Below are 144,179 nucleotides of genomic sequence, written 5' to 3' on the forward strand. Positions count from 1 at the left end.
CAGCAGTGCCATTATGAGCTATTTATATTGCAACTGTGTTTTGAGCATCATCATTTTGGCGTTCCTCTGTGCACAGCAGTGTGTGTTTGGCGTGGTGATGGAGGATGGTACATTATGCAAGGACACTGCTGAAACTTGCCATTAAAGTTGCCTTTTCAGGAACTCACTGCTTTTTTTTTAAGGGCAAACTGTGAGTGATTACAGATAAAATGGAAATGCTAAATGCTGTCTGACACGTGTACCAGCCTTTGTGAACTGAATCCACACAACATTATGGGGTCATGGTGAGGAGGAGTGTTTTATTACAACTTAGTATAAAACATATACAGGGTGGGGAAGCAAAATTTACAATGAACATTTAGTTGTTTTTTCTCAGCAGGCACTACGTCAATTGTTTTGAAACCAAACATATATTGATGTCATAATCATACCTAACACTATTATCCATACCTTTTCAGAAACTTTTGCCCATATGAGTAATCAGGAAAGCAAACGTCAAAGAGTGTGTGATTTGCTGAATGCACTCGTCACACCAAAGGAGATTTCAAAAATAGTTGGAGTGTCCATAAAGACTGTTTATAATGGAAAGAAGAGAATGACTATGAGCAAAACTATTACGAGAAAGTCCGGAAGATACTATTAAAGAAGAATGGGAGAAGTCGTCACCCGAATATTTGAGGAACACTTGTGCAAGTTTCAGGAAGCATGTGAAGGCAGTTATTGAGAAAGAAGGAGGACACATAGAATAAAAACATTTTCTATTATGTACATTTTCTTGTGGCAAATAAATTCTCATGACTTTCAATAAACTAATTGGTCATACACTGTCTTTCAATCCCTGCCTCAAAATATTGTAAATTTTGCTTCCCCACCCTGTATATAGTGGGATAAAGGCGTGGGTAATGAAAAAGCTATATAATTGCTACAGTAATAACCATATGATACCTCCATAAGTGAGAATTGTTGGAGATAAAACTGGTAATTGGCTGCTTCTATGAAACAGGACATGGGGGCTAAAAATTCAAACCAGATGCAGACTAATGTTATGAAGCAAGTTTGGAAGCACTTTGGGTCTATTTTTTTTTTTTTAAATAAATACTTACTGAGATAAAAGAAACTATTTTTCCAGATAAAACACATTTTAATCTTTTTTAATATTTTTTTAATACAAAAATATGCATGTAACAACGTAAAAAGGACATGAAAATTACATGCTACTATTTTTTTTTTATCTTTTTATTTTCTCACAGGTACATTTTGGGAATTGAATTAATTATGCAAGGCAGAGTGTTTCACAAAAATGAACTGTTGCAAATCACTCATGATTTATTTGTGTTTTAATGGGCAGGTTCAGAGTCTAACGCAAGTGGACACCAAGGTTATAATAGTTTTGGATTTTTCAATATAGTTTAGTTTTATTTAGTTCTGACTTTTTTTTCTCTAATTCAGTTAGTTTTAATTCGTTTTTAGAACACGTTTTTATTAGTTTTCCTTTTTTTTGGGTAAATGCTTAGTTTTAGTTTAGTTTTCGTACTAATTTTAGTTTTTGTTGTATCTTTTATCTTCTTCGCTATCGTATTCAAATAAATCCCAGACAGGACTCTGCTGCTTTCTCCCAACTTTAGTCTCCATGTTTCCAGGTAGAGTGGGGATGAGAAGATGACTCTAAACGACAAGTGACGAGAAGTGACAGACCGTTAAATATCATATGGTGCCGCTAGCTAAAATTGCTAGAACGAAATAAATTGCTTTCATATCAATCCGACATTGACGAAGACGAAAACTAACTGAATTTTATCCATAATTTTTATACGTTTTAGTTAGTTTTGTAAGCACACAATACAGTTCCAGTTAGTTATCGTTTTTTTCTTTTAATTATAGTTTTTATTTATTTCATTTAATGAAAATGTTTTTTCAACTCTAGTTTTCGTCATTTCATTAGTTTTCGTTAACAATAATAACCTTAGTGGACACAATAGGTTACACGTGAAACCTTGAATAACACTGTAGATTCATGAAAGACCTGTATGTCTGGATCAGACAAACCACAAGGATCCTCAAATTTAACACAGTATCTTTATTTATATCGCTATATAAGACCATTTCAAGTGATTTTTTCCAGATCAAACGCACTGACACCTAGGTAGCTTTTCCTGTCCCAATTTTGGTCCTATTTTGGCCCCATTATGTTATTAAAAAAATCATTAATTTTGGGATGGCTCAGAGCAAGAGTATAATTTCTGTTTTGCATTTAACTGAGGTCATCATTAGGTACATCCTGGGGGGAAATATGCCTAAATTTGTCTTTTATTATTGGGTCTAAAAGTGCCAGATACCAAAATGAACCCAGTTTCACAGAAGCTTCCATTTTTTTTTTTTTTTTTAAATTCCTTCATGTTACATTATTTTGAAGGTAATACTGTACATATGGTATGTTTGGTGTGATGACATTTGAAATCATTTGTGGTGATTTCTTGGCAATTACCATGAATCAAGGCTGCAAAATGCTAAATTATAATTTCATGGTGATAGGTTAAACCAGACATTTAGAGCCAGATTTACAAAGGCAGCACAAATTAAAGGCAGCAATCTGCAAAACAAAACAAAACAGCACCAAAAACAGCTGCCAGTTTTAACATGTGATTTGCTAACTATATGCAAAATTGAGCTCAAATGCAGCCAGTTCAGTTCCATGATGACCTTGTCTGATTTACTGAAACCAACACAATTTAGTGCAGAGCCAGATGAGACCATGGTGGATTCTGCTAACAACACAGATGCAATTTGTTAGAGTAATGTGACAAACATATGTGGGTTTGAGGCAGAAAACAGCAACAAGGAGCAGCAGCAGCAGCAGCAGCAAGGGGAGGCTGTCCACGCTAGTATTAGTAAATGGAACATCGTCATGGTCTAAAATACTTTTTTTTTTATATTGGTCTGTATGTGACCCCTGAACTAAAATGATTTTGACACCCTTGATTGTTAACGTCTTTGCTGGTCGGTTTTGACCCACAGGCCATATGTTTGACACCTCCTCACTCAGAAACACAAATTCAAAGTAATTCAGCGTTCCTATTTCTATTCCAATTGTGAATGGGTGTTTTCCAGAATAACATACATACATAAAGACTCTAAATTACATGGAAAATGAATGAATAAATGAATAAAGCACAGGTGTGATTAAAGTAAACAGCTTCTAAGGTGAATACAAACATTTTTAAAAATATTCCTACAATTTTCTAAATAGTTATGTAGCAATTTTCCTATAGAAAATAACATAACAGAAACTAAACAATATTTCTAAGCTTTTTATGCATATATCATTTGTTGTCTACCTTTGTATAAACAGTTATTTAATGTGAAAATCCCACCTCCTCAATTCCTTTGACAAAGCTTTTTCGACAAGTTTTGCATTTAACGTAAACAACCGATATTAACAACCAATCAGGTTTGCATCAAAAATGAGCAGAAAACAAAAAGAAAATGTCCTGCAATATGATATTTATAAGAAACTTTTAGACTGGGGATTATATGGATATTGTCATAAAGGAAAGTCGTGCAAAATCCAGGTTAAGTTCAGTCTTTTTTACATTTTAGAACTTGCAGAAAAGCAGCAACCATGTTTTTTTTTTTTTTTTTACCATGTTAATACCAAGTTATTATTAAGAATAGCATCAGTAAGTCATGGTGCATATGTGGCAGATGAGTGGCTCACAAAAGAAGAAAAGTCATTCATAAAGACTTTTTATTGAGGTATGTGGCCAACCAATGACTCTGGACTCAGGATACGACCAAACACGTACTTAACATATAGAAATCACACAGATGTGAACATGTGATGCTACAGAAAACAGTTGCAATGCAAGATAAAGTGTTAACATGAAAAAACCAAACAAAAAATATCAAACAAAAATCCAGTTCTGTTTCGACACATTTTTTTCTTCAAGGACTGTTGTATTGTTCTTTGCAGCTAAAAAAAAAAAACATCAGAGACAAAGACCAACCATCAGCCCTTTGACTGAACAGCTGTGTGAAGTTGCGATGAAAGTACTGTCGAATACAACAGCCGTAAAAGAAATTATTAAAAAGACATAAAATAAAGTGCTGATTTTGTTATTACGAGAAGAGAGCTTAACCGTCACAGACTCTAAAGGCTTTAACATGTACTAAACGAGGGATGGATCCTAGCTAGATATCTAAAAGAAGACAAAACTGTAAATTATTTATAAATAGCAGTGTGTTAAAATTGCTGTCCCATTCTGTGCTTCAATCCTATGTTCTTTGTACATCTCGTGTCCTCTTAAATATGTAATGGACATGGATCAGAGGAAGTCCAAATTTCTTCTAAGTGGATCTACACATAAGAAGGGTTTTAAAAAAAAGGCTTTATGTCAAAACTGACTGTCACATCAATAACAGAGGACAAGAGAGGACAAGTGGGAAGTAGCTGGAGATGACAGGCTGGCATTTGATCAATGATGACTCGTGCACCCATGGGTAGGACGCTACCTGCATGCACACGCTGACTCATAACGGTTCAACACTCGTGTCATTCCTCACAAAGCTGCCTCTACACGCTCCTCCTCCTCCCTCTGTTTCCCCGTTCGGTCGTCGGAGCTGTCAGCGAAACTCAAGCCCCTTGTCATGGTCAGATAGATCCCTATTGTGATGATGTTTTCCTACCAGACCGGCTGTTTGGGTACTAGAAAAAGCACGCCAGAATGTTGTGCAACACCCACTCCGGCTCCTCTCCGGATCTCTCGCTGAAAACAACCCTTTAATTCCTACTGAGCTCCTTTATGTCAAAACAGGAAAAAACAGCTTCTGTCACTTTCAAGTTGGAAGATGCTTTTTTTTTTTTTCGTTTTGTTGCTCAGTTGCTCTCATCCTCATCCAAGAAAGACTCAAACTGTATTTGTTTTTCTAACATTTCTCCCTCTTTCTTCCTCTATAAAAAAATAAACAAAATATAGATCCTATCATTTGCGTTTCTGACAAGACACACGACACCAAAATTGTTACCTCTATGAATATGTCGTTAACCGAAAAAGAAAGATCGCCTTTTCCATCTATGCGAGTACTGCAGGATCCAGAAATTAAAAGATGCAGATGTATGTGTAGCAAAGTTTTCATTGTTATTTTTTACCGAAAAAGTCACAAGGGAAAGTTCTTTTCTTTACTTTCTTTCAAATAGAGCCTCAGAGGCTTCAACTTCCTTTTGAAAATCCTCTCATCCCTGCACTCTAAAGATGCCAAGTGCAGTTTTAAGTCACCCTGACATACTGAGGACTTTTTTTTTCCTATTGTATGTACTTTTTTCATCTTCTTTTTCTGTGTGAATGGCAGTAGCTTTCTCTGACTGGCAGTGGTTTTCCTTGGCGCCTTCTTTGCGTTGTGTGCCACTCTACATGAAACTAATACAAGTCCTCGGGCCAAAAGCCTTGACAAAAGCCGATAAGGATGAGCCACACAGAGTGGGAAGAAACAAGAAAAGGACACTGACAGAAGCATCATGTTCCCATGACAGGACTCAGCCTCCTCCGATGTGAGCAGATGACTTTTTGATGAGCAAAAAGTGAATACTAACCAGCATCCATCATATTTAGGAGATCTAAGACTTGTGTTGTCAAAGACGGTGTTTACACTTGGTTTTAAAATGAGAGTTGGTGATGTGAACACAAGTGGACAGCTGAGACACATCACTGCTCACACCTGCATCTCCCCCAGCTCATTGCTTGTGTTTTTATTGTTTTCTTTCCTGGATTGATGACGTAATTTTGTGACACGTCCTTGTCAGGGATGGATCTGGGGCGTTAGCATTTACACCAAGGACATATTCTCCAATCAGCCATAACATTATGACCACTGATAATTATGTTGAACATCCATGCGTTTACATGTCAACTTCTATTCCTGGTTTAAACCGATTAAAGGTTAGATCCTATTTCAGATGCTCCTGTAAACACCTTATTCCAGTTGAAAAAGAAAAGTTGGGATTAAATTTAAACCCGATTAAAGTCACTGGTTTAATCCACTTTTGAATCTGGTCTAAATTATTCCTCGGACATGTAAACCCTTTATTCCGTTTGGACTTTATTCCTGCCATTCTGCACATGCTCGTTGTCTTGTCCTAACGCGATGGCGCACACATTCTGTGCTGGTGGAAGAATATGCAATGCAGTCTAGTCAACCCAAACCGTTCCAGTGGGCTATTCTGATGGGATCTACCAGCCTGGAAAACCCTGAAGGAATAAGTTCACCACTTGTTTTTTATTCATTCATTTGTCATGCACTAATGAGTTCGATAAGTGGGCAAAACAGTTTGCACTGCAGTGCACCGACTGCCTTGTTCTCGCAGCCCTTCCGTTAGCTTAGCCTAGCTTAGCATAATTGCTTCATTCCTATGGTCAGATGTAGCCAGGCTTTTATAGGTGATTTGTAGTATTTTATGAGTGATTTTGTGAAATTCAATTCTCCTTAATCATTACTTTAGTCCAGTGGGGTCAATATGATCACAAATTGAGGCTCAAGTCATGGCAATGTGACTTACTGCAGTAATAAAATCTGGGGAAATAAAAACTAACCTTTATTCGGGTTTAACATTTCAATGTAAACAGAAGAGAAAGTACTTTAGTTCCGGATTATTTTCTTCTGGACAAATAAATTGGATTTAAAAAACATCATGTAACCATACCCTATGTCATTACAATGGCACCTTTTAAAGTGAACATTTAGACCTGGAAGTTGTGTTGGAGGCAGCAAAACAGGCAAGTGTAGAGACCTGAGTGACTCTGACAAGGGTCCCACTGTGATGGTGATGACTGGGTCAGAACATCTCCAACACCTCTGCAGTGATTAGAATCCAACCAAAAGGTTTATTGGAACACAATCCAGTCAAGCATCTGAGGAAAAAGCATTTTTGTGGTGAATTTTCCTCTACAATTATCGTCTATTGAGTGAAGTATCTCCATTAATTCTAATTTTACCCTCTGCATTTTGTATTTGCAGTGAAAATAAGGTAGTTTCCTGTATTTAAATTATGACCATGTAAATGTGAATGAAAACTCAGAATTCAAATGTTATTCTTTTGTATTATATATACATTATATTATATAAAACAAAGGAAACGGAAGAAAAAGTGACATTTTCAGCACAATATATGATTGTCAAACTACATGGGTTTTACTGGTGAATCAATGTCATAGAAAATGACAGTGTTTCCGTTTTCATTAAGGACCTTCTGAACATCCAAAAGGGTCATATCTGATGACCATGAAAAGCTGCAAAACTGCATTTTACCGGAATTATTTAAATGTATTGATAGGATTAGGGGATCAATAATTATTAAACATCTCAGATCAGTAGATGCTTTTGGTCACCAGTGGCTGATTAAGGGTGTTTTCACTCTGGGTATCCAGATCTGTGATGTACCTGGATACAATCACACCTTTCCCGTAGATATTGCATTCACAAGCAAGTACCGCGGCACGTGCCTGAGAACGAGTGGGTGTTAGAGGGCCAAAACTAGTTGGTGACGTGGAAGAAATTCTGTAGCTATCCAACAAATGCAGAAGAAAATAGTATATTTACATTAACAGAAGACAAAATGAACGTCATTAGCCTTTTTCTGTTAGCCTGTTTGATGTAAAGAGAAGAAGAGTGGCCTTTGTTGTCCCTGATATATCACTGAGTGGTTTGGTGGATAAGGTGAGCCCGTGCCGAGTCTTTTTCAGGAGACAACAAGAGCGCCATCTATGGTCTTGTGGTGATTAGGTTACTTCCGATGTTGGAGTGGTGATTAGGTTACTTCCGGCCTTGGGTACGGATTGCTTTCACATGACAATGTTCCGTACTTCGCAGCTGGACTCAGGTACTCACGCATGGTACGTTTGCATTCACAATGATAAGTGGACTTTGGGGACTCGGATACCCAGTGTGAAAACAGCCTAAGTCTTTGAGGGTTCATATCACCTGCCTAATACTGTATACATCCCGTTTTTGCTGCCAAAATAGCTTTAGCCCGAGGCCTGGACTCCTCTAGACTTCTGAAGGTGAAGTGTGGTATCTGGCACCAAAATATTAACATTTGATTCTTTAAGACCTTTACGTAGCAAATTAAAATCTGAATGGACTGGATTTGTTGATCCTGTATATCCAAAAGTTGCTTCATTGGATTGAACCTGACTTGTCCTTCTTTGGATTACTTTTGGTTGGTACTAACCACTACAAACTGAAAACACCCAACAAGACTTACAGTTGTGGGGGATGCTCTGATTCAGTCATCACCATCACAATTTGGCCCTTGTTAGGGTTACTCAGATCCTTAATCTGCCCATTTTGAAGCTTCCAACACATCAGTTTTGATGTCCAAATGTTCACTTGCTGCCTAATATATCCCACCTACTGAAAGCTGCCATTGCAATTAACATGAACATTAACACCACTTCGCCTGTCAGTAGTCATAATGTTACCACTGATATAGAGTATGTATGTAGATGGTGCATCTGCTCCACTGGAATATGTGTTTAGGCTTATGTTCTATGTGGAATAAGACAAAACACTTTATAAAGATGGTAACTGATTGAGAAATGCAAATATTAGTGCTTTTTCTGGGAAAAAAATGCAGCTTGTTTGAAAGGTCTTGATTACCTGTATGTGTTGCCAATATGGCGGCACCACTGACATATGATTCAGGGGCCAGTGTGGGTTTACGGACATATATCCATGGTTTACACTAGAAAAGAAACTGGGAAACTGCACCCCAGAACATCACAACAGGTGATCTGAATAATCAGCTCACAAAGTGTTTTGGAGGTTTTCTGTTTATGTGTGACCAAATTGGCCAAGATGCATTTTAAGACCAAGTGTAACCTCAAACTCACGTTGATGTGTGTAGTTTTAAAGGTCCAGTGTGTACGATTTAGAAGAATTTAGGAAGATTCAATGGCAGAGAGGGAATGTAATATTTAATTATGTTTTTATCAGGATATAATCACATGAAAATACAGCCATTTATTTGTTAATGTAGAAGAAATTGTATTGGAGTCTACTCTGCTGCCATGTTTCCAACTTGTCTACTTCTTTTCTTTTTAAAGCAGACATCGTATGGTGATAAAGAGCTTTACTATCATGTTCTATGCATGGACTGAAGTCAATATCTCCTTAACTAAGAAGCCAGAATGGACAAAACAAACAGTCAGTACGTTTACATGCACAGCTTAGTCCAGCTATGACCGTAGATCGATGAAATTGTTAATTGGATTATTGTCTTTGTTCCAGTCTACATGCTCGGGAGTATGATCGATTTACTGTTGAACTCATGTTGCCTCTGCTGTAATAGGTAGTGATATGCACTCTTTCAGCTTGTTGACCTATGCCATCGCAAACCACAACATTAGTCAATAGTGGGGAGCAAGTTAGTAACCCAGAGGTAAACTGAGACAACAATGGACGACGTTGAAAATCTGTACAATGCATATTTTTTGTCTACTTTAGTGCAGATGAGATGCATGATGCTCGACTGTCAGACCACGATTTGACGCAAACTAATCTGTTTACATGCAGGAGTAGATTGACTTTCAGCTGCATTATCTACAGTCTCGGAAAAAATTATTAGACCATCAAAAGTCATCAAAAATAATGGTTTTATGCAATCAAGTACTAACTCCTGTGTGTATCATGTGACTAAAACAGACAGAAAACAAAACATGGAATGCCTAAAAGCACTGTTTTTATCAATACAATACCATAGCTATTGATGTAAGAACTGAAGTGATTTTGGTTATTAGCAAGAAAACATGGAAAATGGCTCAATATCAGCTCTGAAATTAAACTCTTATGAGCTATTGTTGTTGTTATCATTATATTTGTCCAAAAAAAAAGTACCTTTGGTTGTACCAGGCATTAAAATGAACAAGAAATTGAAGAAAACAAAGGTGGTCTCATAATTTTTTCCACGACTATAAGTGTGTTAGTCCGACTATTAGAACTTCCATTTTCAGTCGAGCCAACTCGTTTACATGTACTTTTAATATCCAGCATTAGTCAGACTAATGCAATAATTTGGCTTTTTATGTGTCATGTAAACCTACTGAATGGACTTCCATGTTATTTACAGTTACCACAAGTGGGTGGTGGGTAAACAGTTGCAAGTTCATTGTTCGAATATATTCCCAAATACCACACACTGAACCTTTAAAACAAACCTACAGCAAAACTAAATTGCTGAGAAGCCGCTCCTTTCTAAAAGTAGACCTACATCATTAATGTTGATTCAGTTCTGGACATACAGTGAACCAATTAAACTGGAAACGTGTTCAGCAGTGGACCCAAGTTGTGTTTCCTTCGTTTTGCAGAAGTGTGTGGTGGTCTGTCCACTTTATCTGTGTCTCATTACTGTCTTTGGGAGGGTTGAGGAGGCTGCGGCCAAGGGGGGTCTTGAGGGGAGGTGTTTGTAGTTTGAAGTTAGGTGCATCCCTGGGGAAAGTAGAAGGTTAGAGCTGTGCATAAATCGCACGCCTCAGATCTCCTCTATGGAGTCAGCTGGGACCAGCCCTCTCTTTTTCCCGCTGCTTAGCTTTAGAAAGACCTCGCCATCTTCTCGCTTCCCCACACAGATCTGAGAAAAGAAGAGAGAAACTGACTTATCCTCTATTTTCTTGGAAGTAATAGACACACACTTAAAACGAGTGAGGACTTTAGTCTTAACCTCTGGAGGATTTTACATAGATTGACAGAAAGACAGAAGTCCTGAAAATGCATTATACAGTGATATGTTGTCACCTGGGATTCCCTGACGGCCATGTGACCTCTCTCTCGGTTGCCGGGGGCACCCTGGATGACCCTCCATACTCTCTCTCCTGGCCGAACCCTCTGCACAAAATTAGCCGGGAAGAAACCAACTTTGTCGCCACTTTTACCCTGAAAAGACAGTGAATAATAATAATAATAATAATAATAATAATGGGTTAGATTTATATAGCGCTTTCCTATGAACACATACTCAAAGCGCGTACAGTGGATCCATTATTCATTCGCTCTCACATTCTGCCTCTGGTGGTGGTAAACTACATCTGTAGCCACAGCTGTCTTGGGGCAGACAGATGGAAGCGTGCGCCTACAGCCCCCCTGACCACCACTGAACATTCACACACATTCATACACCAGTGTGAGTAGCAGCACTAGAGGCAAGAAGGGTGAAGTGTCTTGCCCAAGGACACAACAGCACATGACAGAGCAGGATTCGAGCCGCCAACCCTTTGGTTATTGGATGACCCGCTCCAGTGAAATAAAGTTACACTTCATCCTCAAGAGCACGGGTGTCAAACATATGGCCCGTGGACCAAAACCGGCCCATCAAAGGGTCCAATCCGGCTCTTGTGATAAATTTGTGAAATACAGAAATTACCCTGAAGATATTACCAAATGTTTCAGTTCTGGGGGCATATTCAGCCTAATTTGATCTCAAGTGGGTCAGTCGTTAAAATACTATCATAATAACCTTCAAATAATGAGAACTATAAAATTTTTCTCTTTTAGTGTAAAAAAACATAAACATGTAAAAACTATCTTTTCACAAAAAATGTGAATAACCTGAACAAATGTGAAAAGCATGACATGTCTTAAGAGAAGTAAGTGTAATTTTACCAATATTGTGCCTGTTACTAAATGTTTGGTGTATTTGTAGATCTACTGTGATCTGTAAGTTGTAATGCACATGTGTAAATGATAAACTGAGGCATGAAATTGTTAAACGTATTCTTAATACATTTCAGTTTGTTCATAGTTGTTCATGGTATTCCAATTTTTTAGAAGATAATTTGTAGATGTAAATATTTTCATTATACAGGGTGGGGAAGCAAGATTTACAATATTTTGAGGCAGGGATTGAAAGACAGTGTATGACCAATTAGTTTATTGAAAGTCATGAGAATTTAAATCTTCAAATCATATTTTACCGCATTTCTAACGGTCTTGTTGTCTACCTCAAGTTCAATTGCCATTTTTCTCATGGATTTGGTTGGATCCTTTAGAATTTTGGATTTGAGAGCTTTAATAAAAGCTTTGGTACGTTTTGTTGGTGCTTCCTCCACTTCCAGACTTTCTCGTAATAGTTTTGCTCATAGTCATTCTCTTCTTTCCATTATAAACAGTCTTTCTGGACACTCCAACTATTTTTGAAATCTCCTTTGGTGTGACGAGTGCATTCAGCAAATCACACACTCTTTGACGTTTGCTTTCCTGATTACTCATATGGGCAAAAGTTTCTGAAAAGGTATGGATAATAGTGTTAGGTATGATTATGACATCAATAAATGTTTGGTTTCAAAACAACTGACGTAGTGCCTGCTGAGAAAAAAACAACTAAATGTTCATTGTAAATTTTGCTTCCCCACCCTGTATAATTGTACTTTTTTCACTCTAAAAAATAGACAAAAGCGTGGAGTTGATATTATGTGTATGTTACTCTTTTATTATTTTACTAGTCTGGCCCACTTGAGATCAGGTTGGGCTCTTCGTGGGTCCTGAACTAAAATGAGTTCGACACTCCTGCCCAAGAGGGTCATTAGGATGTTGGAGTTTATTCCATCTACCAATGGGCAAAGGCGGGGCACAACCTGGACGAATCAACATTTCAATATTTGTTGCAATTATTAGAGATATGAAGAATGTTTAAGAACTTAATTAACCATTTCAATGTGTATTTAGCTGTGAAATCATCAGCAGATTTTTGTTGTTGCTGTATGAATAGATTGACAAAAACAAAACATCTTCTGTGCACGTAATCTCATTTAAATGTCAAATTTGATTTTGTTGTCAGTGTGTCAAAACACACTAACAACAGATGAGTCTCTTCACTTTCTTGTGAAACTGATATTCATGTGAACCTTATTATGCAGCAATATTTCACTGTTTATCGCTGTCTGAGTCTAGTGTTTTTGTGTTTGGAAAAGTGATTCACAAACTATACATTAGTAATGAACAGATGATTCATGCATTATGCATAATTTAAGGCTTTCTCGAAGCAGTGGTGTTGGTTAAAGGTGTTTTAATGATGACTGTGAGATGCACTCTAGGAGATAAACTGAAAAGAGGTAGTAAACACCCTAGGCGTATCCTCCATTTTCTGAGACTTCAACACACATACACACTTTTACACACAGACACAGATGCACATTTATTTCCATTGGGAGAGAGTGAAGCTCATTACAGACTCAATAAAGAGCTCTTTGAGGTTGAACACCATTCAATTACATTATGTTAAACTCTTTCAGTAATTTTCAGAGAAAATTATGTTCTATTTCTGTCTTTAGCTCCCTGCATGTTTACGACAGGAAAAATGGAGCAGGTGTTATGCATTAAAGGCTTGATTTAAAGACCTGGATTAACATATGCGGCAAATAATTGCACACATACAGTAAAATACACATGATGCACACAAGAGCACAGGTACACACAGCAAAAATCAACAAACTCAAACACTCCCAGACACGTGTGCAAATGATTTATTACCCACCTTCCACCATTCCTCATTAGAGTCGTCAGTGACCTGCACCCGATCACCGGGACTAGAGGAGATAAGACAAGAGAGAAGATGAAAAGAGAAGCGATTGAGGTGGAGAGAAATGGGGTGAGCAAACAGAGTGGAATTCATGATGGGAAGATGAAGGGGGTGAAAGAGCAAGAGCAGTGAGAAAAAAGGGGGAAAAAAGAGGGTTGAGTGCAGACACAAAAGATAACATTATCAAACAGCGACAGAGAGCTGTAGTAACCGCTGTGACAGAGCGGTGGTTAAAGAGTAGATGTGCCTTTGAGTCTCTCTGCAGAGGGGAAAAAGTCATGACATCCACATAAAACAAAACTCTGCTGCGGCAGTATGCCTGGACCTGATCTGTAGCCAACCTGGCCTGCATGCTAATGATGCCACTAGTTTTCGATGAGACTTTTTATACACACACACGAATAGTGTCCTAGATACACAGGGAGAAACTGTCGTCCCAATTGCACTTCTGTACATTGCGTCTCCTGGGTGTCTGTGCTCACTACTGCCCTATATGATTTTCCCTTACACACCCTTACAAGTTTCCCTTACAAGTTTGTGCACAGTTACATAAACTTACTAACTGGGGTGAGACCCATATGTCTTTGCTTATGTGAGCCAGTTGTTACAGATGAGATGATTACTGAGAGTCCCCCCCCAGGACCACTGCCACTTAAAAATTGCATACATAGGTTGGTTTTTAGAGGCTGTACACATCTTCAGTAAACCCATTCTGCTGTTTTTTATGTATGTGCATGTTTGTGCTTGATGAATACGTTTTCTGCTAAATCTCAGTCTAATGACATCAATGTTTATATAAGTTACCATAGACTTTATATATAACATTTTACAGATGGGGGAGCCGTGACGTTACGTCGTTGGTTGTTTTGAACCAGTTCGACTGATTCTATCTTGGCTTTTAGGACCGTATTTGTCCAAAAAGGGGTGGAGCTGCAGGTGAGCTAATGCTAAATGCTATCTTACTGACAATAAAATGGTAAACTTAATCAAGCATTGCATACCAAACTGATTTTACAGTCTTATTAGTGGAACCTTTAACAGTATGTATCAGGCATTAGAGTATAGATACACTACAAACAAAAAGTTAAGGATACCTGCAGCTCCGCCCCTTTTTGGACAAATATGGTCCTAGAAGCCAAGATAGAATCAGTCAAACTGGTTCAAAACGACCAACGTGCTAACATCACGGCTCCCCCATCTACAAAATTTTATATAAAGTCTATGGTAACTTATATAAACATGGATGTCATTAGACTGAGAGTTAGCAGAAAATAATGAGGCATGTCTTCAGTAAACCCATTCTGCTGTTTTTCGTGCATGTGCATGTCCGTGCTTGATGGACAAGCGCCTCATTATTTTCTGCTAAATCTCAGTCTAATGACATCCATGTTTATATAAGTTACCATAGACTTTATATATAACATTTTATAGATGGGGGAGCCGTGACGTTACCTCGTTAGTTGTTTTGAACCAGTTCGACTGATTCTATTTTGGCTTTTAGGACCATATTTGTCCAAAAAGGGGCAGAGCTGCAGGTGAGCTAATGCTAAATGCTATCTTACTGACAAAATAAAATGGTAAACTTAATCAAGCATTGCATACCAAACTGATTTTACAGTCTTATTAGTGGAACCTTTAACAGTATGTCTCAGGCATTAGAGTATAGATACAATACAAACAAAAAGTTTAGGATATTTTTAATTTTTGGGTTATTTTTTTCAGTTGGGATTCTTACACCGCGCTTTTTACTTTTTTGTGTGAATTGAATTGAAACGCATTTTTTTAATGACCAGACAGTTTTATTTACAAATGGCAAAAATGACAAAAAAAAGAAGACAAAAAAACCCCCCAAAAACTTAACTTTTTGTTTATAGTGTATGTTTAGACTTGGAAGCTTATTATTGTTTTTAATTATTTAAGGAGAAGGGGTGGGAGTTTATAAGTTATACTTCTTCGCTCTCCTTTTTCGAATATGTATTATATGTCTTATGTCTAAATGATTTGTTTGTTTATTTATTGCTCTTCTTTTTTGACATTCACATTCGAAATAAATACATCTGTTGTGACTTTATTTGGGAAAGATAAAGTACAAGGAATTTGTGTTTGGATTTATTATAATTTCATGATACATATGCAATTTCATGTTAATTTATTTCAGAGTAAAAATATACAGTATATTTTATTTGTGATTTATTTGTTAAAAGTTGAGCTAAAATAAGCCATAGTGAATGCTAAGATTAAGATAACTACGTTTCCCATGAGGCTTAGCATTACCCAAGAGGTATAGAAAATTTTCACGAAAGTAGATGTATGTATGCCACGAGTTGTGAAAAGTTGTATGTTTTCAAGTTGCCGCACGCAGTAAAATGAATATGTATTTTTAAACCGAGAGTCTCGCTTCGTTAATTTTGGATGTAATTTGGATAATTACAACAACATCAATCAATCAGAACCTGTTAACCACAACTACAGTCGAACTGTCAGGAAAAAATGCTTTCTATCAAGTAAAACAAAAGCCAGAATATCCTGATTAATTGAGCAGCAATTTACAGATGGACCACTTGATCACAAAAAATTAGGTTCAGTGTAAGTCTATGGTAGCATAGAAAGTCTGAAATAACATCCAGTAGTATTACAGTGTTTAGATTAATTGATATTTTATTCATTTTGGAGCTGTGGATCTCATCCATTGGACATAACTGTGATACTGCTATCTTTGAAGAGCCAAAACAGAATTATCTCTCAGCAATAAAACTGGCCGATCTAAGTTTTGTAAATGAATCATTTTTTTAAATTCCTCAGCAAATCTACAAAAATTAATATTTTCACATTATCATACTAATGTTTGTTGACTCAGATGTTTGAATTCTTAATTAAATTTTGTCAAAACTGTTGGTAGTCTCATAATTTCCCTGTTAATGAAGAATGCAACAGTGGAGAATTTCATAAATGATGATGCCAACTTGACACCAACTCACACTACAGTTTGTTATACAGAGTTCTTTTCTCTCTTGTATCTCTTCAGCATAATAAACCAGAATAACTAATGAAGAGCTGTAACTGCAGGGTATTAATGTACTTGTAGTTTTATGCAACAGTAAGATGAGATCAGATAACACCCATGTAAAAAAACAACCCAAAAACATAGGATTATTGAGAAAATACAACAGAAACTACTTATAGTCTGGTTCAGTTTATAAGTATATACAAATGATTCTTTTACATTTTTTCTTTATTTTTCATGCAGATTACTGTTTACTGTAATTGATAGTTGCACCGTATACATAACATAGAATTATTAAATATACTGTAATTGACTGTTTCACTTTGTGAAGGCAGCTTCAATCACCCTTTACTGTTACAAGCAGCAGCTGCAACCATTTGTCATTTCAGACTACACTAAGGAACACTGAGTTTTGTGGCTGCGTGTTTGGCATTTTGTCATAAGTTTCTTAGAAAGTTTTTTTTTTTTTGCACTGTGAGAAAATTACTTTATATTTCTTGCCTTCTTGCCACGATTCAGTATTCCTGCAGCATCAGCCTCAGGTATCCAGCCCGAAGCAGAGCCACAAGGCAAGTACAAATAAAAATGTAGAACTATCTTAGTTTTATTTATCTATATTTTTACCACAGAGTGTCAGGTGTAAAAAGAACCAAAATAAATGATGCAATCAGAATAAATGATCAAATAGCATATTTATAGCAATGATTCTGTCCTGAGCTTTTAGATCCAAAGAAGTGGTTGATCTCTGTAACTGTGATCACAATAAAACGGTTTCCTCTGTATCTCATGTCTGGACATGCTATTCTTTGTGGCTGCCTCTACTTGATAATATTGTACAGTTTCTGCCGTCTGTTTTTCATATTCTGGAAAATCTCCAGAACAGCATCACATATGTGCTCTCACACACAAAGCCACGGCACAGATGGTTGTGAACGGTCTCTTGGATCTACCTTTGTAATGACTGCCGCCCCATGATTCACACACAGACTCATACTTGTCTTTGTGAGGATGTAATGATTGTTGGTTATCTTATTTAAAAGGGGTTCTAATCATAACTGATATTCCAAACTCTCAACAGCAGAGGGAAGTTACGTACCAGAACACATTTAGGACTATCAAAACCAATGAATCAACACTATGTATCCACAGACTGTATCACTCACTAAATAAAGTATATATCTCATTGTTTACACACATCTGTATTATCAAGGTTTCTTCTTCAAACTAAAACTCATAGCTGCTTATTTTTACAGTCAATCAAAATAACACTGTGTCTTATAATCTTCATGTGTTCCATCAGCTGATAGTTTACATTATAGCTCTGTTAGTTTAGCTCTGTTTTTAGACAGAAAACATCCACAGTAAAACCACAAATCACCTCTGTTTTCTGTACAGTTTGTGTTGTCAGTAGCTGCACTAAAGATCTGTTTGGAATCGTTCAAACAAGGGCAGAAAAATTATACTTTTCTTTTTTCTTTTGTTCAGACAAGGTATAGTTTTTAGATGTTACCTACTTCACAGTTTCAACTGTGACTCCAGTCTGAACAAAAGAAAAAAAGAAAAGTATAATTACATAAACAGAAGACAAAATGAACATCACTAGCCTTATCCAAGAAAGTTTTGGACACGATGGTGTCAAGGCTCTCTGCCAACTGGAAAAGTTGGAAAAAACGTGAGCCCGCCAGAAAAACCACCTAGGAAGACTGGAGTCACAGTCGAAACTGTCAAGCAGGTAACATCTAAAAACTATACCTTGTCTGAACAAAAGACAAAAGAAAAGTATAATTACATAAAGAGAAGACAAAATGAACGTCATTAGCCTTAAGGGCAGAAACAACCAAACAAATGACAACTCAGCAAAGACAGTAACATCCGATACAGTCGAGGAAAAAGCTATTAGACCATCAAAAGTAATCAGAAACAATGGTTATGCAATGAAGTACTAACTCCTGTGTGTATCATGTGACTAAAACAGTCAGCAAAGAAAACATGGAATGCCTAAAAGCACTGTTTTTGTCAGTACAATGCCATAGATATTGATGTAAGAACTGAAGTGATTTTGGTTATTATCAAGAAAACATGGAAAAAGGCTAGAAGTCAGCTCTGAAATTAAACTCTTATGAGCTATTTTTGTTGTTTTCATTATATTTGTCCAAACAACAGTACCTTTAGTTGTAAAATGAACACAAAATTGAAAAAAACAAGGGTGATATAATAATTTTTTCTGCGACTGTAATAACGTTATACCTTGATAAGCCTCACAATCAAACTCACCCGTCTAAAAGAAACACTGCCATTCCAAACTCCATTCTTTTCATTTACAGCTGTGTCCAGTGGTGAAAATAACACTAGTACTTTTAGCTTTTATCACTTTGAAAAGTTGTTTCTTACAGGTTCTCATCCCATCTGGACACTTTCTGATGCTTTGGTCAAAGGCCCTGTGGCATTGGTTTTCCTCTCCATGGGCAACACTAAACACTATAATGATAATTTCAGGCATTTTTTTTTTTTTTAGATTTGAATGTAGAAATACTACATATAACTCCTTTAAAATATAACTTTTACCTTTGTTCAAATGCCTTCAATATAAGTTCTAAGTTAATATTGTCATGTTTTTATATTGTGTTAAATACTGTTGAATTTCCAGAACTGAATGTGTCTTCGTGTCCTAACTTGTCCTCCTGCCTTGTTCTGTTCGCCATCAGTCAAAGCAGACTCGTGCTGCTTAAAGTAATATATATTGATTTGACTGAGAAGCAGTGAAAGTCTAAACAAGAAAAACACACTGCTTTAAATTTTGAATGATTTTGCTTAATGACTGAGCCTGTCTAGACATACAGACAACTTATTGCTATGATACTGGTCATGAATATAACCCCTGTATGAATCCAATTTAGTTGTCCTCCAGTGCATTTTTGTAGTTAATAAAGATTAATACTGACAGGTGTGAATATTTTAGAGCCTTGTTTCTTTTATACAGGTTGAGAAAATTCAATTACAGAATGAAATGATCGATCTTCCAAACTCTCCAATGTGTTGCTGAATTATTTTCATGTGTTGCAGAATGTTCAATGATGGGTAAAGTATTTTGTGTTTCTTGTTAGTTGCGGTTGTCTATTTCATTTGTTTACTGTGTTTTGGATGCTTTATTGCATACGTCACTCAAATATATATTAAAACACAGCACAAATGTTGTACTGTACTAATGAGTTCTACAGTCATGGAAAAAAACATATTAGACCACCTGTGTTTTCTTCAATTTCTTGTTCATTTTAATGCCTGGTACAAATAAAGGTACATTTGTTTGGACAAATATAATGATAACAACAAAAATAGCTCATATAAGCTTAATTTCAGAGCTGATATCTAGCCATTTTCCATGTTTTTCTTGATAATAACTAAAATCACTTAAGTTCTTACATCAATAGCTATGGCATTGTACTGACAAACAAATTGTTTCTGATGACTTTTGATGGTCTAATAATTTTTTGATGATTTATTATTGTTTAAATGGGCAGGTTCTGTGGGTAATGTGAGTGGACACGATGGGTTACAAGCAAAATCTGGAATGGGACTGAGATTCATGAAAAACCCACAAGTCTGGATATAGAAAAACCACTAGGATCATCAAATTTAACACAGTGTCTTTATTTATAGTGGTATATAAGACCATTTACAGCCATGTTTTCCAGATCAAATGCACTGACAACTAGGTAGCTTTTCCTGTCCCAATTTTGGTCCTATTTTTGGCCCTAATATTTGATTAAAAATTCTTTAATTTTGAGATGGCTCAGGGCAAGACTATATTATTTTTTGCTTTTATCTGAGGTCATCATTAGGTACATCCTGGGGGGAAATATAACTAAATTTCTCTTTTATTATTGGGTCTAAAAAAGCTGGCAAAGTACCAGGTACCGAAATGAACCCAGTTTCACAGTAGCACCCATTTATGTTGCAGTTTAGTTCCGAACTCTGTGCATGAATGCATCAGGTAATATAAGCTTAACCTCATTCCAACGTTAACCTCTCAACCCTCAAGAAGTCTATTTAAGTCGTGAGGAATACCTAAAATATCCTCACAATGATGGCGAAAACTAAAAATCCATCCTCACGACTATAGAAAGTCATGTGCGCACACATGCATCCACGTACGTCATGCCCTCATTTTACAGCTCCGTCACTCCTTTTTCTTTTACCTTGTCCTCCTTCGTCTCAAACTGGTTTCACTTCAATATTTGCCCTTTACTTTCTCCGACTGCTCCCACTATTCTCTCTCCCTCTGCCTATGATAATCTCCACCTTCCTTTATGTCTGCCTGTCCTTTCATCTCTCAGTTGTTTAATGTCTGTATCCTTTCCCCTGCTGGGAACACAGCTCAGCTCTACGTGGGGACAGTGATGGGCTCCGGGTTTATAATTAGTTGTCCTTAAGGGCGAACCCAACACCGTCCTCTGCAGATGGTGGGGACATTTTCATCCTGCAGGAATAACAGCCAGGGCAAAAACACAGGAAGGGACAAAAACAAAGCAAACGCAATCGCACATGCAAAAGCAAAAAAAAAAAAAAGCCCTCCTGCGCGAGCACACACATGGTTACGAGAGGTAGTCTGTTCGTTTTTTACTCACTGTAGTTCCAGGTCATTTTGTTCCTGAGGCAGAAACTTGTAGAGCGCTACATAAGTGTGGATGGAGTGAACTTCAATGCGCTTGGGCACCTGGGTACACAGAAATGGAGAGAGGGGAGGTCAAAGAGAAACAGAAATACAAGCTGGAGGTGGAAAACAACAGGGGGTGATGGTTTGTACAGGTGAATTTAACCAAGTAGTACCGCCACGCTGCTTTCCTCTGCAGGGGTCTGCGCTTGGACGCTGCCGGTGTCTTCCTCCTTCTCCATCTCAGCGTCGGGCGCAGGGGTGTCTGGAGGTGGCGAGAAGTTTTTTCAGCATGTAAACACCCACGCATATGCAATCAAGTATGTCATATGTCACAACAAGACACCGTAAATCTGCGCGCACACACACTCGCTCTCACACACACACGGAAAAACATGCACATGTAAACAAAAAGACGCAGAGACGCACATAGGCATAGACGTACAATACAGATGCATTTCCACAATCAGGCAGTTTGTTTACCCCCTGTCTCCTGAGTTATCTCCTCCTCCATGCTGCACTGTCTCTGCTGACCCTCCTCACCCCCCTCCCCCTTTATCAAAGAAAGGAAATAGAAAGGAAAATAACATGTTAGCACCAGGTCGTCAAAGGGAATGCGAGCTGCATCTGCTCTGAAACATTCAGATGCGTAAAAAAAAATGGAGGTGCATATTGAGAGTTTGTTATTCGTTTTTCCAGTCAAACATTTCACAATATGGTTACTGTATCTATTTTTTTGTGCAATTCAGTGTCAGAATAAGCAGATATGTTGTATAGAATTTGCAGCATAAGAAATAAATGCTTGATTTGAGAAAATAGTGTAAGTGTAGTCAGATATTTACACATCTTTCTTTGTTATATGGTACAATGTCCGCGGCATTATTAATATGAGATGTTAATAACTGTACTGGGTAGTGTTTGGAAGGTGTGTGGTGAATTAACTCTGCTGTTATTGAAGCCCAGCAACACTGATATGAGCTCATTTAGGAAAAAAAAAAGTCTTTTCATCGACGTTACCATCTTTTATTTGAATTTTATAGTCTCTACAGGTAAAGTCGTAATGAAGAATTTACTCATATTTCATATTCTTCGCTCTAAAACTTCTACCTGGTGACAAGCTTAGACTTATGTTTCATTTTCGCTGCAGTGCTCATTCTGCAACTTAGTTACACTGGGTGCGTTTTTATTACCCCGCCCCCTGAAGGGGAGGCAAGGGGTATTGTTTTTGGTGTGGTTTGTTTCTTTCTTAACACTTTAGCAACAAAACTATTGGTTGAATTCATACCAAATTGGGTTTATACAATGCCAGTGACCCAGAATAGATGTGGTTACATTTTGGGATAAAAAGGTCAAAGTTCAAATTTTTAATAAATTTTTTAAATCTTTTTTTTTCCGCATTTACTTATAATTCCTGAAATTTCATCTGTCTATAAAAGCATCAATTTTGTTTCAATTTACTTCAAACCTTGCACATATATAGAGGCAATTGATATACTGACATCACCACATCATCAGCTGGATCGATGCCAAAATAAGCTACAATATGTGTGAGGGGCGGGGTTTGTTGTGGGTTTTATTCGCATTTTTAAAAACAAAACTATAAAGTCTAGAAAGATGTGAAAAAGTTGATGCATCAGTAAAGGATAAAAGTGGGTAAGTGCAATGGAAACAGATGTAACTGAATAAGATTTTATCAGTTCTTGTAGACCAATAAGGAGATATGCTCATTTGGTAATGTTTGATTTGTGGCCACCATTTTTTTTTCCATAAATGTGCACACTTACGTCTAACGAAAATGTAAACCCATTAATGGGAAATGTTCAATGTGAATAAAAACAACGCAAAATAAAAAAACATGTTATGAAGGCTGTAAAGTTGAAATGTGTTGCTGATAGTGGTAATAAAGTATTTTTATATGTATATCACATAAATTCCTAAATTAACATTTTGTGAAGGTCTGAACAGCAAATCCATCATGTCATATTCATACATTTTCCTAGTTTTGTTTTGTAAGTTACAGTCTTTCAGCTTCTACTTCAGCTTAATTTTTTCACTTCAACATTTTCTACCTTTAAACTGTTTGTATTAAATATTTTTGCTTTACGTCTACCCTTTAACAGTATGTCCTGACTTAAGCTCTTTCATCTTCTGATTCAGCTTCATTGTTTGGTGAGTTTCTGAGCATGTTGAGGGGGTGAAATGGCAGTTTAAAGTGGAAAAAGCATAAAAATGAAAAAAAAAAATTAATAAATCCATAACCGTACATCCTATCTCAAAAATGTTTGCACAGGAGAGTTGGGGTGAGTTTTCTGAACGTATGGATATATAACATGTGGGAAAAAGTCGAAACTGAAAAATTTGTCCCAGACATCAAATTTTTACGAGCTTATAAAAAAACTACTAAGACAGTACTTAAAAATTTACAAAGACAGTTTTTTGAGAAGGGTTCACTCTATCTTTTGGTGCTATTTAGAAGCAAATATGACAAACAGCCTCAGACTAGTTTTAATTTGAAGGTTTCAATCATCATTTCACTGACAGCATGTTACAGTATTTCAGCAGTAATTCACCAGCATTCAAGTAAATGTTTTTGGCATTCAGCAAACGCACACTTTTTCTACAACAAATTCATCTTCTAGTTTTTATCAGTTTATTCCAATTGTGGAATGTAAATGTTTATTTTCCCCTTGTTGTCTTATGTAACAAATGGAACTAATTCTACTAAATTCTTTCACTTCAACTATGCTTTCTGCTTTTCAAGAGTTTAATCTTCAGGGTCAAAGTAAATATGCATTACTTCTTCCATTAAACATTGGTTTCTGATGTAAGCTCTTTCAGCTTCTGATTCTGTTTCATTGTCTTAGTTTAAACCCATCATTTAACCTCTGTTACAGTAATTCAGCAGTACTCAGTAATCACACACATTCTACAGGAGGTTTTTAATCTGTTTATTGCAGCTGTAGAATGTAAAGGTTCATTTTGCACATTAGGTTCACCTTGTTTTCTTGTGTAACTTCAGCATTTTCACCTTCTAATTCAATTTAATGCTTTCACTTTGGCTATGTTTTCTACCTTTAAAGAGTTTAATGTTAAGGTTATAATTTGAATATTTATGCTTTACTTCTTCCATTCAACATTGGTGTCTAATGAGAGCACTTTCAGCTTCACAGTTTCAATTTAACCCATCATTTAACCTCTGTTACAGTGATTCAGCAATCAAACATTCTACAGAAGATTAATCGTCAAGTTTTTATCTGTTTATTGCAGGGATTCAGGGATTATTATTATTATTATTATTCAGGGATGAGCTAACCCTGTGCAACAGAGATAAAATATGCCATTTTATGGTATGTGAACACACTGACCAATATTTAGTCGTGCTAATTTTTATTAAAAACACAATGAACATTCTAAAAGCCTACATTGACATTCTGCCCTCTGTGGACTTGGTTGACCATAGTGATGTGAACCTGCCTGGACTGACTTCAAATTAGCCCTCTGTAGGTTCTTCTTGTATAACTTCCTCATTGATGTATTTACTGTGAGTACTGTGTTGATTTAAATATATATGAATGTGAACAGATGGGTGGAAGTAAAAACGCTCTTCTTTGTCTGTTCTTTTTGTTGTGTTTTTTTTTTTTTTTTTTTTTGTTTCTTTTGTTTTTGTTTCTGTTTTGTTTTTGGGGTCTTTTTTGTTTGTTACCTCCGCCAAGTGTAACGGCAGAGGTTAGCAAGGTAACTCAAAAAGTTATGGACGGATTTTCAAGAAATTTTCAGGAAATGTTGATACTGGCACAAGGAACAAATGATTAAATTTCAGTGGTGGTGGTGGAGGTGGGGGGGCTGATCTGCCTTGGTGGAGGTCTGCGCCCTCTGAGTGGTTTTCTAGTTTTTGTCTGTATCTTTTTTTTTTCGTTACTGTTACAATTCTACATAAAACTCAGTAAAGATTTAAGTTACAAAAAAAAAGTATAAACTATGTACATAGATTGTGTAGGTATATAAACGAAAGGAAATTGACAGCCATATGAAGGAGGAAGGTGGGGGGGTGTGACAGGAAAAGTTCATGGAATATTTTTGTTTTGTTTGAATTTTAATTTATTTCTATTTATTTATTTATTTTATTTATTTATTTATTCATTACCTCCAACAAGGAACGGCGGAGGTTATGTTTTCAGTGGGGTTTGTCTGTCTGTTTGTTTGTCTGTTAGCAAGATAACTGAGGGTGGGGGGGTGGGGTGACGACAGATTTTTTTGTTCGTTTGTATGTCTGTTAGCAAGATAACTCAAAAAGTTATGGACAGATTTTGAAGAAATTTTCAGGAAATGTTGATAGTGGCACAAGGAACACATGATTACATTTTGGTGGTGATGGGGGTGGGGTGGGGCGGGGACAACAACACTGATCTGCCTTGGTGGAGGTCTGCACTCTCCGAGTGGTTTTCTAGTTTCTTCTTTTCTCTTCTGATGTACAAAAAAAAATCATCTGTGTGGTATATCTGCAAGTTTATACATTTATGTACTGTATGTTCCGCGTTATCTCCCTGTAACAAACTACAGATGTTTGCTAAACACCATAAACATCCCGTAAAAGCGTTCGTTAATAAAAACAAATCTCTATAAAAAATAAAAGCCTATATTGCCAGTGTTACAGTGTCATAATCAGTATATATCTCTCAAAAAACTCAGTCTCTGAGTCTTTCAGGCTAATGATTGCCTTGCTAGCTGTAAAACTGCTTTTTCCATGGCTTGTGAAGCCAAACACAGTGACAAATAAATCCTTGACTTAAATGTCCATTACATAACTGCCCATTTTACCAGCTCCAGTGTAGTTTTTTTCAGTGTCGGACATTATTTTCTCCAGTAACTTGGTCCAATGGTCAATTAACATAGATTTTGTGTATTTCTATTACATCCCCACCCAGAACCCATGATGCTGACGTCATACCAGGCTGCGTGTTGGTGACTCGGACAAACTGCCGAAACTGGAGCGGGTCATCTGTGCCAAGGACGTCCCGTAGCGTAAGGCGGCATACACGGGATCTACACGCGTCCGTGCAGCCTCTGAAACCACACACATTCATAAGACTCACACTGATGTTCTACTTATTTACAAACACACCTCTAAATTATTCACACAAATACACGCTCTCACACACCATATGAGTATGACTGCACATCGCCATCGCAGGACTGTTGTGCTTGTGCCAATCTGGAGGAACCAGAGAGTCTAAATATAACTGTAGTAACACAATCAGTCCTGGACCAAAGTGACCCACTTATTTAAGGGAGGCAGTAGCCAAACGTTAAGGAGACATCAAGACATTCCAATGAATCGACCCGCTTTGATTTATTTATACATTTTACTCATTGGCAGGAGATGAGACTTAGTTGTAATAGCTCTAATATATCTGCTTCTGTAGTTGAGCAGAAAGGGAATAAGAGATGAGATTTAAAATATGGAAATCCTCAAAAAGCCTTCATCGCCACATTTCATGTAGATGGCACCGCTCAGTGCTATCAGAGCGTTTCTGAAGTTAGGAATTAGATTTCCACATGTCTGTCTCCATCCTGCTCAACTTGAGTCGACTGGAGGGCAGAATTATTATTTTCCTGCAGGGTTAGATGTGACGTGGGTGTCAAGGTTTCTTATAAGAACAGAGAACGTTTAAAAACATTAATTCTGCAGCTTTCAAGATGCGTTTAGGTACATGGATGAGATAAAATGCACTTGAGTCACTTGATCGATTAACAGAGGTATGTCTGAAAGACGAAGTCAGTGCGCTGAGAATCAACTAGTGAAAACTGTGACTCTCTTCGCTCTCCTTTTATAGATTATTTCCTTCAGTGAGTCTGACCTTCATCTTCCTTTTCAGTCTAGAAAGGTAGGATATTTGAGATGACTTCATCCTTGTCTTGCATTAATCTCTGTCAAACCCCCATGATTTGACCTTATTTCAACTCAGTACTAGTCATTCACTTCAATAATAACCAAAAATTATACACACACCTTTCACCAGCTTTTCTTTCTCTTTAAATGAAGAACCAGGTCCTTGAATATGCAGTTGCATGCCATGCCATAAGTTATAAAAATCAAAGTGATCAGACAATTAGAAGAATAAACGTTCATTCATACTGTTTCTACTCAACTTTTCATTTCTTTGCTGTCTTTAGTGCAGCTCTGAGGTTTATACTGTATAATGTAAAGGTAGAACTTTATGGCTTTACTTCAATAAACTAATAAGATGGTTTCATTTATTATATTTTCACAAGGTACCCAATTTGTAACTCAAGCTGCAGCAATTAATTGACTTTTGCAATAACTGCTTGTAGGTTTGAATAATTTTTCAAGAAAAAATGTCAAAATGCTCAGATTCTGCCTTTTATGTTATGAATATTTTCATGTTTCTTTGTTCTAATGACAGTAAATGTTAATATGTTTGCTTTGAAAAACTAGGCAAAATATCCGAGGACATAGTTTTGTTGCACTCAAGATTTTTTCTCTTGGTCATGAGTGCATTTTTATTTCATTTTAGGCAAAGAGCTGTCTCCCAGCATTATGTATGAATATTACATTGAGTGAAGAATCAACTGCTACTTTCCAGCAGTTATTAAACTCTCACCATCTTTTATAACATTTATGGACAACTAGACAACAACAGGTGGTAATGCTGTTGGACAGTAACAGTTTCCATTCCATTATAAGGCTGAGGGGCTGCAGCCAAACCATCATTCAGCATCTAAGCCAAACTAAAGGAAAACCAAGGTGGAGAAATCCAAAATTAAGGAAATGACTTTTTCCAAATCTATCGGTTGCATTTGAAGCCTCGCAATAGATGACAATAATGGTCCAAAATGATATAGTGCTGTCTATTTTCTAAAGAAGGATGCAACATTTTCCTGTTGTGCCAGTGCATTTATAGGAAGCTGAAGTTTCCCCCTTTCCATTTGAGCCCTATGGGACCATATGGTAGAATAAAAATTATATTACAGTAGTGATGTCCCGATCTGGATTTTTTTTCTTCTGATCCGATCAAGTTTTTTTTAGGATTAGTTTTGCTGATACCGACCTGATACCGACTTTTTACAATTAAATTTTGATTTACATTTGGAGTCATTATTTATAGGTTATTATGCTATTATTTTACTTGAGATCACAATTGGGCTGGATGTGGAACGTGAACTAAAACAAGTTTGACACCTTTGACTTTTAATAACTTTAGAATAATTTTTGCACTTTCCAAAGTCATACTGTGGGACAAAACAGAACCTCTGGCAGGCTGGTTTTGACCCACGGGCCGTATGTTTGCCACTGCTGTAGCACATCTACGGACAGGTCCGTCCATGGATTATATGGGGGTGTGTTCCGTGCTGTTAGTGAGACGCAGATCAGTTACTCGTGGGTTGGGTCAAAAGAATCTCAGTTTATTTGCAGGGCAGGTTGGGTCGGGTTAAATAATTCCACAAAAGCCCTGAGGGTTGAAAAAAAACAACTTGCACACATCACTATAGCACATACCTCATAATGAATATGCGCAGAGTGAAAGTGAAACTTATAGACGCTTTATTAATTCCTCTAAGCCTCCCACTGTTGAGCAGCTACATTTCCTTTTCCCTTCCTGCGGGGACTTTAATTTGAGGGGGGCAGCAAGACCTTTGTCCCCCACCCCACCCCCAGAATCAAGCCCAGATTGGCCCGATCTCGTGATAAAATCTGATTCGATCTTCTAAAAAATGCCAGATTGGCAGCCGATACCGATCTGTAGATCAGATCGGGACATCCCTATATTACAGTTCATGGTGAGAAACGAGCAAGTTTTTGATTCTGTTTGAATTATTTAAACATGTTTGTCAATTTAAAAGCTATTTTTACAAGAAAGTCACAGTTTGTTGTAAAACTAGAAAAGTATCAAACTGTGAAAATACATAAATATAAAACCTACACACAGGTCATTGTAAGAGTCTTTGTCCATGATCTGTTCAGAGCTGCTGAGGATGTCTCTGCAGTTTCAACATGACCAGACTGTAGTGATTAATACTTTTTCACATCACTCTGGAAGAACAAGGTGAATTTTAGTGCAACACACACAACAACAGATGCAGTCCATTCAGCTGTTGGACACAAAACTAGATGTTTCTTTACCATATTTATCACAAACTAACTTGACTTGTAAAATTTTCTTTTAAACTGAACGTTCATATATTTTATGAAGGGGCAGGGCTTCAGCTCTCCACGTCTTCTACCAACTTCAAGTACCCAGAAAGTGCCCGAGTTGTAAAACCTGCAGAAACTCAATCAATAACCACTCACATTTCTGTGCCTTGCTTTTCAGTGTCATGTTTAGATGCATGTAGTAAAAGTAATCAACATGTAATCAAATTAATGACATAATAAAAACAGCAATAACAATCATTTATTGTCTTTGTCAGTGAATATGAAGATAAGCAGATTCTAACTGGTATTACAACAATGCAACTTTATCTTTTATGTGCTTTACTCTTGCACTTACAAGACTCGCACCTTCATAAATACTGCAAGGTTTAATATGAGACAATAAAACGCTTTGCCAAAAGGGAACTAACGGGAAATTACAGGCTCTCTAAGTAAATACATCATAAAAATTGGTGTCTGATACTTATGTGTGTAAACATGGGCTCAGTTTTTTTTCACCAGGCCTTTTGTTAGAATGATTGCGAGGACAATTTGCAATGTGTGGTTTTGAGTTTGGCAGGTTGCAGTCTCAGCTGGTTCTGGCAGCTTCCCAGGCGTCATGGTGCTAAGCTCGGGGTGATAATGGAGCTGTAGGTTAATTGTACTCTGATTCATGTAGAGTACAAGAAAGTGACAGCATGAGGCTCTAATCCTGATACAGTTTGAGGGATAAAGGACAGTATCACCTACGCAGATGCTCAGCTAAAGATACGGCGAAGCAAAACGAGTAGAGACGACATAGAAAGGAAGAACAAATTCAGGTACTTCAAGACTTCGGGATCGTTAACACTGGACTGTAAAATCACAAGGATATGACAAGAGGGGGGAAAAAAAAACCAAACATATTCACATACTTTCAGGGTGCAGCCCGTCCTTCAGAGAAGCTGAATTTGTTCTTCCTCTTTATCTTTTTCCACTTCATGCTTCGTTGTTGTCAGATGAGATGGAGACCGTTCTGGTTTTATTACAGCACACGCACAAGCACACAGAAACAAAGTAAAAGGCTAGACAAGAGCAACATCACTAAACAAAAGCACAAAAGACCAAAACACACACACACACACATACACACACACACACACACACACATGCAGGGACATACACTCAGCTGAGCTCACCTTGGCTTGGCTGGACTTCTTTGACGACAGCCAATTGGTCGTTGACGAGCATGGGCGAGCTGAAGTTTCGCTTGAACGCTCCAGACTAATGGAAGAAAACAGAAGGCAGAATGATTTTTCAGCTTCCATTGCTTACCGTTTTAGGCTGAGCTGTTAGGTAACTGCCACTACGTAGTCATTTTACCCCCGATAATGGAGTCACTTACACGTTACTCAAGCAGAAACACATTACAGCAGTCTGACAGGACTACACGTGCTCATTTCTGCGGCCAAGTCACAAAATAAAACTGTTCTTTGCTGTTAATTATGAACAATGGATTCACTCAACAATGTGCAAGTGGGTTACACACAAGCGTGGACATTGGATTTTTACGCATTTGTTCGTGTCCAGACAACTGCAATTTCACACTGAATTAACTACAGTAAGTGTTTCATCTGGGTTGTCGACTTGTCTTTGCGTCCATGCAAACGAGCCACTCATTCAGTCATATTATGCTGATGAGAGAATCAGTGTCGAATGAAAAAGTACCAGATTAAGTGATACCTCAGCTCCTGGTAAAACACCAAGCCAAATTTTTCTCCTTACGATGCCCTCGTCATTCCTCTACCACGGCCTTTCTCTCTTTGAGCTCGCCCATTAAACTGCACTGAGCTGTTGTCAACATATTGCTCTTAAAATTTTCCAAGTGGCTCTTGCTGAATGCTAATGTCCTCTGCCCTACGCTGGAGGAGAAACACAACAGCTGTGGATAAAATCACCCCCAATGTGCGCTCAAGTGCTCATCTTTTACCACTGGCCTTAAAAATCTCGTCATGGAGAAAAGAACAGATCCTGTCTGCATTCAAGCTGTTCTTGTTAAAGTATCATTGTACACTTCCACAAAACATGGATACATATAATTTCACTGTTGTTAGTCAGTGAATGATCTCCTACATTTGAAGTTAAGAAACATTATTGTTACACGATTTGTAGATGCACTTTTGTTGAATCTCTGCCCATCTGCACTTCTGAGAAATTCCACCTGCCTAAGATGGTCTTTTAATACCCAATTATATTACTGAAATGTTGCCATTTAACCTAATTAGCTGCAAAATGTTCCTCCAGCTATTTCTTCTTGGTAACCCTTGCTTTTCCAGCCTTTTGTTGCCCCTGTTTCAGTGTTTTGGATACATGTTGGTGCCATCAAATTAAAAAATGAGAGTAGTTCACTTCTAATTTGCATAACAGGATGTTTTGTGTGTCTGTTAACAACTATGTGTCATCTTGCTGTAATGTTATGTATGGGGTCCCTCAAGGATCGGTTTGGGGACCTATTTTGTTTTCCTGCAGAAACATGGTGTTTGGTTTAATTTCTATGCTGACAACTCTCCCTAATCCCTACAGGATTGCTTAAATAATATCAAAAACTGGATGTCACTCAAATAAGACAGATTTGCGAATCATTGCATTCTGATGTTTTATATTTACATTTTACTTTCCCAACTATTTGGGAATATAATAATGTAACTAGCGTGTCGACCTGTGGGGATCCCCGAGTCCTAGATGTGGTAGTTTTTATGCTGTTGTGTATTTGCGCATGCTGTATCGCATTTGTCTGCCATAGCATTCTGGGTATAGCAATGTGACTGTAAGGCTTTTGTATGCCAAAATTACTAATGTCTCCCGAAATATTGGTCCTTCAACTTGCTGTTTTCGCTAGTCTCTGCCTTGACCAAAAATACAAAAGAATGCCAAACTGCGGCAGTCAGCTCTTTCCGGATTTTGTTTGAGTCCCGAGACACACATACATGCAAACAGAGGCCACTTGGCTTTTATATTATAGATAGCACATATACAAAAATTTTTTCTGGTTTTGGCTGAAAAAGATGATGGTTCAGGTTAAATTATAAATAATGGGCTCTATGCATAGCCCTGCTACTTCCTGAACTTCAGGTAGCTCCTTTGTTTCCTGTCTTTCATTTTTGGACATACTGATTAATCCAGTTGTGTCTGCTACTTCTTGTTGTGACTACTGTGGTCAGACACACCTGGATTAATCAGTGTGTCCAAAAATGAAAGACAGGAAATAAAGGAGCCACTTGAAGTTCAGGAAGTAGTGGGACTGTGCATAGAGCCCATGGCATTGCAAGTCATGTCATATACCATCTTCATGTACTCTGTATAACACCACGCTGTCGTATCTTTCTTTCATTCTAACCAAGTGCTGCAAGTGCCTAAACCTAGTCACAAAGGTTTAATAAGTCTAATAAAGCTGGAAACATTCATGAAATATGTTGTCATTTTATATTCATATTCAGACAAAAATTGCCATGAGAATTTTAAATAATGCACCCCTAATTTACCCATATATAGAAATTATTTTATGTCCATAAATATCTATATTGTGTGTCCATGGTTTGTAGAAATGCACAACTTTTGGCTACTTTTCCCCTTCTGACTGGGTTGCAATTTGAGATGGTGGCTGGTAAAATACAGGCACTGTTTTAGAAAGTACAGAACTCAGTGTGCTGCACTGAAATGTCCTAATGGAAACATCTGCAATGAGGCACAGTGTGCTCATGGGATGTGACATCCTGAGGAAAGTGAAGCTTATCTATGGATTAAGAAATGCAGTCCTGGGAGTAGATTAGCACCTTACCACATCGTGTCATTGCAGTGCTGCAGTTTCCAACAGAGTGATAGCACAGTTTTATATAATAATGGTAGTTTAACACCGACTCTGCAGCTCCTGAAAAATGCTTTTTTTTCCCTTTTTTTTTTTTTTTTTAAATGAACTGTCTTTGATAAGAGTTATTAGACATTTTGTAACTGTTTAACTTAATCTGTAACTTATACAGAACTCCTAAGGTGATATTTTTTACTTTGCACACTAGTGTTATATTCAAGACCACCTAGACCAAGAATAATCAATTCATGACTGAGGAGTGAGACCAGAATGTATAAAGACCAAGAAAAGACGAAGACCTTGAGTACTTGAGACCAGGGGAGATGCACAGCAAGAGCATTACTACTATGTTTTTCAGCTATCACAGACTGACATAGTATCAGGGATAAGATGGCTCCCATGCTGCTGAGTTGCAGTATAAGGCAGCCTGTGGAAAGCTGAATTAAGAATTGATAAAGAAAAAAAAAAAAATACCCCTCAAGAAATGTTTGAAAAATGTTTTTCAAACCACAGCAAAGATGTTACAAAATAAATCAGAAAGTGCACCAGGAACCTAATGATGTCCCTGCAACTATGGTCTTGACTGGTCTTAAAACACAATTCAGGGTTCTCTTAGTCTGAGACTGAAACATGGTTGAGTTAAAATGTATTTCAGAAGACCTGTCATGAGTACTACAACACTAGTGCACACACATTACTACTTTGCCTGAGCAAGTAAAATGTCTTGTATTCACCAGGTAATCCATTTTCTAGTTATGTGTCTAATTCTTTGCACAAAACAATCAACTCACTTATATAAGACATGGACAGAATAATTCAGCTGCTTCCTATCATTAAGTAAGTACTATAATATTTATTAATATTCAAACATGTGAACACACACTTACATCATAACCTTTACTTATCATAGGTAGTTAGTTTGTAGAGTGTTAACCATATACAAAACATAATGTATGTGTTCAATATGTTCTACTGGTGTTCTGCCGATAGTCTGTAATGTCTACTTTGCAACATTTTATTCTGTCCAATATGTTGCAGTTACCCAAAATGTCTGACAACCTAATTTTCACTATGAATTAACCTACTGAGTGTATATCATGTCACATATAGGTATCGTATGAGTCTATTTAAAGTCAGTCCATGTTAGATTAAGTTCGACTTTCTGACCCCAAAGGCAACGTGATGCAGTTTGAGCCACATACATAATTTACACCTCTGGAAGCAGAAACACTGAAAAGACACTGAAAAGCATTTCATTGTAAACTGTATAGGCAGTAGACATAAGATATAAGTAACTGGTGTGTTTGAATAGTTGTAGTAATGATGTTTTCCCCTTTGACCTGCAACAGACTAATAAAAGAGTGCTTAAATAGTCTATTATTACACCTTTTATGTGTTCACAAAACAAACAGTAAATAAGTGTAGGTGAAGTTGAGAAGTGTCACGGACGCATATAGATGTAGATGACAGGGTTACCATGGTAACAGTGCTCCTGCATCAGGTGATTCACATCATGACTGCAATCCAAACTGCTGTTGCTGCTGGTGTATTTTTTTAATGAGCCTATAAAAAATGTCAGGGGAAACACGGAGTTCAAATGGGATCCAGCTGAGCAGAACTGTGTTGTTGCATATTATAAATATTAAAATTAGTAATAGAGATTATATAAAAATCTTTAGGATACAACCCAACTCAAGTATATATGAACTTTACATTTTAATCCTAAATCTTTACATGAAATACTTTGCAGATATGTAGCAAATTAAAGGATAAACCTGATGGGATTGGTGTCCATCAGGACATCAGGTGCATATTTTGAGGTGTCACTGGTCTGTGGTTTGGTGAAAATGATGTGAATCACATGCCACCTTTAATTTCACACCTGTCTCTAAGCTTTTTCATGAGTTCTGCATTTCAGATATTCCTTGGATGGATAAATAATGTTGAAAAATGGTTGTAGGATTTGAATGTTTACATGTTTTCTTGAATAAAATATTCACTGCACCCATGTGAACTGAATCTGAAACCATAACAAAACACACGAGAGCTTGTAGCGAAAACAAACTTTCATATCTGTGTTCTGAATGTGAAGAAATATGTTAATCAGTGTTTACACCCTTCACAATCTCTCATGTCTTTTCTTCTGTCACTTCATATTCAGTTCCACTCTAAAATATTTAATGCGTAAATGGATTTTTGTTCTACAAATTTTCACATGAAATCTACATGATCTTACATTTTCTAACGTACTGTATCTACCACTGATGATTATTATTGTTTTAGTGAGTACCTTTAGAATAAAATTATTTTTCTTTCTTTCTTTTCCTTGAAAGATCAATTTGAGTCTCTCGTATCATCCATGCATTAACAACATTCTGCTTCTCCACATATTCATTTCCCATAAAATATACATATACAAGAATTTACAATGCCAGAATATATGAACGAAATGCAGCATGCAGGTTTCTGTCATAAACATTGTAAAGTAAATTATCAGTGATATTAGTGATAATATCGCTCATAATATCACTTATCAGCGATAATATAAGTAATAAGTCTTGTATTATGTATAAAATGGTGTCTTTCAAATACTTTTGGATGTTTTTCTTGATAATTTGTCTCTGAAATGTCATACTACAGATGTAATCTCACTGAATTTCCTTCTTTGTTTCTTTCTTTCCATTTCACTACCACAATGGCTGATTATCTGCTTGATATTCTTAATGTAATAGAGTTGTATGGTTGCCTCTAATTTAAGTCAATCATGGTATTTACACTCAGGATGATCAACCAGAAAAAAAGAGGATCACCACATACATGACTTCACGAACAAAAAAGGGAAAAAAAAAAAAACAAATTATCACCCACACTGTCTGAAGTGAAGTGCAGGGAAAAAACAACACAACAGTGATTGCTTAGCACCAAAGACGTTGCCAAATTAAAGAAACTGTCAGTTCACAGATTACTTGCAATTTCAGCAAAGAAAGACTGAATCAGTACTATGATGAAAGAAGTATCAGTGATATTAAATGCGGTTTTGTGAATACATTTGTGTTTCAGCAAAGCGGGCCCACCTTCCCATGACAGGGCTGCTGCGATAGTTCTGAGGTGCACCACAGGTGAGCAGCCATCTTGCACGTTTTACACCGCAGGGCTTGTTTGGAGTTTCCTGCAGAGAGAGAGATAGAGAGAAATGGAGATGAAAAAAATGAGAGCATAGGATGCAAAAAAACCCAAAAACCAAAAGAAAAACACAGCAGGCTGCAGATCCTCGACAGACGGAACACAAAGTGGCCTTCAGATCACATGTGCAGGTTTTTCTCTGTGCTCAGGTACACAGTGTAATCAAGTGCTGTTCTACTTTTATCAAGGTGCCAGCGTTAATAGAGCTGACACTAACAGCTTCATCAACAGCTTCTCGTCCAAACAACTTGGAGAGATTCACAGCCAGCTGGATATATTTCAATAATAATCGATTTGGCTCCAAGTTGTCTTGCTTTTTCATTACAGTTCGAAACGTTGCAGTGATGAAAATGTCAGAGAATTGAAAGGTTTTCTTTTAATTTGAAGGCAACAAGAGTTGTTTAAGTGGATGAGTCTGTTTTTTTGTCCTACAAGCCACTAATAATAGATTTCTGGAATTGCTGCAGTTTGGGATTACATCTACAGGTCAGTTACAGAAAAACAATAAACAAACAAACTCTTGGCTCGCTGTTAATACTGTAGAGCTCGATAGATCTATTATTTTTGTAATCAACTAATCTACCAATTATTTTCTATGATTTGATTAAACAATTATAGCTGAAAAAAAAGGTAAAAATGTCTGGAAATGACAAACAACCTTATTCCAGAATGAGCTTAAAGAACCACCACAAAAAATGTAAAGTGAAAGACTAAACATATCTATACGCATATGGGGAAAAAAAACAATAACATAAAAGTATATAGAAAAATATCTATATATACGAACAACAAACAAAACAAATGACATCTACACCACAGTCTTCAACAAATTTGCGCACAATTTACTGACAATTTAAGATTAACTAACATATAACCCTGTTGCAATCCTATCGTCAGGTGCATTACAATAAGCATCCGTGTGAAACACAACAACACAACCAATGTTTAGCAGCAGCAAAATTAAGAAAATTAAGCTTTGATTCAGGAAAATTGCCAACTAATATTTTTTAATCGATTTAAGTCAATTAATCAATTGTTTCAGCTCCAGCTCCAAGCACTGCAATGATTAAAATGTCAGAGAACTGAAGTGTTTTCTTCTAATTTGAAGGTAAAATGAAATGTTTTAAGTGGATTAGTCTTTTTTTTGTCCTACAACCCACAAATAATAGATTTCTAGAATAGGTGCAGCTGGGGATTATATGGACAGGTCGGTTACAGAGAAACAATAATCAAACAAACTGGTTGGCTCGCTGTAAATACTATGTTCACACTGAATAGAAATGGTGATTCGGCATCATGCATCTGCTTAACAATGAGACAGAAGGCGGGACTGTGCTCAGGGATTGCAGACAAGTGTAGTTGGACCCAGGTGATGCCTTACATAAATAAACCTACGATGCATGCAAAAAACCCACAGCACAGACGCCCAAGCAGAGATGCAGGTTGGAGTCTGTAATCAGTCATAGTGACAGGAAGTAGATTTAGCAGAAAAACAGGTAGTAGTTCATGAAAAAAGGGCAAATTAGGTGTAGAAGGACTCAGATATCTGTATCACAGTATTCCCAAACAGAATTCTAAACACACGGAAATGATATTCTAATATTTAATATATTTTTGAAGCTTCCTCATCTAATTTCTAAACGTAAACTGCTGTGTTGATAACATTGATCCACAGGGTTTGTACACAACGCTAGCTCTAAGATCAGACTCACAGCTTCAAATCCTGCTGCAGTGATAAACCCTTTTGCCTAAAATGCCTTTAGCATAATAAGAAGTGTTCTCTGCAAAAAAAAAAAAAAAAGTATCTCATTCAGGGTAAGCTGGATGCTGTGCCTTGATTCACACTTGAGACTTGCTATACTTGGCCCAATCCACACCTTCACCATGTGGACCCAAAAAACAAATCACAAATCAAAGATATTCTCGGTTGTTACTATTTCTCTTGCAGTGACATGACATGTTGTCTGTGACACATGTTGCAGATGATGGTGCAATTTGCATCTAGCATGAATTTGCATTTATATAGGCATTCATATTCAATTCGCTTTAAGGCCAATCAAGCGGGGAGATATTTAGGCTACAAACAACCCTGGTTTAGTGTTTGATGCTTGAATACATCTTTAGATACTGTACATGTACATCAGTGTTGTAGGGTTTTAACTGCTCATTACCTCCGCCAGGAGGTATTGTGATCGCTTTGCTTTGTGTGCGTGTTTGTTTGTTTGTTAGCAAGATAACTGAAAAAGTTATGGACGGATTTTCATGAAATTTTCAGGAAATGTTGATACTGGCACAAGGAAGACATGATTAAATTTTGGTGGTGATCGGGGGTGGGGGGGCCCACAGGGGTGCCCAACGGATCGGCCCTGGCGGAGGTCTGCACTCTTTGAGTGCTTTTCTAGAAAAGACAGCGCAGACCTCCGCCAGGGCCGATCCGTGGGGGCCCCCCCATGGGCCCCCCCCACCCCCAGTTGCTACCAAAATTTAATCATTTCTTCCTTGTGCCAGTATCAACGTTTCCTGAAAATTTCATGAATATCTGTCCATAACTTTTTGAGTTATCTTGCTAACAAACAAACAAACACGAGGGGGGGGCAGATCTGTCTTGGCGGAGGTCTGCGCTCTCTGAGTGTTTTTCTTGATGTATTTGTAAACTGAGTTCTGCACCTATTATGTATATACAATAGATATATAGTTACATTTAAGCCAGGGGTGATAAACATATGACCTGTGGGCCAAAACCAGCCTGCCAAAGGGTCCAACCCGGCCCGCAGGGTACATTTGCAAAGTGCAAAAATTACATTAAGGATATTAACAGTAAAAGGTGTTGAATTTGTTTTAGTTCAGGGGCCACATATAGGCCAATGTGATCTCAAGTCAAATAATAGCATAATAACCCATAAATAATGACAACTCCAAATACTCCTCTTGTAAAAAAAGTGAACTTAGAGTATGAAATTTACAAACTATCCTTTATATCCTGACTCACTTGAGCAAATATGAACAACCTGAAATGTCTTAAAGGAGCAATATTTGCCTTTTTAAATGGAATTATGCATTTTAAAACATTTCCTTGTGGTCTACATAAACTGTAAATGCTATGCTTGGGTCTGAATTCTTCATTAATTAAACTCCACAGGTCCATCTTCAACCCAATTTCTGACTAATGATACCAGAAAAGTCCTTTTGAGCGCTGGTCCTTTAAATGCACGAGCCACTTCACACCCCACCCCCTCCAGGTTGTTGGCTGTACTGCTTTGTCCCGTTCAACTAACAACTGAACATTTTAGGTAATCGGCTCGAAGTTTGGACATATTTTCAGTATGGACTACAACCGCTGCTGCTAATGAACAATTATGTTGGACTCGGAGAAATGTTCGTTGGAAGTCTTGACCTTATATGAGCAAATGTCATGACGTTAAATAGTTATAGATGTAACAAATTAAGAAGGGATTAAAACGGGTTGTAGAAATTCACTTGATTTTTGCCAAAATGAATCTAAAGAGACCTTTGCAGCACCTGGAGGGTTCAAATTTAAACTTTTTGAACTATTAGGGTCTAAATACACAAATAAATGTAGGGGTTTAGCAAAATATGACCCCTTTAAGAAAAAAAAGTGCAATTTTAACATTATTATGCCTGTAACTAAATGTTTTGTGCATTTGTAGATCCACTGTGATCTGTAAATTGTGTTAATAATAAGTTCAGCTGAAAGAAATTTCAGGTTGTTCATGGTTGTTCAGGTTATTCATGTTTTCATGGTATAATTTTACTTTACGCAAACTAAAAGGAGAAAATTTTGGATTATTAAATAATAATAAATGAGTTTGACTGTCCTGGGATTAGGGAAAGAGGACCTGGACTTGATTTAACTCTCACCATAAACCTTCAAAGATGCAAAGAAAAACATTCACTATATATTTGGAAAGATCTGAACCAAACCATGATCTTTTTCTTAACACTAACCTTGTGGTTTTATTGCCTAAGCCTAAACACCATAGAAAATTCTGCTGCTGTGGCTCTCAGATTTTGTAAATCCACCATCTCCCCCAGCCCCCTCCAGCCTATTGAAGTAAGTAGTGCTTCAATAGTAGAAGTGGAGCATTTGAAACCACATGAGAGACCTTAATGCAGATATACCCTTAAAATACTGAATAACCATTGGTATACGTTTAGAGAAATATACCATCTTAACATTTTTTTCCTGATGACTTGGTTTCAATTTGTGAAAAATTACACTGTGAAATACACACTATGCATGGGATGTGACATTCTGTGAAAAAAGACTCTGGATTAGGAAATGCACAGTCCTGGGAAAAGATTGAGCACCTTACCCACTATCATGTGTTTGCAGTGCTGGCAGTTGGTGGGTTTACGAAAGACATGGTCCTGGAAACAGTGGTTAATCTGAGGTCGGGGGGGCTTGGTGGGCAGCGATGGAGAAAGGCTGAGAGAGGGGGAGTGGGAGGCGATGGAGGGGTTGGGGCTCAGAGATGGCGAAATGGACGGAGAGCGTTCACCAACGAGGGGAGAACCGGGCAACGGTGGAGGAGATGGAGGCGGAGGGTCGGTGATGAAGTCCGGAGGCAGGCGAGCGTCGCTGTACGACCTCTGGAAGAAGTTCTCCATGCTTTTACTGCGCATCATAGTCTTGAACGACAGGGAACGCTTTAGTCTCTGGAGCTGCACATGCATAGAGACAAGAGAGAGAAAGAAGGTACAAGAAGAATAAACAAGAGTTAAGTTGGGAGCAATAACAAATGTCCAATATGCCCTCAGGAAAGCATAAGCAATATCCCGGTATCCATAAACATAACACTGTTCTCTGGTCCAGTCACCGTGGGGAAGGAGGATGAGTCATGAAATGCAATATCACCTCATAAGGGAACAATGCATTCATAGAAAAGCCACCTGCATGTTCCCCTTATGAACACCAAAGTTGAGCTACACTAATAAGGCTTAATTAAACCTCAAATTAGTTCTAGTCAGAGCTCAGCAAAATGTTCGAAATGTGTGAATCCACATGTACAATTATGGTTTAATATCTAAGACTTGCATGAGCTCCTGTGCCTATGAGTCTATTTCGTGCTGGAAACTAGCCATTTGTTGCGTTAGCTAACTGTTTTTCTGAAATTAGCTGACTTGGTTGTACTTTACATCCACGATAACAGCCTGTAAATTGATTAATGAGAGGATTCAAGTCAGTTTTAGTAGTAGTAGTAGTAGTTTATTTCGAGCACATAGAATCATTAGATAATAAGTAATAATACAACATGGTCAAAACAAATAAATACAATTTTTTTTGCACTCGAAAGGGAGTTTTTGGAACAAAAATCCATTTGCTCATTAGTGCTTGGCTTTTCGTCTTTTACAGCAGCACCACTAACTACCATTAGCTTAGAAATGGAGTTAGTTAATGGCAACAATCTACCATTTTACAATATTAGCTACTGTTAGCTTTGAAAAAGAGTTAACACTAAAAATCTGTTTTACAACACTAGCTACCATTATCTTAGAAAAGGAGTAAATGCTAACAATCTACCATCTAACAACAACAATAACACTAGCTATGATTAGCTTTGAACAGGAGTTAGCACCAGCAATCTAGCATCTTACAAAACAAGTTACTGTTAGCTTAGAAAAGGAGTAAATACTAATAATCTACCATCTAACAACAACAACAACACTATGATTAGCTATGATTAGCTTTGAACAGGAATTAGCACCAACAATCTAGCATCTTACAAAACAAGTTACTGTTAGCTTAGAAAAGGAGTTAATGCTAACAATCTACCATCTTACAACACTAGCTACCATTAGCTCTGAAAAAGAGCTAGCACAAACAACCTACCGTCTTACAACACAAGTTACCGTTAGCTTAGAAAAGGAGTTAATGCTAACAATCTACCATCTTACAACACTAGCTATCATTAGCTTTGAAAAGGAGTTAATGCTAACAATCTACTGTCTTACAACACTAGCAATCATTAGCTTTGAAAAGGAGTTAATGCTAACAATCTACTGTCTTACAACACTGGCTACCATTAGCTTTGAAAAGGAGTTAATGCTAACAATCTACTGTCTTACAACACCGGCTACCATTAGCTTTGAAAAGGAGTTAATGCTAACAATCTACTGTCTTACAACACTAGCTATCATTAGCTTTGAAAAGGAGTTAATGCTAACAATCTACTGTCTTACAACACTAGCTATCATTAGCTTTGAAAAGGAGTTAATGCTAACAATCTACTGTCTTACAACACTAGCTACCATTAGCTTAGAAATTAGCACAAAGCATGCAAACCCAAACCAAACACAATCTATTGAACCTTTACATGGACCCTTGTTGGTGCAACCCATTGACCAACAAGGATCAGTTCCAAAGCATTTACACAGTTAAGCCTAGTTTAAAGAGTACTGCCTGCACATTTGTTCTGTGGTTACAGATGATAAGCCTCTGTCTTTGTGAGGCCCTGTACATTGAGGACTGCTGTGTGTGAATAGTATTTACTGTCATGAGGGGCTATTGTGATGAAATGAAACAAGACAGTTTACACAGCCTTATCGTCTATTAACAGCCTATCCTCGGGCCTCTTAATCTGGTGGATCCTGCTCATGGCCTGATTGGTTTTCGTTAAGCTAAACCCACATGCCTGTAACATGATACCCTATCAAGTTGCATGTGTCATTTTAATTCATATCGACGTAACTAGTCGTGCTTGTAGCCCATAAGCTGTATTGACCGAAGAGTCTACAGTGATTGATGTTCGCTGCTTTTCAAAAGCCGACGAACGTCACTCTTCTAAGCCCTGCTCTCCTCTGCCATCTAGCATTGATTGGCTGGATAAACGCATGTTGGGTGACATTTCCCTCCGGCTGCGCGTACAGATGATGATGCTAGTTTCCCGGAGGATAGGTGGCCATTTGTTACCCTGACATGTGACGGCGGCAGTGGCGGTGGAGGAGGGTGAGGGCGTGGTCGTGTCACAGGGGAAGAATGGATCAATGCAGACAGACGAGCAGACAGATCATCAGTCTGCCACGGACACTGTGTGTGCACTGCACTGACTGTCTGCACTCGTTCTGCTCAGCGCCAAACATAATCACTTTACAGGGACATGCTGTTTACAGCTCTGCGCGGCTGGGAATAAGATATGAAAACAGTTTGTCTATCTGAGTTTGTGTGTGTGTAGACAAGGCACGAGTAGAACACGAGTGCACTAGGTGTGCGTAACAGGTTTGCAGAGTTCATATGCTTCCTTTGAATCTTCATTAGTGAATTTCCCTTCATCAGATTACACCGATAACGACAGGCTGTGCTGCAGACTAATTCATTATACTGCTATTAAAAGCTCAGTGTTTACAGCATAGCATTATTAATCCTCTCTTGTGTATTATACAGGTTTTATGTTTATCTTTAGGCTGTAAAGTTAAATTAATGACTTGTTGACAATGTTGTCAGCTACACCTGCTGGATGTCTTTCACTCATTAAAAAAACATGTTGTTCCGAAGCCAGTAGTAAAATATGAGTGTAGGCGGCAGAGGTAGGAGAGGAAACTTTTTAAATATTTTTAAAGACAGGAATAAGTTTATTTTATGTGTTATGACTGTGTTTTCATGACATGTTGTCCATAAAAGGTTGTTTTTCTTCTTTGTTTTTACTACTGACTGTTGTGATGTTGTACAGTGTGTGATGGAGTCCCAGATAACAAAGAGATACTGGGACGGCTCTGGAACAGAATCGTACCCCGACTCGGCCCGAAACTGTTTGGCAGATCCGTCCCAGTGTCCAAATGCACACTGGGCCAAAACAGGTACTGCTCCGTGAAACGTATCTTCTACAGAAACGGTCCAGCTCTGGCCCAGCTCCGTTCAATCACATCTAGAATATACACAAGAATCATGTTGGTGCAGATTTGTATGACGACTCTGGTCCTGATTCATATTACGATTCTGGTCCAGATCAGCATTACAACTTAGAAAATCAGTCTTGGTTGTGTGATGGGAGACTGTTCTGGGCCGAATCCATCAGCCAGCACAACTCCGGAACTGCTGGAGAGAGCTGAAAGACGGATCAGATGCAGATTTGGTCCAAAGTCAGAAAACGGATGTGAGCTATAAACAGATGTCAAGGCTTTAATGTGGATCCGGCCCAAGGGTAATTGCAATCTGGGGTGTTTCTGCAGGTACTTCCTCTGTGCTGATGTTTGATGGTTTGACAGTCATTTAACCCAGTAGACCACCCCATTTGACTCTCCATTGTAGTAGCTTCACATGCAATATTTTTCTTATTTTTCCAAAAACAAGTTTACACTACATTAACGTCATACATCTCCACCATTTACACAATATCTGTGTATTTCTGCTTTTTTTATGGGAGCTAGCTTGTCTTTAGCCTGGCCAGCTATCCGTCTTTCTTAATGAGAAATCCATCTGGAATCTCTCCAGATATGAAGGCGGGACTAACAGGTGCAGAGTAAACCAATCACAGATAAGATGGATGTGATGCTTTTGTCAGAGAAACTTAAAGGTGGGGTGCGAGATCTTAGAAAAACGGTTCGAGCAAGCTAAATTTTGAAAATACTCAGTTCAAAAGTCCAAACCCCTTTCTTCAGACATCCCCCCGAAGCCACGCCTCCAGAGTACTGACACATGCAATGCTTGTTCCCGAGGGTTCACGAGCGCTGCACAGCAACAATTTACCAGCTGAGGCTCTGGCTTCGTCCTCATACGGTCCCGTCTCGGGCTCCGATGCCGGCTATGGCCTCAGCCCCAGCTACGACCCCAGCTGAGGCTCTGGCTCGCGGATCCATGCATACCTCATTCGGTCTCCTCCAACGCCCCCGCTCTTACAGAACAGCCCCAGTTCATACCCATGTGACTAATGTTACATTTCCAACTGATTTATGTTTGTGACAAAACAGTTTGCCGGTGAACTTTCCATCCTAATATATTGCTAACATAGCCAGGTTCTGGCTCTGGCTGCGTTTCCTGTACAAGCGCTTCAAGCCTCTGAGAACACGCAATTCATGCTCGAAGAGAGGTACGCACAGAGAGGGGGGGGGACAAATGGCAGTTGAGTTTGATAGACATATCAGCGTTCAATCATTTCGAGTGGGCGCTCAAAATGATTGGATGGTGTTTTTTCAGTCCTGTCCATTCCACATCTGACTACATTTTTTTTTATTTTTGTGTTAGAGCATTTAATTAATTAGTTGTAATTGGGGTGTGAATTTTAAGCAATATAGTAAAAAATGTTTCAGGAAAACATCTCAGACCCCACCTTTAAGAATACTGTAATTTTTAATTCAATCCTTATTTTTGAATTAAGTAAACAACCAACAACAGTTGTAAAGAGATTTCTGGACTTGGAATTGACTTTGACTCGTGACAAAAAGAAGTCAGTGCATATGACACATTGCGAAAACACCCACCCCCCAGACTTGTGATTGGTCGGTATAGAATAGATCGTGCATTTTTCACAGCAATTGGCCCAATTCCAGGCTGTTTTCTCAGTATTGAATACACTGAGAAAACTGGATGGCTGGCCAGGCAAGCTGTTTTACTGCTTGTACCTCTATCTTTTACCAAACTGAATATATAGTTTTATCTTTTTTACTGTTAATATTCATTTTAGCTCATTTTTCTGGTGTAACATGGTACATTTCTCTAGTGTAAGACCAGTAAATGATTATATTATCTTTCTTATCTTAAACATAGGCGTCATTGATGTAGGTTAGCCAAATGTCTTAAATGAATATATACAGGGGAACGCGTTTATAGTATGTGTTCATAAAATTGTGTCCTTAACTGAGCCATATTTAACTGAAACTTTGGACATTTTAGCAGTGACAGAAGTTTAGAAAATATGCACAAAAAGTAGTATATACAAAAACATATATGTGTACACAAGAAAAAGGTGAGAAATCAGGCTACATAGTTGTTTTAAATGCAAATTTAATAGGAAATATCTTTAATAGTGTTTGCGTTTGTGAAAGTTGTAAAAGACAGCAAAATGTAATCGTATGTTATTTTGATTGAAATGAAGTACAGCTATTAGTGAGCTGAATAAATAAATTAAATTCTGCTTATGAACACAAATAACCCTTTTTGCACATGATAACATTATCATAATGGCAGCCTCTCAGTGGGTTATGTTAAATAATCACTTCTGTCATTTTTGATTTGTTTTCTTTTAATCAATTAGTTCCACAAAGTGAATGTGTGTTTTTTTTTTTTTTTTTGCTTATGTAACAGGGATCATGCACAACATAACCATTGTTGGTGCAAATTTACAGCCGCAGGAGTATGCTAAAAGCAATACAACAATGCAATATACAAACAGACATAAACCCAAATGTGTATGTGTCAGAAAAACAGCTCCAAATACAGGTTTAGATCAGTGATAAAATGGTTGATTTGCTGTTTTTTTTTTTTACCATAATGGAGCTTGTACATTCTCTAATACATGTGGTAAACTAACATCCTTTTATGTGCTGCTCTGATTGAAGATGTTGATTTTCTGAAGGCAGTTTTCCTGAGTTTATTTGAACAGTCATTCCTGATTGATGACAGACCAGCACCGCAAAATGAAAATCACAAATTGATTTATCCATGAGGCACATATCTGCAAAACAAAACTCAAAAATCAACACTGAATTATACTTTTTAATGACAGTACAATGACAGCTTCTTTATTTTTTTGACAAGAATTTACATTGATTTTTTTTTTTTTTTTTTTTTTGTGCTAATGGTTTAACACAGTCACATCTGTCTGGAACCAGCTTGAAGTGCAGTAAGATAAATGTGAGATGCATTAAGTGAGTGCATAAATGTGAGTGCATTAAGAATACATGGAGACATTTTTATGTTAGATGTTTGTTTCTTTCCAATAAATCAAGTTGTAGAATCAAACTTGAGCAGATGCTGGAGGAGGGATGACGGAGATACGCGCTTTCCAACATTTCAAATTAGAAGTTGCTGCCATTTCCTGATTAAAGATTCTTTATTAGACAGTGCATCATTGTAATCATTCTTGCTGATTGTAACAATGTTTTCATATTTTTTTCCCCCGTGCAGACATGAGTAGACTTCTCTCAATCAGCGCCGATGACCTCCAGCTACGACTCGTGTCTCAATTACAGTGAATCTAATCATCTGCCTGTGCACGAAACCGAAAAGCATCTCCGGTAGCTTCTATTTTTGCTGAGAGCGTCCGAGCCGATGTCACGCCACGTTCCACCGGGTCATCACAACATGCAGTGTTTACTCATGTATATAATTTTAACTGAACTACCGAGACAGGTGACAAACTGACGCCATTAACTATGAGTCAGAGTACAGCGGTCAGACCTACATAGAATAATTAGATTTTTCTAAATGCCTGTAGGGTGAAGGAGGGAAATACACCAGGTATGGAGACGGTTGAACCCTTCCATTTCTCCACAGACTCCACTTTTAACAAGTAAAAACTTTTAACTGCAAGATTCCTCTCTCCTCTCCATTTGGGAGTCTTGTTTGCTGAGATTTCTCCCTCAACAAATAATTTATATGACTCACAAATGACTCACAATGCCATGCAAAATGGATAACGTTGCCCATATTTCCACACGCCTCCACAACAAACATTTTTTTTTTTTTTTTACAGCTGCAGACAACATTTTGACGAGCTGTCTCACAGGACCTGTAAAAAAAAAAAAAAAAAAAAAAGACCTTTCTCAAATGTACCTCACATAGGTCTCCAAAAATCAGACCTTGCAGAAATAGCATTTGTGAGTAAACGTTTAGTTATGAAGCATTTAATCTACATGAAACTGTGGCTCTTCCTCCTCCTTTAGACTTTAATGGGGCCAGAGGCCAGGCTGAGGTATTAATGGGATGCAAGAGGCTGCCCGCGGGTCAAGACCGAACAACAAAAGCTCGATGCCACTGGGACTGTGACGATAAATTCAGCTGGTGGACACAATATGCTTAAGAACAAACTGTTTTTAATGATTCACCAGATACACTGCACTTGGAGACTAAAAGGTAAAGGTCAAAGCATCCTCCTTCTGATGTGTTTTTAGTCAGAAATTTGGTGAAAATATTGGAGTGGCACACTGTTTTCATATCTTAACTCTGACAGCATTTACAGTCAGTGCCATAAGTATTTGGACAGTGATGTAGATTTTGTGTGTTTTTTTTCCCTCTGTACATCACCACAGTTAGGGGTATGTATTGGCAAGAATCTGGCGATATGATACAAATCACAATACTAGGATCACAATACGATATATCACGATATATCATGATACTGTTAAAAAGGCAATTTTTTGTTTGTTTCTTTTTTTTTTTTAAATTATTATTTCCTTGAAGAACTGAATTACACCAGAAATATGCACAAATACTGAACACATTTTTATTTGATCACAACAGGATCTGATGCCAAAATCACAAAATTTTCCTGTGTTAAACTTAAATTATGTTTTACAGACATTACACATTAAGATCCTGCTCAAATGTTCATATTCTATTAGTTCATAACTAACATATAACATTATTTTTGTGCAGTCCCAATAAAGGAACTAATATCTGCCTCTCAGACAGTAAAAAGTGCTTTTAGGGTGCTTCAAATAACCATTATTTAATAAAATAGGGTTAAACAATAATAAATAAAATATAAACAAAAAAGAAAAACAAAAAACAAAAATGAACCTCCACAATATCTGCATTTGAATAAATACTTAAAAATATCGATACAGTACTTTTTAATATCGTTACAGTATCCTGAAATGAAATATTGTGATATATTGCAGAACTGATATTTTCTTACACCCCTAAACACTGTGACTCTGGAATGAAACAACCAAGATGTGACTGTGAGAAGTGTGGATTTTCAACTCTAATCCAAAGGATTTAACAAAAACACTGCCTTGATATTATACACTACTAGCATTGTATTTAGGAATGACAACCATTTTAACCATTTTCATTTTTCTTTTTTTACAGTAAATAATTGTTTTGATTGGAAAAAGCATGATCCAACAGTTCTTTCTGATACATTTTAATTTTTTTTTTTTTTTTATGGAATGTCCTTTCCAGCGGACACCTTTTTTCTCTTGTACCCTACAGAGGATAAAAATGCAATGCTGGGGCTCAAGACTTTATTAAACATAGTCCCTCCATTTTCAAAGGCTCAAAAGTAAGTGGACCAACTAAAATTATTATACGGGTTCATACACATTTTTCAAGGTCAAATTCAAACACTTTTCAAGCACTTTTAAGGTTCATTTTCAGATTTTTCCAGCACTGCACCTTATCACTGGTGTAAAATACATATCTACAGGAATACATATACTCATGATTATTTTTTTTTTTCCACTTTTCATCACTATCATGTACATTGTATTATGCTATAAACATCAAAAATTATGTTTCATAATAGCAAAAAGTTTAGAAATCAAAGGAGAACACATCCAAATATCCAAAACAAGGGAAGCTACTTGGCTTTCTTCAGACACACTGGAACAGAAACAAAGATTAGAATGAAAATTTACCTGGAGTCGACCTGAGAGCATCTGCTAATTTTCTTTGTTGACATAAAGTTTTATTTTTCAAAATGTATCACCTCTCTGTACGTAGCTTTGGTTATAATTTAAGCACTTTCAAGCACTTAAACTAAAATTCACACACTTTTTTTTAGACCTTGAAAACACAACATTGAAATTCAAGTATTTTCAAGGATTCAAAGCACAAATCCTGATTATAATTGAGGATTGTTTTAAAGCCTTAGATGAAAATCTTTTGCAGTCAATAACTGGAACCTATGGACATCACCAAATGTTAATTTCCTCGTAGAGATACTTTTCCAGGTCTTTACTACAGCTGCCCTTCAGTCGCTGCTCATTTGTGGGTCTTTGTGTCCTTGGTTTTGTCTTCAGGCACTGAAAATCTTCTCAACTGGGTTGAGATCCGGTGATTGACTTGTACACTGAAGAACATCCCATTTCTTTACCTTCTAAAGCTTTTGGGTTGCCTTTGCAGTATGTTTTCAGTTCATTATCCATCTGCAATGTGAAGATTTGCAGTTTTTGAATCTGAGCGGGTGAGCATAGCACTCTAGACTTCAGAATTCTGTCCTTCTATCAGTAGTCAATCTTGGTTAAATCCTCTTGAATTAAACCTGAAAGTCCACACTTCAATCACATCTTGATTAAGTGGTGTACAGAAGTGATACTGCAAAATTTGTGTTTCTGTCCAAATACTTACTTGCCTGTATATGTCAGTATATAAAACCAGACCAATTATTCTCATACCCAGTGTTATGTCCACACTAATGCCAGTATAAAATCTAGACATAGCTACTTGTTTGTACCATATAAATGCTGTATTTTACACTCTGTGGATTGCAATTTCCTCCCTTCTATTAATCCTCAGCTTCATAGACCACTTCACGCTGCATTTGAAGCTTGGCACTCTATAAAAGTTTGTAATTCCATTTACTTTATATTTTATACAGCGTCTGACCTTATTCTAAGTCACTGAGTGATATTTCAGCCTTAAGAAGTGTAACGCTGGTGTTAGTGTGCTGTGAAAGACACACTTTCCTGGCTCGATCCAGTTCTAGGTCATCAGCAGAATATTTGGTTTCAGAGGAAATCATCACCCTCGAGTGCCAGGTACATGATTTATTTAGGGGTATAATTACTCACACACTGTGTCAGTTTTGTGTTTTGGGCAGATGATGTAAAATGAAATAATGAGACTAAAATAATCTATGAGTAGAGGCGAAACACGACCAAGGAGTAACTAAACTCTAAGGGGCAGATGAAAACTCAGCAAAGTCTTCAAACAGCTCTTTAACATTACAAGAAGGGAATGTGAACTAGTTTTGTGTCCTAACATCTCCCTGCTGTTGAAGTTTCATTATGCACGGCAGACTCACAGATCTGCATTTTGAATATGAGATAAGAGATGCATAATCATATCTTTCGGTTTCCATTGCACATACACACAGTACACATACATCATGTATTCCTGCTCATACACCCACCATATTTTTCCTTTGCTTTTAATTTTCCTGGGACACACTTAAGGGTTTTGGAGCCCAAGGTGAAATCTCAGCCCTTGCTTCTTTTCTTTATGCTATTTCCTACCTTGAACGCCTTATAATTGTGTGCTTTTTTTATTCCTTTTGCAGCTGCACAATCTGATTCTACCTTGGATATTCTTTGGAGGATAATATTCTGCAGGTTTTGTTTGAGCATTGTTGGTGGTGACAGTGACGGTGGGGGGCTCCCAGGTAATTTTTTGATGTTAAAACACATAATTTCCTGCATTCTGGTGAATTTTGTTATCTAAACTATGCCAGTAGCTTAAGAAATGTGCAAATTCAGGCACTGGGTTTTCAGATATTCTGTGCCACATTCAACTCTTTATTCTTCTGTCACCTAACAGACCCAAAAATGTCTAAAGCAACACTAAAAATGCATCTACACAGTTATTATTATTAATTTAGTGCTAACAAGCAGCATGTTGAAAGAGCCTAACCAGGAGGTTCATAATTTCAATGGGAATTTCCTCGTTAAGTAAAGGTTAAATAAAACCTGCGGCCCTTTGCATAATAGAGACTATTAAGAATAAATCCACAGTAGTGGGTCTGTCTCACTAATGTGGATAAACCTCTGGTGCACGTCATATAATGTGCTGCAAATTCAGCACAATGTTCTATTTTCAACACTTGTTTTCTTTGATCACGCATCTGAAGTTTTACATCCAGTGTCAGTCACTGTAGATGTGTCTCATTTTCAGCAAAACTGTCATTTGTAGAAACTTACAAGTTCTAGCATAAAGGCAATGTTTAACAAGTGGTGCCAGGCACAACAAACCCCGCCCCTCGCACATGTTTCACCCATTATAAGTAAATGGGAATATTTCTAAAAATTCATTAAAAAAATTTAACTTTGACCTACTGTTCCCAAAATGTAATGAGATCCATTCTGGGTCACTGGCAGTCTATAAAGTGAATTTGGTATGAATTCAACAAATAGCTTTGCCCCTACAGACATGTAAAATTTCGCCCATTATGAGTAAATGGGGGAAAAAGAACTTAACAAAAAACTGAAAGTTTGACCTACTTTTCCCAAAATTTAATGACATCTATTCTGGGTCACTGACAATATATAAACCAAATTTGGTATGAATTCACCCAACGGTTTTGCTGCTACAGACACTTGAAATTTCAGCCATTATAAGTAAATGGGGAAAAAAAAACAAAGATTTTAAAAATTCATAAGAAATTGTAACTTTGACCTATGTTTCCCAAAATGTAATGAGATCTATTCTGGGTCACTGGCAATCTATAAACCGAATTTGGTATGAATTCACGCAATGTTTCTGCTGCTAGAGTGTTAACAAACAAACAAAGAAACAAACCAAACCAAAAACAGTACCCCTTGCCTCCCCTTCAGGGGGCGGGGTATTACAAGCTTTGCTAAGTAATGAATTGTTTCTAAGATTGTCAGGGGCTTTTATTTTGAAAACTACTAAAGGAAGTGTTTCATTTGTAATTTGTGGTTTCAGCCATTTCTACGGATTAAATTAAGGTAAAAGGACCTAGGATCCAAAATGAAGCCAATGTGGAAGTATATTTAAGTTGTAATGTAAATCATTCTAGTTGCATCTAATAAATGATCTGGTAATCCACCTATTACTTTTTTCTCTGGTCATTAGATCTCAGGACAAATAAAAGCTTTGATGCCTGAGTGTTGGGCTTTGATTGGCAGGCCTGTATGACCACACGCTTGCATGCCAAAGCAGAGTTTTGATTAATTTAATAAAACACATTTTCTCCTGACAGACAGCTCCACTGTAGCGGTGCTTAGTGGATTCCTCAAATACAAGACTATAAAATGACCCAGCTCTTGGTTCCATCTGTTTTTCCCAAATATGGCCCCTTCTGGCTCCAAAAATCCAACATGGTGACAGTTAAATCCCAAACTTTTGGCTCCAGATCAATGGTAGACGTCACAGTTCCTGATGTCCATTATTTACATGCAGTCTATGTATTAATCCAGTAGAAACCTCCCTCAAATAAAGGCCTGGCTCTAGTAAATAAAGACTTCATATTCTCCGGAAATTCTTGTTATTATTCCGCCCCCCGAAGGGGAGGAACAGGGTATTGTTTTTGGTTAGGTTTATATCTTTGTTTATTTGTTATCACTTTAGCAGCAATACTACTGGTTGAATTCATACCAAATTGGGTCTATAGATTGCCTGTGATCCAGAATAGATGTGATTACATTTTGGAAACAGTAGGTCAAAGTAGACATTTTTTATGAAATTTTAAAATCTTTTTTCCCCATTTACCTATAATGTCTATAAAAATATCAATTTTGTTTCAATTTACTTCAAACTTGGCACATATATAGAGGCAATTGTAATATATCATTCTGACATAAAGCTAAGGCATATGTTTGTTTTTCACATTTTGGGTAAATTTTTTTCAATTTTTTTCCCCCCGCCATTTACCTAACATGGTGATATTCCATCATAAAGTATAGGGAAATCAGTCAAATAAAAGCATCCATAAATTTAGCATTTCTAATCAACTCATTCTGACATCAGCGGGATCGATGCCAAAATAAGCTACAATACATGCGAGGGGCGGGGTTTGTTGTGCCTGGCCTCACTTGTATTTTAGCTGTTTTTCCACCACTGAAATCTATAGTTACATGTATATGATAGATATAACTGTCAGTGTGTATTCCATCATGTTCACGTTCATGGTGCAGTATGTTTATTATTCTAATTAGAAAGCTGTTTTTGTTGATAATGTTCTCACAGGACATAATGGTTATCGGATAAACACTCCAGTTCTATAACTAAATTAGATTAGTGGCATATTCCACTTAACCTGAAAAAACAGAATACATGAGTCAGGATTCGCCTGCACAAAATGCACCATGACACTACACTTTCACAGTCTCACACTCTGACTTTTCAGATATGCAGGAATATTCTGGCCATTAAATTTTATTTTTAGATCCACATATGCCCCTTAAAACCTTGGTGCTCTTCTTCCAAGACATAACACTATTAAAATAATTACCTTGACTAAACAAGTTCAATGTAAATGTTATGTCATGTAGATCTGGCAACCATTCGCTAATGTGCAACAGATAATATATAATTCAAAAATCATGCAAGATTCACACTTCATTACAGTTTTATAGTAATAGTTTATAGTGACTTGGCTTTTTCTTTCATTAAAAGTTATGAAAGTGGATCACATGTTATTATTTGGACATGCACGCTGATTTAACTCACATACCATACATTTAATACTCATTCACAAATAAAAGCAACTGTTTTCTGTGGTTTTGTTTCTGTATTTTTTATGTTTTAATGTGTATTTTAAAAGTGATTCTGTTTTCAATGTGCAACAGGAATCTGCTATAAACCAATTTTTCACCTGATCATATGGGGTCAGTGTCATGGGGATCTGTCTGTATCTGTTTTTATGTTCAAACCACAACTCGACAGTGAATAAATCTTTGTCCTAATATTGATCATGACCTGGCCGTGTCAAAAGGTCAAAATTTAACCCATAAAGACCCAGTGCTACTTTTGTGTCAGTTCCCAATTGGATTTTTCTCTGTATTTGGCCTTTCTTAAGTGATTTATCACCATTTATTATAATATTATCCTCAGTATTTTGTGTTGTTTAAGTGTATATCAGGTATTTTCCAATATTCAATTTACTGATCATGTAGATGTTCATTAAAACTCAGGTTAAAGTTGAGGGTTATTATATCAGACACAGAGAAAACTGGGGAAAAGTGAGTTTTTCAGCAAAGATACAAATAACTGAATGTAAAAACAAGCATCTCCGCCACTGTTATTGATCCAACTCCATGAGTTTTACTGGTGAATAAATACTGTAGTAGAGGATGGTGTTTTCACGTTCACTATGTAGCCTATGAACGTCCAAATGGGTCATATCTGATGACCATGAACTGCATTTTTCACCAATTATTTACACATAATGATAGGATTAGTGGATCAACGGGTATAAGACATTTTACATCAGTAGATACTTTTGGTCAGTGGTGGCTGTTTGGGGCTTTATGGGCTAAGGTTAGAGGAACGTAAAATGACCTGAAACCTCTGCATCGTCTATTCACACTGTGCTCCTGCAATGATTTAAAATGCATTGTCTCTGTCTTTTTACATGAATATAAATTAATATTGAGAGTAGCAAAATAGGATTCTAAGTAAAAATCTCATTGACAGGGAAATGGAGCTAGATATTCTAAACAGGTACCAGGGTGGGTCAGTACCTCTTTTGAGTGCAGCCTGGCTATTATTATTTCAAGAGGCAAGGATTCAAAAGTGAAGCCAGTGCATTAAGTATCTTAAAGTGTAATACTGCTGACAGTAGTTAGACGTTGCCTGGGTCCCATAGACTTACAATGAACCCCCCACGAGTCATTCTAATTCTGGTCTCATTCATTATGTGGACCCTCTAAAAGGTGTTCTGAGTCACCTTTAAATTATTCCTCCATTCATAAGATTACAGAGTTAATCAATGGCTATGAAACCAGCTGTATTAGGCTTTGATTGACAGGTGTGTATGACAGCTTGTCCCCCTGCTGAGACCTCCAGAGCTTTTATTTATTGAATAAAACATATTCTGATAGACAGCTCGACTGTAGTTGTGGTTAACCCTCAAAGACCTAAACAGCCGCCGGCGACCAAACGCATCTACTGATCTAAAATGTTTAATAACATCTGAACTACTCATGCTATCGAAGCAGTTAATAATTCAGGCGAAGTGCAGTTTTCTCAGCTTTTCAGTGGCATCAGGTATGACCCGTTTGGATGTTCAGAGGCTCCGTAGTGAACACGGAAACATCATCTTCTGAAACACTGATTCACCAATAAAACCCATGTAGTTTGACAAATGCAATGGGAGTAGACACATGTAATCGCTTTTTCTGCAGTTTTTGCTGTGTTGAAATAACAACCTTTGAATTTGCTCTGGGCTCTGAGCTATTCAGAAAAATTAAAGATAGGAAAATACCGGATTTTCACAGAAAAATGCTAAATGCAGAGGACACTATTAAAATAAAACAATGTACATGCACCTTATCCATATCTACAGTACTGTGAATTGTTTATACATACTAGAGCTACTTTTTATACTTTTATATTTATTATATATATATAATTTTTTTTTCATCTTGTGTGCTGCATGTCTTTTTATTTTACTATTGGTTGCAGGTACAATCACACATTTCACTGTGTGTTGTATTATGTATAGCTGACAAATGAAAAATAAAATTACCAACTTATCTTAATACACTGTTGCCCATAAAGTTTGAATAATTTTGTTTTCAGACATACATTCTTCTTTTATTCCTATTTATACACATCAGTAATGGATTACATACATGAGTCCCAGTTACACTTTATCAAGATTAAATGAAACTGTCACAATCATTGCATGAGAAACAGGTAAAATATATTTAATGTCAACTTTATAGGCAACAACATACATGATGACAAACCAGTAAGAAAATATTAAACGTATATAAAAACTGCCCAAAAGTAGTTGTAGGTTTAACAAGTTACACTAATTTTATGTCACCTATCACCCCCATGCCACTCCAGCTCCTCCCCTTTGACCAAATATGGTCAGTTACAGCTCCACAAAACCAATATGTTGATAGGTAAAATGTCTGTAGAGGGTCGTGAAGACTTCTGGGAAGATCACCAGGACTCCACTGCCCTCATCTGCCTCCACAGAGTCCACAGGAGAGACCCCAAACCCACCCCCAGCACGAACCGTTCACACCTCTGCCCTCAGGCCAGTGTTACTGAGGTGTGAAATGCAAGATCACACACCTAAAGAACTACGGCCATCAGAATCCTAAACAGCTAGCAACAGTTACCAACAGCCCCTTTTACACTGCGCTTCTGTTATGGGAATATTTCGCCTTTATTCTGGAACGACGTCTGTGTAAACAAAATGGTGGGATCATTTGGTCCCACCTTTATCATGGCTCTGTAACGCCTCTGGAGGTAGTAATGGAGCTGATTCCGGAACGCTATTAAAAACAAACATCTCTCGTTTTGCAACCAAGGTGTCGTTTTGATGACATATTATGTGTGCGACCCCTGCGCTGAGAGGGGTTTAAAAATGAGTGCGGGCCATGTACAGTAAACAAACATATTAGTGCGACCAGAAAGATGTCGAACTGTGGAGATGCCGAGATCCACGAGCTGCTGTCACTTCGGGTGGGGGACACTATTCATGCTAATATTTGTGGAATGGTGAAAGACTCTGGAGAGGTTAGCAACACTGCTATGCTCAGGGTATTTCCAATGCGCAAGTTATATGTCACACTATATGCTGTGCTGAGTCACCGTCCCTTTGATTCCAGAACGCAGGTCCGCTGTGTAAAAGTCCAGCCTGTCTCACCTCTGTTACTCCCTTGGCTTGGCTGTGGAAATCGGTCAATGGTGGAAAAAAGGTGGGATCACCATCTCACCTTTTTTCCGGGATCTCTGTGTAAAAGTGGCTAGTAACTAACAGCCATTGGTAGACACACTTCCTCATGTGACCATACTCAACTGTCTACATCTTCAGTTTTCACAGACAGAATAGCACTATTTGTGTACTTTTTGCATTATTTTGTCTGTCTTGTTCTATTCTTTTACTTGTTTTTATATTAGAGGAAGGTCTAACAAGTTCATAGGCTGACTAAGAAGAAGTTATTTCACAGCAATGAAACTTGGCATACATTAAATTCAACCTCTCCTGATATTAACTGCATGGTTTCCTTCCAGATAAACCCACAGTGGATAAATAATTTAGGACTTTGAAAAGTAGTACCAGAGACATTTCGTGAATCATCCGTGGCACCGTGGTCTTATCAAATGTCTGTGGAAGAAGGGGTTAGCCCCCAAGGACATTCATGCTGACATGGTTGCTATAGGGGATGATGCTCCAGCTTTATCAACTGTGCAAAAGTGGGAAGCTGAATTCAAGAGGGGTAGGGAGAACGAGGGAGGGGTGAAAAGCAAGCATTTTCATGAAATGTCTGTAGTACTACTTGTATGTGGAAGGAAACCATGCAGTTAATATCAGGAAAGGTTGAATTTAATGTATGCCAAGTTTCATTGCCGTGGAATAACTACTACTTCTTAGTCAGCCAATGAACTTTTCAGGGCCCCTCCCCGCATTTGGCATTCTTTGGACAGCAAAGCAAGATTTCCATTGTACAGGGAACATTCTTACATTCTTCCTCACTACATATATGTACACTACATATATCTAGCCATTTTCCATGGTTTTCTTCACTTCAGTTCTTACATCAATAGCTAAGACATTGTACTGACAAAAACAGTGCTTTTAGGCATTCCATGTTTTCTTTTCTCTCTGTTTGAGTCACATGGTACACACAGGAGTTAGTACTTGATTGCATAACCATTGTTTTCGATGACTTTGATGATCTAAGGATTTTTTTCCACGACTGTATTTGCCACCGTGTACAAGGAGGAAGTCTTTGCATTACCATCACTTTCCACACCACAGTTCACTCTTCCTAACCTCACCATGCTGTTCTGCCCTGGCAACTCATCACCCCCCTATTTTAGACTCACCCAATCGCCATCCACATCCCTACAACACCCTGAGCCCAGCACGATGGCTGTCAGCCTCAGATGGTGCTGCCTCTACTGAATGAGTATTGTTTTCCTCCCTGACCTCCCTTTCTGCACCATTATCATCACAGAAAAGACCAGCCATGTTCATGTGTGTTTTTTTTCCCTATTTGTGCCTTCCAGCTCCAACAATGCACAGCTCACACCTTTCCCTGTAGTGTCACATCAATAAACACCACAGCAGTGAAGGTGTTACATTAATTAATGAAGACCTTGGCCCGGTTCAGACTCCCTCCTCAACTTGCTCCCCTGCTTACGTCATTCATATCTGTGTCATCCCCTTCCATCTCAAGGAAAATTAACTGATGGGTAATGTGATGTGAAATAAACTTGTTTCAAAGAGCTGTTGATTGTGTGACTCAGTGGGAAACACTGATGTTCTCAAATGACATAAATCATCCATGTGTATCCAGTAGATCATTAGGGACGCTAGTGTTTATTATGCAGACTTGAGTCTCTGTACTGAATAAAACCAGACCCATCTTAATAAAAAATAATGAAAAGTGTGCCTCGATCAATCATGAGGTGCCCTGCCCTTTATTTGCAAATGGAAAAAGACAGATTTATACAATGTTGCTGCCATTTTCCCTCAATTTGCTGCCTCACAATTTACCGCAGGGTTTTGTCTACAATATAACAGACACAGCTCCCCCATTCTGACAAAACATATTATATTCATGGAAAGACATTTTTTCCAGAGACCATCTTGAAAGAAAGTGTTGGCAACTGAAACTACATGTTGACTTCATCAGATGTGTTTTGCATGTATTTGAACCACTTTATACCTCCTGTAAGCCTTAAATTATAAGCCTTAAAATATGCACACATTTTACATCATCAACATCAAACATTAAAAAAAAAAACAACCCATCACAATATGAATTCCCTCCACAAACCCTGTGGAGTTTTTCTCATTTTATAGCTAAGCGGTCTCTTGTGCCTTTCATGAGGAGCAAACATCATTAATAAAATATATTTCATCTCACCATGCTATCAACTAATATCCTTACGTATTGCTGAGAGCAGCTATTTCTAACAGCGTTATGTAATTTAATAATAAAATATATGTGGCTGTAATGTTGTTAAGTTACAATTACTTATATAAAGATTGGTGATTAGAAGGAGCGTATGAGATTTTTCTACAGAAAGTCAATATGAAACCCCCATAATACTGGTTATGTTTCATGAAATTCATTGAAGTGGTTAAATAATTATGTAATATATAAGCTAATTTAACCACTATAATACAATTATATATGTCATAGCATGATCACATCTGAGAATCACAAAATACGTGTTGGATAAATCATAGCTGATCAGAGTTGGAGGTTGAATGCAAAACTTTGCATATGAATTTGGATTTAATTGTAAAGCTGAGCTTTGATGTGAATACAGCATCACAAATGAGTTCACTAATCGGGGCTCCAATTAAATTCCAGCTTTTCATCACTTTGCACTGCACAAAATGTTTCTGTCAGGGATTAAAAACATCTGAATTTTGATCACACAGAATTTATAGAACAAAAACCCTGGTCTGATACGTTGCTTGTGGCCATACAGCTCTGGAAAAAATAAGAGACCACTGCAATTTCCCCTGAAATCAGCATGTCTGCATGTATGACAGCCATTCCATTCCTGTGTCTGTTGAATTCCAACACAAGCACACCTTATTCTACTTCATAAATACCTGATCCATGTCTTACTTAAGAAGGAGAAGCTTAAACACCACTATTGTGGCCATCACTAACTGTAGCCATCACTATCTTCTTACAAAAGGCAAAAACAGTGCTATTAGTACCACAAAAGTAATTGGAATGAAAATATAACTATTGAAAACTCTGAACTACTCTGAGGAGTGGCTTTTCTATCAGGACACTGCTCCTGGCCTCAGCTAGGTCAATAAAGGTGTGGGTGACAGACCACCAGATGCAGACCCTGTCATGGCCAGCCCAATCTCCAGACCTGAACCCACTTTGAAACTTCTGGAGGAAGATGGATGGTCACAAAGCATCGAACATTGCTGATCTTCTGAAATTTCTCTGCCAGGAGCTGCATAAAGTCATCCAACAGCAATGGTGGAGTGCCAAGACATGTGAAAGCTGTCACTGAAATCAGGGTTGTTCCACCAAATATTGATGTCTGAACTTTTCCGAAGTTACGTTAGTATTGTGTTGTTTAGAAATGAATATGAACTTGTTTTCTTTGCATTATTTGAGGTATGAAAATACTGCATCTTTTTGTTATTTTGACCATGTGTCATGTTCTGCTAATATATGCTCTAAATAACAATATTTTTATTTGGAATTTGGGAGAAATATTGTCGGTAGATTAGAGAATAAAACAAAAATGATCATTTTACTCAAACGCATACCTATAAATGGTAAAATCAGAGAAAGTGATAATTTTGCAGTGGTCTCTTTTTTTTTCCAGATCTGTATATTTACTTGCACATCACTGAACTCCAGATGTTCTGGAGAAATTCTGGTTTCAGATTTGGAATCAGCATACCTGATTTAAGTAAAATCTGTAGCAAAATCAGTGTTGATAAGTGTAATAAATCAATTCCACTGTTTTGCACCTTTCCTCAGTGCAGGAACATCATCTTTTGGCAGATTTTTGGATTTTTGCAGATCATTTGAGTGCAGCCTCCTGAAGGGTAGAATGGTTTAACAGTTTACCTCTGCATCTAGCAATGGAAAACCAATACGGAAATGCCAAAAATCATAAAAATCAGCAAACAGAATGAAAACACTGGTGTTATATGCTGCTTGTGGTTATATGTTGACGTGTGCATCACTTAAATTCGATGTTTTGGAGAAATTCTAACTTCAGATTTAGAATGATTATACATGCTTTAAAGGGGTCATATTTTGCTAAACCCACTTTTATTAGTCTTTGGTACATTTACTTGTGTATTTGGACCCTAATAGTTCAAAAAGTTTGAATTTGAACCCTCCAGGTGCTGCAGAGGTATCTTTTATTGATTCTGGCAAAAATCGAGTGGATTTCTACAACCCGTTTAATTCCTGCTTAATTTGTTAGGTTTACAACTAGTTACATCACAACATTTGCATATATAAGGGCGAGACTTCCGATGAATATTTGTCCAAGTACGCTATAATTGTTTATCAGCAGCAGCAGTTGTAGTCCATACTGAAAATATGTCCAAACTTCGAGGCGATTACCTAAAATGTTCAGTTGTTGGATGTACTAACGAACTCAAGTGGCTGAACAGGACAGAGCGCATAGTCAACAACCCGTAAGGGGGTGGGGTCATATGCATTTGAAGGGCCAGTGTTCAAAACGACCTTTTTCGTCTCATTACTCAGAAATAGGGTTGAAGTTGGACCTGTGAAGTTGAATTAATGAAGAATTCAGACCCAAGCATAGCATTTACAGCTTATGTTTAACATGCATAATTCCATTAGAAAACGGTAAATATTGCTCCATTAAGTAAAATCAGCACCAAAATCATTGTTGATCAGTGTAATCAATCAAATCACCTGCAAACACAAATATTACATAACAATTTCAGCAGGTTGACTAACCTTTATGTAACCTTCACTCCACTGTTACTACGCAGACTATTCAAAGTGAAAAGCTCATTGCACTGACCGACACTACCAACAGAATCAGGACACGATGACTCATATTTATCATTGAGATCCTCTTAGAAATAGTCAAAATGATCCTCAAATTCACTTTGCAATGAGCTGTGTAAGAGGAAAAAAGCATTGTGGCCTTTTGCTTTGGATTAATGTATTACTCTACACATTCAGCGTTCAAGTATTAACATGAAGCGCCAGACTGCAACATTTTCCCTCAGAGTCTGTTCGGGTTAAGATTACTTGTATTTATCTCGGGAGCAGCTACAAGTTTTCATTTTCTCATACCATACCAGTCACCCGTTATCACTCAACCAGCTGTGTGTGTGTGTATGTGTGTGTGTTAAAGTGCTCTCATTGGCTGAAGAAGAATCCTAAGAGGACACGTGGATGAATTTAGATGCTCTCGTTACTGATTGGGCAATCTGACAAACGGGGCAATCTCCAACAGACACGGCGTTGTCTCTTGTCCTTAACGCTTTCGCTCAGATTGTCGCGTGTACTTGTGGCGGAGGAACAGATTTTACTCTTGCACTTTCATTACAGAAGAGGCTCCTGAAGCATCAACAGCCTCGGGAGATCAAACAACTCTCAACAAAGAGTGACACTATTGGCTGATGATTACTGCTCAGGCATCTCATCTGCTCACCCACTCACATTTTTGCCAGCCTTGGCAATGGACCACAGTACATTGTTGGGAGCCAGAGAAAGTCCATGCTTGCTTTCTTCCTAATCCCCTGGCTCGTTTCTCCTCTGTTCTGCATTTCTGATATCCATCTATGAGGGAAATTTGCTGCTGGTGGATTTCATGGAGCATCTGTTATCAGAGCATGTCCCTCCCTTTCCCTCCTTGTCATCCTTATCTAATTAAAAACATCATGGACACATGGCTACGAGTCTGATTAGATTCCTTCAAAAATTACACCCTGTGGCAGACTTTTATTTGAGCAGCCTTCTTGATTGAGGGTTTAAAATAGATAGACAGGGGGTAGATTGTTGATGTGAAGCAGCTGCAATCTCATGGGCACCACACCTGGCTTTGTGGAACCAAATTTCATGTGGTTTAAGCCGATTTTGGGCTTTTCCAAGATGAAAAATTAGAGAACAACCAATGATGAATGCTGGATAGAACAGTTGCCTTATGTGAGAGACTGTCAAAGATGACCGCTGTCACAGTTTTGCATCCCAACATAACATGGGAAAAAGTACTGACCCTGTCCTTCTTGTAAAAAGGCTGCAGGAAGAGGAGGGGCTAACCAATTACTGCTCAAATTTATTTACAGTTTTATAACAAAAAAGACTGTGTTGATTCTGTCAAGCAGATGCTGAATTAACTCATAAAGACCCAAACAGCCACTGGCGACCAAAATCATTTACTGATCTAAACTGTTTAATACCTGTTGATGCACTAATCCCATCAATACATACAAATAATTGGTGTAAAATGCAGTTTATCTTTTCGTGGTCATCAGATATGACCCATTTGGATGTTCAGAGGCTTCCTTGTGAACATGGAAACAGCGTCATCTTCTACAACATTGATTCACCAATAAAACCCATGGAGTTGGACCAATGACAGTGGATGAATGAATGAATGAATGAATGAATGAATTTATTTTTGGTTTTACATCAATCACTGTACTCAGTACATTAATCATAATAAACATAAAAATAGGACCAATGGCCCTGTAGCTTACCGGCCAAATTAAAAGCTTTGGGAAATGTATCCAGATGCCATTTATTATCACCCAGTTCTGTGTATTTATTATATTCCAGAAATAGCCCATGTTTTGGTCATATTCCAATCAGATCTGTAAAAAATTCAAATTCCAACTTGATATCATTGATACTTATTTATTGGATCAATCCACTTCCTATCGCTTACAATCGGGAAATTTTTCAAAGTTGCACCAAATCCAGAATCAGATCCGGATCCAAATAATTTCACTAACTTTTGTTGACATCATCATAAAGAAGCTGTATACCAAATTTGAAGTCATTCGGAATTGCAGTTTCGGAGAAGAAGACGATTGAAAGTTTTGTAGCGGATGACGGACGAGAGACGACGATGACAGACGACGGACGAGAGACAACGACAGATGATGACGACAGACGACGATGACAGATGCTGCCGACGGACACTGCATGATGACAATAGCTTACAGCCTGTCGGCCGGTAAGCTAAAAACCAAAAAAGGAATAGGCTGGAAGCAAAAGCTTATTTTTTTTGCCTATCCTTCTCAACTAATACACTGCTTACATCAACTTAAATGTGTACAGCATCAAGCATTCACACCATAATAAAAACAATAAAAAAATAAATAAAAAAAAAATCAACAACAAAAACATATCTACCATCTCAATTCAATATTTCTGAATAATTTTAAACTTAAGATACTTTTTTTTTTTTAAACTTCGCCAAAGGAGTGAATAACTTAAATGCATCATAAGGTCCATTCACACCCACAGTCCCAGTTCATCTAGACTTCACATTTGTCCTCACTTTTAACCACTCACACATATGAAAAGCTCTGAAATTCAAATTACTCTCTTAATTCCAAGAACCACGACTGGTATTTGAAACCATACTATTTTTATCCTTCATGTTCCATATACCTATTTAGAAAGAATTCTTTATACCTCTTTTGAAATATATTTATGTTTGTACTTTCCTTTATCTCCTGTTCTAGATTGTTCCACAAAGTCACTCCACAGCTTGTTATGCACATACTTTTCATTGTTGTTCTTACTTCATGTTTTTTAAAATTTAGGTCTCCCCTTAGATTGCAGCCTCCTTCTCTTTCAGTGAACATTCCCCGAATATTTTTTGGCAGTAGATTATTTCCTGCTTTGTACATCATCTGCGCTGTTTTAAATTTAACTAAATCCATGAATTTCAAAGTGTGTGATTTTAGAATTAGTGGGTTTGTGTGTTCTGTGTATCCTGCTTTGTTTATTGTCCTTATAGCCCTTTTCTGTAGTGTGCATATGTAGTGTGCATATGGGTGCATAGAAGTGTCATTCAATATTATTCAAATCTCAGAGACATTAAAAATAAACCTACACTCAAAAAGATCTTATAGACTACAGTAACAGCGATGAATACACGAAGAATAGAACGATAAGAAGAGGAGATTCTGATAACTTGTCTGAGCTGTTCTATTACTGAGTGTCTGAACACACAATCAACTGTGCTCCTCTGTTATGCAATGAAAAGTTTCTGACTCTGCAACATTTACAGGAATCTGATATAAACTTTATCTCCAACTTTTCAAATACAGATTTTCTTCTTTTCTTACTCGGCTTTAGCCTGGGTATAAGCACCAATCACACTCATTACACATAAACCTTTGGAAAAATATCTGTCTGTCATTCATCTCATGTCTATTCCCGATTCCCATCATACACTGAGCTCTTGCAGCCGTTGGAAAGCAATACTGGTGTAATGGAAATATTACTTATATCCATATATATTCATATATATTTCATATATCATATAGGCTTCTAACTCTGTTTCAGATATATTCATGTCACTGTGTATTATAGAGCAGTTTGGACCTCTTTTGTGTTGTGTCCACAGTAGAAGGCCAAACCAACATTTCTCACAGGGGTCTTATCTTTAAGTTCCTGACACTAACCAAATCACTTTCCACACATCATAATTTTCTCATGGGAGACAGAAGACTACAGGGTGATTTGTATTTTTGGGTTTAGACCGTCTCAGTCTTTGTCTGAAGGGTATCTCTTTCTATGGAGCTCCAAATAAAGGGATTTCTTTGACACTGAACGTTTGAACTTATCCTTCATTATTATAGACGAATTAGTAGAGTAATATTTTTTCCATAACACTGGCCACTTTGATATCTGCAAAATACCACCACCATTGTACAGACATTGGCATTAAACCATCCATAAAGACCCAGTGCTACCTTGGTGGCAGTTGCCACATCATTATTTCTCTCCATTTTAACCTTTGAAAATGATTTATCACCATTTATTACAATATTATCCTCTGAATTTTGCATTTTTTCATCAAAAAATCACATATTTTCCTATATTTAATTCACTGATCATGTCCATGTTCATAAAAGCTCAGACTAAAGTTGAGGGTTGTTATATCAGAAACACAGAAAACTGAAGAAAAAATGACTATGTCAGCAAAGATACCAATAACTGAACAAAAAACATGTGTGTCCATTCACTGTCACTGACCCAATTCCATGGGTTTTACTGGTGAATCAATGTTGTAGAAGATGACGGTGTTTCCATGTTCCCTACAGAGCCTCTGAATGTCCAAATGGGTCATATCTGATGACCATGAAAAGATGACAAACTGTATTTTACAGCAATTATTTACATGTATTGATCAAATTAGTGAATCAACAGGTATTAAACAGTTTACATCAGTACATGTTTTCATCCAATGGGGGATGTTTGGGTCTTTACGGGTTAATAGAACAGATCTTTACTGTCATTGTCACAGGAACAATGAAAATCAGTTTAGCAGCTCAATTCAATTTAACTGCAAAACACTTAGTGCAAAAGGACTGTATAAGAAAAATAAAATAAAATTAAAAATATCACAGAGTATTAAAGAAAAAGTAGGACTATGAAAAGGCTTCAGAATAAAATATTAATACACATGTGCTACTACAGTACTACTACAACTCTTGAGATGCACAAAATATACAGAAAGAATATACAAAAGCAAAATCTATTCTACAGATGAGCGATATGTACAACAAAAAGGATATATACAGGTAGTAGTAAGGTGCAGCGTAGTAATTTAACCAGCATGCATTATGCACCCTTTTCGTTGTGTCAGTGCTGCTATGACTTATGTCTATTATCCCACTAATTACGACAAGAAATGACACGCTGATCAAGATATTTAACTCAAGTAGTCTCAAAATTCCATGTTGATTTCTTTTCCCAAGCCAAAACTACATTCTCACCAGTCTCTTCTTTGCTTTTTTCCACATATAAAAATACGAAAATTTCCAACAGCACAAGTCTCAGTTTACCTTCATTACAGTGGTGCAGCGGTGATAGACGACACCCACTATAAACAACTAATTCTGGTATTTTGACTTGTATGGTGGTCGACATTTCAGCAAGTGTTGTCAGTTAACACTACATCAAATGTCATGACCAAGTTCTTTAAGCCCACTGTGGCTAACAGTAAACGTAAAGTTCACTGTAGGGTTAATGAACCTTTGCATTTAACCCATCCAAGAACACACAAATAGGGGCAGATCTAAACCAGAACCCAGGTGAAGGGTATTGACAGGAGAATAAACCTAGCATACTGTACATGATAGGGTACCCACAGGAAACCGACCAGGAAAAAGATTAATAAATTGTATTCAAATAGGCACAGGTCTAAATGGTGGTAGAACTCAGGTAAAACTCACTAAAAGACATTTAGTTACATCTCTAATCTCAGCCACAACACAGCAGCCAACTGTTTTAAAGTTTGATGATGATACAAATACTTAGCTAAAATCTACAACACAGCTAGATGGAAACTTGACCACAGTCCATAAACAGTTGCAGAGCAAACAAGAACTCCAATTTTACCTCACAAGACATTTTAATTGACTTCTACCAGCCCATAAATTCTCATTCTTCCGTGGTCACAAGGGGCCGCATCGCAGGCATTTAAAAGCAGTTTAAAAGGCGTTACAATTAACCTTTCACCTGCACATCCAGCACCTACAGGCAATGAATGCTGAAGGTTAAAGTGAGAACCATTCGACTCTGAACCCGGGAATTCAAGCAGTGCGACATCAATTGATTGGGAGAGCAGGAGACGGGGGACAGAGCTGGTGATTGAATGGATAGCATAATGAGTTTGTGGTTTAAATGGCTGTGCTCTGGAGAATCATGTGAATACCAATCAGAGTAGCTTGGCACAGACCATCACCCAATTTTCCTTGGTAGCATCTGGTTAGCTTTGGGAAGCGGACGGAACGGAGGTACTGATGAAACGACTCGTAACCACACAGACTTTTACACCTCTGAATCAATATTTAAATGAACCACATTTTAATATTTCTATGAAGCACGAAGGCAATCATCTGGTGGAGCATTTGTGTCACTTTGATTCCACCGTGTCCACAGCATGTGTGTGTGTGTGTGTGTGTGTGTGTGTGAGTGTGTGTGTGTGTGTGTGGGCAGTGAGAGAAGGCACGGGCTTCGAAGTTGTATCAAGTATCTTGGACTAATGAATTGAGTTTTCTGAAAGCCTTCCATTAACAGACACAAAGAAAGCATTCCTGCTCTTGGAGGCGAGCCCTTGAAATCTCTGTTTATACAGTTGAGTCAACATATTAAATGGAATCATAAGTAGACTTTGTGAGAACTTTAGACTGAAAGGCAGCACGGTTCTGTAAAGCTGTTTAGTCTTGCATATTATGTGCTTTACATACAAAGAGATGCAGCTAAAAAACTGTTGACAAGTTATGTGTTAGCCAGTGACAGAAGGTCAGCCTGATCACAATCAAGGTGCACAAGTATATTTGCATCAGTTATTAATCAGTATTGCAAAAAGATACCCCCAAAATCATTCCCAAAATGTTTCTTTGGCCATCTTATTACTAGATCTTGGAATCCTCCAAATTTGAAGAAAATCGGATAAAAACTGATAAAATGGTGACCCAATGAGCGTGAAAACATGTGCACAATTTTATTGTTATAAGAGAGCAAAATTATTGTACATAATGTTTTGTAACAATAAATAATTACTACTCAACTCCTGTGTCTTTTTTATTACAAAATACACACATCACATTGCTTTTCTTTCATTGATCATTTTTGTTGAACAGCTGTTTGATTATCAGTTCTTATTTTCAGTATTAAGACTATCAACCATTTTGTTCTGAAAACCCTTCTTTTCCAGCCCTTTAATTGTAATAATAGAATGGGAACCTGTTATTTAAGTATTATTATGACTAAATATGCACAACTAGACAGATTTTGGTATGCTCCCTGGCTGCAGAAAATTTGGTAACAATGTGGCAAACGGATGTTTACGTCGAACCGCATGTTTTCAATGGTGCGTTGTTCACCAAAATTCATGTAGTGTCCGTGCACCAATATACTTCCATCAATAATATGGCGTATATGCCTTACAGATATATTGTTATAACTTGTTCACAAATGTTTATTTACCCCTGTACCAGGAAGACTTAGTTACAGATCTAACAGAGATGTGACCATGTGGTAAGCCAGATTTCCATTCCAATCTTGTAGAGTCCGTACACCAAGTAGTGTCCGTAAACCATATCAAAATGTGTGGGTCTAATTTTATTGTTCCTGTCAATATATGGAATTTTTCAGCACACATGCTTTGGCCACGACATATATGCAATAAACAATGCATGATTATCCTGAGTGCTGAAACATTTGTATATCTTTGTAGGCATTAAATATGGAGGCTATTAGGCTGGAGTGTCCGTACACTGAATAATTTCTGATTTGACAGGGGCAAGCCTGCGAAATTTTTAGTAGACACCATAATACAAAAATATTTTGGACTTTAAAAGAAAAATATCAGACAAATAAAATGGCCTGTCTGAATTTTTGATAGAGCATAATTATTTTTTATCTATATGTGCACCCTTTCTGGTACCCTTGATTGCAATCAGGCCGAGGTACATTCACTTCAGTCTTTAAGATGAAGATTTTACCTTAGTGGCTTTTCCATTGGACATCGGCGCAAAACCTTACCGATATTTACGAAATGTCAAAAAATAGAAGAGCATAATGTCGGATCGTCCATTAAATCACAAATGCGATGATTTGTTTATTTATTATCGCGAGACGACACAAATCATTCCATTAACATGGCGACGAACATAAATATCACGTTGATTTACAGATATATTCATTATTATTATACATTACCCCTCTATCCCGTACTAAATTTAAAAAAATTATTCAGTTTCCTGGTATGTCCACACATACCGTGCCATCTTTCTTTTAAAACTCTTCTTCTTCGCTTGTTGAAACATCCTTCAACGTCCTTTTTTCTCTAGTTGCAGAAACAGGTCTTCTCACTGCAGTTTTGTGGGATATACCAATTTCGTTACGCCCAAAAAACCACCTCTTGCCAGCACAAAAACCTTTCATCAAAAATGAGAGTTTTGGCGGAACTGTTGATTTTGCATTAGGCAAATTTTTATGCACAAGTTATATTTGTGCAATTTGAGGGTCAATGGAAAAGCGACTAGTAAGGGACAGCACAATATATTAAAACCAACCAAAACCACTGTTTTCTAACATGTTTTGTTCTTATGTGTGAAAAACAGTAGTGTTTAGTCGACTCACTTTGTCTATGACTTGCTAACAGTACCAAAAAATTGTGATTTTTCCCTTTAACCTATAAAGGCCTAATGCTAGTTTTGTGGCAATTTCCAAATGATTTTTTCCTCTATATTTAACCTTTCTTAAGTGATTTATCACTATTTATTATAATATTATCCTCTGTATTTTGTATTTTTCACTGTAAATCATGTATTTTCCTACATTTCATTTTGGTGCTCATGAAAACCCAGAGTTAATTCCAAGGTTATTATATCAAAACAGAGAAAACCACAGAAAAAGTAACTTTTTCAGCAAAGATATCAATAAGTGAAGATAAAACCAAGTGCATTCATCCACTGTCATTAATCAAACTTCATGGGTTTTACAGATGAATCAATCTTGTAGAAGATGACAGTGTTTCCACGTTCACTACAGAGCCTCTGAACGTCCAAATGGGTCATATCTGATGACCATGAAAAGATGACAAACTGCATTTTACACCAATTATTTACATGGATTGATAGGATTAGTGGATCAACAGGTGTTAAACATTTGAGTTCAGTAGATGCTTTTGGTTGCTGGTGGAGGTTTGGAGCTTTATGAGTTAAACACCTCACATGGTTTCATTTCTTTAAAGCAGTAATATAATACTCATTATCCAAACTATCAGAGCTATCGTGTCCTTGAATGCACTCACAGCTATAAAAACCACTGATGCATTACATCTTCATAAACTGTATGATTTACTGGATAAAGTGTGAAGGTCGTTACTAACACAAATTCACAGAATAGGATCATCAGGTTTTCTCCTACAAATGACAACTCGGTCTAAATAACACCATGCCTTATAATCTTCACAAGCTGAATCAGCTGATAGTTTACATTAAACCATAAATCACCCCAGTTTTCTGTACATTTGTGCTGTCAGTAGCTGAACTAAAGATCTGTTTGGAATCGTCCAAACGAGGTCAGAACTGTCACAGTTTAGTCTGAACTGTGGATCAACAAACAGCAAGTTACATAATAACATCCCATAGTAACTTTATTCCTTCATAAGCCTCATAATCAAACTCACCCATGTAGAAGAAATGCTGTTATTTCAGCATCAAACTCCATTCTTTTCATTCAGGGCTGTGTCCAGTGTAGAAAAACAACAACAACACCTCTGTTTTACTTACTTTGATACTTTCTTTGATGCTGAAAATTCTGTCTTATAGGTTCTTGTCCTCAAATCAGCCTTAGTGTTAGTTTTCAGTGCTGTCAGAAGCCACCTTTACACAGAAATCCTGTTAAAAAGGCAAGATGGTGATCCCACCTTTTTTCCACCATTGACTGATTTCCACAGCCAAGCCAAAGGAGTAACAGAGGTGAGACAGGCTGGACTGTTATGACTGTTACACAGCGGACCTACGTTCCAGAATCAAAGGGGCGGTGACACAGTGTATTATGTGCCGTTTAACTTGCTCATCGGAAATACCCAGAGTATAGCGGTGTTTCTAACCTCTCCAGAGTCTTTCACCGTTCCACAAATTATCATAGATGGCTTCTCTGCCCAAAGTGATAACAGCTCGCGGATCTTGGCGTCTACCCAGTTCAACATCTTTCTGGTCGCGTTGATGTGTTTGTTTACTGTATACGGCCTGCGCTCATTTTCAAATCCTCCTGGCGTTGGGGAGGGGTCGCACACACAATACATCATCAAAATGCCACACCTTGGTTTCAGAATGAGAGGTGTTCCTTTTACATAGCGTTCCGGAATCATGATTCCACCTTTATCTCTCTGTTACTACCTCCAGAAGCATTACCGAGCAGTAACAAAGGTGGGACCAGCTGATCCCACCATTTCGTTTACACAGATGTTGTTCCGGAATAGGGATGTAATGATATGAAAATTTCATATCGCGGTTATTGTGACCAAAATTATCACGGTTATCATTATTATCGTGGTATTGTTGAAATTGTGCTCAAAATGTTCAAAAAGTACTGATACACACAGTGAAATAATTTAACCAAGTTGTATTTTGTAAAAAAAAAAAAAAAAAAACCCAATAAAATAATTGGCACAATGTACCTTCTGTTGGCAGAAACATTCAAGTATTAATCCTTAGTGGTCTGAGCCTATTTTGGCCATTTTTCAGCCTTTTTGATTTTGTCTTTATATACTATATACAGAAATGTTTACTGTACCCATGTTTGGTATCTTTTTTTCAGCACAACTTCATTTATATCATCTGCCTGTTATTTTTTTCACTTTAACCTACAATATCAACATAAAAGTCCAGAAAACACACAAAAAATATATAAAATCCGATTTGAAAAATGTATATAATTTATTGCATAAATAACACAAAGATGCTTAACGAACCTTTTTAAAGACTTTAAAAGTGAATATTGGTTCCAAATATTAGGTATATACAATTAAAATTGTAATAAATTAAAACTATACTCAAATATTTGACATAAAAGCAGATCTTTACATAGGCGTTTTCTCCAGAAAAGTGCGGTAATCAAACACGATTATCATGATAATTAAAATTTAAACGGTAATACTAACCGTGGGCAATTTTACCGCTGTTTATCATTATACTGGTAATCATTACATCCCTATTCTGGAATAAAGGCAAAATATTCCTGTAACAGAAATGCTGTGTAAAAGGGACAAGAGACTGGCAGAGTGACTCAGTGCTCCCTCTAGTGGTCTTATACATTCACAGGAACATGTCAGTCCATGGCTATGAATAAATTCAGCTTATATTGCTGCAATACAATACACTGACCCTTTATTCAAAACACTTAGGTGATTCTTTAAGCCATTTAAAAATATACTTTTTTTAAGTATAAGAACGACATATAGCACCTTTAAATAATTACACATCTCACAAAAAAAAAAATGTTGGAGAAAAAGACTAAACTTTTCTTTAATTTCCTCTCCCATTAATCATGTAATGAGCCCAGATTTATCTTGTATCACTGGATATAAAATAGTTCAGACAACCTCCTCGTACATCAGTTACAATCATAACATACAGTAATGCTTCACTATTAATCTAATGATGTCAGATACAATTAATTATCAGAGGGACCACTACTTCAGTGCTTCAACTAGGCTGTATTTTACAAATAATACTTATATAGTATTAATTAAATAAGATTTCTCATGCAGAACTTTTACTTGTAATGGGTAATTTGTACACTGCTGTGTTGATACTGTGAGTAATGAATCATAAATCAGTTAATATAAAATGGCCACAATAAAACAGAGGAAATAAAAAAAGTGAGATGGAAGAAGAGAAGAAATTACTGTAAACAAGTGTTCAGAGAACGCAAACCTCTGCCAAGCACCCTGAATGGTGTGCATGTGTGGATCGACTATTTCTTTTTAAATTAAACAGTTTCAAGGTTGTTCCATACAACAGAAAAAGTTGAAGCTTGGTACCAGTCATGTGTATGTCAAATTATATTAAATTCCAATCAGTATTTGATAAGTTATAATGAAAAATGTGTTGTAAATGGGATTTTCAGTGTTAAATTGAAATGTCCACAGAGTCCACATTCCACAGTGGATGTAGACAATTTTGTGCCAGATACAAGATATTGTTATAAGCTACGGGTGTATCAAATTGGAGGCTAATCAGAGTCGTTTTGAATTTTTTTATGAATTTTCAAAAATTGCTCAATGATGAGAGATAGGAAAATTTGAGATTTTGTGACCTTGCTGTGACCTTGAACTTTGGCCTACTTGGCCCAAAATTTTATGGTTCGTCCCAGGGCCTAGGCCTATCTGTGGGTAAAATTTGGTAAAGATGGTTGGAATAGTTTTCCCGTAAAGCTGCTAACAAACAAACAAACAAACAAACAAACACACAAAGCAAAGTGATCACAATCCCTCCTGGCAGAGGTAATCATGGGTTATAGAAAAAAAAAGTATCTTTAGGGTATTCACTATTACCTAAATGTAATGCAGTTCTATATGTGTTTGCAAGTTTGTCAAATATATAATATATTATGGGATGAAACATTAACAGTATTGCTCATAAATGATAAAAATCATCACAAAGGATTTATTTTAATCGACTGAAAAAAACTGTATAAAAACTATTTTCCTTTTGTATGATTTAATTATCAGAGGGACCACTACTTCAGTGCTTTAACTAGGCTATATTTTACCAATAATACCTATAAAGTATCAATTAAATAAGATTTCTCATGCAGAACTTTTACTTGTAATGGGTAATTCGTACACTGCTGTGTTGATACTGTGAGGAATGAATCATAAATCAGTTAATATAAAATGGCCACAATAAAACAGAGGACATAAAAAAATGAAATGGAAGAAGAGAAGAAATTACTGTAAATCATGGATTATAAAAAAAATAAGTATCTTTAGGGTATTCACTATCACCTAAATGTAATGCAGTTCTCTGTGTTTGCAAGTGTGTCAAATGTATAATATATTATGGAATGGGACATTGACAGTATTGCTCATAAATGATAAGAATAATCACAAAGGATTTATTTTAATCTACTGAAAAAACAACAGTATAAAAACTATTTTCCTTTCGTATGATTTAATCCTATAAAATCCATTTTGTGCATCTGTGTGCATGTGTATATGTGTGTGTGTGTATGTATGTGTGTGTGTGTGTGTGTGTGTGTGTGTGTGTGTGTGTGTGTGTTTGTGTGTGCGTGTGTGATTTTGGAGGAAGTGGATTTGGAGGCAGAAAAGGGGAGACAGTGACATCACACCTTACGTTTGAGGTTACACCTACTGACGCAGTCATGATGATTACAACTGCAACTCAAGTATTATCATTACTGTTACATAAAGCGGAAAAAAATGACACAAGCAGAGGAGCGCAAAACTATGATATCATTGACAATAAAAAATAAATAAATAAATAAATAAAAAAAGAGAGAGAGAAGGTTCATTAACTGCGTCTTCAATCATTTTGGTTTCATTGTTTGGATCAAAGTGGCTGCAAAGTTCATGGAGTGAATCTGAAGCTGTTTCACCTTGTTTTTTTTTTAGGAGACATTTCAGTTCTAATCTGCAGGACTGAACATTAGATCATGAGTGTTTTCATGTCACTGGTGGGTAAAAGTCAGCTGTACTTGCCTTGGATGACATGGGCTGGATGGACATGGTGCTTGGAGAGCGCTGGAGCTGCGGGTCGCTCTCCATCTCATTGTTTTCAGTCATCATCGGTGTTGGGGATGAACCGGTCAGCCTTTACACAGACAGTGAAAAAAAAGAAAAAAGTTTCAACTCCTCAAAGTGTGTCCTCTGTGTAAAAAATCTCCAGCTATAGCCATACAAAAGCGTGACAAAGTGTGACAGATCCACATCACAGGGATCGGTGCGCGCAGCGAGGTGAACGTCTCAGAGCCATTTGTCTTCCACAGAACCTCTAGGTTTAGGTAAAAACTGACAACAAAACAGGTAGAATTATAGATTTGGAGACACGTTTCGCTGGAGCTATAGCAGAATAAGCATTGAGCAAAGGATTAAACGTCGACTATGGCTTTTTTTTAGTGTCTCTTGACGCGCATCAGACAGCTCCAATATGGCACAATCCCGTCCTCCAATTCTTTAAAAAAGGTGTGAAACAGTAGAACACCGGTGTAAAAATGTCAGCTTAATCTAATCAGACGGCAAAAAAAGATGAGTTTGTGATATTGGAAGCACTCGCTAGATGTAAATCCAAAGCGAAATGTGCCTTCCACCAGCGCACAGACTTAAATTTAAGCGCAATCTGAGGCACGCCTTCCTGCGCGTCTGAGGCGCATGATTGGGGCAATTTTTACAACTGTGCCAGGATTCATTTAGAGCAAATCTGGATTCATGGGTGTGGGCGTGGGGCTTTTTTAACCCCCCAAATATAGAATGGGCTGTCAGTATATATACACAGATGATTTTCTCTGAGGATATGAGTGAAAAAAAATCAAGATGTTCCTTATGTGTCCATGCAGCCGCAGCCTTGTATGTCAAAGCTGGCATAAAGCAAAAACATTTATGATGAAGAAACTGCCAGTGCGGCTGCTGCTTTACATTTAGTGTAAACTCACACCTACCTACCGCAGACACACGTCTATAATAAACCAAATAGCCAAGCAATAATATTATGAGATGCTCAAGGTAAAAAACAAAACAAAACATGTGGCTCATTTGTCAGGGAGCTGTTGAAGTGGAGAAGTTGGTGATGGTGAAGGTTGTTGTTGTTGAAGTTTCTGCTGCAGGTTTGATGAAGCGGTGACTCAGAGCAGTCATCTTCTCCTTGAGCAGAAAAATGACCTATTTGGAAGGAGTTGGACTACTTTGAGTTCGCCTCAGAGTTTGGCGAAAGGTGCTTTTGTCTGTGACTCAACTGCAGTTTAACAGAATCATTCGTTCAGTGTCATTTCCACCTGCTCTTTGAAATACTTACAGTAGAACCAAGCATTCAGGTGCCAGTGATGGATAGAAAAGACAGGAGGTAGTGCATGGTTTAACCCTCTGGTATTCGGGTGTGCCTTTTAGGCACACTTTGCACTTCATTTTAAAAAACCTCATTATTTTTCACAATTTAAATAAGGTTAGAATACAAAAGTTGTTCATTTTTGCATGATCTTTAAAATTCTGGCCATCAACTAAAATGTGCACATTGTAAAGAAAAGAAAATTACAAGACTAGCATCTGTCTCCCAAGTGTGCCTAAAACGCACTATTTCCTTTCATTTGATATGTATGATTAGGGCTGACCTTGATTTACTAAAATAAAATCAAATTAGAGCAGAAAAATAAATCAATATATAATATTTTATAGTTTGATTTATAGGTGTGCCTTTTTGGCACACTTGGTGACAGATGCTAGTATTTATGAACATTTGACCTAGCGCCAAAAATAATAATGCAAATTAACCAGTGTTGGAGTTAATCAGTGACATATGCCAGGCTGCAAAAATCCACTTTTTATGTAGTATATTGGAAAAAACTTTTTTTTTTTTTCTTTTTGTACCCCCCCCCCCCAAACATTTTTTTGTTTACAATACAAACACAGCATTCAAAGGGTTAAAAAATATGACAATTATTGAGTATTTGGTATTTTTATTTATGCCACAAGTTGATGAAATGGAAAAAAGTGTAAAAGAATTAAAAACAAACTGCATGAAATTTTTTTTTTTACATTATTCCACAAGTGTGCAAAAAAGGCACACTTGGTGCTTAGTAAGGGCCTTGTGGACGGGCGACAGATGCTGGTATTTTTGAACATTTGACCTAGCGCCAAAAATAATACTGCAAATTAACCAGCGTTGGAGTTAATCACTGACATATGCCAGGCTGCAAAAATCAAATATGTGATCCACTTTTTATGTAGTGTATTGAAAAAAAAATGTTTTTTGTGCTTTTTGCATCCAAAAAAAAAATGGTTTGTTTACATTACAAACACAGCATTTAAAGGGTTAAAAAATGTGACAATTATTGAGTATTTGGTATTTTTATTTACGCCTCAAGTTGATGAAATAGAAAAAAAAGTGTAAAAGAATTAAAAACAAACTGTATGAAAATTTTTTTGACATTATTCCACAAGTGTGCGAAAAAGGCACACTTGGTGCTTAGTAAGGGCCTTGCTGGACGGGATACCAGAGGGTTAAAGATGTACTGAAATGAAACCATGTGAAAAATCTAGAGGGAAATAAAACACCCTTTGGTGGAGCTGAAAAGTTCGGAAAAGATAAGATTTATTGATCCTCTAACAGGGAACAAAAGGTTTAATCCTCAAAATATAATGTGTTGTATTCTAAAAGCTTGTGTATTATTGTCGATTATAAAATATTCATCAAAAGTGGTTTAAATATGCACATAATTATTTTCCACTCTGTACAAAAATCTCATCTGTAACGTGTCCAAGTAGATGCCATTTCTGATGAGCGTGACTCATTTAAAGCAGTTGAAGTCATAAGATCCATGAATTTATTACACTTTAGATGAAAGTGAATAAACTAGTGTAATTTCAGATTCAGCTGCTGATTTTTTTAACCGCCTAAAGCAAAAGACAAGGTTACAAATGCTATTTCCCATGGGTTACATTATATTAAAGCTGCAGTGTTTGATTTTTTTTTTTTTAATAGCTTCACTGGGAAATTAAACTGTTATTTTCCAGGGTATTGAAGTTAAAGTGGTTTGAGAGAATATGAGACTTCAGCGCCTATTCTTCACTAGTGTTTTCAGGCTGTAAATAAGAAAATCATGGATGTTTTAATATGGATAAGGAGTTAAATGTGTGACTGACAGCTGTATTTGCCCAATCACTGATCAGATTCTCTCAGACATGACCTGGACGTGATGCTATCGTTCTATTCCATCACCTGGTTTTAGATTTGGTCTTTTAATTTGGACTGCAGAAGGAAGGTGTGTATTTGCCTCCTGATTTTAACTCCTGCAGCTTTAAGAACACAGGCAGTTTCCATGAACTAGTTGCTGTTTAAACTTTACATATAACCTTTCCTAAGTGATTTATCACCATTTACTTTAATATTATCCCCTGTATCTTATATTTTTCTGTAAAAATCATGTATGTTTCTGCATTTAATTTACTGATCATGCAGATGCACAAAGAATGACAGAGTAGATTGAATCATTTTTATATCAAAACAGAGCAAACTGGGGAAAAGTGACTTTTTTTTCGGCAAAATACATCACCAGATGAACATAAAAAGTGCCTGTATCCAGTCATTTGTCAAACTTGAAGGGTTTAACTGGTGAGGCAATATTGCACACTGCAAATTATTGGGCTCTTACCAAGATTAAAAAAACCCAAAAAAATTTAGATTTAGAAGTGTTAGATAATTTGCCTTGTGTTAAGAGATAATTTCTTATTTCAAGCGTTTGCCTGTACATATGCTTATTCTTAATTCAAGAAATCTTGTCAAGTGAATTATCTTGTTGCATGGACAGATATTTCACTTTTTTTAGTACCTTTTTCCTCAGATTTCATGTTTTTATCTTGTTTTTAGATACCCCTTTTTTGCAGTGCAGAAGATGACAATGTTTCCATGTTCATTACGGAGGCACTGAATGTCCAAACATGTCATACCTGATGACAATGAAAAGCTGAGAAACTGCATTTTAGCTGAATTATTTAAATGCATTGATAGGATTAGTGGATCAGAAGTTAAACATTTTAGATCAGTAGATGCTTTTTAGGTCATTGGGGGGTTTGTTCTCCAACCCCCAGGCCATTACCTCAGTTTCCTTTTAGCAACTTTGAACTAATTGTGTGTGAGACCACATTTAACCCATCAGACCCAGTGCTACTTTTATGGTAGTTCCAAAATGATTTTTTTCCCTCTATATTTAACATTTCTTAAGTGATTTGTCACCATTTATTATGAAATAATCCACTGTATTTTGCATTTTTCCAGTGAAAATCAGGTATTTTCCAATAACTACTTTACCGATAATAAAAACTACAAAAAAGTTCAGGATATTTCATTTCTTTCTTGTCTTTTTTTTGTCATTTTTGACATTTGTAAATAAAACTGTCTGGTCATTAAAAAATATGTTTCAATTCAATTCACACACAAAAAAGTAAAAAGCACTGTGCAAGAATCCCAACTGAAAAAAATAGCTAAAAAATTAAAAATCTTAACTTTTTGTTTGTAGTGTACAGGGTGGGGAAGCAAAATTTAAAATATTTTGAGGCAAGGATTGAAAGACAGTGTATGACCAATTAGTTTATTGAAAGTCATCAGAATTTATTTGCCACAAGAAAATTTACATAATAGAAAATGTTTTTATTCTATGTGTCCTCCTTCTTTCTCAATAACTGCCTTCACACGCTTCCTGAAACTTGCGCAAGTGTTCCTCAAATATTTGGGTGACAACTTCTCCCATTCTTCTTTAATAGTATCTTTAAGAAAGTCGACATTGCTGTGTGATGTTCTATTGGTAGCATGTTCTAAAACACCCCAAATAGCATAATCCAGAGGGTTTAGATCTGGGCTAGAAGGCGGCCATAAACATGATTCCCAAAAATTGCTAAAGTTGGATTTGTTGCCGTTGTCAACAAGTGTTTTGGTGTTCTTGTGTAAGATTTTAACTTCAAATCATATTTTACTGTATTTCTAACGGTCTTGTTTACCTCAAGTTCAATTGCCATTTTTCTCATGGATTTGGTTGGATCCTTTAGAATTTTGGATTTGAGAGCTTTAATAAAAGCTTTGGTACGTTTTGTTGGTGCTTCCTCCACTTCCAGACTTTCTCGTAATAGTTTTGCTCATAGTCATTCTCTTCTTTACATTATAAACAGTCTTTATGGACACTCCAACTATTTTTGAAATCTCCTTTGGTGTGACGAGTGCATTCAGCAAATCACACACTCTTTGACATTTGCTTTCCTGATTACTCATATGGGCAAAAGTTTCTGAAAAGGTATGGATAATAGTGTTAGGTATGATTATGACATCAATATATGTTTGGTTTCAAAACAACTGACGTAGTGCCTGCTGAGAAAAAAACAACTAAATGTTCATTGTAAATTTTGCTTCCCCACCCTGTAGATGTTCATAAAAGCTCAGATTAAATGTGAGGGTTATTATACCAAAAAAGTGAAAAAAAGTGTTTGTTTTTTTTCAGGAAAATCTATCATTAACTGAACATAAAACAACTGTCTCCATCCACCGTCACTGATCGACTCCATGGGTTTTACTGGTGAATCAATGTTATAGAAGATGACGGTGTTTCCATGGTAACTACGGAGCCTCGGAACATCCAAATGGGTCATATCTGATGACCATGAAAAGATGACAAACTGTATTTTACACCAATTATTTACATGTATTGATAAGATTAGTGGATCAACAGGTTTTATACATTTTAGATCAGTAGATGGTTTTAGACAATGGGGATGTTTGGGTCTTTATGGGTTAATAAGCAGGAACACATCCTGTCACCAAATCTTAATTTAGACACAATTTGATTACATAATACTAGACAAAATGCATTAAGTCCTACCAAGGGAGAATGACTTCTTGTGGTACTGAGCAAAGCATATTAGAATTGTAATTTTACTGTTATGTAATACATAGTCAGAGGCTTAGTTTGAGTCTTACCATGCGGAATAAGCCTTTTATTGACAAAAAAAGAGCAAATATGCTACTAAAATATACAAGCAGCTAGTTGCTTAATACAAAGTGTTACCTGTGTGACTGAATATGACACAGTTCAGAATAAGATGCAGAGAGGGTCTTATCTCCAAGAGAATATACTGTCAAATGTGATTAATATTTCTCTCTATCTACAGTGCATTTCTTCACCTAAGCCTGACATCAAAGTTCGCTCTAAGCTGTCAGAAAGTCTTTGGGCGTGGGTGTGTTAGAGAATGGAGAGGGATAAAGACAAAAGGGGGAGATCTACTGTTATCTCATTAATTATTTCTTCACTCAGAAACCAAAGCAGATAGCAGAGTGAGCAGTGAAAGAGAGGATCTGCACAAAAAAAAAAAAAGTCAAGTCAAAAGTTGTCAAGTGTACAGCAGCAGGGTTGTGGTTAAAAATAAACAGAAACACAGTGTCTTAGTGGGATGATGTGCAGTGAGCTGTGATCTGTGTTCAGACCCAGAAAACAGAAAAGGCTTGTAAAAAAAAAAAACAAAAAAAAAAAAACTGCTGAAGGAGGGGAACGGTCTTAAAATTCTTCCTCTGAGCCGCCCACCTTTCATCCCCTAGGTGCTGAAACATGGCAGCTAAAAATGAACAACAGAACAGGAGGGAAAATGCATTGATCCCAGAGTGATTTAGAGAACAGAGAAACAATCGGAGGATGAGAGGGACAGAATGAGTCCCATGCGGCGGAAGACAAATCCCAGCCATGACAGCGGTCGTCATGGTGCAGTCACAGGACCGGTGCAGATGGATGAATTGATACTGAATGCTCATCTGATGTGAGCACGTCAGCACAAATACAGAGCTCCCAAAGTGTCCCAGGGTCATATTCTAAAACCACAAGCACCCTTCTGACAAGAGATGTGCTCTTTAGATGAGCTGTTTGTTCTCAGAGTGATGTAAGAGCCATTTCATGTTAAGTAGGTTAGTGCCTTGATGATAATTCACCAAAAAGAACAAATTCCTCATCATTTCCTTCAGGCTGGCAAGATATTCTGATAAATTACACTTAAAAGCCTGCGCTGATCGATTGACAAAATCCATCCCCAGTGACTGGAGATTTCATTTTGGTTGTCAAATAAATGTGCATAACACAGGGTCTGATTTGACAGGTTAGAGCACATTCTGTTTTAACCATAGGGAGGGGGCTCACAGAAACACTCTGAAATTCAAAATTTCAACCTTAGTGTGCTATTGGAGGACATAAGACTTTATTACTTTTGTGAAATTTTTCTTTTTTTTGTTGTTATGCAGAAAATCAAGGTCAGTCAAGTTACCGTATTTGATTCCTTGCCCATATGTGACAAAAAAAAAAATCCAAGAAGTATACAGTCGCGGAAAAAAATTATTAGACCATTCCTTGTTTTCTTCAATTTCTTGTTCATTTTAATGCCTGGTACAACTAAAGGTACATTTGTTTGGACAAATATAATGATGCCAACAAAAATAGCTCATAAGAGTTTAATTTCAGAGCTGATATCTAGCCATTTTCCAGGTTTTCTTGATCATAACCAAAATGATTTAAGTTCTTACATCAGTATCTACGGCATTGTACTGCCAAAAACAGTGCTTTTAGACATTCCATGTTTTCTTTTCTGTCTGTTTTAGTCACATGATTCACACAGGAGTTAGTACTTGATTGCATAACCGTTGTTTTTGATGACTTTTGATGGTCTAATATTTTTTTCCGCAGCTCTATGTATACATATCCCTCTCTGCTATATATAAATTTATCCACAATAATTATTAGACAATTGATATGAACTCACTTTGAGCTACATTGACTTGACAGTGGCAGAATAATGGTCAGAACCAATTTTTCCCCACAAACCTCCACCTAGTGAATGAAAATGACACCATATGAACTCTGGATGGTAGCCAAAGAAAATGGACATTTGTAACATGATCAATATGAACCAAATTGTATCTCAATCAGCCTATTATTGCTTGATTTATGCCCAAAAAACTGATTTTCAAGTAAAGTGCCCCCATTTGGATGCTTTACAATACTATAATACTAGAGAAGCTGAAATCGATAGGGTTCTTCCACTAGGGGTCCCCTATGTTGGTTATCAAGGGAGAAGAAATCCAAACAAATCTGTCCTAGCTATTGCATTCACACGAAGGATATCTGGGATCCGGAGGCGGTGTTCGGGGTAAAATCATTATATCCCCAAAACTCAATTTTGGGGATATAAAAATACAAGAAAAAGTCATGTAATGAAGATCAATAAAGTTAGAGTATTTGGTTCTTTGCCTTTATGTGGCAAAAAAAAAAAAAAAAAAAAAAATCCAAAAAGTATATATAAAAAATGCAAGAAAAAACTTGTAATGTGAAAAGAAACATGCATTTTAGAACATTAGAACATCACTTTTACAACATAAGTGCTGATCCAGACCCCTGTCCACATCCACATTATCCCTTCGAACATCATTCCTTACATTAGTACCATTACTTCATGGTACCTAACAAAGCAGGTACACTCACTGTTCATGCAGAGGTGGACCTTACAGACCCTGTAGACCCCATTGGACCTGAGATTGACGCCTCACGGTAACTGTTGCTGTCACTCTCTAGTCCAGGGGTATTCAAATCCAGTCCTCCAGGGCCAGTATCCTGCATGTTTTAGATATTTCCCTCTTCCAGCACACCCGCTTCAATTAATCAGCTCATCATCAAGCTCTGCAGAAGCCTGATAACGATGTAATGGCTTCCAGGTGTGATGGAAAAGGGAAAGATCTAAAACATGCAGGATACCGGCCCTCGAGGACCGGATTTAAATACCCCTGGTCTAGTTACTTGCCCGATAAAGGGTTATCATGCATTTGTTTGATATAACACATAGATGAATCAAATGTATATCTCCTCCTGGTTGGTTTATGTATTGTAGATAATATTATATTGCAGTGATGCAGAAAAGGCAGCAGAAGTGGTTAAGAATGTGTGTATGTGCACAGATTCACACTTCTTTATGATTTATAGATACAGTCTATTGTAAATTAGGTCACAACAGTTTTCTGTGTCCCCAGAAAAATGTTTGGGAAAACGATTCTTCATAGTGTGGTGTACGGACAAATTAGGACTCGCACTTGACAAGAGGAGGAAGAAATCTTAATATCTTATGCCATCAGGTGCCATTCAACCCCATGCAGCCGGAACAGCTTCAGTACTTCGGCACTGATCCTCTTAGAGAGCAGGTAGTGAAGACATTTAACAAAACACGCCTGTAGGCTCCAACCACCATGATTTTCTTGAAAAAAATCACTATGTAAGGCATAGGTTTCAAACTCATTTTCCTTCAGGGGCCGATTTGATTCAGCCCAATTTGATTTGAAGTGGGCTGGACCAGTAAAATAATAGCATAATAACATATAAATAATGACATCTCCAAATATTTATCTTTTAGTGTAAAGAAAAAAAAACATTAAATTAGGAAAATACTTACTTTTATAAACTATCCAAACAAAAAAGATGTGAATAACCTGAAAAAACTGAAATTTCCTAAGAAAAATAAGTGCAATTTTAAGAGTATTATTCCTAAACTTATCATTTCTACATGTGCATTATGGATCAGATCTACAAAGACACTAAACACTGAGGAACAGGCAGAAAATAGTTAAAATTGTGCTTAATTTTCTTTAGACACTTCAGGTTGTTCATATTTGTTCAGGTTATTCACATTTGATTGTTACAGGATAGTTTGTAAATGTAAATATTTTCATAATTTAATGTTATTTTTGGCACTAAAAGAAAAAAAACTGAAGTTGTTAATTCAAGATTTTTTGCTTAATTCAAGATTTTTTTGCTAGATTTAAGATTTTTTTGTGGCTTAATTCAAGATTTTTTTTACCTAATTGAAGATTTTTTTTTTTTGGCTTAATTCAAAATTTTTTCCTTAATTCAAGCTAATTTTTTCTGGTTAATTCAATTCAAGACTGTGGAATTTTTGACTTTGCAAAAACATCCCACGGGCCAGATTGGAACCTTTGGAGGGCCGCATTTGGCCCCCGGGCCGCATGTTTGAGACCCCTGATGTAAGGTAATGTGTTTGGGTAAAGCCATATTCCTCATGATCGCTTTGGTCTGTGCAAAATAAAGCCTCATGAATCTGTTTCACAGAAATGACTCTTTAAAAAAAACAAAAAGAACAAACTCATGTTAAAAGGCTCTAGAGTGGAAGAACACTTTGCACATTTATTAGACAGGTGCGTAGGAGTGGATTGAAAAGTTGCAAAAATATTCCTGTGCGGCATCTAACTTGCAATGATGTATTTATTACGGTGTTTTCTATTCAGGATCTTTGTCGAGCGAATGGTTTGTGACATCTTCAACGAGGAGCGGCTGCCAATCTTCTACTTGTGTAATAGGAAAGCATCAATCATCATCAGTATCAATTTACCATATGACAGGCTTAGAAGCTGTACAAGGAGTGAGAACAGTAACAGTGTGTGCTACAAAAGCTACAAGAATGAAACAACCTGCATGGAATTGAACATAAATGCACCAAAGAGTTGCAAAATACGAATAGTAAAAAATCACCCGATGAAGATCTTGAGCAATTTTTGCACCATTTAACGCTCAAAGACCTAAAAATCCACCAGCGACCAAAAGCATCTACTGATATAAAATGTCTAAAAACCTCTGAACCATTAATCCTGTCATTCCATATAAATAATTCAGGCAAAATGTAGTTTCTCAGCTTTTCATCGTCATCAGATTAGACCCTTTTAGACGTATTGAACATGGAAACTCCGTCATTTTCTGCAACATTAATTCACCAGTAAAACCCATATACTTTGACAAATGACAGTGGCAGTAGACACTTATTTTTCTATTCATCTGATATTGTATTTTGCTGAAAAAGTCATTTTTTCTTCAATTTCCTCTGTTTGGATACAATAGTGATTAAAACTTGCCTGTTTTTTTTGTGCATCTGCATGATCAGTGAGGTCTTAAATTTGGAAACATACATGATTTTTACGAAACAAACAAACAAACAAACAAGTGGTGCCAGGCACAACAAACCACACCCCTTACACATATTTCACCCATTATAAGTTAATGGGAAGATTTTAAAAATTCATAGAAAATTTGAACTTTGACCTACTTTTCCCAAAATGTAATCCCATCTGTTCTGGGTCACTGGCAATCTATAAACTGAAGGTTTGGTATGAATTGGTATGAATTCAACCAATAGTTTTGCTGCTACAGACATTTTAAATTCCGTCCATTATAAGTAAATGGGGAAGAAAAAAAAAGATTTTAAAAATTAAGAAAAAATTTTAACTTTGACCCACTTTTCTCAAAATGTAAGGAGATCTATTCTGGGTCACTGGCAATCTATAAACCAAATTTGGTAAGAATTCAACCAATGGTTTTGCTGCTAGAGTGTTAATGAACAAACTGAACCAAAAAAAATACCCTTTGCCTCCCATTTGGGTGGTGGGATAAAAACAGATTAAAGCAAAATGCTGATGATAACATAAATGGTGATAAACCACTTAGGAAAGGTTATATACAGAGGTAACCCAACGCAAAAAAAACTTAACATAAAATGCATGGGTTCTTTAAAAAGTGAAGAGTTGAAATCAGGAATCAAATACACACCATCCATCTGCAGATCTCTCCTCTCAGTCAAAAATAAAAGCCTAAATATATATATAAAATGACAGAATAGAGCAGTAACATCACGTCCAGGTCACGTCTGAAAGCATCTGATCAGTTATTGGTAAATACATCTGTCAATCACATATTTACCTCCCTAGGCTATCTGTCTGAAAACATTTGGATTTCTCTTGACAGTGATTGTAGACACTTTATGTTCAGTTAACAGCATATTTTTCTTCGGTTTTCTCTGTTTTCATATAATAACCTTAGAATTTACTCTGAACTTTTATGAACATCCATATATTCAGTAAAATAAATAGATAATATTACAATACATGGTGAGAAAAATTAATTTGGAAGAAACAAAAAAATAGTTGTAGTCCTTTAAGGGTTAACAGCAACATCTTCCAAAAGATATTCTGTGATTGATGATGGGAATGAAAGGCCAGAGTACATGATTCACAACATTTTCATTCTTATCTAACCATTCAGTGAACCCTCATGGCCTACAGGTGCAGGAATCATTCACAACCATTAGGTTTTCATGTAATTTGTCCAGATTCTACAAGAAGTAGGTCGATTGGAAAAAGGAGACACAACAGTAGTGACGCTGGGACAAAAATAACAATATTTAAACAGAAAACGACAGAACGACTGCGTCAGAAGTGTTTGTTCAGGGAACGGTTTGTCTCCACTAACAGGGAGCTGCTGTAGTAGAGCATCATCCAGTGTTGAAAATAGGATTTAGAGCCCCTGTAAGAGCCACAGTGTAATTTAATTTTCAAAGAAAGAGCTGAATTGGCATTATGTGAACAGCTGAAAGGATCCTGAATCCTGCACCCAGCTGAGAGCAGAAACCAGAGCAGCAATAATGGAGGAGTCCCAACTGGCCCACTGCTGCCATCTACTGCTCATATCCAACAGTGATCACACATTAACGGGTTTGCATCATCTCTAAATGTGTTTTAGAAAAGAGCATATGCAGATCTAATCAGCCAAAACACACAACAGGAGTAAATACTTTGACAATACAACATGTTTGACCGCATGAAACACTAGAAAATATGAAATATTAGTATGGTTCAGCCTTAATTTGAGCTATTCTTTTCTCCAATTATGAGAAAACAAAGCACACTGTACTTTGTGCCTTCACTTTTTATGAAATACATGATTGGAATACTGTAAAAATAAATTTTCTAACAAGGCATCCCTCATTTTATTCTCAAGTGTGTTTTTTTTTTTTTTTTCATATTAGACAATATTGATACATATCACGATATAAATCAAATATCACTATTTTTGTCAAGCTTAAATTTTCCATTAGTCATAAGTTAGTTGTGAAGACATCAGAAGGTTATTTTTGATTTAAATATAATTTAATTTCTGTCAGAGGTTGAACGTGACAGATGTGCTAAGGAACATTATACAGCAGTGTCAGATAAATAAAACAAGTCCATATATTTAAAACTAAACTAAAAGTCTGACCAGCAGGCAAAAGCTTTCAAGTTTTAAAAGAGAACACAAACAAAACAGACCGTCTTCACCAAACAATGCCGGTGTTGTGCCAAGGTACACATCCCCGCTCAGAATTGTTTCCCCGACTGCGGGAGCATAATTTCTTCTTTTTATCTCATAATTTTGACTTTTTATCTCATAATTATGGCTTTTTATCTGATAATTTCAACTTTTTATCTCATAATTATGGCCTTCTTATCTCATAATTATGACTTTTCATCTCATAATTTTGACTTTATTTCATAATTGTGACTTTTTATCTTATAATTTTGACTTTATCTCATAATTATGACTTACCATGGGGATATTTATTTTTTTCAGAAGAACAGGCTTCCTACGTATGGAAGCCTGTTTCTACTGCTGAAAAAAAATCCCAATGGTAAGTCATAATCATGAACTAAAAAGTCTAAATTATGCTCCGGAAGCCAGAGGAAACAATTCTGAGCAGGGATAATGCTGCGTTCCAGACCACCTGTTACTCGAGTTTTTCCAACCTTCTACCAGTGAAAATGCACTGGAATGGCAGTCAAACCTGTGACTTTCCACCCGTGAACTCGTAGTAGATCGATGTACTCCCAGTTCCGAGCTCTGATGTCACGCAGCCCGTGAAACAACAGTGGCAGCCTCCATGGATGTGGTGTTTATGCAAACTGTTTATTAAAACAAGGTACTGCTCTGACATTATTTATCGGCAAATGCTCTGCATAATCAGCAGCTACTCTAGCGTTAGCTAGTTTTCAGTCCATTGAATGAGAGAATAAACTAATACCAAATACGTATCCAAATATACAAATAACATAACATAAAAGGTAGAACAGCTTGTCTTGACTTATGCACCGTTTTTACTCCTCTGTTTCCTTCAAATAAGCAAAGAACAAGCACCTCTGGTGATAAAAATGATCGTAAATGAGCCTAAGAAGAACTTATAATTGACTTTAGGAAGAAAAAGGATGTACACAGGCCATTGGGCATAGGTGGTGAAGATGTGGAGAGGGTGGCAAGTGTGAAATTCCTGGGCACCCACATCACAGAGGACCTTAAATGGACTGTTAACACCAACATGCTGGTAAAAAAGGCACAGAAGAGGCTATACTTTCTGAGAACGCTCAGGAAGATTAACCTTTCCCAACATCTACTTGTGTCTTACTACCGCTACACCATTGAGAGCGTCCTGACCTGTAGGATCCTGACATGGTATGGGAGTAGCTCTGCAGCAGACAAGAAGGCTCTGCAGAGGATCATAAAAGCTGCACAGAACATTACTAACTCCCAACTCCCTGCCCTGAGTGACATCTTCTCTTCTCGCTGTATGCAGAAGTCCCGCAACATCCTCAAAGACCCCTTCCACCCTGCCCACCACCTCTTTGAACTACTGCCATCTGGAAAGAGATACAGATCTATAAAAACACGCACCACACGATTTCAGAGCAGTTTTTACCCCACAGCCATAACTATACTAAACAATGAACTCAACCACTAAAGTACAGACATTTTTTAATTGCACTATTTTGTACATTGCACTGTATACACTGGCACTGACGGGATGTGTGTGTGATGTATTGCTGTGTGATAAAGAAGGAAGTGGATGTGTGAGGGAATGAATGTGTGGATGTTGATATGTGAGTGATGCATATTTGTTTTTATATTTTGTTTTTATTATACATTTATATTTTATAGTTATTAATACTATTTATTACTATTGCTATTTTATGAGTCCGTATCCTGATAGTGCACCTGAATTTCATTGTACATTCTGTATAATGACAATAAAGTATCTTATCTTATCTAACGTACGGTCCACCATGCTGGTTTGTTTACATCTAGCTACCACAATTCCTTGCACTCAAACAATTTGGTGTGACTTGCCTGGAATGTTACAAAGTCGTGAGTAGTGGTTTGGAGTTGTGACTTACGGGCTCAAAAACCGGCCTGGAACTCAGCATAAGTACCTTGGCACAACATCAGGTATAGAGGTAATGCACATACGTCACTTCCCCCCTGGGCCATGCCCCTCTAAGTCAGACTGAGTGGCAAAAACAAACCGGCTCAACATGATGGAGTACAGCAGTAACTACAGCGAGACCGGGAAAAATGTGGAATATAACATGAAATTAAAGACAACTGGACTTGACATGGATCCATACAAGCTACCAAACAACAAGTAGTCCACGAACACTGATATGTGGGCGTAAATCACGTATCCTGACATTTATATGTACTTGATTTCAACGCCGGGAAAATACCCAATGCAAAGGCTGAAAGCATACAAAAGCCAAAGAGTTTTTGACATCCTCGTCATCGTTAATTAGAGGATTACAGCTGGTGAGTGCTTTCAATTCAACATACTATTGTTTTTGAGGTTTTCTGTCAGTGCAGACATATTTTCTTGGCGGTGATTGCCAAGGTAAAGGCCCAGCAGTAGTGCTCACAGTTCACTACTGATTTACTGGAGTTGAACCCTTAGTATTGACCCAAGTGAGTGGATGATCTACTGGTACTGTGGATATTTCAGTAGAGTTAACATCAAATACTTGATACAACACAGCTACAACAGCTTTGTGCTAGAGTACCCCCTTATTTGGAAAACTAGGTTAGCCTCAGTTTAAGCTAGTTTACAAATCATGTAGAGCACAAGGTTCAGAATCACACAATTGAAGACAAAAACGTTTCAGTTATGAAATATAAAACTAAATGACAGATGCTAATATTAAGAACTTTACTAAGAAGTAACGTTAGCCAAAATGATATGTAATTTAAGGTATGATTTTACACAAGAAAACAGCATAAATTAACGTTACCTGACACAAATCCAGGTTTGGTTGTCTGGATTCCAGTTATTTCTATGAATTGCAGCGATCCATCTGCTTCTTCTGTCTTCGGCTTTAGGTCGCCGCTAAAACGATAGCTCCGAGTGCTTTTTAAACCTATTTGTGCAATCAATGGCACAACAGCTCTTCCCCATTTTTTAGACTGTTCTAAAGTTTTCGCAGTATTCAAGCCAAAGCCGCTGCTCATCTCCCTCTTTCTGCCACTCAGTGGACGGAACCGCACTGACTTCCGCTAGCGGTGACATCACGTGCATACCCTCTATATTCAGTAACTGCCGTAAAACCAAAAAAAAACTGCCGTAAAACCAAAAGTGAAACTTAGCAGGCTTTGAAGGTGGACTCCCAGCTTCTATGTCTCTGTTGTATGCCGGAGCTTACACAAAATTTTCACAACTTCTAACTTATATCCACTGCCTGAATCCACTGAATGCTGGGCCTCATGAATTGGTCATGTTTACAACACACATTACCTCCAGCTGCAACAGTAGCTTAGCGTGTGCTGTGTGCCTCAACCTAACTTGACCTGGCTCAAGCGTGATTGGTTCATCATGGTGCTACTTAATTATGATTGGCTGTTCTTGTGTCTGTCAAAACATGGACGAATCAATTCTATCAAAATTGTATCGAGCATGTCTCATATTTCTATCAAGGAAAAGTTATTTAGCGATATATCGTAATGTTTTATCACCCAGCTCTACTGTCGTGCAATGTTTTTGTGCTAATAAACTGCTGTTGACATGCAGTAATGTTTTTGTTCCCCCACATGCAGACCCAATCAGCTAAAATGACACTAAAAACACACTAAAACTTAAATTGTTGTAGATGTTCTTTAATATGCACTGTCTTGATTTAATTAATTAATTAAATAAATAAATAAAACTTACCAACAGATGCAAATATTTTTACAAAACACAACCTGTGATCACATGAATTACTAGAAAACAGACACATGATCAGTATGGTTTACCTTCATTTGTGCTATTCCTCTCCAGTAAAGCCTGCACTTGTACTTTTCGGTTGGAATGCTGTAGAAAGACATTTTATTTTATTTGTGTGTACATTCTTTCTATGCCAATAAACTGTTGTTGCACTGAAGTAAACACCTAGACCAGACTAACTTGCTGCTTTTGGTTTTCATCCAAACTAAACACTTTCATTGCATTGCATCAGATTTTTCCTCATCACTCATTCTAGTCCAGGGGTGTCAAACTCATTTTAGTTCAGGGGCCATATCCTCCCAGTATGATCTGCAGTGGGCCGGACCAGTGAATTAATAACCTAATAATATAAATAATGCCAACTCCAAACATTTCAATATGTTTTATAGTGAAAAAAGTAAAATTACATTATGGAAATGTTTACATCTATAAACTGCCCTTTTAAAAATGTGAATAACATGAACAACCATGAAAAAACTGAAATTTATTAAGAAAATTAAGTGCAATTTTAGCTATATTTTGCCTCTGCTTATCATTTGTAAATGTGCGTTACAACTTACAGATCACAATGGATCTGCAAACACACAAAATATTTTAGTAAATGGCAGAATATTAGTACAATTGCACTTACCTCTCTTACCACATTTCTAGTTTTTCATATTTTTTGTGAAAGGCTAGTTTGTAAATTTACACATTTTCATGGAATTAAACTTTTTTACACTAAAACAAAAAGGAAAATTTTGGAATTGTCATTATTTGTAGGTTTTTATGATAGTATTTTACTGATCTGACCCACTTGAGACTAAAGTAGGGCTTCATATGGTTCCTAAAGTAAAAGAATTGACTGTAAATTTCTTCAGTGTAATTTTTGCATTTCACAAATTCATCCCAAGGGCCAGATTGGACCCTTTGGTGGGCTGGTTTTGGCCCCCGGGCTGCATGTTTGACACCTGTGTTCTAGTCCTCTATTACATGAATCACTACAAAAAGTTACAAAAAAACAAACATATATATATAGAGGCATGATTTAGCTTAAATTTGTGCAATTCTTTTTCCAATTATGACACAAAGCTCACTGTATTTTGTACCTTCACTTTTTTGAGATTAATAATTAGAATGTTTTCTAATAAAGTTTCTTTCATTATATTCCTGTGTAGATTCTTGCTGTGTCACTAAACTGCTGCTGAAGTGCAGAGCTAATCAGCTAAAATGACACTGAAACCTACCAACAAATGCAAATATTTCAACAAAACAACACATGTGATCACTATAAAATAGACGACAAATGATCAACCTGGTTTACCTTAATTTGTGCAATGCCTGGTTGGAACATTGCAGAAAGACATTTCATTTTATTCTTGCATGCAGTCTTTCTATGTTAATGGGCTCTATGCACAGTCCCACTACTTCCTGAACTTCACGTGGGTCTTTTATTTCCTTTCTTTCATTATTGGACACAGTGATTAATCCAGGTGTGTCTGCTACTTCTCGTTGTGACTACTGATTAATTAGGCACACCTGGATTAATCAGTATATCCAATAATGAAAGACAGGAAATAAAGGACCCGCCTGAAGTTCAGGAAGTAGTGGGGCTGTGCATAGAGCCCATTGACTGCTGTTGCCTCACAAATGCAAACAGCTGAGTGCTGATTGAGTTTTGCAAAAGTGCTTCAGAGCTTTGTAATTATGCAAGTAATGTTTAATATATGGGAGCTGTGTGGTTTCCCTTTGTTTCACACACTTAATCCAACAGTTTTGCATGTTTCTAATAGTGAAAAATGTGTGAAGCAAATGATAAAGTGTTAAAAATTTGCAAAGAGGTGATGACTGAGTGGATTGAAGTTTCATAAATATAGTCACGGAAAAAAATATTAGACCACCCTTGTTTTCTTCTATTTCTTGTTCATTTTAATGCCTGGTACAACTAAAGGTACATTTGTTTGGACAAATATAATGATATCAAAAATAGCTCATAAAAATTTTAATTCAGAGCTGATATCTAGCCATTTTCTATGTTTTCTTGATAATAACCAAAATCACTTAAATTCTTACATCAATATCTGTGGCATTGTACTACCAAAAACAGTGCTTTTAGGCATTTTGTTTTTTCTTTTCTGTCTGTTTTAGTCACATGATACACACAGAAGTTAGTACTTGATTGTAAACTGTCGTTTTTGATGACTTTTGATGATCTAATATTTTTTTCCACGACTGCATGTAGAAAAAACAGAGAAAAAAGTACACAAATGTTAATAATATAGGTATATATTTATTCGTACGTACATATTCATTTATATCGGTTAATTGTAAAAAAAAAAAAAAAAAAAAAGAAAGGAAAGAATTTACAGTAATTATATGAACTACAGTCATTGTCAAAATTGTGGTTGAAATTTCTCAGGTGTTGATCTACCATGAACACACACTGTAGAGTCACCTCTCGCCCTCTGTCCGAATCCTCAACCGAACTCCAGTGTTTGGGACCGAATGTGCGCGTATGAAATAAAACTGATCCGAAGCAATGTGGCAAGTGGCAAGTCTGCTGTACAAAAGGACACGCACGGTTAAGTGTGTGTGCAGTCTTTTGTAACATCTTGTTTAAGAGCCTGTCGTGCCTTTTGTACCATAAAAAAAAAAAAAAGCTGATGAAGGGTTATTTCTTTTGTACAAGTGAAATCTTCGCCTGTTATCCGTTGAAAGTGTTTGCCTTGAAAGCACATGCTGCACATTCAGCGCAAGTCGAGGGCAAACAGGTGTTACAACCTGGCTCAACAGTCCAAATCCTATGACTTTTCCTTTTTACCCCCGTCAAGTTAACCAATTTTAACCCCAAAACGCAGGGACATAGTGTGTTAGACATCATTGCCGTTTTGACTCTTGGATGTTCCCTAATCCCACGTAAACCCCCATTCAAACAAAACAGATCAGGCTGGATTACACCGGATTCATCTCTGCTTGTATTATCCTGCCTGTAGCTGTCAAATAACAAACGGAACAGAATCATCATTCAGTGTTTTTTTTTTTTTTTGCCTGCTGGCGTGCTCCTTAAACCAGACAGATCAACATTCAGCGCTGGGTTTACCAATTTTCGTCTATTTTGATTCATGTGGCGTTATGGGAATTTGGAAAGGCAAGGTATTAAAATATATATATAAAAAACAGAAGAGGCCAAAAAGGGAGAGAAACCTGTTAAAGTGGCACACAATGCCTGAAAAGCCTTCTCCTCGATGGAAACATTCAATAAGTAAGTCATCATAAAACTCCAAAACATTTAACACGTATCACAATTGCACTGACGCCGACACTCCTCCCCAAAAACGAAGGCTACACTCTGGACATTAAGTAACAATAAACTCTTTAAACACAAACTCCATCAGATCAAAAAGTGAGGACTGACTGGAACAGGGCTCAAACTTAAAACTCGGAGACACTGAACTCATGACTTGAAACACAAAGCAGGCGCAATCCAAACCACACCAAAACAGAAATGCCACAGAAGAGAAACGGTAGAGATCCGGAGGGAGAAATCATGTCAGAGACGGACAGGAAAAACACAATTATAAAATGAAAACGAGAATAAAAGACACAGAATCAAGCAGGTGCGAGTGCAGGAGAAGATAATCCGTAAGAAAAAGGCTTCAATACTTCATAACGGTGGGGGCTCCAGTCTGTTGTGACCCTCCACAGCGACTAAATCTTTGCGTCGTGTCCGTCAGCAGGCCAGAATTGTGCGTTCGAGATTCAGTTCCTCTTGCGGTGACTCCATAGAGGAGGTCACAGGTGGCAGGGTGTATAGCACGGCGTCGCTCCATCTTCTGCAAGGCCTCATGGGAGTCGAGGAGCTGCCGCTTCCTCTCCCCGTGTGGTTCAACAGTTCCTCGCCGTCAGAACCATCGCCGATACAAAAAACAAGAGTAAATGAAATCTAACTGAAAATAGACGTACTTTGATTGTTTTCAGTTGGCTTTTCCTTTCCATTGTCCTGCTTGACAGCATACATTTATGTAGTGATGTTTGTTTTGTTTTTTTTTCACATCGGCCAGCATCTGGTCGTCAAAACGTCCTCTCCGAAGCTCCAGCACATATTCCCACCCACGTCTGTCCTCAAAACAAACCGTGTGCTTTGCGAGCTTCGCCAAAAAAAACCCAGAATTCTCTGCCCCGTCTCATTCATCTGTCCTTTCGCTGGCTTTGACTTCAGGACTCCCACAGTCCTCACATATGTACATTTAGACTTTTAAAAAACTAGAGATGTTACATGCAACATTTGGCATCTTCTCAAGTCCCCGCATGTGAGTCTGAATTGGTGTCCGTTTTAGAAAAATATTAAACTTTGTCTTTTTTTTTTTCTCCTCTTCAGTATATTGAAGCTTCTGATTGTAACAGAGAGACAGAGAGAGGTGAGTGGTGGCAAAAGCATGTACGTTTAGATTTGTATTTGTGTTTGTTGTTAGTAAAATGCCAGTCTTCAGTTCTGAGATGGTCATTTTTGTAAAGTGTCTCATCATTGCTTTACTGCAAGTGCAAATAGCTGCAAGTATTTTTTTTTATTTTTTTTTAAATCACAAAACAGGTTTTTCTGCCGCTTTCCTTGTGTGTCTTTAGGGATGTAAGCAGTTTACTGGCTGCATCTCTGCCCCTTTATTTATTGATTTTTTTTGTAAGAAAAATCCACTTTGACTGGACAGCCTGCAGATCAAAGCTAATACAGGTCCGACTCCAATGCAGTTCTGTCTAGAGGTAGCTGTTAATTGACCTTCAACACTGAGGGAAGTGTACGTAGTTGTGTGGTTGAGGGATCTTTCAGCCCAGTCAATACTCGGTTTGGAGGTTGTTACTGTCATCTGTCTCAAAAACTGTTAAATAAGTAAATACAAAAGAGTGTTTTGATGTTAAGATGTTTTTTTTTTTTTTACTCCTTTAGCTTTGGTGATCTGATTCGATATTTTCATATTTGTTTTTGTAATACTATTTTATCACCCGACAGCCAGAAATGCATTATCGTTCCTCTGAATTAATCCGTTTTCTGGGAATGTTTTGGTGACAGTTACCCAAGACCCTGTTAACGTTTGGCTCTCTCCCTCTCTCTGCAGCTCCAGAAGGGATAAGGGTGGTGGTGGTGGCGGTGGAGGGGGGGGGGGCACACACACCAGCATGTACTCTATGTCAGAGGGGCATAAACGGGTGGGGGGGTCAAAGGTCAAGTGTCTGTGGGGTGCGAGTACGAAGGTCACAGGCAGAGGGCAGGGGGTTGTTGTCTTTACATCATAGCAGGACGCAGCAGCGGCAAAACCTCTGGCGGCTGCCCCCGACTGATGGGGGCGGAGTGACGGGAGCGAAGTATGCATGCACTTTGATGTTAGGCAGATGGGTCTGTGGCGAGAAAACAAAAAGAAAAACAGAGAGAAACGTGTTAATAGATCCAACTTCTAAAACTGTCCATAGTATCTGGTGATGAGTGAATGTCATTTCTGTTTGTTCAGTACAGGACTAATACACTTTCCACTCAAATATGGACATTTCACAAGACATATTACACATTTTTGTATATGTTTACACCTCTCACCAACACATAAATGGTGTTGGAGATTTTTTTAAATGCAATCCAAAGAGTAGATTACAGTTCATGTGTGTCTGTGGGAGAATGGAAAATGAAGAGAATAGAAAATGATGGTTTAACACCCCTTTCTTTGCATCAGTATTGTTGGTTTGTGTAATGAACAAGCACCAGAAACATCAAAAATACAGCGGTGGAATTGTTTTTTTAATAAAAGATTCACTCTTAATCACTCTTCTGCACATGCACTGTTCTGTTGGAAGTCAGAACTCGATGTTCCAACAAGATAAAACCCTTTGAAACACATCCAAGGCATGAAAATGTTGAAAGTGTCAAGAATTTTGTTCTGTTCTGTTTTCTTGTTAACAGCAAACCAAAAAAAAAAAACCAACTGCATTTCAAAAGGTCTGTCTGATGCAGCCATACCCTTTCAAACACTAAAAAAGTTTTTTTCTGCAAATATTTCAAGATAATATTTGAGATTTTGAAGAATTTTACGGGTGTCCATGAACTTCTTTCTACGACTGTAGGTCAGATAGTCATGTAAGTCAGTGCATTATCTGCAAAGGATCACAGTAAGTACAAACACATTTGGAGACAGACACAAATCAGTGGTGATAGACTTCCAAAACCCTAATTTACCAGTACATTTGTCAGTTAACCTCTTGTTCCTGTGTAACTTCATAACAGACTAAAGCCACTGAATCTGGTGAGTTAAATCAAATCTTAAGGTCCACAGTGTCAAAACAATGGTTTGTCTGGGTATTTGAACTGGTTTGTTGTCATTTTTGCATTCCAGCATGTATAGATTTAGGGAAATAAACATTGTTTGAGCCTTTTTTTTTTTTTAAGAAGAGGTGAAAAATAATATCTGTCTTAGTGTGAATAGGTCATAAAACAGGACACAGGACCTATGGTAATATAGAAATTAAAACTGAGTCTGTTGAAAGATAGAAAAATATTCCTTACTCTAAACTCTTCTACATTTTTATCATTTGTTTAACTACCTTCAGATTTTGTTCCTCGGATGTTTTAAAGGTTGCTCTTTAACCCTTTTATTTGGCAAGTGACTATTTTTGGTCATTTCTGCACACACTACAGCAACAACTGCAATGAGTCAACAATCTAAGGTCCAATGTGGTCTACGGGGTCTGTAAGGTCCACCTCTGCATGAACAGTGAGTGTATCTGCTTTGTTAGGTACCATGAAATAATGGTACTAATGTAAGGAATGATGTTCAAAGTGATAATGTGGAGGTTGACAGGTGTCTGGATTAGGACTTATGTTGTTCTATTGTTGCAAAAGTGATGTTCTAATGTTCTAAAATACATGTTCCTTTCACACTACATGTGTTTTTCTTGTATTTTTATATCCTGAAATCTGGGATATTATATACTATACTATTGTGAATGCAATAGCTAGGACAAATTTGGTTGGATTTCTTCTCCCTTGATCACCAACATAGGGGACCCCTAGTGGAAGAACCCTATCGATTTCAGCTTCTCTATCCGTATTATAAGGCATCCAAATGGGGGCGCTTTAGTTGAAAATCGTTTTTTTGGACATAAATCAAACAATAATACACCAATTGAGATAAAATTTGGTTCATATTGATCATCTTACAAATGTCCATTTTCTGGCTGCCATCCAGAGTTCATATGGTGTCATTTTCTCTCACTAGGTGGAGTTTTGTGGGGAAAAATTGGTTCTGACCATTATTCTGCCACTATCAGGTCAGTGTAGCTCAAAGTGAGTTCATATCGATTGTCTAATAATTATCGTGGATAGATTTATATATAGCAGAGGACTGGGAGGATTTCAGGGATACACCCTTATTGTCAGCCCCCCGACAGCCTAAGCCTCATTTATATAGATACTTCTTGGATTTTTTTTTTGTCACATATGGGCAAGGAACCAAATATGGTAACTTCAATGACCTTAATTTTCTGCATGACAATATATATTTTTTTTTCATATAAGTAATAAAGTCTTGTTATTTCCTCCAATAACACACTAAGGGTGAACTTTTGAATTTCAGAGTATTTCTATGAGTGCCCTATAAAGGGTTAAGTGTATGATACTGCATGCTATATTCTGACATGAGCTTCCTGAATCTGCACCCAAAATTCTTCAAAAACTTCCATTTAAACAATGAGATAGGCTGAATAAATCTCACAAATCACAGAGATGTTGATTCAGGCTGTCTGTGTTTGCTGAAAGAGGAAATTTTTATTTACAGACATGGCAGATTCACGTGGGATTAAGATCACAGACAGGTACGACTAGATCCATGTGAAGAAGGACTTCACTGACAACATGTTTACCGACCCGGACTGTGATCGACTGATAACAAACTGAATGAATGAATAAATCAGGCCTGAGATCTAGTGCTCACGAATCCAGATTCTCTAGAGTGTTTACTCAGTGCAGTCATGTTGACAGTAGAGATGGGAATCAGGAACTGGTTCATCACAGATATACACCTTTCAGCTTATCAGTTCCCTTTATCAGTGCTAGTACGTTTTTTTTAATGACATTTATGTAAAGCAGTGACGTCAAAGTTGGTGTCGACGCTGAGGGAAACTTGTAAAAAGACAGAGTCGCAGCACACAGGAAGAAACGCGAAAAAAGTACTGCTTCATTTCACAAAGAAACGTGACAGCGGCGTCTTTGTACAGTCTGTAAAATGATAAGTTCAGGTAGGAGTGGAAACAGCAGATATATGCTGAGATACTGTCGACGCAACATGGGCCTAAATTCCAGAAAGACATGTAGCTGATGTTGTATATGAGTACGACTGTCAGGGAGCAGCTCTTTAGTATGGATTAGTATGGATGTCATAATAACAATAGCACTAGAAAAAAGCAGGTTTAACAAATCTGTGACTTAGAAAACCTGAATGAAAGCGAATGCTGTACAAATATTCTAATTTCATTCATTTTAGATAGATATGATAATTATCATACTGGCTGATATAGATATAAATATATGATGTATTAATATATACTGATATGGATTGTGTGTGGTATTGTACTAAAGGGGTGGGATTAAATAAGTGTTTCCTTCTTCCCACTCCTTTTCAGATGTGTAAATAACACTAAAATTGCATTAAGTATTTTTTTTGCATTTCTTTTTTGGTTGTCTTATGTTATTATTTGCTTTTGTTGGTGGTTGTATTGTGTTTTTTAGTATGTCTTTCAATAAAATTTCATTCATTCATGACAGTGAAAATCAAATCAAAACGTGAACACAGCAAACTGATCAGGAATCTGTAAGACAACTGTTAAAAAACCTCGTAAAAATGTCCAATATCCAATTTTCCGATGGCATTGATTTGAATAAAACTGTACTGATTGGCTTCCTAAGTTTGCAGTACCATTCAGTATACAGAGCCGCCTCTTCTGCTATGCCCCATGGGATATAACTTTGGAAAAAATATGAACACTCTTCTAGCCCTGACAGGTCTGATATATACAGGAATCAGGTACTTGTACGGCCCAGTGAGTCACATTACTGAGGCACTGTAGCTGTTCAACACCACTAAACACAATTTACAACTGCGAACACTGAGAAAATACTTTGCTGTATATACTGTAAACAACATTAAGCAATCTAATATCTGCCTGATGACTAAAATATAAATCAATACAAGTGTATGCTTTTGTGACTCACCTATAAATGCAATTACGCAGCTAACGGCATATGTTGAGTTCATTAAAAGGGTCATTATGGTGCATTTCGTAAACAAATCAGTGCTTACTCACTGCTGATGGCCCACACAACTCACCCTTAGCCTCTTGATGCCAGCACGGGTGATCTGCTGGCAGTCATAGAGTTCGATACGATCCAGACTATGGCAGCTTTTCAGGTGCTCCAGTGAGGCGTCTGTGATCAGGGGGCAGTTGTCCAGCTCGATCACTTCCAGACGATCGTGAGCGCAGGGGCCGCTGCCAAGGTGTCTGATGCCATCATCCGTGATCAGCTCACAGTGAGACAAACTCTGCAGCGATCCCAACAAATGCACTTGATTACTCAGCTGAATGCTATAATTTAGCAATTATTAAAGCCACTCCAGGGGCAAAATATGCTTCAGTGGCAGGCACGTACTCACCAGGACTTGCAAACGTGGGCAGTGAATAGACAGCTGGATAAGTGTACCATCTGTGATCTGAGGCAAAATTACAAAAGAGACAAATGTCAAAACTATTTGCAAGCCTCAGGAAACAGGAAAGTGATTTCAAAAGTGATTTTATACCTGCACACATTCTTCTAAATCCATCTTCTCAAGCTCATGACAATTCTGCAGAAGAGCAAGGCAAAAAAAAACAGAAAAAGTCATCTTGTGTCAATTTTCAAGATGGTAAAGATGCTTGAAATGTTTGGCAAGATGCATGAAATTGGATAAAATCTTTTCATTTGGGGTCAAAAGGTTACGTATGCAACCCAGAGACAGATGCCACACTCACCCTTGCTAATGTTGTAAAGCCAACGTCTGTAAGCTGGGAACATCGAGCCACTTCTAATATTCTGAAAAGAAGAAAAAAAGGAGCAAAGTTTCACAACAATTGCATGAAGTTCTGTGAGGCTGAAGTGAAAGTGGAAGGGAAAGAACTGAGACAACTTTAGAGATTTATTCCTCTCCATGATTGACATTATTGCCTCAATCTTAACTGTGTGATGAAAAAGTTAATTGAGTTTCTTCATAATTACTTACTAAAAAATCCTTCACTGTGAGTAATTCCAATCTTGAAATAAATCTTCCTTTTTTAAACAGTTAAGCATGTGTGACAGGATATTTGTTTCCAATTAAGTCACGCATTCCAAATAAATCTCTTTTATTATTTGCACAAAGGCAGCGTGCAGGAATCAATACTGTTACTCATCAATAGAACACATTGGAAAACAGTGAAATGTACGTCACTCAAGTGGAATCCCTATTGTACTCAAGTAATGTACTACAGTGAAGGATTGAGTTCCTTTGAGTTTTACTTGAACATTAGTATTTTCATTTTCTGCAGCTCCACAGTTTCAGATTAGTATATTTGTTTCTCTTTCTGTCCACAGACGAAAACAACAATATGAATGTAATATAAACACACTGATACTGAACTCTTGTCCACTTACAAATGCCGTTTAAGTCACAAACTGAGGTTTTTAAAAGGATTTTCTTAAGTGGAGATTTTTAAGGAATGGTTTGTGTGTATGCATGTGTACAGGGAAAACAGAGAGATTGTAAAACACTCCATTTTGTGTATGTCTTTTGTGTCTTTGTGTAATGAACCTGCACCTGAAACATCCAGGTGTATAAATCAGTGCATGACCTGCAGTAGATTGAGGTCAGGACAGATACCTTTGGGAAAACACGTGCACCGGTGTTGCTGGAAAATCTATATAATATAAAGAATACACAACAATCCAAACTAATACTTAAGCTACTGCGAGTTTGTTACTTTAGCCACTTTAGCTGTTCACCTTCACGAAAGATAAAAACTTCTGCATCTGCTACATCTACAGTTTCAAGTAAAACAGAAATAATGGTTTGTCTGAGCATTGTATGTCTGACCATTTTGTAGTCCTTTATGCATTGCAGCGTGGACAGATATGGGTGCTTCTACAAAACTGGTACCTAAAAACAGGACATGGGGGCTAAAAATTCAAACCAGGTGACTAATGTTATGAAGCAAGTTTGGAAGCACTTTGGGTCTATTTTAAAAATAAATATTTACTGACATAAAAGAAACTATTTTTCAGATATAACACATTGTTATTTGACGTGTGCATACAAAAATCTGCATGTAACACGGTAAAAAGGACATGAAAATTACACACTACTATTTTTCCGAATATTTTTTTAGTCTCTCGCATGTACATTTCGGGAAGTAAAGTAAATTAGTAAGGCAGAATGTTTCACAAAAATGGCCGCTGTTGCAAAATCACTTGCAATTTATATGTGTTTAAATGGGCAGGTTCCGCATGTAACTTGAGTGGACACGATGGGTTACATACAAAACCTGGAATGAGTCTGCGGATTCATGAAAAACCTGCATGTCTGGATTAGAAAAAACACGAGGATTATCAAATTATATATATGAGACCATTTTAAGCCATGTTTTCAAGATCAAATGCACTGACACCTTGGTAGCTTTTCCTGTCCCAATTTTGGTCATATTTTTGGCCCCAATATTTTATTAAAAATGGCTCAGAGCAAGAGTACAATTTTTTTTGCATTTATCTGAGGTCATCATTAGGTACATCCTGGGGGAAATACATCTAAATTTCTCTTTTTATTATTGGGTCTAAAAAGCCAAGATACCAAAATGAACGTAGTTTCATGAAAAGACCTATATAAATAAAACAAAACAAAAACACAACCTTCATTTTAAGAGCAAACAGTGAAGGAAAAAAATGTCTGTAATAGTGTGGACAGGGCTTTAGTGTTGATTTATGGGTTGAGAAATGTCTTTATGCTAATTCGACTTCTGCTCCTCCGTGGCTTCACTGGAAAATACATTGTTGCAAAGCTGAAGATGGAGCGTTTTTTCTGAAGTTGACTTTTTAGAGAAACATGGCTCATATTATGATCTTATAGGACACAATGCTTTGCTGTAGATTATACTACCATCAGTCTATAAGGTAGTAAAATGAGCTCAACCACAGACATCTACACTAGTGCCAACACATCAGCCAATTTTACTTGTATTGAGGTATTTTCACTGCGTAGTGTTAAGTAATGGATCAGAGTATACTGTAAACAGCTCTTACCATTCAGGTTTAGATTCAGTGTTAGTGTAGATGCGTGAGCTGACCTGAGGCGGGGGCAGTTCTGTCCCAGGGCATGCAGGATGGCATCTGTGATGTTGGCACAACCCGAAACACACAGAGACTGCAAGCGGTGACAACCCCGACAAATTGTGATGAGGCCTTCATCTGTGATCTGCTGCTCGGAGAGAAAGAAAGACCATTTGGATCATTTCAACTTACATCTACGGGGAGATTTTACCACAGACAAATTCAGCCGGATGTACCATTTATGCACCACATTGACGCAGATTAAATAAAGTACTCTGTTTGTTCTTTCATGTGCACTTTTGTTTTAAGTATCTCTCAAGAAAAACATTCTGGGGATCATACAGAAGAAGAACAGGCGAGGAAGAAACAAATAAGAAAGAGAAAACGAAGATAATAGATAGGCAGAGTGTATTAAGGAGGTGAAAAAAAAACACAGGCACAAAATGAGACAATGAGTTCCTGAGGTGTGAGATGAGAGGAAGATGAGGAGGAGTGTATGTAAGTGTTGATAAACAAAGGGGATTTTAGGCGAAGGTACAGTCAGGGGAACATATCTGTGTACATTATCAGAGCGAGACTTTAAAATGATTATCTATAGAAGCTGAGTATAATTTATTGTTGCCTGGAAACTACTGGGCATCTACCAGTAAGACTTCTTAGACATGTAGGTGTTATACCAATGGGTAAACCCCATGCTAGAACATTTATTTTCCACTTTTTTACGATTCTGTGAGTCACTCTGTATGTGTGAGGTTTAACCCACAGTAGAATTTTTAAAGGCTGATATAACAAGGATAGTTTAGAGTAATCGTTTGACTTTATTATAAAGTGGATAAGTACTGAAATTAACATCCAAGTCAAAAAAAAAAACTGCCTGAATGAATATACAAAGTGAGAGCAGCAGTCTAATGCATCAACACCATTGTAGCAACACCTTACCATGTTCATAATTTAAGAATCAAGTTGTCTTGACTGGTGAACTTTCATTCAAATACATATTTTTTCTCACATGCACTAATATTTCACATATATTGTATTGCATACTTACATACAGACTTCGTATATACTCAAAATAAAATTAAGTTATTGGATGCAACTCCAGTTCTATGTAGGTAAAAGTGACCCCAATCTGCTCTTTTTACTCAAATTTTTCATGACAGTCCAGCACAAATCACATAGAATGGGATCTTTTCAAGTCTGATCCAGGCCACTCCCATATACAATCACGGAAGAAATTATTAGACCATCAAAAGTCAAAACAATGGTTAAGGAATCAAGTACTAACACCTGTGTGTATCATGTGACTAAAACAGACAGAAAAGAAAACATGGAATGCCTAAAAGCACTGTTTTTGGCAGTACAATGCCACAGCTATTGATGTAAGAACTGAAGTGATTTTGGTTATTATCAAGAAAACATGGAAAATTACAAGATATCAGCTCTTGAATTAAACTCTTATGAGCTATTTTTGTTCTTATCATTATATTTGTCCAAACAAATGCACTTTTAGTTGTACAAGGCATTAAAATGAACAAGAAATTGAAGAAAACAAGGGTGGTCTAATAATTTTTTCTGCGACTATACATGAAAGCAGCAGTAAAATGAATCCATCATGACAGTGAAACACTAATAGGTACCCAGCCCAGTGGTGAACCAGGCTTGGTATTTAATGGAAAGACTTATTAATAAGAATCACTCACAGCTGACGTGTTGCGGTTTTTTAAGGATTTAGTCATGCTATCTGGACTTACTGAGCATGTCTGCAAGTTAAGTGTGACTAGTTCTGGACAATGAGCGCCAATGTGCTTCAAAGCCTCGTCTTCTAGCTGTGAAGGAAAAAACAACAGAGGTATAAATACATTGTGGCATGCTTTGATTTTACAAACACGTTTATAAAATTCACTGATGATATATACAAGGGTTCGTACACATTTTTCAAGGTCAAATTCATGCACTTTTAAGGGTAATTTTTAAAATTTTTCCAGCACAGCACCTTATTGTTGGAATAAAATACATATCTACAGGAATACATACACTCATGACTATTTTCATTCACTTTTTATCACAATGATTTATATTGTATTATGCTATAAACATCTAAAATTATGTTTCATAATAGCAAAAAGGTTAGAAATTAAAGGAGAACACTAAACAAAATGGAAGCCACTTGGCGTTCTTCAGGCACAATCGCACTGAGCCAAAGATTAAGATAAAAATGTACCTGGAGTCGACCTGAGAACACTCACTAATATTCTTTTTTGACATGGTTTTATTTTTCAAAATGTATCACCTCTCTGTACGTAACTTTGGCTTGAGTCATCATTAAAAATAAATAAATAAATCACATCACTGAGCTGTAATTGTAAGTACTTAAATGAAAATTCAAGCACCTTTCAGACCATGAAAACACAACACTGAAATTCAAGCATTTTCAAGGATTTCAAGCACCCGTACAAACCCTGTATGTATACCAATCTCTTACATCTTCTGAGAAATCCACAGTTTTTTCTAATCTGCAAAATGACTATAAAAGGTTTCTGTTAAAGCCTTCCACAGAAACATCCTTTGCTGCACAGGAAGTGGCACATTTTACATGCGCATTTGCAGCAACTGTGTTCTATTTGTTATGAAAATAAGAGGAAGAAGTAGGTTACAGTAGAAAATGAAAGCCACTGAAGCAGAATCTATATGGAAACAGCACACCGCGCTTCCTGTGCAAATTAATAAATGTGAGGGAAAAGGGCTCAACTGATCCCCCAGGAAAATGTGTACGCAAATTAATAAATGTGAGGGAAAAGGGCTCAACTGATCCCCCAGGCTTTCATCTCATACCTGTGTGCATCCCTTAAGGAAAAGGCCTTTGAGTCCAGGGCAGGAACGCACCAGGGCCTGGATGCCATCCTTTGTGACCTGATCACACCATGAGATGTTGAGTTGCTCCAGTAGAGGACAACCCTCACTGAGAGAAGACACCAAAAGAAAACCATTAGTTGTTTTTTTTTTTTTTTTTTTTTTTAATGATGTGGCTTTATTGAATTCAGTTGAAGTCCATGTCACTGTGTTGTACCTGAGAGCTTTGAGTGACAGGTTGGTGATTGAGGTACAGGAGGCGAGATCCAGGTGCTTCAGTTTCGGACAGAACTTGCTGAGGCTGTTACACGTGCTGCAGAAGAGAAGACAGTGAGTACATTGAGGAGGTGGTGGCCTCACCAGATATGGGATCTCTGTTAAATGAGCAGTTCACATACCTGTCGGTTATCTTGGTGCAGCCGTTCAGACTGAGCAGCTCTATGTTCCTGCAGTTCTGGGAGAATGTTCTAAAAGAGAAAGAAAATTAGGTTAGATGAAACTTTATTGATCCCATAACTGGTCAAGACAGCAACAGGATAAAGTGCAAGAAAATGTGTACGTATAAGGTAGTGCAAAAAAAAAAAAACAAAACAGAAAAATAAAAATAGTAATTAGTAATTAAACTAGCTATATTTACACAAAAGATGTTATAAATGGATGATATTCCTCCAACTCAACTGACACTATTCTGATTGGAGATTACAGCTGTTTACATATTAAACAAGATGATCAAATAAAAAGGCATGTTTACATCATTGAGAATATTATTTCATACAATAGACGATAGCACAATGGATTTTGGCTTCATTCATCTATGAACAACTTGGTGTCTGGAAAAATACTTAAATTTATTGTGCTCTCCAAAAAAAAAAAAAAAAATCTTACTAGCCACAGACTAAATGTGTTTTCTGTTCCTCCTGGAAACTCATCATCTTGCGTAATATTTTCCCCCATGTACAGAAACAATACATTTACTCCAACAAGACAGAAACAATTGGATTAATAATTTACATGGTTATTAGACTAATATTTTCCTGGTGAACACAATGAGAAATGTTAACACTAACCCTCTCAACTCAAATGAAAACACTCTTGATTTACTATTCTCTTTTTTGCACTTTTATAGAATATTAAAGCACATGTAAAGTCAGATTATGATAGATGTCAAAATGCCTTTCCATAAATTTCTCTCTGTTTCTTTCAGGTGGTAAACTAAGGAAAAACTCCTTTCTTTTAATACTTTAACACATACTTAATAAAAAATGTTACTGCTTCACATTATGGCGTTACTGTTATACGCGCTGCTATTTTTTTTTTTTTTTTTAAATTTGAAACTTTTCGTGTCACCATCCTGAGCAGGACTCCCTAAAAGAAGACATTTAGTTTCTCAATTGTCCTTCCTGTCTGAGTAAAGTATTCATGTGTTACTGTACCAACTCACCTCAGGGCGCTGTCACCCACACCCAAGCATCCCCGTAGACTCAACTTCCTGAGGAACCCCCCACATCGCTTTGAGATGTTTTCCACCACCCTGCCCTGCAACAAACACAATCTAATCAGCCTGCTGCATTTCCTTCCACAAACAAGCACTGACAGATTAAGAATGATGGAGAAAGAGACCGTATGTGTTTTGTATCCTGAACCTATGATAACACAGAGATAAAGACATCTACCGCTGTGTTCTGATGGTAGAGGATTGCAACAGCACCGTATACAACATGATAAGTTTTTCAGGGGAATAGATAATGGTAAAGTCAGTGATGCTGTAAGACAGAAATCAGTGACGAAGACACTGTAACTATGCTTCCATCAAGCTGTTTTGTTTTTTTTTTAAAAAGTGGAAATGCCTAATATTCAAGAGAAAGGTGAATAATTGCATGTGTGGGCAAATAACCTCCTGCAACCCAGCAATGCAATTTTGTCCTCTGTAGGGGACAAAAGTTTGACAGTTTTACTTTAAAAATGCTGTCCATTGCAAAGGACGTTCCACAAATAAATAAATAAATAAATAAGAATAATTTTTAAAAATGTATCTCAAAAAGCTGTTGCATTATGCAGTTCTTAATAAACACAATTGTTTAATGTAAAAAAGCTAAAACTTTCACTTTCCTGGGTCTCGGGAGGATAAGGTACTGCAATGTTTCTTAATTTACTACATCTAAACCCCATAATAGATGGGAAATGGAAAGAAACATCTCCATGTATTAAGAGCTACAGAAACAAACTTTAGACAAGGGCTTTAACAAACAGTGCATAAGTCTGACCCACTGTTACATGATCCAGACCAGTACTTTCAGGGGTAAAAGTCCAAACTAGGTTAAGATTTTTCACAAAACTGAGATCATGATGATGGAGAACTAATGGTAGTGGATGGAAATACACATACAGATACATTTTCTTTTGTGAATTTTCCGAAAATTTGGTTAACCCTCAAAGATCTAAACAGCCATGAGTGACCAAAAGCATCTAAAATGTTTAGTAACTGTTGAACCACTAATCCTATCAATACATGTAAATAATTCAGGTAAAATGCCGTTCCTCAGCTTTTCATGGACATCAGATATGACCTATTTGGACGTTCAGAGGCTCCATAGTGAACGTGGAAAAACAATCTTCTTCTACAAAATTGACTCACCAGTAAAACCAATGTAGCTTGACAAATCACAGTGGTTATAGACGCTTGTTTTTATGTTCAGGTAATGATACATTTTGTTGAAAAAGTCACTTTTCCTTCAGTTTTCTGTTTTGATATGATAACCCATGAAATTACTCTGAACATCTACATGATCAGTGAATAAAATATATGAAAATACATATAAAATACATTTATATTTTCCACTGTAAAATGCAAAATACATGGATAATATTATAACAAATAGAGATAAATCACTTAGGAAGGGTTAAAAGTGGAGAAAATTCATCTGGAAGCTTCTATAAAAGTAGTTCCAGATCTGTAAAGGTTAAACAATTAAAGCTGCGTATGTCTTTCGTCACCAATTTTTCATCAAATCTGTAAAACCCGAGTCATAGCCTAAGTATCACATATCCATAAGTCTTTCTGTGATTAAGCACCTGAATCTTTTCCCTCACAGTGAACAATTTCGAAGTGTACTCCACTATAAACAAACCATTTGTTAACAAACAGAGCCATAGGTCACTCAGGCATTTTCGGAAATTTGCCGTAACGTGTATTGTGGGAAGTGAAGCTCCACGCAGCCGCATTATGGCCACAGCGGCAACAAACACAGAAACGATTTTATTGCCTCTTGCTACTGTGGCTGTGTGGAGCTCTGCTTCCCACAATGCATGTTGCGACAAATTTCCAAAAATGCCCGAGTGACCTACCAGCTCTGTTTGTAAACAAATAGCTTGTTTGTGGTGGAGTACACTTTGAAATTGTTCACCTTGAGGGAAAAGATTCAGGTGCCTAATCATGGAAAGACTTACGGATACTTGATACTTAGGCTATGACTCCGGTTTTACAGATTTGATGAAAAACTGGTGACGAAAGTCATACACAGCTTTAACATACACTCAGATGGAAAGCTGAATTGTGAAGGAGACACTGAAGTTTGGGTCAACAACAACAGAACTGAAACTAAAATACATCTGCGTCACCTTCTGAATGGAAGACTTTCTCACCTCAATATCTCTCTGAAAGTCAAAGAGGTCGATTCGTTGCCAGTTGCTGCCATCCAAGGCCAGGACGTTCCAGGACTGAATGTAGGGAGGAAGAAACAGGCATTCAGGGTCAAGGCTTCTCCCAAACATACCACACACACGGACACAGAACGCACACCAAAACACACAGTCATGTGCACACACACACACACCTTGTGAACACAGACTCACCCGTGAGACCTGGGCACAGCGACAGAGTGTCACCACATCCAGAAAGGAGAAGATTCTGGAAGACAGACGGGGACGCTTTAGAAACCCTGATTTGCGCTGCCAGAAGCTTCCTCTTTATACTAGACTCTGCCCTAAGAATCAACCCTGTATGTGTGTGTGTGTGTGTGTGTGTGTGTGTGTGTGTGTGTGTGTGTGTATGTGTCTGCTTTCACTCACAGCACAGAGGTGTGAGTACATCGGCTAATATTGTCTCTGGCTGTCGGCAGGACTGATGTGTTTACTCTGTTTGCAGGATAGACAGATAGTGTTTACTCCAAGTGCGGAGGAAGACACACAATCTGCTCAGAAGAAATAGAGCGGGAATTCCACTATAGGTCCCTACAATGCAGCAAATACTGTATGAGCTCGGATGCAGTGAATCACAGCCTGCCAGCTTTACAAATGTAGGGTTCTGCACCTGGAAGACCAGCACAGAGTCAGCAGCCGCAGCACAGAGCGCTTGGCTGGCATGGCCCAGGCTTGAGTTATGGCCTTCATTTTCTGTTTGCTCAGAGACTCTTGAGTTTTTTTTTGTCTGAAATCAATTTAAATGTTTTACAGCCTCGAGCATCTGTTTTTAATTACAGTTTTAGTACAGCGGAGTAAAAAAAAAAAAAAAAAAAAAAAAAAAAAAAAAATGGAAATTTGCATCATGGTGGTTGGCTGCCCAGTTGGTTCAGTTGAAATATTTGCTAAAGGGCAAGTGAGCATACAGTACATGATTGTGAGATGTGCTAGTCTTTGGTGTGACGCTATTTTGGAAAGGGAGGAGGATTGGTGCGAGGCCAGTTGTGCTTTTGTGGTGTGCGATTGGATGTGGTGGTCAGGAGTGAAGGCAGGGGGGTGAGTGGTGAGTATATGCAACATGCCATTTTCCCTTTTTAAAGACCCTGAAAAGTCTGAAATGAAGCATCAAAAATAAAAAGTTACTGACCGTAGCAACAGCTCCTTAGGCAGCTTCTTATTGATGACAGCCTCGTCACTATTTGTGAACATCTGAAAGGGTGCAGAACATAAGATTAGTCCTGGCAGATTGCTTCAACATAGCTACAGCCCTGCTTCATCCGTTCACCTCACTCAAGGACAGACCCAGCATATAAGCAAGGATAAATGGTGGCAATCTCATCAGCTGTAGCAGATTCAATGTCAGGTCTTGGCCAATACTGAGGGTGTCAGAAGATAAAGCAGCAGAAGAGAAAGGGTTTTGTGTCTTCAAAGCAAAAGCAGCAAGACTGGACTTTGAACTGTTGTGTGAAAAGCTGTAAAAGTCCAGACTTTAATTCCTGTGTTGTTACATTGTCACTACAAGTCAGCAGACATTGAGAATTTGACACTGAAATTACTTATAACCTCAGATGAATAGCTGATGCTTCTGCAAATAGCTAATGGGTTTGCACACAAATACTGTAAATGCATCATGTGTGAGCACAGATACTAACCTATAATCTCCAGAAACATCCAAGCACACAATGAGACAATAAATTAGCATTCATCAGCAACCAGCTACTTAGTTCGATGCACAATCACCCACTCTCTGAGGAATGCAGGGTTGTGATAATTTGTGGGAAATCATACTCAGCTAGATTGTAAAATGCAAGACGTTAACGCTGCGACTATTGGAAGCATCCAGTCAGTCACACCGAAGAGAATGAAGCAACATCTGGCCCAATCCATTTTCCTCCATAGATTTAGAAAGATAAATCTAACCCAGGGACAGCGTAATTGAGGGGTGGGGGCTTTAGTGTGTAAATAAAAATGGCAGGAAGGCACATGTTATTTACAAGAAGCAAACATCTGTGACAAGATCAACAAGGAATTTGCAAGTCCTTATTTGCACGTCTTTATTGGTGCAAATACATTGTAATACTCAGCTGAATGTTTATTTGCTGCGTTTACAAAAAAGAAATCAGGTCCTGAAGGAGGACACATGATGTGCCATTCTAATTATGGGTGTCTGTCATAAAACCACATTCACATTGGGTTCCGACTGAGGTTTAAAAACTTCAGCAATTCATCAACTGACAAAAACAAACTGACAGCTCTGCCTGTTGAAATTCATGACCAGACCTTAAAAAACCCAGTCCTAACGCTGCTGTATATCTATGCAATAAACATACAAAAAACCTGCCTATACAAAGGTCTGCCTGCACAAACGTGTAAAATTCCAGGGTGAGAGGGGGACAGATATTTGGATTTGGGGCAAATTGACTCTGACGACTCGCCTTCCGCAGTGCTTCTTTCTGAAACAATAATCCAGGGCCAATTCCAAAGAACCAGATGCGCATGGTCAACGGGCATACACTGTCCCCCTTTTGTAATCTAACATAAAATGGACCTGATGCTGCATGAATGTGAGCATTATGTTTCTCCAGTGGTCAGCTCTAGCTGGTGATGCAGGCCTGCAGGAGGTAAAAAAAGCTGGGTAAGCTGTAAAACCTCCAGCAAGTATTAAATGAAAACAAAATAACACAAGTGTATATTTTATAAAAAGGTATCTTGTTTTGTTTCTAAATAAAATCAGATTTGTAGTTTGTCACTTTGTTATATTTTCCACCGTGAGTTGACATTAAATATGAGGCTACTTTGTGAACATGCTATTGTTGTATAGATGTAGACAAGGACTAGAGACCTATAAACACCCAGAAGGAAAAAAAAAAAGTTGTTTTGTTGTCCTCGTGTTAAACTGGTTCAGTAATATCAGTGGCATCAGTATGATGCAGTTATTATTCACACATTCCTTTAAAACAGAAAATACAACTTGGGCCATTAAAGCCTTCTGTAGCCTTTTGTTGAGAGCTGATACAAAACAGATGAACTTCAGAGCAGAAAAGTGAATGAGGAGCTTCCGGGAAAGATTTTCAGAGTAAAAGTTTCACTGGCAACCACTAGATTATTTTGAGCCTATTTCAACAGTAGACAGCCGTTTTGATAAAGTAGACACTAGAATATGACTATGATCACAGTGATGATTAAGTCTTTTAATTTCGGTCTGAGTAAATCATCATAGAATCCCGGATCAATTTACACTAAGAACTTACAACACAATGACAGTATAGTACACTTCAAATGTTTGAATAACACTGAAGTCTAAAGTGCATGATAAAATTTACAAGAACAGCTTGTACTGAACGTGACAGTTTCTTAGTATTATTTATGGTTTTAACCCCCAAATACGTAACTACAGTTTCATTTAATTTTCCACTGTAATTGTTTGATCTTTTAACACAACCTTCATGACTATCCCAGAGCATGTCACACTACGCAGATAGTAGTAATAGCAGCCTAACATATTTTAGTCTAAATTTCCAAACCAAATAAATGCACATTTAAGTGAATAAATTAGAAGAGATACAAATTAAGTGGTGTATGTTGGGGGACAATTAACCTGCTATTTTTATTAATACACACTTAATACACTTTCAATGACCATATTATTTCAAGGAGAAACTGGGATAGTAAACATCGATTAATAAACTATGGGCTTTTTCCTTATAGGACAATTTTCTGAACAATTTATATGTACATTTTTATTTATATGAGGACAGATTTTTTTATCTTATGAGCTGCATGTTTTTTTTCACTATTTACTATAGGTACAAAAATACATTTCACTGTTTGCTACACAATGCATACATCTGCATGTGACAAATAAAACCTTATCTTAAGTTAAAGTATGTTGTTATACATGTTAATACATTTGCATGTACAATCCAGGGTCAGCCAACCTATATGATAAAAAAATACAGCATTAATTTTCAACATAGTAATTATCAAACGAAAGTTAATTTACCGTTTTACAAAAAAAATTCTTAATTTGCAAATTGAGCTATATATTCTGACTCAAAATCACAGCCATTTGAACTCACCAAATATGTAAACACATATAAGGAATTCTTTGTTGGTAGTTGTACTGTCTCTAGGGAATTATAAATACAAGATGTGCAAATGTTTTGTTTGATTTTCACTTACACAATTATTGATTAATTGCTTTCAATTTGACATTCAGTGAAAAAAGTTACTTTTACTTTTGAATTTTATTTTTTATTTATTTTATTCAATTTTTTTCTATTGTCTGACTAACCACCTATCAGCATTCTCCTAATAGGGGATAGCATCCTTTAAAAATGCAGTGTCAGAGGACTTTTAGTGTTGTATGGTCATTATATATAGCCTAATAAAAAAATAACTGATAATAGAAATGACTAGTCTCTGTTTGTCTGGCAGTGAAGCTTGTTCAGAGTATAGTCCTACGTCTACCCTGTGCCTAAGCCACATGACGTGGATGTCATTAAACAGCCCATTGCTAAACTGATGGTCAAAAAATTAAAAAACAAACAAACAAACAAACAAAAAACTTATTCTATATTGTAATATTGTGGATTTACTACATGCAGTTCAATCATTCACCCCATCTCAATTTCAAATCACAATATGACTTTTTCCACCAAATTGTGCAGCTTTAAAAATTACTATTATTCTGATAACATGTTGTTTCTTTATTTTTCATGTTATTTTATAATTGTGTATATTTATATTGATGCGCATTATATCTCAACCTGTTCACTCACTACTTGTTAGTGTCATTTGGCAGCAATTTACTGAGATGCTTTCTTAATACAAATACTAATAGTGCATTGTGAAAGTACTCAATTAAAAAGTTAGACAGAGTAAAAGTTTGGTAAATACTCAGGAGGTGCAAATATCGTACCTTTTATTCTTCTATGCAGATAGTAGTAATAGCAGCCTAACATATTTTAGTCTAAATTTCCCAACCAAATAAATGCACATTTAAGTGAATAAATTAGAAGAGATACAAATTAAGCAGTGGATGTTGGGGGACAAGGATCCTGCTGTTTTTATTAATACATACTTAATACACTTTCAGTGCCCAAATTATTTCAAGGAGAAACTGGGATAATAATCATCGATTAATAAACTAATGGCTTATTCCTTATAGGACTATTTTCTGAACAATTTATATGTACATTTCTATTTATATGAATAGGGATTTTTAATCTTATGAGCTGTATGTTTTTTTCACTATTGGCTACAGGCACAAAAATACATTTCACTGTTTGCTACACAATGCATATATCTGCACATGACAAGTAAAACCTTATCTTAAGTTAAAGTATGTTGTTATACATGTTATTACATTTGCATATACAATCCGGGGTCAACCAACCTCTATGATAAATAATACAGCATTAATTTATAATAAAGTAATGAACAGACCAAAGTTAATTTACTGTTTTATATAAAAAATGTTTCAATTTGCAAATTGAGCTATATATTGAAACTTAAAATCACAGTCATCTGTATTCACCAAATATGTAAACACATATGAGGAATTCTTTGCTGGTAGTTGTACTGTCTCTAGGGAATTATAAATACAAGATATAATAAAATGTGTGAGAAAAGTAAATTGAAAAAAGAACCCTTATATAAATACACATGGTATCAATTGTATAACTGTACATAAGCTGATACTGTGTCTTTATGTATATAGTTGATATTAATTCTTTGCCTTTGAGTCTCCTTACGCTCCATAATGGTAGTCTTTTATTTTGAAAGTACTTCCGGTGTTCTCCGATGCTAACAGTTGCTAGCTTGTAGCAGCGGCTCTACCGCAGCTGTCGGGCCAGAAGGTAACGGCCTGAATCTTCTGAGTCCGTCAGCTGTTGCACCGTTAAAAATAAATAAAACCACACACAAATCCCACGCTAGCTGGGGATTAAACAACACCATGTACTCAGGCTCCACAGGCCAATGTCACCGGCCGGATATGCTGAATTTGTCCCCAAGTTTTCTTCCAAATATTCATAAACGCTTGCGTGGCAGCGACACAAAGTTATGGTAAATAGCAAAAGAACAACAACACTGAAACCTGTGTGTGTAAAGGTGACTGCTGTTATCAGTTTAGCCTGTTATGTGGGTGATATCGTGGCCGCTGGGGCCTGTTTTGTCGCTTGTTTTGTGCTAATACGGGGTGCTGTAGCAGTCGCAACCCGAGGCCCCCACAACCGCAACGGCTGTGGACAAACACAACAAACGGACTCGTCAGACAAGCTAGCAAAGTCGTAGAAAAATTACACCCCTGTCGATATCAACCGAGGCATAAAACCAAACATATAACCGCTTTAAGGACGAAAACAAACGTCTTTTTGTTCATGTGCATGGGGCTGTCCTCGGCGTGCTCTATGTAGCCTCATTGTCTTTGTTTTGACGGCGCAGAGGGAAACGAGGACAGTGTTTTAGGAGCTTTAAAAACCCTCATTTCAGTGATGAACATCCCGACAAACTCAGTGAAAACCACTCAAATTGTGTCACCGACAGAACTAAACATTAGGAGTATATGTTGTGTGGCTGTTAGGACAAAACAACAGCGTTTGACCTAATCCCAAACGTTGACTGCGGAAGCTGCATCCATAAGCGCAGTTTTACAATAAATACAACGACAGTCATCACCTAGCCTGTATGCTAACGTTTATAAAACCTACTCTGGGTGTGTGTCAGTGGCTGTCACTTTGTATACATAATAAACTCACCTCAAACCGGCTCCGTGAAACACCATTTACCTCCTTCCCCATGTCGGACGCTGGTTACCGACTCAATGAATTCGGTTTAGCTGCAGTAAAATTCAGATATGGGCCCTGTTTTTGTCGCTTCCCCTCCACGAGTATCATGCTACCGTCCTCTCGGTAGCTCCCACGGTACGATGTTGACGTTTTTTTGGTCTGGAACAGAAACGACAAGACCTCTTGATTTGTGATAAAACTATACGGGTTAAGCTACACTAGCAGCCAGCCAATAAGCCTGTTCTCTTATCTGCTCGGTTCGCCTTCACTACCACCTCCTCCTCCGCCTCCTCCTTCTCTTCCCAACTAGTCTACAGCGTTCCATCCATCCACACAATAGCCCGACTAGGAATAGGATCTGGCAACCTAAAATGGTGCTGATACTACGCCTACATTAAAAATAAAATTGTACTGAAGCATGAAGTGCATGGGGGAAAAATACTGCAGCCTCACCTACTTGTTGTCTGGCCCTTTAACAACAGCCCACCAGAATCACTGGAGAAAAGATAAATATCAAAGTGGGGTGTCAACCTTTTTAACAGCCCACGTAGCACAGATATACCACCTGGCCATAGGCATTGTTATTCAGGAAAAGACACAAGTATGTCTAAAAATCAACAAAAAAAAGAAGGAGGTAGATTTTTGACACTACGCAAAGATAACAATAAGTGCAATGCCACAATTTACAGCTGCGCAAAGTTTAAATATTAGAACAACCAGCGGGTAACTATGTTAATAAACTGTCCTGTTTTAGCTTATTACAGTAATTACATTCATTTACAGGCCTTATTCATTTAAAAACGTGTCTGTCCACGCGTTACAAATGAATTGATTTCGACTGAATACGAAGCCATGTAAAAGACAAGTTGAGCTGTTCCGATACATAGCCCATTTCATTGTGTATTTCATTGTGTATTAACTTAAAATGTCGTATTTATTTGCCCTCAAACATACAATGCAACTTTGTTATTACAGCAGGAAACGGCACTTCCTGGTTTGTTGTTAGCCACGCCCCCATATGACAGTGGAGCCAATCGGCATCCAGGGCGACTACTCGTCAAATTGCGTGTTTCTACTTGGAAACACCATGGGAAACTTCTCAACAGTTGCTTGAAGTGACCAAAAAATGTTGAATAAGAATTTTAAAAAATAAACAAATAAATAAACTTCATACAATTCATTCCCTTCATAGCTGACCGAAAAAATCTATTTATTCAGTTTTGTCATAATTTTTAAATGTTCTTATAATAATAATAATAATAATAATAATAATAATAATAATAATAATAATAATAATAATAATTTATTTGTAATGCACTTTACATTTTTAGCTAAAAACCTCAAAGTGCTACAAGCAGGGTACAATAAATATGATTAGCAAGCAAGTAAGACAGATAAAAACAGCTAAAACAGGTAAAGCATGTACAGACCAGGCAAGACTACAGGTATGCAGGTAGGCTTCTTTTTTTATTTTATTTTAATCTTTTTTACATCCTTTATACACTATAGTGACTTCTACCTTATTACTAGTTTATCAGTTATCTGGGAAGTACTTTGAACTGCACTAATCTACATAGAAGGTGCTACTCAAGTTAGGTTTGATTGAATGAGTGGTTGAACCTATTCTTTGTATACGTGCAGTCTGGAGATAACTCAGTACAAATAGAACTTGGCTCCACAGTGGTCTATGGCGTATAGCTTTAAACTGGGAACTATTCACACTAAAGGAAAATAATAGCTAAAAAGAAATGTTTAGTTCAATTGTCTTTTTTTCCCTAGGCCATATAGTTTGTTAATATTCAGAAAACTATAATGTTTCTTAAAATAATTTTTTAATATACTTTATTTTTGACAGATTTTACATTTTTTAACAAACAGACAATAAAACGAAAACGCAAAGAAACACGAGGAACGTCAACAAGCACAGACAAGGCATTTTGATTTTCACTTTCACATTTAATCATCAATTGCTTTCAATTTGAATTCTGTGAAAAAGGTTCTTTTACTTTTGAATTTATTTTTTTGATTTTATAAAAAAAAAATATATATATATATATTGCCTGGCATTTTGATTTTCGCTTTCACATTTATTCATCAATTGCTTTCAATTTGACATTCAGTGAAAAAAGTTACTTTTACTTTTGAATTTTATTTTTTTGATTTTATAAAAAAATAAATTCTATTGCCTGACCAATCACCTAACAGCATTTTCCTAATAGGTCATACCATCCTTTAAAAATGCAGTGTCAGAGGACTTTTAGTGTTGTATGGTCATAATATATAGCCTAATAAAAAATAACTGATAATAGAAATGACTTGTCTCTGTTTGTCTGGCAGTGAAGCTTGTTCAGTGTATAGTCCTATGTCTACCCTGTACCTAAACCACGTGACATGGATATAGTTAAACAGCCCACTGCTAAACTGATGGTCAAAAAATAAAAAAACAAAACAAAACAAAACAAAAAAAACACTTTCTTTTATATTGTAATATTGTGGATTTACTTCATGCAGTTTATTCATTCACCCCTATCTAAATTTCAACTCACAATATGACTTTTTTCCACCAAATTGTGCTGCTTTAAAAATGACTATTATTAGAACATTTTTTCTCCTTTATTTTTCATGTGTTATTTTTATAATTCTGTATATTTATGTTGATAGGTATTATATCTCAACCTTTTCACTTGCTACCTCTTAGTGTCATTTGGCTGCAATGTACTGAGGTGCTTTTGTTAGTACAAATACTAATAGTAGATTGTGACAATACTCAATTTAAAAGTTAGACATTGAAAACATAGTAAAAGTTTGGTAAATATTCAAGAGGGGCAAATATTGTACCTTTTATTCTTCTAAACCTTCCACATTCATATCTAAATTAAAAAATATATATTAACAGGTTATGATGCAAAATTACAGGTGAAGCTAAATAATATTTCCCACTACCAGTTTACCAGCGGCAATATCATATCAGCAGAAATTATCATCCACTGGCACGGAGTACCATGCAAAAGTCTGAGCTTGCCATTAGCTTGGTTTATACAGTACTGTAAATAGCATATTAAATGTCATTACAATTAATTAAATTCAGTTTCATTTACACAGTACAAGTTATTATGCACAATTTTCTTAAGGCACTTCCCAAATTCAGATCAAAGCCTGGATTTTTGATGTATCAGTGTTTATATGTGCACAACACACACAAATCAGAACTAAATGGTTTCTCCAGACAAAATTCTGTATTTAGTGGGACCTCTGTTCACATGACAAAAAGTCACGACACAATAAAAAACTTCTGACACGAAACTTGAATGACACCTGCTTTAAAACAGCTGAAAATTAGATCAGTAAATCTCATATTATCTGCACAAAACACTTAAAAGCATATTATGAGCAAAGGCAAATCATATAATGTCAAAGATAAATTAAAAAGGCAAATAAAAAAATTAATTGATCCAGAGGGATAACTGCATTTGTATGGATGTTATATCAAATGTATGGTACTGTTTGCACTGCTCAGATATTGGCCATTCTGAATTTTTGACACTAATACTTTTGGGCATGTGCATTTACCTGAATAGTGATGAGGTTTTGAATATGGGACTTTTATACTTTGATATTGCTATTTTCAAGTACGTAACATATCTAACATTTGCCTTTGTAACCATTGTGTTGGCTTTAAAATAACTGGTTTTAGAAATGACTTGAGCACAAATGTCTCTTCTTCTTCTTCTTCTTCTTCGCCTGTAAACCGCCAACTAGAGTACAAAAGGCGGGCTTTTTGTTGTGATTGGCCGTTACCATGATACGCCCCTGATTGACAGGATTCCAGTTTCCGGTTCATTCCTCCGTCCGCAGAACTTGCTAGTCACAGGAGCCACAATGGCGTTTGTAGTCTCCTTCAGATAGGGCTGTGGATGTTATTAAATCCACTAGCATCGCCCTAAATATAGGCCTGGTTGATTCCCAGAGCCATTGATAATAAACTGGAACATCTACTGCACACGAAAATACTATGATTTCTGATAAATATTGAAGTTATAGGGGATAAATCTGACATTAAAGGGAACATGTAAACAGTACCAACCGGGTCAAGTTTAATTTTGTTCGAGAAACGAGCGTCTTTTAATGAAGACATTTGCTTGTTTCTGAATGCTAAGACCGTAAATCTGTGGAATAAATACACCTTTACTTAACTTGGCACCGGACAAGGACAGCTTTCTTTCACAAAGGGACTTTTTTTCTTTTTACGAGTCAGCTCGCTAGCGGCCGAGCTTTAGCTAGCGGTGCTAGCTAAATTGAGACGGAGACGACTTCCCAATGCTCCGATGTTTGATTTGGATCCTTTTCATTCACTGATTTAACCAGACTACATACTCCACAGCACTGGAAGTCCACATTGGCATTTTTCTGCTTTGACGAACGGTGTCGACGATCTCAATGGAATGAATTGGAGTTAAGGAGGACTGGACGTGAGCGGCCTTGCGTGTTTATTTTGTGTGTGTTCGTGTCCTGTTTCTGCTTAGTAACACTTTGTTTTAGTACTTGGGGGGTAGCTACTGCTTTCCCGTGAATGAATTGCCTGGACCACCGAGGCCCAGTCACAGGAGTGGTACCGACGCCGGCGTGAGGGATGCCTGGGTCGGACCGACACCATGGGACCAAGAGGAAGCCGGAATTTAGCCTCAGTGGTGCGACACACCAGACCCAGGCCGCTACTCATACCTCTGCGGGGGACATGACTAGCAGAGGCGGCAAGGTACAGTTAAAATCTCCAATGTCTTCTTTAAAACGTAAACGGCATAAATCAAACAAACATAATCGTGAATCCTTGGCGGTACCGGGAGCCGTAGATTTTGCCCTCGGTGAGACGGCGCCTCCTGGTGTCAACACGGTGAAGCCTCTGGTGGAGTACGATGATATCAGCTCCGACTCGGACACGTTCTCGGACCCGCCGTCCTCCAGGCCTTCGGAGAGGGGGGCCGGGGATCGGCTGGAGCCCTCACCAGAGTACGATAAGGACGATGCCTGCAGAGAATCAGAAGGTAGAGAGAACAAGGCACACAGACACTCCCGGAAAAAGTCCAAGGATCCTACTAAAGTTAGAGACCCAGGGAATGGGGAGCGTGGATTCAAGAAAAAGAGCAGCAAGGACCGTGAGAAAGGGAGTTATGGAAAAAGTAAGGATAAGACTGCATCTACATCTGCATCTGCATCATCCTCATCCAAACGCCCGATCCAACCTGAAGGCGACTTGAAGCGAGGGGAGCTGTTGATCTCCTCCCAGATCCAACCTGCAGCCAGTGTAGGTAGCACCACCTCCTCCACATCTTCATCTCGCAGTAAGGAGAGCAGCCGCTCAGGGAAATCTCGCAAAGAGAGGCAGCAGAGGAGAGAAGGCAGAGGAGATGGAAGCCGAAGCTCCTCTCAGAGAAGCCGGACTGATAGGAGCCACCGTAAGGCCTCTAAAAGCCACAAGTCCAGCCCCAAAGGCAAGTCATCCAACAGGGGTAGCCCGAGGAGGAAGGGCACCAGCTCTGCTCTGTCACCCAGTCCCAGAAGAGGAGCTGGGAGTGAGAGTCCTTTGGGTGGTGGGTACAGTCAGCAGGGGGATGACGGCTACTCCAGGCGAAGGGTGGCCCAGCACAGTCCCAGTCCCTATGGGGATGTGTCTCGCCGAAGCAGACAGAGATCAGACAGCCCCTATGGCAGCAGACACAGGTCCTCCAGCTACGAGAGGGATAGCAGTCCCTACTCCAGGAGACGGTCCATCAGCCCCTATGGTACCCGCCGGTCCTCCAGCACCAGTCCCATGTCTCGGTGAGTATGAGCTCAATGACACCCACAACCTCCTGACACAGCAGGGACACATACATTCATGCATTTGGATGTTTTGTGATACCCTCCTGAGACCCAGGAAAAGAAAACTTCTGGCTTTTTTTTTTTTTTTTTTTTTTTACAGTAAAAGATTGTTTTAATCTGAAACAGCATGATGCAACAGTTTTTTTCAGATATATTATTTTCTTTTACCTTTATTTATCCAAAAAAAATGACTCGTTTAATGATTTCTTTTACAATATTTTCCTGAGCCAAAGCAGCAGTAGAAGTTACAGATATTAGACATTTCAGCCACACAGCCATAGTAAAAATGTACACAAAACACACAGTAAAACCATACATAAATCACCATACTAAAATGTACATATGGAACACCTCCAATAACTTAAAAGCTATTAAAAGTATACAACAATGTTCCTTAAAAGAATCTCAAAGTAGAACCCAATTCAATCAGATAGAAAAACAACTACATCCAGATTTTTCCTTTTCCCTTTTTATTTGAAATGACTGCATTTTTTCTAATGGAATGTCCTTTGCAGTGGATAACTTTTTTTTTTTTTTTTGTGAAGCTCTTGTCCCCTACAGAGGCCAAAAATGCATTGTTGGGTTGGAGGATATAGAGGACTAGTTTTTTTTTTTTCCAGCTTCTACACACTACTAAAATAAACATGCACAATCTGCTTTGCAATTAGTAGAGCAAGGCAGACCTGTTGAACATGTAGAGTCCTCCCTCCAGCAGAGCACCAGGACTGCTCATTAAAGTTATTCTACCTGCCACAGACAAAGACCTGAAGGTTACAAACTGCAGCCTTTACCTTCAGCCATTTTATAGCTGCAGTTCTTGACAGGACACTCTATGCCTGGTTTGTGTAACTGTCTGAAATGGTTACATAATTTTGCTTAACAGATAAATGCCAGTTTTGTTCAAAAGCAAGTTCAAGGCAAAATGTGAAAAACCTGGGATGTATTGAGAGAAGATATTTTCAAAGAACTTTACACCACTTTAAAACACATTCTGCCGATTAAAGCAGATCCACAGGAAACTGGGATGAACAAGCTGTGACTCTGTTCTTATAAGCAAACAGGAAAAGTGACCCAGCAATGACATTACATTATCACAATGCATTTTACGGTTTACTTTGAAAATATCAGATTCAGGCCACATCTTCCTTTCACTTGTTGTTTTTTTGCCTTCTAAAGCAAAAGTTAAAGATTGTTTTTTTTCATCATGTGACCAAGTGCTGTTTTAACTTCTTTCACGTGATTGCCCACAAGCCAAAAACCTTTGGCCAAAAGATCTGTTGGAGATCTTAAAGTTAAAGAAAGTTAAATCACCATCTAAATCAAAATTTTTTCCATTTCTTATACAATGTAGACTAGTTACAAAATAAACTATTGCTAGTTTCTTTTAGTTTCCTGGAGGGCTGGATCTGTCTGTAATGACTTTTTATCTGTCTAAAACCTGCTTTTTGTGTGAATATTCTTACAGTGGTTTCACAATAACTTAGGAAGCCCCAGACAAATCCGCTAATTGATTAAGTAAACACTAGTCCACATTTCCTACCATTTCCTAACTTTCAACAACTGTGACAGTGTTTCCCATTATTACCTAGACTGGGGCCTAATATGTCCAGAAAGCATTTGATGATGAACCAAAAATGTGTTTGCACTTATTTGTAGCACAAAGTACTCCCTATAACAGACTTAAAAAGCCAGACTAGCAGATCAGACTTAAGGCCATTCCCCAGCGTCTGAAATTGTAATTTCACCAGTCATTATTTCTTCAGCAGCAGCAGCATGAGAATAATGTTACATGGACTCAGCAGGTAAAGTGGACTTAAGTGAACATTTTCATTGTGTACAGATGCTGAAGCTTTGCTATAAACTGATGGGACTCCTATTTTTTGGGGCATTTCACCTGGGGGCGGGGTTAACTCCTTCGTCACTGTTGTGTTGTGTTTGATGCGGGTTCTTGTGTCAGCGCAGTGTCATAATCCGGTTATCTCCTTCCCCTAACCCTGACCCTAACACGTAGAATGTAACCCCACCCCCGGGCAAAATACGTAGGATGTAACACATAGAACATAACCCGGCTCTGGGCAAAATGCCCCAAAAAATAGGAATGCCATAAACTGATTTAAACATGCTATCCTAGAAACATTAGTGCTACAAACTACCCATAATACAGTGCTTTGCGTAAAATACAATAATTATACAGGCACTCAGGCTATTTAAAAAGAATGTTAGCTGAGTAGGAAAGCTTTTGTAGTTCTGGTGTTTATATATCCTCTTGAGACCTAGCAATGCATTTTTGGCCTCTGTGGGGACAAGAGTTTCCTAGCTTTACTTTAAAGAAAAACAAAAAACACTCTACCGCAAAGGACATACCATAAAAAATTTATCTGAAAAAAACTGTGTCATCATGCTGTTTCCAATCACCGTGTCCAGTCAATTATTTGCGATGAAAAAGTCAAAACATGAACTTTTCTGGGTCTCAGGAGGATATTTAATGTCAGGATCTGCATAATCCCTATGAAACTGCAGTTTAACCAGGTTGTGAAATCACCCGGCCATATTGTACAATATTACAACATCTGCTGTAAGTTCAGATCAACCCAATAAACCAAAACCATCAATAGAAAGGTTTATCACTTTGCATGTATGTATTAATTATTCATAATGCGTTTTTGTATTTCAGACGCTCAGGTCGCTCCAGGAGCCGTTCCCCCCTGCTGTACTCTTCTTCTCGTCGTTCCTCCTCTCGTTCCCGTAGTAAGAGACATACCTCCTCCGCCGGGGCAGGAGGCGGCTCCCACAGCAGCCGCCCGACCAGTCGCTCCCCTCCCTCGTCCCGCCTGCCGCTCAACTCCAGCCTGGGCGCAGAGCTGAGTCGGAGAAAGAAGGAGCGTCAGGCTGCTGAAGCGGCTGCTCGTGCCACCAGCACCGCTTCTCCGCCTCCGCCGGTTCGCAAAACTACAAGCTCCGCCTCCACTTTGCGACAGGCTAAAGCTGAGGCAACGCAGCCAGAGAAAGACTCGGCAGTAGTGGCAGACCCTCCGCCCCCGCCGCCGGTGCAGACACCCCAGGATGGTCCGAGCAGCGAAGACCACGTCGCCGCACCCCTGCCTGCCTCTTCCACCCCCTCCCCTGCACCTCCTCCTCCTCAGCCCTCGCCTCCTGTGCCTCCTGGTCCGGGTGCACAGCTTCCCCCGCCGCCAGCTCCAGCAGAAACAAGTCTTCAGCCTTCGACACTCTCCACTACATTACAGGCCAAATCTCCTGCTCCAGTTCCCGCACGCAGCCCTGTCCGCCCGACGCCACTCCACAAGACGTCGACTCTGCCCCCGCTGCCTTTACCGCCGATGCTGTTGGGAAACGCTCAGGATAGGTAAGGGCCATCTATATAAGTCACACTAAACTTGAATTAAAACTTTAGTCAGAGAACAGTACATGCATATTTAAGTGAGCTTCAGTTTCCTACCATTTTCTTTTATTCTTGTGAATAAAAACTAAAGTCAATAAAATATCTATATATAAAATCTGTATAAATATTGATCAGTATTTCTTCCTTTTGGTTTGTTGTGACAACTTCTGTAACTTCTCCACTCACCTGATAGTATAACAGATATTTCTCTACAGTAACAAGTGTTGTGAATTCATTTACTTTCTCTGCAGCAATTCTGAGTTCAGTTTGGGAAAGTCAGTGCATTGAGTAATAGAACACCGCACAGTTTGTCTCTAACATTGTCAGATTAGGCTTGGGTAAGAGCTGGGCAATATATCAAAATAATTTGATTAGATGAAGCTCCTGAAAACTGAAAAATGTATAAATTGTAAAATTGAGATCACTCCTCTGGAGGGGTTCATCGCTCAACAAAAATGCTAAATGCAATTCAATAAAGCATTTTTAAAATCCACAGATTTTACCAAAGTGCTGTACAAAAAACCAATACAACACAAACTTCCATTCAAATCAAGAACTTGAAAGGAATAAAACACAATGCAAAGCAGGACAGACTTAAATTGGGCAACAATTCTTGCTGTATCAAAGGCTGAGGAAAACAACTATGTTTTCAGCAGCCTATTTACTTTGATGTTGGTTGTGTCATATTTGGCATGTAGTTCTAGGGAAAAAAAGAGTATTTATGATCAAACTTTGTGCTTAGTTCATGTAGCTAGAGAGCAACTGACTAAAATTATAAACTGTCCAAAACATTGTAAAAGAAATTGAGATTTAAATTATTGCTTGTGTCACCCAGCTCCAGCAAGGGTGGCAACAGAAGCATATGTACCCATGATAGACAGTTCATTAATGCCAATGAGAAAATGTTTTATAGTTTAACTTAAAATGCAGATTGCCCTTAAAGCAGATACATTTGGTTTTGAACGACCTCTAAGCATGTTCTCACAGTGCACATATGGTGCACATATAGTCACTAGAGTTGCGAAAAGAGATGACTACCAGTGAATGATGAGGGTCAAACAATTTGAGTCACACAACTGCATATGCAATTTTCACTGGAAAATATTATGTAGACTTGAGTAGGTTGCAGTTAAACCAGCTGTGGTGGTTTACATACAAAAACAACTGTGCCACTAAACAGGATAGAACAGTTTCCAGCTGTGTTCTCTCCGACAGTGGAAAATATCAGAACTAAATAACAATGAGTAGACATTCTTTACCTGTATAAACAAAGTGGTTCAGTTTAACCCTTTATAGGGCACTCATAGAAATACACTGAAATCCTACATTTAGACCTTTGTGTGTTATTTGAAGACATAACAAGACTTTAGATAATTTTCACAAAAGTATTAAATTTTTCATTATGTAGAAAATTAAGGTTAACAAAGTTGCCATATTTGGTTCCCTACCTGCAAGTAAAAAAAAAAAAATTCAATATGTACATATAAGAAATACAAGAAACACACGTAAGGTGAAAGGAACATGTATTTTAGAACATTACAACAACATAAGTGCTGATGCAGGCACCTGTCAACATCCACATTATCCCTTTGAACATCATTCCTTACATTAGTACCATTGCTTCATGATACTTAAAAAAGCAGGTCCACTCACTGTTCATGCAGAGGTTGACCTTGCAGACCCTGTAGACCACATTGGACCTGAGATTGTTGACTCACTGTCCTCACTATAACTGCTTTCGTTGTCTTGTGATGTATGCTGAAATGACCAAAAATAGTCACTTGCTTGATAAAGAGTTAGGGTAAAGTGGTTATTTTGCAGCTTTTTTATCTTGATTATTGAAAATGGGCAATTAAAATGTTAGATGATGATACCTATTTCAGCTTTATTACGCAACTTTATGTTACACAACTAATAAAAAAAACCTGCTACTTGAAAATAGGTTTTTCAGACTTCCTGTAACACTCTTACGACAGTGACCAAAGTTAAAAAACACATTGATTTTGTACAGTAAAGGAGACCACCCTTCTTTGTTCAAAGCTACTTTCTGTTTCTTTTACTAATTTCATTGTATTTTTTTGATCCAACGCTCACAGTCCAAAGAAGACCACCCCTCCTCAGAGGTCATCCAGGAAGGAGAAGGAACTCCGCAGCCGACCGTCACTCATTGACCTTCCTTTACCGCCCACGCTGCTTGGAGGAGACTCCTCCCCCCCGCAGTTGCCAGTCCGCCAGGCTCCTCTGCCACCCCAGCCAGCTCTTAAAAAGAGACCAAAGTCAGTTTAGAACTCGCCCACTTCTGCTTACCTTCACTAATTTAATCACACTGTGACTCTAATCTACTGGCATTGTTCTTCCTTGATTGTTTCTAGGATTTGCGGTCCACGGTATGGTGAACGCAAACACACCCAAAGTGACTGGGGTAAGCGCTGTGTAGATAAATTTGATATAATCGGCATCATAGGGGAAGGCACCTACGGCCAAGTGTACAAGGCCAAGGATAAAGACACTGGTAAGACAGTATTGGCATCACTACACTCATTTCTCTGCTCATGTGTGTCTTATATCCCTAAATGTTGGTCTAAATGCTTTTTTCGTCTGTGGCAGGTGAGCTGGTGGCACTGAAGAAAGTGCGTTTGGACAATGAGAAGGAGGGATTCCCCATCACAGCTATTAGAGAGATCAAAATATTACGGCAGCTCAAACACCGCAGTGTTGTCAACATGAAGGAGATCGTCACTGACAAGCAGGATGCGCTGGACTTCAAAAAAGACAAAGGCAAGGAAGTTTAAAAATGATCACTGCATTCCAGACGACAAAATGAAACGAGTTTAGAGTGTCATCGAGTCCTGGAAGACAGAAGTAGTACTTGAGTGTGTTTGGCTCGTGTGTTAATGTGTGTTTTTATCACCTTTTTTCTGTTGAAGGTGCTTTTTACCTGGTGTTTGAGTACATGGACCACGATCTGATGGGCCTGCTGGAGTCAGGCCTAGTCCAATTCTCCCATGAGCACATTCGCAGCTTCATGCGCCAGCTGATGGAAGGCCTGGACTACTGCCATAAGAACAACTTCCTGCACAGAGACATCAAATGCTCCAACATACTGCTCAACAACAGGTGAGGAACCGAAGATGCAGACAGTTGTGAACGGTAGCGGAAAACAATTATTGTGCTCTGTGAATAGAACTAATTTTGGTTCATTTGCAGTAGCAGGTAGGTGTTAAACAGTCGCTCACTGCTGTCAGTTAAGACGCTGAACTCTGCGTTTACCGCCTATACTGCTGGGTGCTTGAGGTGTGTCAGCAGCAACACATATTACGTAGCTGCTAATTTAATCAGCAAGGAAAGGAGTACAACAAGTTAGTCTCACAGATGGTTTCTCAGACATTACAGAGCACATTGGAGACTTTGCTATTGGAGTCGTACATGGGAAAACAAGCTGTAAATGTGGGAGCATTAGTAGTAGTCACTGCTCTGCAACCCCTTATTTTTGGACTTTACAGTTTTGGAACATGACTGTTGGTCTGGTTATTGATCTGTTTTGTCCACAATGCACTTGTAAGAGCGACTCTTTACCTCAGTTAGGCTCTCAAGGTTAAAAAAAAGCCTAAATGTGGGTTTCACTGTCTTCCAATCTAGCATATGAGTAATAACTTTCTATTTGGACCATATTTTTGTGATACATAGGGCTCTTGCAGATGATATGTCTATAATTTGTGTCTCAGGGTTAGATAGTGCTTGGTAATATGTTGTCAACAGAATGTGCTTTCTTGTCCTTGGGGCCGTTGCTCCTAATCTCACATTTTTGTTATCTGTGTCTCTTTGTTCAGAGGTCAGATCAAACTGGCCGACTTCGGTTTGGCCCGACTTTACAGTTCAGAGGAAAGGTAAGAGTGTTCTATGTACACGTGTTCGCTTAGATTCACACAATGATTTATGTAAAACACTGCATTCCGTTTGGATCTAGATTAAGTGTGTAATTAAATGTGTTTCTGTCAATGAAGAAAGTAATTAAACCTCATCAGGAGCTGTGTGATGCTGTCTGTCCACTAGATGGTGCTGTGTCCCACTGTTAGTGAAAGTTGTGATGTCTGCCTTTGGCTCGGGGGCGCAGATGCTCTATGAATGCATGCTGAGTCTCACTGCCCTTTCTCTTTCTTTGTCCCTAGTCGACCGTACACTAACAAAGTAATCACACTATGGTACCGACCTCCCGAACTCCTGCTGGGAGAGGAGCGGTACTCTCCGGCCATTGACGTTTGGAGCTGTGGGTGAGTATGACCCCGATACTTAACATGGTAACACATCTGTCTGTGTCCATTTGTACTTCTGCTGTTTTAACATTTACATGAACAGTCTTCTACACAAGCGATTTCAAAATGACATCAGTGACATTTTTACATATCATCTTATGACTGTGCAATTTACCAAGTAGATTTTTTTGTTTTCTGAAAATCTTGAAAAAATGCCTAAATCGCAGGGTCAAGATTATTCCTCTGGAGACCTTTCTTGCTCAATTAATATTCACACACCTTGTTTATTTCTTGTAATATAGTTAATGTGAACGTGTTTCTCTAGTTGTATCTGATATATTTTTAGGCAAGCAAGAGTCTTCAGTTCATGTAGCTTCTAAAGCATTAATGAAATTCATAAAATGTCCATAATATTGGAAGAAAAAATTCAAGATTATTTTTTTTGGCTGTATCACCCAGCTCTCCTTCACCTGCATTACAATTACGCTTTGAGCCTATGGTTATTAATTAGATATTCAGTAAAATAACACATATAGAGTGGAATTATTAAAGTTAACAAATACCAAGACTAAAACTAGCAAAGAAAAAGTTAATTGAAATTAAAAGTTAAAGTTAAAGATTTCAAAAACATGACACTAAAACTAAATAAAAGGAGCATTGAGCAACACACAATAGAACTGCAGGTAAAATCTTCCCTCTCAACTTACCCGACTTCTATAAAATACAAAGGATCACACGTGCGCACAAGACCAGAACCAGATGGTGGCAGCAGTGCAACAGAGCAGATGCCGACTGCTGTTTAAGTCAAAAGAACTAGAAGATACTTGATGTACTATTTTCTGAAAATAGTCAAAGTTCCAGGTAGAGTGTTGAACAGTCCTAAAAGGGAACACTGACTATGACCCTGCAGTAGGAAGAAGTAAATGTGAGGGGAAGAATGTGACGGTAACAGCTGAAAGGAGAAAAATCTCCCAAATTTAGTTGGATCTAGACCTCCATAAACATAACAAACTGTATGAGTCTTCATTTACACTTGGCTTTTAACAGAACTGTACAAAAATATTCGTCAAAGTTAAATATCAATCTGTAAATCATATTTTTCTTCATAAGACATGGGAAAAACAACACTAAACCTGAATAAAAACCAAGCACAAACTGGTCAGTTCCTCAGATTTGAATGTTGCCTTTGTACAACTAAACTAAAATAAGCTAAACTAAACTTTCCAAATGATAAAACCTCTGATATACAGCTAATGTTTGTGACCTGTTTACTAAGACACAGGACAAAAGATATTCTTCACAGTCTGTCATATTCACATTAAGTTTGTTGCTTTAACACTCTTCCATTCTTTGTCCATAAATTAACACTCACCAAATCCATTGTCCATTTAAGAAAGTGATCCGCAGATTGACCTCTTACACAGTATCCTCTCACTAAGACAAAAGCTTCACACCCACTACATGAAAGTTACTGACCTTGATATCACAGATCATTTGCTTATTGTTTTTTATGGAATGGAACTTTGACCAAATAATGAAGTCATGACAGATGCATTTAAAGAAAGTTTTCTTTACTTCTGTCATGTAAGCAAAGGAGTTGGTGCTCGGAGCTAACACTCAACACAAGATTCCAAAACATTCACATAGACAGGTATGACACAGTAGAGTTTCTTCTTACCTTGTCCTGCTTCCTGGTTCAGGTGTATTCTGGGAGAGCTGTTTACAAAGAAGCCCATCTTCCAGGCCAACCAGGAGCTTCTACAGCTGGAGCTCATCAGGTAGGAGGCCTGTCTGTGAATGCTAACATCTGCAGCCTTCACACCTCTATTGTTCTTCTTTTTTTGGGGGGGTTTTACAATGACCCTGTTTGCATCTGTTTCCTTTAGCCGTCTCTGCGGGAGCCCCTGTCCAGCTGTTTGGCCTGACGTCATCAAACTCCCACTGTTCAACACCATGAAGCCCAAGAAGCAATACAGACGCCGACTGCGGGAGGAGTTTGCCTTGTGTGTAGCCACTGGACGCTTCTGCATTTTGATGCTTTGTGCATTTCTACAGTTAAAGTAACATCTTTTCGTTCTGCAGTTTACCCACTCCCGCCCTGGACCTGCTGGACCGAATGCTGACACTTGACCCTGCGCGACGCTGCACATCAGAACAAGCTCTTATCTGTGACTTCCTGTGTGACGTGGAACCCAGCAAGATGCCGCCGCCAGAGTCAGTAGCTCCATGTCCTCAAGTTTTATTTAGTCTGTCAGTTTGGTTGTTATTTGATGCAGTCTGGTTTAGTTAGTTTTAAGTGAGTATAAGCAGTTTTGAGGAACTGCCAGCCTGGACAGCGTGGGGGGCCTAGTGGTTAGCGCTTTCGCCTTGCAGTAAGAAGGTTCTGGGTCCTCTGGTGTCCCCCTCTATTAAAAACCAGGTACATACAGGTCAATTCTCCTGTCTGTGCCCTTGACCACGGTGCTGATGAAGCTCTGGAGGCAGACCCTGAGCACTTTGAATGGCAGCTTACTACTCATAATGTGTGCTATATGCTAATGCTAATGCTTGTTACTGTGTGTGCAACAGGATAGGTAAAATGCAGGCAGAATTTCCCTGTGTGGTTAATGAACCAAGTTAACCTTTAGTTTAATTTAGTTTGTTTTGCAGGTCTTATGAGTAACAGCTTGATTTACAGAACCTTAAAGTGGTAGAATGAAAGAATGCATCAACTAGGATTTACAAAACCATTGTTTGCTTAAGGTCCCCATATTGTGTAAACTTTTTCTACACCATGCACCATTAACATTGTGGTAAAATGTAAACAAAACTTCTCTCCTTTTACTTTCTGTTGTTTTGTCCAGTACATTGTAGTTATTTACATATTAGAGCATTTTGGTTGTTCTTAAGACAGTGACATTTTTACAGCCACTTTTAGTTTTAGTCGGGTTTCGGTCTTTCCTCCTCCTGCCATTTGATTAATAAAGTCATAACTATTTCTCATGCCAATAAAAAGCCTAATATTTATTGATTCTCTTGGCTTCTCTCCGCTACGTCTCCAGTCTTCCTCATCACCAGGATTGTCATGAACTGTGGAGTAAGAAGAGGCGGCGTGCACGTCAGAGTGGGGTACCCGAGGATGTGCCTGTGCCCAAAGTGCCACGTAAAGACACGACGGGGACCTCTAGTGGAGAGAACAGTCGAACACAAAGCAGCCCGGCTGGAGCTCCGCCTCCGCCGCCACCAGGAAAACCACAGTCTGCAGCCATTTCTGAAAGTGAGTTATCAGGTAACTTAATCATATTTTCTTTTTTGCAGGTTTTGATCATCTGCTTTTGAAAAGGTGTCGCTGAAATGTTTCTTCTCAGTTCTTCAGTTTAGTAGATTTGGGGAATTGTAATGGAATTGTATTTCATATGACCCTTTATTAGAAAATCGCCACATGGAAAAGCCTACCTCTTAGTTTTTTTAATGACATCTTTGCACCCCTATGACAAAAGGTGAAATATTACTGTGATCCTTGTATAGGTGATAGTACATGTAGGTGTTGCTTGAATCTGTTGTGATGTACAGTTTTCTTGAACCTAGACCATGTCCATGGGAAAGATAAGTCCCCTCTTTGCTTTGTCGTGTCATGTCACATTCACTATCCTCCATGTTTGTTTATGTTGCCTTAATGCAAATGTACTACTTGAATCTGTGTTGTGTGGAAAAGGCATGGTGTCCAAATGAGGGGAAAATACTGTGATAAAAAGTGAGAATTTCATTACAACAAAATAAATCCTTGAGATTAGATGGAAACAGCTGACTTTTTTGTATTGTTCAATATGTAGCATCACAGCCACACAGTTAAATTCATACAAATATTTGTGTGTTTAAATCTGCATCGTGAGTGCAGTTGGCTGATGAACAGCTGCATTACTTGAGTCATTCAAAGTAACTCGGAGGGATGTGGAGAAATGTCCATGTACATTTTTGTGTTTTCAGAATTGCATTTTCATTCTTTGACTTGTTTGGGTTCAGGTCTAGGAGCTGCTGCCGATCAGTTGAACCAGACAGAGATGGCGTTGCTGTTGAACCTCCTCCAGGGACAGACGGACCTCAGCCTGCCCCAGGTGGCCCAGCTCCTCAACCTTTCCAATCCAGAGACTCTCAGCCAGTCGTTGTCTGCCCTCACTGAGGCCTCTGACCACCAGGGGGCTCCAGAGGACCAGGCCACTTCAGCTCCAAGGTCTCAGCCCCCAGAACCACCTCCAGAACCACATGAGGTCTCCCCGTCGTCCGGGGACCCGCCGCTAAGCCAGGAGGACCAGACCAACCTGCTGGCTTTAATTTTGGGCCACATCATCAAGCCGCAGACTGAGGGTGCAGAACAAGGCGACGAGAGCAACGGCATCCAATCAGAGGAGGCACTAACACGCGGTTCGTCCGCCTCTACTACTGATCGCAAGGGCAAGTCTGGGTTTAGTCTCTAGAAGGTGAAGAAAAACAGGAAACCAGGGTCAGGTGGAAATCACGGGGGACTGGAAGAACGGGGAGAGGAGGGCAGAGAACAACAACTGACAAGATTCCTATATTAAATAAAAAATTGATTAAAAATTGGTAAAATTATAATTTAACAAAAGGAATTGGGTGATTAGAACTATGAATTCCCTACCCATTTATCTATCCCTGACATTCCTTTAAAGACAGTCATGTCTCCTTTTACCACCTCTGATATGGAATGCAAAAGAAAAACTGTTTTTGCATTTGTCTTCATGTGACCCTGGTAGGCAGGTGAAGGTTCGGTGCACACGGACATCTTCCACTGGTGTACTCTATAAACCAGGAGAAAGTCTAGTGGTAATCGTTTTAGAGTGAAAAGGAAGCTTCACACTGTATTGTTACCTTCCACGTTTCCTCCCACTTCCTTGTTTGTTTCACAATCTTTGTTTCTGTATCTGTCCCATTTCCACACATTTTTGTCTTTTCACTTCATCTCATCATAGAGTAGGTGTCATGGGTTCTTCACAGGAAGCGATGTTGCTTTAAACGGTCTGTAATGTCAGCATTTTTATGAAGAAAGTCTAATAAATTATAAAGTGAAAATAAATGTTTTGAATCTTTAGATTTCACCTGCATGTCTTTCTTTTACCTTTGGTTTGTCACATTTTCTTTTATTTTTTTTTGTTTTAAATTGTTCTGACTCAGACATTAGATGAAATATGTGATTAGTAAGTTGAATAAAAGTGTTTATTAAGCTGCTGGCACTGAAATGGTAACAGGTCTGTTTTCTTCTGGTTGTTTTTCCTACCAAGGCCTCTCTAGTCTTCAGAGCCGTAATATTGCCTTGCACGCATTTAAATTGTTGAAAAAAACATAACAAAAAAAAATGTTTTTGTGATGCTTACAATTCTCCTTCAAAAGTCACCCTTTGTGTTCATCCAACTAAACATACCCTTCCTAATGTTTTTTCATCTAGTTCCCACATTTTTCTTTTGTTGGAGGCAGTTGTTAGCAGAAGAAACAAATGCAGCCACATCTGCTTTGCATACCTTATTGCATTTTTAAAACCTCTGCACAGTTTTTAGTTGTGCAGTTATACAACATAGAACATCGTGCTTTTGTGGTTAACATTTTAATGCTTTCTAGTGGTAGCAAAAATATACTTTGTCGACAAATATCAAACATGTCACAAATAGCAGTCAGATTTTGTAACATCTATTTTTAGATTATATTCAACTACTCCATCTAAATTGCACTTTAAGTGTTGCTTCTTGCAACGTGATTTGATCTTTTATGAGAAACCACATAAAGGTAGAGAAATGTCCTCATTGTGAAGATGATTTAAGTGTGTTTTTCCCTCCCTCTTGTGGTGAAGGTAGGAATGTTAACTGCAGCATCAGGGCTACAGACTGCACACGAGCATTTACAACCCACTCTTGTGTTTGTGCTTTGGGACAAAAACTTCATTTGTTGTATTGATTGTCATGTTTACATTTCAAGTGTCCATATTTGTAACTAATTGTGTTCTGTGTGGCCCCTCAGATGGAGTGGCCCCCAAAAGGAAATCAGTGGGGCCCGGCCAGGTGGCTCCATCAGGCGAGCAGCGTCCACCCTCTCCACCTGGTCCACCTCCATCAGCCCTTCTCGGAAATCCTCCGCAGCCCGAGTCTGAAACCCAGCCCAGCCAGGACATCAGCCCTGCCGTGGCCGCTGCCTTGCTCCAGCTCATCTCCCAGCAGGACTCGGAAGCCGGGGCCTCTCAGCGCAGCAAGGACCCCTCTCCGGCTGTGGATGCACCGGCCCGGGGGCAGCCCCCTCCGCCTTGGGTCGCTGACTCTCCACCTAAACCTTCAGCTGCAGCTGAGGCCCCAGCAGGACTGGTGACTGCTGCTACCGCTGCTCCTGCCACCGCAGCACAATTCCCTAAAGACCAGGACCTCCGCTTTTCCCACGGCGCTGCCCGCTGAGTCCAGATCCTCCAGTGAAGCAGACCCGGGTATCTTGGGACGGCTCCAGCACTCCATGTCAGCAGGGGAAAGCAGAGGCAGAACATCTAGAGACTTGACTCAAAGAATATAAACAGGTACTGAAAGGTGATGCAGAGATATTGGAAACTATTGTTGCTTTGTGACTAAATGAAAGCGATTAGGAGCTGCTTTAGGTCGTGAGCGTCACTGCCCTCTGTACAAGCTGTTGTGTTGTTTTAGGTGGGAGTGCTGCTGGAGAGGGTCTGACCTTTAACAGTCTCCACCTACAATCCTTTACTTTTTCTGGTCCACTCTGAGTTTCGACTTGAATAACCTTTGGCTTTCAACTTGAGAGCTGGCAACTGACTCTGAAAGATCTACCTTTTTTCCCCCCCAAATGAAATGATTGTCATGTCCACTGCAGTGCCCGCCTCTTACAGTGTTTTGGAGAATCTAGTTGTTGTCCTCTGCTCTGTGACAGTGTGATGGGAGATGAGATGAAAGTTTTTTTTTTTTTTTTTTTTTTTATGTAATTGTACAACTGAGGGAACGGGCACACTAAAAACTAACACTGGAAGACCATGAGTTTCCTGTTGAACCTTACATGCTGGCTAGCTCCCCTGCCTTGTGCCTCATTGTGACCCCAGCGACCCCTGAATGATTTTGGCCTAATGGGGAAGTGTGGGTTAAATTACTGCTTCGGATGTTCATCAGTGACAGTGTACATCAGCAGAACTGCATTTTTGTTTTATTTCTGCCAAAGCCTGTCTCCAGTTATTCTCTCTATCAACTAAAACTACAGCGTATCCTCTGCTCGGTCGAACATTCCCTTCCGTCACATGCAGCAAATCTGTGTCGTATCAAACCGAACCTCGTAGTACTCACGCTCCCAATCTCATGTATGGATTAACTTACCACGTGGACTGCTCCGTAATCAAACCTGCTTTTCTGCAACATCAAATTTAAAGCTACAAACAGAAAAACACAAACTTTTCCAGCTTTTCCTATTGGGCTCCCAAAGCCTCATCTGTCTGCCTCTCGCCTCCCTGCTAACTCGTGCAACTAAGGCTTTTTGTTTCTTTTTCTTTCTTTTGGTGCAGTTATTTTCTACATAAAGAAAATAATACACATTTAAGACTTAATGGTCCATGGTTCTGTTTCCATTTTTTTTTTCTCTTTTGGACAAGGAAAAGGAGGAGAAGTGAGTTTCATGTGTCTGTAAAAAGAAAAAAATATTTTGTAATATGTGTTTTCTTGGTTCAGTTTATTAAAGGAAGTTATGCGATCAACTGAACCCTCTCTCCTGCTGTTTGTTTTGTTAATGTTTCTCTAAAGCGGCCACTAGATGGTAGGCGTTCACTCGTCCTGTACCTCCGACTACTGTCAGGCATCTGCAAAGCCAGAGCAAAGTTGAGAAGTGCAAGACACGCCAAGATAAGCAAGAAATGTGTCGGATCATTGAGGTAAATTAGCTACAAATGAATAAAACATGAATAATGTATAATGTTGACTAAAGGCAGTTCTAATACTTGAACTCTCTCCAGAAATCCATCATGAAAGGACTCTTAGTGAGGGATTTATCTATCAGTTTTCACTCACGTCCTTATATTTCAAACCCCCCCCCCCAAAAAAAAAAAAAAAATCACATGAGATCTCATATTAAGTTCATGTTATTTTGCAAAATTAAAAGCTCTACTTCAAACCGTTCTGTCACATCTACAAGTTTTTTGGCTCTGCATAAAAAAATAACTGCCAGATCTGGCTAAATATAGTTTTGGAGCTGGAAACCTGATGAAGAGAAGTGGAGTAAAGTAACATTTTGTTTAATATCTCCAATACTCGCTTATTATAAAAAAGAGCTTCAATGGAATTCAAATAATCCTTGAGAAAATAACAGTTAATGTGTTTAAGCTCTGATGTTATATTCAGCAAGAGCTATGGCAGTCCATTTTTTTATACAGTAACAAAATATTTAAATATAACAGAACTGTATTAATAGAACACAAAATTGAATTATCAGCTGCAATTAAGTGAAAACTAGTTGATATTTGTATGAATGTATGTTGCAAAATATTATGGTTTCTTGGATGTTATGTATTTATTTCAACTCAGCCCCTGGAAAATAAGTCTGACTTAGAATGCATTTTAATAATGAATTTTAGCCAACACTAAAAAAAATGTATATCAAAAAAGTATATGCAATATATAATCTCATCTTAATTTCTTTCAGGTATAGGTGAGTTGGTATGTGAAGACACTTGTACAAGTTGCTCATTTGTTGTATACAATTGAGATATTCCCTCAATACTGGGCAATTGTGCCATGTTGCAGCTACAATGGTAAACATAAATAATATAAATATAATACAACATAGTATTTGATCCCAGCATCAACAGTAAACACAGACGACAGCAGAACAGCACATAAATGTACAAAATCCATAGGTGTATACAATACTGACTGTATGCATATAGTGTACAATCACATAAAAACATATCAAGAACATGAGCCCTAGAACAGCATCACTGGACGAATGTAACATTAACCCTTTCATGCATGAATTTTGAGAACCTTAAGATTTTTTTCCTGAGTGCTTTTATTCCTCTTTAGGCATGAACCCCCCCCCCCCCCCCCCAAAAAAAAAAAAAAACAACAAACAAAAAAAAAAACAATGAAATTGACATTTTTTTATGAACCTATTTTTCATAGTTGCAAAAATGTCCACTCAGCTGAACACCGTGTGTTTAATTTTTGAAGCAAAGAAACATGTATTTACTGATATAAAGTGTGAAAACTATGAAATAAAAATATCTTTAAAGCTGCTAATCTGATGTTTTCTCACATTTTAACATACTCTAATACTAGTTACTACTCACTTCATGGAGATAAGATGCAAAAAGAAAAAAAATGTTCAAAAAATTGTAAATCACAGTCTAATAACAATTAGCAATTGATTTACACTTAAACATGTTAGTGCAGATCAGGTTCATCAAGAACAGCAAAGTTACAGGAATGGTATGACTTGCAGTGTATAGGATGGTGCATAAGCGTCCACTGTGTCGGCTGATATGGAACTAAAACAACAAAACCATAAATATACAAGAGAACAGCTGTAGAATACTCATCCACTGTAGTGACCACTATGCATGAAAGGGTTAACATCTTGGTAGAAGGTAACAAATGTATGTATGAGCATGATAAAACACTTATAAAGGAAACAAAGCAGGTATTCATACAAGTATATTTTAACATTTACTACTGGTTCTGTTTAATATGCTGCTTAGTATGTGACACGTATGAGTTTGATCCAGTCATATTTAGATGTGAAATGCTCCTGATGCATCAATCTTATTTATGTGTTGATTCCTCCACCACTTGGGTTGATCTCTTTATGAAGATCCTGACAGGCAGACAAGGATCATAAACTGCAGATTGGCAAGCGCAGAAGCCTGTGTGTGTGTGTGTGTGTGTGTGTGTGTGTGTTTGAGTGTGTGTGCTAGGATTGGCCTCATGCATACCCAGACCAGTTCCTCACTTGGCAGGCTTACAGAGCTGCTTACCCCTCTGGCCCACCAAGCAGCTGAGCCCTCTGGGTGAGAGATCCTTTCAGAGTGGAGGCAGTGGGAGGCTCACCTGCCCACTAGCACCGGCCCAGTGTGAGTGAGATCAGACGAGATGTGTGTGTGTGTGTTGTGTATGTTTCTGTCTGATGCTTTCACCCATCGGGACTCCAAATAATAGTGAATGTGCCCGCAGGGAGTTTCCACAGGAGAAGTAGTGGGCAATGCCAGTGCCAAGTCACAGAGACTAGACGAATAAATCAGGACTGAGGAGTGAAGAGAGGGAGGTGCAGGAGGCTGTGCCATCAATCAGAAAGGCACCTTATGGGGAATGCCCATAAACGTGCCATGCTGCCAGTCTGAAGCACGTACTCGCCATGGCAGAGACGGGCGGCAGCAGCACTCAAAATGGAAGCTGCGGTCTGAATGCCGCCGCTGTGCTACCTTTGGGCGACTTAAAATCCAAAATGAGGGATTGGTGAAAGTACCAATATAGGAATATATCATTTTACTTCCCTTTGTAGTACATTTATGCACAAAAATATGACATTTTTATCACATCCTTTGACGTACATGCACATGGAAGTGGCAGTTTGTGCTTAAGAGACAATAAGCAAAGACATTTTCCAATTCTGTGAAACTGAATTAATTCGTAATTAATAATTTTCGCATTTTTTGGAGTAATTTTTCTTCTTTGGGTGCATCGTCAAATCTAAAAAAAAAGGCTGCAGTATCAGTTTCTAGAGGGGTTACATACTATTGTCGTAGTGCTCATGATAGTAGGGTACACTCCAAAGAAAATATGATGATATTTGTTTACAATTTGAGCAATAAGCAGGATGAAAATTATATTTTTATTTCATTCTTTGACACACATACATGTGTTAAAGAAACAATAACCAAATGCATTTTTCAGTCCTGTGAAATGGAATTGATTCTTAATTCCTGATTTTTACCTTTGTGATAATATTTTTCTCTTCTTCAGGTGCACAGACATCATGATGCATTGTAGAATCACTGAAAAAGGCTGCCGATATCAGTTTCTAGAGAGCGTAGACACTGTGGTTGTCATGTTATTTGACTACAATTTTACCTTTAACTGGGAAAAAATTTGAGAATATTAAAACATTTTTACTCTGTTTTTTATTGTTAGAACTGGGATGGGAGATTTGGGCATCCTCATACAAGAAAACATTATTTTACAATAAAAGGCTTATAATATCTCTCTATTTTGGACTAGTATTATTAACATATCTGTGTGCCGGTGCAGATAATAACATGCAACAACCACAATAATCAACAGAGGAAATGTTATTAGTTTTGATGGTCTTTAGTGGCTTTGGTACCTAAACCTTGTAACAGGGAAAATCCTGGATATGATCATTTTTGAAGGCAACATATTGTGAGTTACTGAGCGACAGATGCGTAGCCAGAGTAAGTTGTCGTCCTGTGGTGTAAAGGACTGCGAATGTGTTGAAATCTTGTGTTTTTTGTCCTTTAAGTAAAGTCAGTTTATTTCTAAATCCCTTTCCAACACAGCAAATGTCAACCTAAAAGCTGAACAGAGAGATCAGACACACTGAGATAAAACATCATGATCGATAAGGGATAATAAGCGAATTAATAAAAGCACAGATGAGTTGAAATCATTGCTCAAGGAAGAAATAATATTCATTCCCTATTTTCAATGGTGCAGAGAAACTTGAAAATAAAATAAATAGACAGAACATGAGGCATAAAGGAGTAAAAACATGAAACAAGACATGGCAAAAAGACCTGTATAAATGATCACAGATGTACAGTACTAAAATAAAGGACAAAAATTATAGGATGAAGTTATAATAGTGAACATTAAAAGTGAAAACCAGAATGTGGTCAAGCATATCCTTATATTGTTAGAGGCTAAAATAAAGAAATAAGTCTGAAAAATAAAGATGGGAGGGGAGATCACATTGTTAGTGACAAACAC

The 144,179-nt window shown here is 37.7% G+C and overlaps 3 protein-coding genes and 1 long non-coding RNA gene across 7 annotated transcripts; 2 read left to right on the forward strand and 2 right to left on the reverse strand.

Moving 5' to 3' along the window:
- Positions 1-9,866: 9,866 nt before the first annotated feature.
- On the reverse strand, positions 9,867-76,752 carry LOC115424530 (SH3 and cysteine-rich domain-containing protein 2-like). Of its 2 annotated transcripts, XM_030141858.1 has the most exons (11): positions 76,132-76,752; positions 40,730-41,078; positions 36,287-36,381; positions 30,547-30,631; positions 26,165-26,280; positions 21,700-21,769; positions 21,393-21,481; positions 21,191-21,279; positions 13,517-13,568; positions 10,783-10,920; positions 9,867-10,618 (listed from the first exon to the last, which is right to left on the reverse strand). In XM_030141858.1, the coding sequence occupies exons 1-11, from the start codon at positions 76,216-76,218 to the stop codon at positions 10,520-10,522; spliced, it is 1,269 nt and encodes a 422-aa protein (XP_029997718.1). In that variant the 5' UTR covers positions 76,219-76,752; the 3' UTR covers positions 9,867-10,519. The 2 variants fall into 2 exon arrangements, with proteins under 2 accessions (XP_029997718.1, XP_029997719.1); XM_030141859.1 differs by lacking the exons at positions 21,700-21,769; positions 26,165-26,280 and having other exon boundaries at positions 76,132-76,751.
- On the forward strand, positions 71,082-90,533 carry LOC115424531 (uncharacterized). Its single transcript, XR_003936093.1, has 4 exons — positions 71,082-71,204; positions 74,980-74,987; positions 82,253-82,262; positions 90,516-90,533. It is a non-coding gene; the product is annotated as an uncharacterized LOC115424531 (long non-coding RNA).
- A 5,522-nt stretch (positions 90,534-96,055) lies between these two features.
- On the reverse strand, positions 96,056-119,066 carry fbxl20 (F-box and leucine-rich repeat protein 20). Its single transcript, XM_030141419.1, has 15 exons — positions 118,678-119,066; positions 113,064-113,125; positions 112,091-112,145; positions 111,881-111,955; positions 109,680-109,774; positions 108,637-108,705; positions 108,456-108,551; positions 108,221-108,347; positions 107,140-107,214; positions 105,406-105,536; positions 103,066-103,126; positions 102,855-102,899; positions 102,711-102,767; positions 102,387-102,599; positions 96,056-98,415 (listed from the first exon to the last, which is right to left on the reverse strand). Exons 1-15 carry the CDS (start codon positions 118,717-118,719, stop codon positions 98,308-98,310), a joined length of 1,311 nt encoding a protein of 436 aa, XP_029997279.1. The 5' UTR covers positions 118,720-119,066; the 3' UTR covers positions 96,056-98,307.
- A 3,476-nt stretch (positions 119,067-122,542) lies between these two features.
- Positions 122,543-139,944, forward strand: cdk12 (cyclin dependent kinase 12). Of its 3 annotated transcripts, none has more exons than XM_030140928.1 (14): positions 122,543-124,524; positions 127,241-127,930; positions 130,063-130,242; positions 130,339-130,478; positions 130,574-130,744; positions 130,894-131,083; positions 131,797-131,853; positions 132,136-132,237; positions 133,920-133,997; positions 134,106-134,222; positions 134,302-134,433; positions 135,261-135,487; positions 136,222-136,650; positions 138,226-139,944. In XM_030140928.1, exons 1-14 carry the CDS (start codon positions 123,338-123,340, stop codon positions 138,648-138,650), a joined length of 4,125 nt encoding a protein of 1,374 aa, XP_029996788.1. In that variant the 5' UTR covers positions 122,543-123,337; the 3' UTR covers positions 138,651-139,944. The 3 variants fall into 3 exon arrangements, with proteins under 3 accessions (XP_029996788.1, XP_029996791.1, XP_029996789.1); XM_030140931.1 differs by having other exon boundaries at positions 136,222-136,620; XM_030140929.1 differs by having other exon boundaries at positions 135,261-135,475.
- Positions 139,945-144,179: the final 4,235 nt, after the last annotated feature.

Source organism: Sphaeramia orbicularis, chromosome 8 (genome assembly GCF_902148855.1).
Source record: "Sphaeramia orbicularis chromosome 8, fSphaOr1.1, whole genome shotgun sequence".
NCBI lineage: Eukaryota > Metazoa > Chordata > Actinopteri > Kurtiformes > Apogonidae > Sphaeramia > Sphaeramia orbicularis.

What these genes read in the sequence shown, in the direction of transcription:
- LOC115424530 (XM_030141858.1), bottom strand. Translation starts at nt 76,218, where the DNA reads ATGATGACTGAAAACAATGAGATGGAGAGCGACCCGCAGCTCCAGCGC. An exon ending in AGCAGCCCTGTCATGGGAAG is followed by an intron (nt 30,632 to 36,286) that starts GTGGGCCCGCTT and finishes TTCTTCCATTAG; the next exon opens with TCTGGAGCGTTCAAGCGAAA. An exon ending in AGAAGTCCAGCCAAGCCAAG is followed by an intron (nt 26,281 to 30,546) that starts GTGAGCTCAGCT and finishes GTGTGGTTTCAG; the next exon opens with AGGCTGCACGGACGCGTGTA.
- fbxl20 (XM_030141419.1), bottom strand. Translation starts at nt 118,719, where the DNA reads ATGGGGAAGGAGGTAAATGGTGTTTCACGGAGCCGGTTTGAG. An exon ending in TTTCACGGAGCCGGTTTGAG is followed by an intron (nt 113,126 to 118,677) that starts GTGAGTTTATTA and finishes GCACCCTTTCAG; the next exon opens with ATGTTCACAAATAGTGACGA. An exon ending in GCTTTACAACATTAGCAAGG is followed by an intron (nt 102,900 to 103,065) that starts GTGAGTGTGGCA and finishes GCTCTTCTGCAG; the next exon opens with AATTGTCATGAGCTTGAGAA.
- cdk12 (XM_030140928.1), top strand. Translation starts at nt 123,338, where the DNA reads ATGCCTGGGTCGGACCGACACCATGGGACCAAGAGGAAGCCGGAATTT. An exon ending in GGCCAAGGATAAAGACACTG is followed by an intron (nt 130,479 to 130,573) that starts GTAAGACAGTAT and finishes CGTCTGTGGCAG; the next exon opens with GTGAGCTGGTGGCACTGAAG. An exon ending in AGCAAGATGCCGCCGCCAGA is followed by an intron (nt 134,434 to 135,260) that starts GTCAGTAGCTCC and finishes CTACGTCTCCAG; the next exon opens with TCTTCCTCATCACCAGGATT.